A 134768-nucleotide genomic window follows, 5' to 3' on the forward strand; every position below is an offset into this window, starting at 1 on the left:
CTGGGTATTCACTTGAATTGTTGACCTAGAGGAATTTTTGCACGTGATGATTTTGTTTTTCCTCTCAGGAGGCCTTTTTCTGTAGATTTCCTTTTACTGTCGCACTTTTTTGAGTTTTGAAAATTCTTCTAAAATTCAGCGTGGCTAAAAGTACCTTGTCTGAAAAAGTACATTGTCTTGTCTTACATGTCTGAAGAGAAAGGTAGGTAAAGTCTGCTTCGAGCCTAGTGGCCCATACAGGCCGGAGCTTATCCCGGTTTCCGTAGCATTAAGCGACTAGGAGTATTGCTACTCCCCCCTGGATGGGATGCTAGTCTATCGCAGGGTTACCCCCCAGCAGTAAATTCGCCGGTACCCATTTATACACCTGGGTGGAGAGAGGCACTGTGAGAGTAAAGTGTCTTGCCCAAGAACACAACGCAGCGCCCCGGCCAGGCCTTGAACCCGGGCCGTTCGACTAGGAGGCGAGCGCGCTAGCCATTAGGCCACCGCGCCTCCCACTCTGGTCTGGGTATTCACTTGAATTTTGCATATTGGCCTAGAGGAATTTTTGCACGTGATGATTTTGTTTTTCCTTTCAGGAGGCCTTTTTCTGTAGCTTTCCTTTTACTGTCGCACTTTTTTGAGTTTTGAAAATTCTTCTAAAATTCAGCGTGCCTAAAAGTACCTTGTCTGAAAAAGTACCTTGTTTTGTCTTACATGTCTGAAGAGAAAGAAAACGTGCATATTCGCGAATTTGTCATGTCGCCATCTTATTAGTATTCAGCACGTGAATTAGCTTTCTACTTCTACCCATACTACCTTTCGGTCTTGTCGCCATCTTATTAGTATTCAGCACGTGCAGTAGCTTTCTACTTCTACCCATACTACCTTTCAGTCCTGCCGGGTGCACTTTTGTGCACGACAAAACGTCCTCTGGGGCACTCCAAAGAAGTGCTTCGGAAATCACGACTGCGAAGTCCAGGACAACGTGAAGTCGAAAATTTATTTGTATCTTAAACTTTGTACTCAGTAGTGCACTCAATAAATCTAAGAAATAGCGATTACAAATTATTTTTGCACTTGACGTTGTCTTCGGCTTTATGGTCACGATTTCCGAGGTATTTCCATTGGGCTCCCCTATAGGGCGTTTTGTCGTGGAACACGACAAAACTTACTGGGGAGAGCACAGGCAGAAATTTTGACCAATTTTAAGAGCTGGTGGATTTAGCACTGCTGTGCGAATTTTTGGCTCTACTAATGACCAAACAAATGTAGTACAAGTGGAACGAAAACTTCACGCAAGTGGTGGGAGCTAAACCATTTGGCTGTTTACAATACGCCATACTGCCTCTCTTAAGACAAGCTGTTGCTCCTACCTTGTAAACAATGGATTATCATACTCAGTATAAGAAACCTTAACTCTGAGCTTCTATGAGCAAGCGATATAAGATACAGTTCGTGAGTCTATCGCGCACCTAGAAGGCTAGAAGATCTGATCTATCGACCAGGTCGACACATGCATTACTGTCCTAAAATTGACTTGTATACTTCCTGGAGTCAACTTCGAAAACGGAATATGTTACTTTAAATTATGCTCCACTGCAGCTATTATGCTTGAAAATGTGCTGGAAAAATGGCTACCCTGCCCGCTGCACTCCCAACCCCAACGCACAGTTTTCGATCAAAATAGTTACAATGCCTAATAGGCTAAAATCGTGTGAGAAAGAATTGGAATAAAAGCTTTAAGGTCCCAAAGAGGGGAGTAGAGATGGCTGGAGGACAGGAGCTCTAAACTGTTCGCCGTGGAGCAAGGGAGCCTCATCATGTTCCTGCTTGGAACCGTTTTCTGCACAGCGTAGTGCTCTGAGGATGTTTGCTCCAGAGCCCTGAGCCCTGGACCCTGCCTATTTTGGGCCGGGTTACGCTGTCCCAATACTGGTAAAAGCCGAATATACTGATTTTTTCAACAAACAATAAACATATAGAGGAGGAGGTTTGAATAAGGGTACGCTAATCCACCGATCCGTGGAATTTTTGACCAAATCCGTAAATCCGCTTATTTTTTCGTTCAAATCCGAATCCGCATTACCTGATACTTTGTGTGATATACATTCACTGCGACTGTCGGTAGATGCTGTTTTTTATGCCATTTTTTAAGAAGTTTCGTTTTATTGCTTGTTTTTGAGGCAATTTTGTCAACATACCGACAAAGACCGTCCAAAGTTATCCGTTCGGTTTTCCCGCCAAAATTCTCAGCTAATCCTCGATCCTCTGTACTTTCGAAGCCCGCGAATCTGCTCAATGTATCGCAAATTCCGCAATTTGGGAGCGATTTAATTAAGACCATCGATCCGCGAACTTTTCTACCCCCTCCATATACAAACGATGGACATTTGCGCTGTTATCTCTCAAAAAAGGCGACTTGCATTATGCTACCAAATGCTCAGTGACATGTGATATTTAGGAACGCTCGTTGTCCTTTAATTTACAAAAACTTCATTCGATCACTTAGACAGAAAAGGCTTTTCTAAGCATACATCCACGAAAAAGTTCTTTAAAAAATAAACGTGTTGTAAAAATAAACAAATACCTGCTCCCTGTTCAATTGACTCTGCGCTTCGAGATCGACAAACCAACAAAAGCTGGGTAGGCAGCGGGAATTGGACTGTTTTTAAGTCGCGGGATACATTATAGGTGGGGTCTATTGAACGGACTTGGGTTGGGAAGGGGGGGGGGGGAGTGGGGTGTTAATGCTCCGCAAGTTAATCTTACGCTCATCACAAGGAACAGATAAAGAAAAGAATGGAAAGCAGTTCGTAATAAAATGACACCGGAGACACTAGTTTCCACGTTGCTGCCCGAAGATGACTTCTTGCCTGTAGGTGGAAGCTTTTTCCTACCTCGGGATAATGAAATAATTATAACCCTTCACACAAGAAAAGAACCAGAATTAACACAATACAAGTTTTTCCCCTTAATGCTTTTATTTGTGTTTCTGCCAGTACATATCAGAAACTAGACGTTCTGGTAATAAATCATCATCCCCCCTTAACCCATTCCGATAGGTTATGTTTAATCTAACTTCCAGGAGACTAGCGAAGATGCTATATGTTTGAACTACCCTTTTCGGCAGCAACAGAAGCTGTAATACCAGCTGGTTTTCCCCATGACGTCTTCGTCAGCGTCGCGCACCTCACTTCCGCCATTTTCTACACCGTCACATTCGTAGTTGTAGAACGAGCCCACCATCTGGCCATTTTGAGTGGCCTTCCCCTCCCTGCCATAGATGGAGAGTTCAGCATCGCAGTTAGTGAATTCGGTCTGAGAACAAAGCTCTGTGCAGCTTTTCTTCTCAGCGGTATTTCGCGCCAAAACCTGGTTGTCACAGCAACCAGTTCCTCCTGTAGGAGTGCTTCCTCTGCAGGCAGCGGCGGCCGACATGTGAAGAGACTGCCAGGCCAAGTCGTATGCCGAATACTTATCATACCCAGCCGGGAGGGAGTCTTGAGGAAGTTTTCCCTCGTCGTCGAGCACCGCAAAGCCATCGGACTGGCCGGCTTTGGCCAACTGAGCTTTTATTGCGGCAACCTGAAATTTAAAAAAAAAATGAAAATTAAACTATATCTAATTACATTGCTGTTAGCGCACAAGAAAACGAAAGTCATCTAAGAGTGCAAGCTAGAGCACTGTTATATAAGAGACTGTAATTAAACATCACTACCGTTTACGTTAGGTGAAATCTTTCACTAAATTGCATGTAATTCAACTTTTTGCCATTCTACTTGTCTTTTTCAGTTAAATACAAAAGGACCAAAAATTAACTAATTTTTTTGCACATTTTGTACTCCAAAATTGTTATTCACAGCGACAGTAATACTAGTCTGTGGGTTATTCTGCTTATCCTACTTACGCCTAGAGCGGAATTCAAGAAAATAAAAACCTGAAAAAGTCAGCCAATAGCATTTTTTCAACTCAGTGAAGCACCATTGATTGGGCAACTTCTCTAACTTTTGGCTTGTAAGAATCGCTTTTTTCTTTTTCAAAGGTTTAACCTGGCTTATATTGAACTGACTGGGGAAAATCGTTTTGGGTGATTGCATGCAACTTACCTATTTCTTCCACTTTTTACCCGCATCTATTCCTGAAACAAGGATTAGTGCAAGCAGGAACGATGTGCACCAGGCAAGCTTCATTTCTCTTTAATCTCTGTGAAAGGAAAAGAAAACAAGGAGTGTTTACAAAAATTTGTATCTATATATTCGAGTACTTGATTTGCTGGAGCAATAAGTGAGGGTCCTGAAGGGGTAAAATGGGAACTGGGATTTGCCCATTTTGACAGGAATTTGCCTATTATTTCACTGGGAAAATGGGATTTGGGTCACTGAGACTGGGATTCAGAAACAAAAAATGGGAATGGGAAGAGTGTCAGTAAATGACTAAACATACATATTTTACGCTCTGTAATATTCTTTAAGTCCGGCATGGAATAGTTAAAACGCTGAAAACTCTGAAACAAAACCACTGCAAGTTGTTGTCAGTCAGGGTAGTGGTAGGTAAGAGATAAAAACTTGATAGCTTTAGTAAAGCTACTAAAAATTTCTAGTTCTCACAAAACAAGTGAACAAATGAAACTTTAGTGAGTGATGATCTCAACAGTATTTGTGATAATAACTTGCAGAAATAAAAACATGATTTTGGATAGTCGTATAAAGGGGTAAAACCCAGGAGCGAGAGGATAGAGTTTAGGATAACTTGTATGTGCATGCTCAAAACAAACCAATCAAAACGACAGAGAAGTGTAGCATTTCTTACATGTAATGTGCACTCTAGGGTAAAAATAGCTCGCTAAAATGAAAAATTCAACTATGCAACCAAAGTGCGCAATCTGCAAGAAAAATTGTCGTAACCTTTGTCTAAAGTCATAATTAAAAGAACAGGTACTAAATCTACAAATACTAAATTTTTGAATTTATCATCTGTTCTGGACTGGCACTCCTGCGCCTGGGTTAATCCCCTATATAGGGCACCGAAGGGAAAAATCAGGGAGTGGACTACATTTAAGACAATCAAAACAATACTGACATTATGAGCTTGAGACCAGATTTTCCACGCACTGGGAATTTCACTGCTGGGACTGGGATTTAGATTAAAAGTAGGCTGGGAAATGGGATTTGGGCAAAATTTAGGCTGGGAAATGGGATTTGGTACCCCCCTTCAGGACCCTCATAAGTGGCACAAATTCGTTTAAAAAAAGTTGAAACAAAGTAGCAATGTGGCTTGAGCGATAAATACTGTATTAAAGAAGAGTGTTTCATCTGCAGAGCCAAACTGAAACATTGGCAAGCAACATTTCATCGATGGACAAAACAAGCAAAACCTGGCTGATTTTGTAGTGGAACAGGTTACCTTCCAAACGCGTCGTGGCTAGCAGTTTCTGCTGAAGTGAACGATAGAGTGTCTTTTTAAGTATGAAGGCCTGTTCTGTTTCACAAAGGGATTTAATGTATCATTAACGATTATACAATTAGTAAAAACACAGCTGGAGTTCTACCGTTGGCACCAGGGTACCTTGTTTCATTGGCTGACCGTCTTACTATGCTGCTGTGCAAAACGCGCTTCTATATTTGATCTTAAAGCATGTTAAAGATGTTTACAAACCTGGTAAAAAAACACTGAATCTTAATTTCTAATTTAATAATAGTTCTCTATTCTTCGAAGGAATTTGTCAGTCATGGATGTTATTTGGACTTCAGTGAATAGTGCGCTGCGCGATTACTAATTTACTGACTCAGCAAAGCATGTTTTTTCTACTATAATGGCTAGTTTAACCTTGGTACAAGTCTCACAGTTACGACTACTCGCTGTTACGGTCATTTCACTAACTTGATCCCCTGGTCAGTTTTGAGTTTAGCGACAGGTGTTTTGCGTGGTACACTCCCGCTATCGTGACACGCCACTGAGTTGATCCCCTGGTTAGTTTAGAGCTAACCGACTCGTCGTACCTTAATGAGTTTTTAAAAATTTATTCTATCATTAGTTAAAACAACAGGTTAACCTTTTTTGTTTTTGTTTGGCAGCAGGATACCCTGGAACCAAACGTTCTGCATTGCAAGTCCTCTTCAAGTTTAATTAAAAAATGCCTCACTCTTGACAACGGAGATCATTGTTGCTAAAACGTATCATAGCGATGGCCCAAGTTTTAAACACCCACTCATGTTAGTTAGAACTTGGATAGAATAAAACTAAGCGGTGATAACATATTTTTTAAAAAAAAATAGCCGAAACCTCTAGAAAAATATCGTCAAAAAACAGTCAGCGTCAAACCACTAACAAACGGTGATAAGATATGTTCTTATATTTCTTGTGTTTGGAATAATTTAATAATTTATACATCTCCCTGTTAGTCAGCAAATTGTAGTATAATTATTTATTATTTACTACAAAACTTGATGAATTCGACATTGCTGATCCTAGCAGTATGCAGGACGCGTGTCACATATCAACCTAGTAAAATGGCCCAGCTCACAACGAGTCTCTCGTAGCTCAGTTGGTTAGAGCGCCCAACCGGTATTCTGGGAGGCCATGGGTTCGATTCCCGTCGGGGACTCAGAATTTTTCTTTGTCCCATGCTCGTGTCATGTAGAACATCTTATCTTAATTATTTATTACCGAGCTTAAAAATTTACCATCTTTATTATTTACTAATTAAACTGCTGTTTCGGCTTATTGGTCTCTAACACCAAAGTTGGTAGCTTGAAATTATGTAAAATTGTGTAGGTTTTCACCTTAATGTATTAACTTTTGGAGAAATTTTCTATGGCAATATGTAATTACGAATTCCTCATGTTCGTCAGTTAGATAGTTGATCTTGCTTATATTCAACGATTATAAAAAAGCATTTTTGGCATGAATATACAATGATTGTCGTTTTACTCTCTGTGACATAACAAATGAATTCGAACTCTATAATATTGCCATTATCGACCATAATTATGCGTGGTAAGAGATCCAGCTTAAAGTTTGCGACGAAGTTATGCTTTGCGGCAGTCGCAGGTTCCTACATGAAATGTGAAATGTACTCTCTGTAGAACGGGAACGCCTTTGCCACACGAAATGTAGTCTAGGCTTCACCAGGCTTTCTACCAAATATGATCTATATTCTTATATTCTCATTGTTATTCATATATGGCACAGTAAATTTATGCACTGAAGCCGAAGACCCCTTTTTTAATGAGAACGATAAGTCGGAGTTGCTAATAATTGATACTGACGCGCAGTTATGAAAGGTTAACGTATGTGGGCTCAAAATTGCCTACGTAATTAATTTTGCTGGTTGTGATCAGTATGAAATATTTGTGCGTGGTTCACACCAGTCTTGACATGACGGTTGACGTATTTTTTAAATAAAATTTCCCAATCTGTTATATATCGCTCACAAAACATTAGTCGCACCAGAAAATGTCTAAACTACGAATGTCGGAAATCTTTGGTGCGGCAATAATTTTACGAAAAGATTATTGTAATAGTCTTTTATTTAAAGTCTCAGCCACAAACCTTGCGAAGTTACAGAGGCTGCAGCGATATGATATATTCATTGATATCCTTGACAACAGCCCTCCCTCTCTGAAGAACTAAGAAAGTGCTCAAGGCGTAAAATTTTCATATGATTTGAAAAAGGCATAAGAAAACAGAAGCAAATTGATTTGTTTTCACTGAATGAAAGTGTCGATGTAAAATCGTTACAGGTATTTTATGCCTGTGCTATTCAATTGCCTTTAAACTTTCTAAAAAGAATTCAAAACCAACAAATCAGTGCAACCGACTAATTTCTAATTCAAAGCTTTTAATCTCAAAACGCCTTTTAACAATCCTTTGTTAAAGCCGCGAGATGAAAGATGTTTGTCACTCCTTTGTGAAGCCCTTACGATAGTCCTCTTCTATGTTTGAAGGCCATTCAATTGGCAGTCTCTGTAAGAGCGGACCATCCCATTTCGGGTTCGAAAAAAATTTTCACTCAAACTTTGCCCAGTACACTATTAAAGGAAGCGGGCATTTATGATGTAAATTTAAAATTAAATTTATGATGTAATTCATGATGTTAAGAACTCGGAACGGAAACATTTATTTTTTAATCCCCAAACATAAGATAAGAGTATGAAACTACATCGACATCGATAATATGATAACAACAGAAATATTTTGTTCGCGTGTAAAGAATGCGCATTGTTCTTCGCAATCATTTGTGAAGCCTCATCTGATATTTTGTCCAGCTGATAAGGTCGTGAAGCAGGCCAGGATTTGATAACATTATATAAAAAAAAAATGTTTTGTATCATGTTCTGTTATATTGTTTGCTTCATATTGAAAATTTGAAAAAAAAGAAAATTATTACCAATCTGACCATGGCAAGATTTAACTTCCGCAGAACAATTTTTAAAAGTGTAGTCACTCTAAATTCGAAGAATAGGCTCAACTGCGCGGTTATCGTCTAGTACTCGCGCGGGGTATGTTCCTGTTTGTTTGCGCCAGGAAACATGCACCTCCGTATTTAGCTTATAGCATGCTAGTATCGCCAGGAATATAGAGATTGAAAATTAAACCATCATCTGCGCTTTGTGAGTTCAATATTTCTTAATAAAACTGAGATAATACTTACCTTAAATGTTGGTTGATTACACACTGATAGATCTCGTCTCTCGATTCTTACGAAAATAAATGACTTGACGAGTGTTAGCATTGAAATGATCACTTTTGATTGACGACCGATTTATTACCTACTAGCCAATCATAACCTGCCTAATGTTTGTTGACGACGTTTCGTGTTTGGTGATTGGTTGTATTGAAATTGCATGCGACTTCTGCTTTTTTAGCCAGGGGATATGGGAAAACACTTTCAGCTCCTTCACAACGAATGCCAAGATCCGAAAATGGCCGTATATATTACTATTAATATTTATTTCGATGAAATCGAAAAACATATATAAATTAGTTGATTTTACTTCCATTCTACGAAGAAAATGTGTAACTTATTTTATGTTCTTTGCAATTCAAACAAGTTTAAGATTTATCTAATGTCCCCTCATACTTCATTATCAAGTCACTGACCTGATATATTGAAAATTTGAAAAAAAAAGAAAATTATTGCCAATCTGACCATCGCAAGGTTTAACTTCCGCAGAACAATTTTTAAAAGTGTAGTCACTCTAAATTCGAAGAATAGGCCTAACTGCGCGGTTATCGTCTAGTACTCGCGCGGGGTATGTTCCTGTTTGTTTGCGCCAGGAAACATGCACCTCCGTATTTAGCTTATAGCATGCTAGTATCGCCAGGAATATAGAGATTGAAAATTAAACCATCATCTGCGCTTTGTGAGTTCAATATTTCTTAATAAAACTGAGATAATACTTACCTTAAATGTTGGTTGATTACACACTGATAGATCTCGTCTCTCAATTCTTACGAAAATAAATGACTTGACGAGTGTTAGCATTGAAATGATCACTTTTGATTGACGACCGATTTATTACCTACTAGCCAATCATAACCTGCCTAATGTTTGTTGACGACGTTTCGTGTTTGGTGATTGGTTGTATTGAAATTGCATGCGACTTCTGCTTTTAAGCCAGGGGATATGGGAAAACACTTTCAGCTCCTTCACAACGAATGCCAAGGTCCGAAAAGGGCCGTATATATTACTATTAATATTTATTTCGATGAAATCGAAAAACATATATAAATTAGTTGATTTTACTTCCATTCTACGAAGAAAATGTGTAACTTATTTTATGTTCTTTGCAATTCAAACGTGTTTAAGATCTATCTAATGTCCCCTCATACTTCATTATCAAGTCACTGACCTGATATATTGCGTCATCACTCATCGAGAGACTTCGCGAATAAAGGGCAAACTGTACACATTGCTGCTGTTTTTTTTTTCGAGCAGAACGTAACCAAAATACTACAAACTTGAAACAAGAACATAATATTCGAATAAAAGCAGATTGTGTGCGACCTTTACAAAGCATAAGCTTACTTATTGTTGCGTAAAAACCCTGGCTGTGCGAGTTTACCGCATAAAAGTAATGATTCAAATATCGTTACACGTAGTTTATGTCTGTGCTATTCGATTGTGTTTAAGCTTTCTTTATTGTCCTGTTTCCCAACCAGTGGTCCTAAAAACAATTCAAACACAACGGTCTAATTTCCAATTCAAAGTTTTAAACCTCTCAAAACCCCTTTTAATCACCCTTTCTTAGAGCCACGAGATGCTAGATGTTTGTCAATCCTTTGTAAAGCTCCAAAAAAGTCCTCTTCTATGTTTGAAGACGATTTAAGTGGCAGTCTCTGTTAAAATAGTACATAGCATTTCGGGTCGGAAAAAAGGTTTCACTCAAAATTTGCCATACAACGTTTTTGGGAATATGTAAAATATATTTTTTTAGAGCTCGCAAAAATCCATGCTGGAAAAGGCCTAATTTTGAGCGTGACAAGAACGAAAAATTGCATTAGTTCCCAAGCTTGCTACTCAAAAACGACGAAACGTATTATTTCTAAGTTAAGTGATTAAAGGTTGGAAACGCACGTTAATTTTGATATGTTTTGATTTTTAGGTTCGTGAAAATTTAAATATTAGGAACCGTTAGATCGCTTTTAGTATCCGAACAAAAATACTCTGTTTTCGGTGGCCTTAATTTCTCACGTCCAGACTGGGCTATTCTAAATTCCGAATGAATCCTGTTAAACAGATGTTGGAAAGTATAGAAATATAAAAATTACCTTGCGCTTTTATCTGTCATTGCCAGAAGGGAATCGAACTTTTCTTGCTTCTGTGAATATTAAACAGGCATTATGCAAAAGAGTTGTTAAGGAAACTCCGACTGTTTTTGAAAACGTTGGGATACACATTTCAAAGTCGACAGCACAAGACATGCAATACAAATAAGATTTGTAAAACGTTCTAAATCAGGCCTAAATTGGGCGAAGTTTTCAGTATCGATCTTTGCGTGACTCCGACTGTTTTTGGGAGACTTCCCCATTCAAAGTCGACAATACAAAACAGGCGTCAATAAATAAAACTTGCGAAAGGTTTTATATGGCCAAAATTGACGAATTCTTTAGTATCAGCTTTGCGTGATTTGGAGGAAACAAAGCAAATTTCGATGTCTCCTTATTAGCTCGGTTCGGTTTTATAAATCATCCAAATTATTTCGATCTCGATGTTTTCTATTGACGAGTTTACAAAATAATGTTGGCGGAAAATATAGTTGATGGATTGGACACGCCATGGGTATTTTGGCTTAACTTGGTCGTGCTAAACACCAGGCTGCATCATGGTGAACGCGGATGTAACCCTCTCGTTATATTTGTTTGCGCCAAAAAACATGTACCTTGTTATTAGAAAATTGATGTCGCACTTGTTTTGGAATTACTGTTTTTAGCACAGAAACTCAAGCATTTATTTAAAACATAATTAATCTACCAGCTGGAACAAGAAAGATGAATATTATATTCGACTCGTAAGTTTATAACTGAAACTGCTCCCCACAATCAGGTACTGATTTTATACTTAGCGCTTTGTGACGAAAAACATGTATCTTGTATTTATGCCAAATTCAGCAGAAATAAGAAGTATAAAACCTGAACCACGAACGGCGGTATTTTTCGGAGATACTGAAATTATTCCTGGAATAGTTGTATAAAATAGTTGTATTAAATAGAATGTATTAAATAGAATGTATTTAATGGAATAGTTGTATTGTTTCCTACGGATAGGATCCTATCTCAAGTGATCAAAATCCGCCCTCGCTTTCTATAGAACTAAGAAAGCGCTTAAGGCGTAACATTTTCCTACGGATAGGATCCTATCACAAGTGATCAAAATCCGCAGTTATAAAATGGGTTTTTAGTGGCAGTTTCTGTTTTAGTAGAAAGAAAAAAAATTGAAAAACTACTTAGCCTTAAATCTATCTTAGTAACATAGAAATCTCTAAAGAAATTTCGTGCGACTGTGTAGCGCATATAACTAGTGTATTGAAACGATAATTAAAATGTAAATGAAAATGAAAAATGCGCCAGTTGGTAGTAAAATGTTTCCATACGTTTCGGGGCTACTGCCCCTTATGTTCAGATGGCATTTCACATTTTCCACTGAAGGAAGGGCAGTAGCCCCGAAACGTATGGAAACATTTTACCATTTAAGTGGCAGTCTCTGTAAAAATGTTCCATCGCATTTCGGGTCGAAAAAAGTTTTCACTCAAGCTTTGCCAGGTGAACTATCCTAGTTTACAAGTGAATGCAACGACTTTAATTTTTGGGAATATGTTAAAATATATCTTTTAGAGCTCGCAAAGGTCTATACTGCAAAAGGCCTCATTTCGACCCTAGCCAGAACGAAAACTTGCTTGCCACTCAAAAACTACGAAACGTATTGTTTTTAAGAGAAGTGATTCTTCAAATTTTGGAAAAGCATGTTAATTTTGAAATGTTTTGATTTATAGGTTCGTGAAAATTTGAACATTACCGTTAGATCGCTTTTCGTAAACATACAAAAATACCCTGTCTTCAGTGGCCTTTATTTCTCACGTCCAGACCGGGCCATTCTAAATTCCGACTGAATCCTACTAAGCAATAATTTTACGAAAAGATTATTGTAATAGTCTTTTATTTAAAGTCCCAGCCACAAACCTTGCGAAGTTACAGAGGCTGCAGCGATATGATATATTCATTGATATCCTTGACAACAGCCCTCCCTCTCTGAAGAACTAAGAAAGTGCTCAAGGCGTAAAATTTTCATATGATTTGAAAAAGGCATAAGAAAACAGAAGCAAATTGATTTGTTTTCACTGAATGAAAGTGTCGATGTAAAATCGTTACAGGTATTTTATGCCTGTGCTATTCAATTGCCTTTAAACTTTCTAAAAAGAATTCAAAACCAACAAATGCAACGGTCTAATTTCTAATTCAAAGCTTTTAATCTCAAAACGCCTTTTAACAATCCTTTGTTAAAGCCACGAGATGAAAGATGTTTGTCACTCCTTTGTGAAGCCCTTACGATAGTCCTCTTCTATGTTTGAAGGCCATTCAATTGGCAGTCTCTGTAAGAGCGGACCATCCCATTTCGGGTTCGAAAGAAATTTTCACTCAAACTTTGCCCAGTACACTACTAAGGGAAGCGGGCATTTATGATGTAAATTTAAAATTAAATTTATGATGTAATTCATGATGTTAAGAACTCGGAACGGAAACATTTATTTTTTAATCCCCAAACATAAGATAAGAGTATGAAACTACATCGACCTCGATAATATGATAACAACAGAAATATTTTGTTCGCGTGTAAAGAATGCGCATTGTTCTTCGCAATCATTTGTGAAGCCTCATCTGATATTTTGTCCAGCTGATAAGGTCGTGAAGCAGGCCAGGATTTGATAACATTATATTTAAAAAAAAAATGTTTTGTATCATGTTCTGTTATATTGTTTGCTTCATATTGAAAATTTGAAAAAAAAAGAAAATTATTACCAATCTGACCATGGCAAGGTTTAACTTCCGCAGAACAATTTTTAAAAGTGTAGTCACTCTAAATTCGAAGAATAGGCTCAACTGCGCGGTTATCGTCTAGTACTCGCGCGGGGTATGTTCCTGTTTGTTTGCGCCAGGAAACATGCACCTCCGTATTTAGCTTATAGCATGCTAGTATCGCCAGGAATATAGAAATTGGAAATTAAACCATCATCTGCGCTTTGTGAGTTCAATATTTCTTAATAAAACTGAGATAATACTTACCTTAAATGTTGGTTGATTACACACTGATAGATCTCGTCTCTCAATTCTTACGAAAATAAATGACTTGACGAGTGTTAGCATTGAAATGATCACTTTTGATTGACGACCGATTTATTACCTACTAGCCAATCATAACCTGCCTAATGTTTGTTGACGACGTTTCGTGTTTGGTGATTGGTTGTATTGAAATTGCATGCGACTTCTGCTTTTTTAGCCAGGGGATATGGGAAAACACTTTCAGCTCCTTCACAACGAATGCCAAGGTCCGAAAATGGCCGTATATATTACTATTAATATTTATTTCGATGAAATCGAAAAACATATATAAATTAGTTGATTTTACTTCCATTCTACGAAGAAAATGTGTAACTTATTTTATGTTCTTTGCAATTCAAACGTGTTTAAGATCTATCTAATGTCCCCTCATACTTCATTATCAAGTCACTGACCTGATATATTGAAAATTTGAAAAAAAAAAGAAAATTATTGCCAATCTGACCATGGCAAGGTTTAACTTCCGCAGCACAATTTTTAAAAGTGTAGTCACTCTAAATTCGAAGAATAGGCTCAACTGCGCGGTTATCGTCTAGTACTCGCGCGGGGTATGTTCCTGTTTGTTTGCGCCAGGAAACATGCACCTCCGTATTTAGCTTATAGCATGCTAGTATCGCCAGGAATATAGAGATTGGAAATTAAACCATCATCTGCGCTTTGTGAGTTCAATATTTCTTAATAAAACTGAGATAATACTTACCTTAAATGTTGGTTGATTACACACTAAGGATCTCGTCTCTCGATTCTTACGAAAATACATGACTTGACGAGTGTTAGCATTGAAATGATCACTTTTGATTGACGACCGATTTATTACCTACTAGCCAATCATAACCTGCCTAATGTTTGTTGACGACGTTTCGTGTTTGGTGATTGGTTGTATTGAAATTGCATGCGACTTCTGCTTTTTTAGCCAGGGGATATGGGAAAACACTTTCAGCTCCTTCACAACGAAAGCCAGGGTCCGAAAATGGCCGTATATATTACTATTAATATTTATTTCGATGAAATCGAAAAACATATATAAATTAGTTGATTTTACTTCCATTCTACGAAGAAAATGTGTAACTTATTTTATGTTCTTTGCAATTCAAACGTGTTTAAGATCTATCTAATGTCCCCTCATACTTCATTATCAAGTCACTGACCTGATATATTGCGTCATCACTCATCGAGAGACTTCGCGAATAAAGGGCAAACTGTACACATTACTGCTGTTTTTTTTTCGAGCAGAACGTAACCAAAATACTACAAACTTGAAACAAGAACATAATATTCGAATAAAAGCAGATTGTGTGCGACCTTTACAAAGCATAAGCTAGCTTATTGTTGCGTAAAAACCCTGGCTGTGCGAGTTTACCGCATAAAAGTAATGATTCAAATATCGTTACACGTAGTTTATGTCTGTGCTATTCGATTGTGTTTAAGCTTTCTTTATTGTCCTGTTTCCCAACCAGTGGTCCTAAAAACAATTCAGACACAACGGTCTAACTTCCAATTCAAAGTTTTAAACCTCTCAAAACCCCTTTTAATCACCCTTTCTTAGAGCCACGAGATGCTAGATGTTTGTCAATCCTTTGTAAAGCTCCAAAAAAGTCCTCTTCTATGTTTGAAGACGATTTAAGTGGCAGTCTCTGTTAAAATGGTACATAGCATTTCGGGTCGGAAAAAAGGTTTCACTCAAAATTTGCCATACAACGTTTTTGGGAATATGTAAAATATATTTTTTTAGAGCTCGCAAAAATCCATGCTGGAAAAGGCCTAATTTTGAGCGTGACAAGAATGAAAAATTGCATTAGTTCCCAAGCTTGCTACTCAAAAACGACGAAACGTATTATTTCTAAGTTAAGTGATTAAAGGTTGGAAACGCACGTTAATTTTGATATGTTTTGATTTTTAGGTTCGTGAAAATTTAAATATTAGGAACCGTTAGATCGCTTTTAGTATCCGAACAAAAATACTCTGTTTTCGGTGGCCTTAATTTCTCACGTCCAGACTGGGCTATTCTAAATTCCGAATGAATCCTGTTAAACAGATGTTGGAAAGTATAGAAATATAAAAATTACCTTGCGCTTTTATCTGTCATTGCCAGAAGGGAATCGAACTTTTCTTGCTTCTGTGAATATTAAACAGGCATTATGCAAAAGAGTTGTTAAGGAAACTCCGACTGTTTTTGAAAACGTTGGGATACACATTTCAAAGTCGACAGCACAAGACATGCAATACAAATAAGATTTGTAAAACGTTCTAAATCAGGCCTAAATTGGGCGAAGTTTTCAGTATCGATCTTTGCGTGACTCCGACTGTTTTTGGGAGACTTCCCCATTCAAAGTCGACAATACAAAACAGGCGTCAATAAATAAAACTTGCGAAAGGTTTTATATGGCCAAAATTGACGAATTCTTTAGTATCAGCTTTGCGTGATTTGGAGGAAACAAAGCAAATTTCGATGTCTCCTTATTAGCTCGGTTCGGTTTTATAAATCATCCAAATTATTTCGATCTCGATGTTTTCTATTGACGAGTTTACAAAATAATGTTGGCGGAAAATATAGTTGATGGATTGGACACGCCATGGGTATTTTGGCTTAACTTGGTCGTGCTAAACACCAGGCTGCATCATGGTGAACGCGGATGTAACCCTCTCGTTATATTTGTTTGCGCCAAAAAACATGTACCTTGTTATTAGAAAATTGATGTCGCACTTGTTTTGGAATTACTGTTTTTAGCACAGAAACTCAAGCATTTATTTAAAACATAATTTATTAAATCTACCAGCTGGAACAAGAAAGAAGAATATTATTTTCGACTCGTAAGTTTATAACTGAAACTGCTCCCCATAATCAGGTACTGATTTTATACTTAGCGCTTTGTGACGAAAAACATGTATCTTGTATTTATGCCAAATTCAGCAGAAATAAGAAGTATAAAACCTGAACCACGAACGGCGGTATTTTTCGGAGATACTGAAATTATTCCTGGAATAGTTGTATAAAATAGTTGTATTAAATAGAATGTATTAAATAGAATGTATTTAATGGAATAGTTGTATTGTTTCCTACGGATAGGATCCTATCTCAAGTGATCAAAACCCGCAGTGATTAAATCAGTTTTTTAGTGGCAGTTTCTGTTTTAGTAGAAAGAAACAAATTTGAAAAACTACTAAGTCTCAAATCTATCTTACCTGACTTGTGGTTTACACAAAGCTTGAACCGAAAATGGCGTGGGATATACTGAAAATGTGTTCTTTGTATTAAATTAGTTGTTGATAACATTACGGGTCTTTTGAAACCCAACAATAATTATGCTAATATTCGTTGGCATCCTTGAACAACCGCCCTCGCTTCAGTCTATAGAACGTTAACTAAGAAAGCGCTCAAGGCGTAAAATTTTCCTACGGATAGGATCCTATCACAAGTGATCAAAATCCGCAGTTATAAAATGGGTTTTTAGTGGCAGTTTCTGTTTTAGTAGAAAGAAAAAAAATTGAAAAACTACTTAGCCTTAAATCTATCTTAGTAACATAGAAATCTCTAAAGAAATTTCGTGCGACTGTGTAGCGCATATAACTAGTGTATTGAAACGATAATTAAAATGTAAATGAAAATGAATAATGCGCCAGTTGGCAGTAAAATGTTTCCATACGTTTCGGGGCTACTGCCCCTTATGTTCAGATGGCATTTCACATTTTCCACTGAAGGAAGGGCAGTAGCCCCGAAACGTATGGAAACATTTTACCATTTAAGTGGCAGTCTCTGTAAAAATGTTCCATCGCATTTCGGGTCGAAAAAAGTTTTCACTCAAGCTTTGCCAGGTGAACTATCCTAGTTTACAAGTGAATGCAACGACTTTAATTTTTGGGAATATGTTAAAATATATCTTTTAGAGCTCGCAAAGGTCTATACTGCAAAAGGCCTCATTTCGACCCTAGCCAGAACGAAAACTTGCTTGCCACTCAAAAACTACGAAACGTATTGTTTTTAAGAGAAGTGATTCTTCAAATTTTGGAAAAGCATGTTAATTTTGAAATGTTTTGATTTATAGGTTCGTGAAAATTTGAACATTGCCGTTAGATCGCTTTTCGTAAAAATACAAAAATACCCTGTCTTCGGTGGCCTTTATTTCTCACGTCCAGACCGGGCCATTCTAAATTCCGACTGAATCCTACTAAACAAATGTTAAGAAGTTTAGAAATATAAAAATACCTTGCGTTCAGTTCTTATGTTACTTTACTTCGGAAATAAAGGACAAATTCTGTGCATTTTGCTTAAGTTTAGCAAGCAGAACGTAACCAAAGTAATAACAAACTTGAAAAAAGAAAAAAATGCAAATAAAAGGAGATCGGGTGAGACTTTTTCAAAGTAAAAGCGACTTATTTTTGCGCCAAAAACCTGGCTGCTGTAGCTGTACCAAGGCGTTCATGTCTCCTATACGCTCTCGATCGATGTTGCTTAAAAAAATTGTATTTCACTCAGGCGCTCAACAATTCCTAACTGATCAATTCGACGGTACTTTCACCAAATTAAACGAATGAGGGCATTTATCATAGGATTAAAAGAAGCCTAATCGCAGACATTTAATTATCAATCGCCGGACATTTAAGAGGCTGTATTGTTTAAATTCGCCTACTCAAATTCGCGTAGAAAATTAATTTTGCTTGAGACTCTGGCAACTGAAAACTTTACTTAGGCTAGAACTTAAACAGATTTAGTTTAATTCAAAATGATTTTTTGGTCGCGTTAGTAGCCATTAAATATTTTGTTCACTCGGGTCCGCTGTAACGTTCGAAAGATTAGAAAAATGGACATTTTTCGAGCCGCTGTAAAATATTTCATTCGCATCGAACACCGACAATTGTTATATCAATTTGTCTATAACAGTTCCAGTTTTCTAGGAAAGTAGCACGTTTTCCCTCGATTTACCTGGAAATGCGAAATCAAGGTTATAATGACTATTTCTGATCGGCAACGAACGAAGGCTGAAAAATGACCTTGCTTTAGAAGCGAATATTTCAATTCGGGACCTAGCTGATAACTCTACTCTACACAGCCGAAATGTGTAGTCCTTTATCGGCTAAAATATGCAAAATATTATATACAGCGAGTATGACACCGCTCAGAATCGATCTATGCGTGTCTTGAAAAGAAGCTGTAAGTGGCGAGATTTTAAGCGTAGTGTCTTGAAAAGAAGTTGTAAGTGGCGAGATTTTAAGCGTAGTCTAATAAACGAATTGGAGGGGCAGGTTGTTAATACGGAATTCTTCTCAGGCTATACTATTATTTTGTCCAGTTCGTCGAATGAATGAAAAGGTGAAAAGGTGAAAAGGGTGAATTTTTGTCATACTCAAATATAGTCCAGTACATTTTTCGGTCTCAACGATCGCTTTAGTATGCATTTCATTCTATCCAAGTTGATCTTATGCTCATTACAAGAAACTTATAACGAAAACCAGAGAACGGTTCTTAATGAAACGACACTGGACATACAAATTATCTTTTGATTTGCAGATTGAAGCTTTTTCCTGACTCGTGACTCGGGATAATAACAAAGTTACAATTTTCACAAGTGATAACCAAGAAACAAACACAACAAGTTTTGCCCCTTAATATTTTTATTTATGTAGCTCTTAGTACATTGTAGAAGCTAGCCTTTCCCTAATAAGGCGAGGTTAAATTTAGTCAAACTCTACAAGACTGAGGAAAATGCCTTATAACTTTAAACTACTTTCGGCAGCAACAGAAGCTGTAATACCAGCCGGTTTTTCTCATGACTGCTTCGTCAGCGTCGTTCACCTCACTTCCGCCATTGTCTGCATAGTTACATGGGTAGTTGTAGAACGAGCCCACCATCTGGCCATTTTGAGTGGCCTTTCCAACTCTTCCATGGACAGACACCTCTGCATCGCAGTTGGTGTATTGGGTCTGGGAACAAAGGAATGTGCAGGTTTTCTTCTCAGCGGTATTTCTTACTAAAACCACGTTTCCACAGCAACCACTTCCTCCTGTAGGAGTGCTTCCTCTGCAGGCAGCGGCGGCCGACATGTGAAGAGACTGCCAGGCCAAGTCGTATGCCGAGTACTTATCATACCCAGCCGGTAGGGTGTCTTGAGGAAGGTTTCCCTCATCGTCGAGCTCGGCAAAACCGCCAGGCTGACCGGCGTTGGCCAACTGTGCTTTTATTTTGGCAACCTGAAATTTAGAAAAAATTCAAAATAAAACTGCATTTATTTACGATGCTGTTAGCGCACCAACACAGGAGATGTTAGAGTACAAGCTGTAACGGAAACTGCTCCTGAACAACGATATCGTTAAAGTTAGATAAAATACTTATTTTTGTCATCTTTTAATGTTTTACTTGCCTTCTTTCAGTTAAATGCAAACGGGCCACAAATTAACTAATATAATTTCTTGTTATTCAAATTAAATTGTGGTAATGGTGCGTCTTGGATAAATGGTAGATGAAGGTTAATTCATTTGTCTCCCGCTGGAGTCACTTTGAGGTATTCGTCTCGACCTTATCGCCTAATGAACGAGAAGCAAAGCTCAGTCGCAACATCTCGATCAACACCTCAAAGAGGCCCACCTTGGGACAGAAAATAAACGAGGCCATCAATAATTTCTTATTCTTTTGATATTGCAATCAATGGATGATCACGAAACTGATACTCTATCGGTTTTCGCCCCCTAAGTATTTTCGACTTATCAAAGGAGCGATATCGTTACATTTGCAATGCACAATATTTCTTTCAATCTTTAGTGGAAATCTGTAAACTAGCATTCTAAGCAAGCATGTTCCCACTAATAAAGTTTTGTATTGTGTTGTTGTTGTTAGAATACAGTTTACCTTTGAAAAAATCACCACGGGCTAATGCTTGGTCGAAATACGAACGTCAAACTTAAAGAAATAAGCTTATAAGACTACAAGACTACTAGACTACTACGCTGGTGAAGCTCGTTCGACTTTTGACTTTATGAAGTGAAAGGATAGTAGATTGGAAGCCGTGCATTTTCCTAATCACCTTTTTTGTAAGTGTGCCCCTTACCTCTTTCCTCCACTTTCCGCCCCCAGCATCCATTCCTGAAACATGGATTAGTACGAGCAGGAACGTAGTGAACCAAGCGATCTTCATTTCTCAATAATCCCTGTAAAGCTAAAAGGAAAAGAAAAAGTGTTTACACTGGAACTGAGGTATATTTTTGTATAAACGGAACGCTCATTGTGTTGTAGCAATAAGTGAGTCAAGCCCACTTGAAAAATTATGATATTAAGTAGCATTAGAAAAAGCGTTTCATTTGCAGAGCGAAATTGAGAGACCAATTATGGAAAAACTCTGAGAGGGGAAAAAATTACCTTCTTATCACGTCGTGCTTGGCAGTCTCTGCTGAAGTGAACGATAGATCACCAATTTCAGTATGAAGAACTTCCCACTTTTACAAAAGTATTTGTTATACCAGTGACGATTATACAACTTATGGTAATTCTGCTTTTAACGCAAGGGTCTTTTGTTTCATTGGCTAGCTGTGTTACTTTGTTGACATTTTTCTCAAAGAAGGCCCCTTAGTTTAAATAAAATGTTTACAAACTTTGCAAGTGGTAAAAAACATAATACAGTAAAAACTCGTGAGTAAGAACCTGAATTTTCCCAAGTTAGCCTAAACAGGTTCTTACATAAACGGTAATAAACACATATTTAGGCTATTTAGGTTGTTGATAGGTTCTTATTTTCTGAGGAAAAATTTAGAACTTTTGGTGGTATTCGGCCTATTATTTGTATAAAATTGGTATACCTCAAAGTGCTTATGTAAAAATTAAGCACCAATAATTCCGAACATGACATTGTATACAGGTACAGTTAAGCTTTGTCCAAACATATTTTCCTAAAAGTTAACATTTTTTAATCAATTTTAATCAATTTTAAGTCGTGAATATCATTTGGATTTACTAGTAATTTCTAATGTCAGTTACTTAGAAAATTTAGCTTTTAACGGAGTTTTGACATTTAAATTATTCCGCCATGGTGGCCATGTAATATCACATAATTATGTCTTTCCGCCATGCCACACAGTTATTACTTGCTGGTACAGTAATTTCACTTATTCGATCCCCTGGTCAGTTTTGAGTTTAGCGACTTGCTTTACTGTATGTAAAGATTATTAACGTTTACTCACCTTTCACTGGCATGTTGACATTTAAAATATTGCCATTATATACCGGCTTTTTGAGGTGGAAGTCCCTTGCAATTTTCAATTTTTTTTTGTTGAATGATACCCTTGTCAGATAACAGGGAAATAACAGGTTTTAAACGTTTATTCCAAGGGGCAGGCGTACCGTTTTTCTTTCTATTTTTTTTTTGGCAACAGGATACTCTCGAAGCACATTTTCGGCATGGCAAGTCCTCTACAAGTTCAATAAAAAAAATGTCACACCCTTGACAGCGGCAATCACTATTGGTAACACACACAGCGGTGGCCGAAGTGTTAAACAAGCACATTGTACACTATGAGAGAAAAAAGGTACCTTCTTATCACGTCGTGGTTGGCAGCTTCTGCTGAAATGAACAAAAGATCTCCGATTTCTGTATGAAGAACTTCCCTCTTTCGTAAAAGTAATTTGTTATACTACTTACGATTATACAAGTAGTAATTCTGCTGTTTACGCAAGGGTCTTTTGTTTCATTGGCTGGCTGTGTTAACTTGTTGACATTTTTCTCAAAGGAGGCCCTTAGTTTAAATAAAATGTTTACAAACTTTGCAAGTGGTAAAAAAACATAATATCTTTATTTTAATTTAACGATAGTATCTATATTATTCGAAGGAATTTGTAGGACATGAATATCATTTGTATTTACTTGTAATTTCTAATTTCAATAACTTAGAAAAGCTTTTAAGGGAGTTTTGACATTCAAATTATTTAAATCGCCATGGTCGCGTTGTCATTTCACACAATTGTGTCATTATGTTCACACAATCATGTCATTTCGCCATCAGTCACTCAACTACGACTTGCTGTTGCGGTAATTCCACTAACTGGATCCCCTGGTCAGTTTTGAGTTTGCCGACTTGCTTCACCATATGTAATAAGTATAAACGTTTTCTAAGGTATTATTGACACGCCAAGGCTTAAAGATATTTCTATCATATATAGCTTATATATAGGCTTTTTGCACTGAAAATCCCTTGCTATTATGACTTGCTGTTGATCCCCTGATCAGATGAGGGGAAACCACCTTGCCTTACCTTAATGAGGTTTTAAACGTTTATCCCATCACCAGTGCGCCATGGCAAGTTTAATAAAAAAATGTCACACCCTTGACAGCGGCGATCACTGTTGCTAACGCACACAGCGGTGGCCGAAGTGTTAACCAAGCCCGCCTGTTAGTCAGCAAATTGTATACTTATTGAACTGTTGCTCCTTGTTGGTGTCTAATCTAGCACACGGGTTGAAATTATGTTTACTTTTGTCGGTTTTTAACTGATGCGTTAAACTCTAAGAGAAATTTTATTTGAGGTATTTAAATTTTAATTTCACTTTAAGTGAACCTCAGTATTCGTCACTCAGAAACACAGTCCTATTTCAAATGACCACCGAAGTAAAACGCTTTTTTGGCAAGTTATGTGAAATAGTTATTGTTTTCCTAGTAAAACGTAACACAACAAATGACTGTGGCTTATAATTTACCATGGTTGGACGTGGAAAGAGAATTCACATATTCAGTTTACGGCGAAGTTGTATAGTGGAACCGCGCTCTACGGACACCCGCTTAATACGGACATCCGATATGTCGGACAGTTTCGTTTGTCCCAAAGAAAAAAAAACATATATTTTCTCTTAAATTAACCCGCTTATTACGGACACCCATTAATACGGACAACGGACACTTTTCTGTCCCGAGCGACAAACTCTTATACATTGTTAACCCCGCTCTGCAGGCACTGTTTATCTGTACACATTGTCCAGTCAGTATTGCACATTGTCTAAGTTATTTTAGCCCGAGAGTATAATTGAATGAGAGTAATGTTTCCCATGTTCAAACAGTTACAGGTACAGTTACAGTTACAAAAGAAGCTAATACAGTTAACATATGCATTATGCCTGCTTTTTTCTTTACCACCTACTAACCTTCTGACTTATTGTTACTTTAATATATAAATATAAATGGACAGAAAAATTGCACAGGGCCGCCAATGGGAAAGGAAATAATATTACGATTTCTCGAACCCTCGATTCCTTGAAACTGCCAATGGCTCGAACCAAACTTCGTGTCATCTGGATTTGCTCCACTCGAACACTGTAATTTTACCACCGATTGCTTAAAACGTCGATAAATCCAACCTCCTCCCCCTAATCTCGAGCCAGTACTTAGTTTCCATTTAAAGAAAATGACCCCTGATAACATGAACTTAAAAATGTAGTTTGCGCTTGCTCTTCTAAACAAGTGCTATTCTCTATTTTTGATGCTTTATTGTTACGCAGCACGTGCCAATTCTATCATTTGTCCAATATGCTACTGTTAGAGGTCTCGGATTACATTATCAAAATTAATTCGTCCAAACATTCAGCTCTTTTGCAGGAGATACACACTTAGATTAACACCATTTCTAACATTTTAGAAATGATCTTCTTGATGGAGCGAGGCAAGAGCTTTTTTGTCCAGAGTTTCCGCCTGTATGCACTGTAGGATCTGTTATATTAATGTGGCATTTTTTGAGACCACTATCCCATCCCTCGGAGTTCGAGAAATTGGGATTGCACTGCATATTTCAAATGCAGAAAAAAAAAACAATTAAACTAACAATAGATTAGTGTGTCGTTCCTTGTTTTATCGTAGCTATATTCGGCGTGTACTTGGCAAATGATGTACAAAAGACATGAGCTTCCACCTAATCGTTGAAAGATTTGTGATACTACGGACTTAAATTTGTACTGTTTACCACTACACATTTTTATAAAGTTTTTTTTTGTATGCCACCCACCACCCCCCCCACCTCCCCCTCATCCCCAGGTTTTTTGGAAATTGGCAAATGGGATTCACTCTATGATGCTGAAACGTTCAGTAGCTGTTCATTCATCCTTCGTGGGAATTTCGATTTGTCAACCATGTGTCCATAATTTTTGATATTGCCTCGGCGACCGCATCATTACTTGAGGTTTGGCCAAATATCGACATTTTGACAAAAACATATTCAATTTTTTTTTTCACTATCATAAGCAAAATTACAGTATTCGTTTATTGTTACATGCCTTAAGCAATTTGGCATGAATTTGTATGAATTTCTATTATTCTCTTACCTCCCAAGAAAACGTCCAAATCCAAGATGACGAACCCAAGACGCCGGATCTAATGAAGTCACATGACATTATAACCAAGAAATTTTTACGCATCTTGTAGAGCTAGCTCAAAGCCTTCTACTCAAGGTAAATTAAGAACAAAAAACCTTGTAGGTGGGATTTCCTTACCATCTTGTACCAAGGTGGGGGTATGAATAGGGTTAATGCTCAATGTCTTGGAGCCAAGAGATACTGCACTTTTTTTTACCTACCTCCAACTTTTTTTCCAAACTCGAAGACTCACACATTCATGCTGCTAGATTGATTTACAACTTATGTTCACCTATTATAAAGCATGACGTACTCTGTAATAAGGCAAAATAAAACTCTCCACTTTATATGTACAAGTAAAGACTTCCCTACATTGCTTATCAGGCTTACTATAATTTGGCACCTGATAACATTACGAGATTGTTTTCAAAGCACAGAACCAGATACAACTTAGTATGACACCTCCGAAGATCGCGAGATGTGATCCGACGCGACGCACTGCACTCAGGCGATGGTCGATTGACGCGTCGCAATGCACGGGCGCTGTGATGTGCCGATCCTCAATTCCGACCAGAGGCCCCAAGGCCCCATACCACACACCGGAACAATCACCTTAGAAGATACAACTTAAGGGGCAACTTAAGATTTGAACGTCGCGATTCATTCTGAATCTAAAGCACTCCATGACTCATTCTCTCACCGTGCTAGCATTGTCTTGAAATGTCTTCCAACTCAGATTAAAGCCACGCCAAGTTATTCATCATTCAAGGCTAACCTCAGAAAGTTTTCCAAGTCCATAGATCAAATTACTTTTGGTCCCAAGTCAAACAGCAACAACAAAAATACCTATGACTCCCTATATTTTTTATATCTTAATTTATATATATATATATATATATGTGTATTATATTTGTAAATATAATTTTCTATTTAAAATTATTTTTTGTAATTATCCATCGAGTTAATTTAGTAATAATTGTTAGTCTTGCAGTCCACATCAACATTTGCTGCTATTTTATTACCTAAACTGCTTAAACAAAAAATGTTTACCAACTATTCACTATTCCAGACGATTTCTGTTCCTTTAAGAAGCCCTAAAATATTTTTTTTTTATATTTAAAGACCTTTTAATTGCAAACAAATGTCTCTCTCGAAACTCCTCTTTTTAAGCCCAGTTCTTAAGATTAAGAACAAATTCACGTAAAAAAAAAAACACAACAAAATAAGGTGTATTTAAAGCCTTTTTAAAATTACTTCTTCACATAATGACAATTACAATGCACAGCCTAGAAACATTAATGTTCGTGAGCTCAATTTTATAATGAGCAATGTTGTTTATGAATTAATGTATTGTTTTTATCCCACCGTTATTGCTCATCGTAGTTTTTTTCCTTCATTTTATAATACCGACCAGAATATCACAATATTCTTAATTCTTTAATTTGTTTCTTACACTGAACACATAACCAAGATCTTGATGACTTTCAGCCCGGGATAGACACTCGAGGCTTGCAAACAGCGGTATTACAGTCACAAATGCAGCACTCTGCCACTCCAAAGCAAAACGCTTTAGCACATTTATTAACAAAGTCACATACTCGAGGCTCTATGCAGTCACAATTTCCTGCGGAGAAAAAAAAAGTGTTTCATGATTATTTAGCTTTTTTGCCTCCCTCCTATGTTTCTCCTAAAAACATAATAGTATGTAATGCAAAATTAAATTAGAATATCACTAAAAAGATATATTGCTTCAGAAACACCAAATTTATGTGAAACTCTTTTGAAGATAAGTTTAAAGTCAGCGCCCGAATTTTGGGCAAATAAAAAGGGTTAACAGACGGTTTAACTACAAAATAAAGTATCAGGTGGAATTCCGTATCCCGGCTCTTGCTTTCATTTTGAACGAAATTTTGTCCTCACACGACGCCATTAAGAGGCATATTCATTTATATTATATAACTCTTACATACCTGGCGGTGGGTAGTAATCAGTGTCAATGTCAGGAATCTCAAGCACAGGATCCGAAACCTAAAATCGATTAGTAAATAAGGAAAATATAATTAAAACTACTTCCATAATATTTTTCTTTTTCTTCAACAAGGTTCCAATATTTGCCACAATGAATTTTGCAAACATTTCCTCAAATCAAAGCCCGCGTAACAGTAAAAGAAAAGCTACTGAAAAAAAGGTCCAACGAGGGCAACACTTTACTGCACGCCCAAAACTACAAACTTGTGTATAGTTGCGATGATATGCAAAGTTCCAGTGAATACTTAGACCACCATTCGGTATTGTTAGTGCGCAGGCATAAAACGCATTAAACCGACAACATGCACTGAAATAGCTGTATAGTCACAGATTGCATTCTTGGGTCCAGAAACAAACGAAATTTCATTACCTCTTGTGGTTCCTCTTTAGAAAACTACGGATTAAAGAGAAAACTCGTTTACTGAAAAAAGGAAAATTTATTATAAATTTTCATTTGATGTTTAATCGAAGCGTGTGGAATCAAAGGCTTCCCAAGCTCAAAAGTCATCTTTTTGATATGTTTTTGAGAGCCCTTCGAGCGGCCGACTCTACATACGTGGTGTATGCGACAGCTTGAGTATAGAGAGAAATGTATGGGAAAATCACGGAGTCTCTAAAATCGGGTAAATAATTATCTATTTTGAAATAAAGGTTACCTACCTCAAATGTGTCGCTTAATTGTGTCTTGTGCCGAATTCGAAGCCATTCCGACGCCATTTAGCGAAGTTATTCGAAGTCGTTGTCTCCTCTTTCGACCTCTTCTTATAATCCCCTTCTAATATTTTAAATTATATATAATTAGTAGAGGGGACTTTTCCCCTCAATTATTACAGATTTGACACTTTAATAAATTTTTTTTTTTTTTTTTTGATATTTTTATTATAATAACAAGCAAGGCTCTAAATTTAACATGTGACGGTGATTGTGACTTTCTTGTGGATGAAGCGTGATATAACGTATTCAAAACGGCTATTTTTTGGCATTTTTTTCAAGTTGAGATAATATCTAATCCAATATTTGTTAACACCTGTCGTGCTAAGAGCTGTGCTTTTTAGAATATTTCCACAACATTTGAATGAGAAAAAAACGTGAATGTGAATGCGTATAAACGACTTGAATGCCTATAAAAAAAAAACAGGCAGCGGCGAATTGGCGCTAATTGAAGTAGGCCGCTAAATTATGTACCAATTTACTCAACAAATTTTAACACTTGTGAAAAAGAAAACGTGTCTTTGCCGCGAAATAGCAGAACGTTCGCAAAATTCTCTTCTAAGAATTTTTTCACCTTTAGAAAGAAATTAAGGAGCAGTTATTTAACAAGTGACCATTGCTCCTTGTCACAATTTTTTGAATAGAATATCTAAAAAGCTCGAATTAAACAATAAAATGAGATTCGGCAGCACCTGTTTTAAGTTTGAAAATAATTATTCATCATCCTCATCCTTAGCAATCTTTGGTTCATTTAGTTTATTGCTACCTCTTTGGAATTTCGCAATCTTGATAAAATAATTCTGGCCACTGGTTTTTTGGAGGCAAGTGGTCAGTACACTCGTCAGAGGAAATGTACCGATATTGGCAATCTTCGTGTAGCGTACTCACAAGTTCACTACCTTGTTCATGCTGCTCTCAATCGTCGGCCAAGTGTATATCCGAACTTTCTAGTTTAATTATAATGTATGAAATAAATGGCCAGAAAAACAGCAGATGGCCGCCAATGGAAGCGCTAATGGAATTCCGATTTCTCGAACCTCCCTATTACTTGAACCAAACTTCGTTTTATTTGATTTACTCCACTCGAGACTTTTTTACTCCCTGGTTTTTTCCGTTTTTTTTTTTTTTTCCGATTTACTCCACTCGAGCACTGTGATTTTACCACTGATTTACCGCTGATTGCTCCAAACCTCGATAACTAGAACCTCATTTCCCCTAAACTCGAACCAATTCTGGGTATCCGTAAAGCCGGCGACATACTTGGCGATTTTATACGCCGATCGCGGCGATCGGCGAAAATCGCCAAGTGTGCCCGGTGCAGCGATTGCGATTTTCGCCGATCGCCGCGACCGGCGTATAAAATCGCCGATATCTGGCATGTCAGATATCGGCGATTTTATTCGCCGATCGCTGGCAATCAAATTCGCCGCGATGGGCGAAAAAAATCGCCTGGTGTGTTGCCGGCTTAAGACCTGATGCTCGATAACGAGAACTTTTTTAAGTTTTTAAATTTTTTAAAAAATTTAGTAATCATTTTCAATTACGTTTGCTCTTGCTCTTCCAAACAAGTCGTATCCTTCGGCTATTTTTTTTATTGTTTTGATTATTACACGGCAAGGGCCGAATGTTCCATCTATTTAAAATGTCGCTATAAGGGGTCTCGAATTCCTTTTTGAAAGATGAAAGCCACAAAATTGACTTGGTTTCTTATGTGTTGCATCGTAGAGCATCGAACTGGTATCGAAGAGATCACGAGTTCGAACCCCGTTGAAACCCAAGGCTTCTTTTCCCATTTGCCTAAATTAGTGGTCTCACGGTGAGGACGGTCTCATTTCTTGAAAAGGTCCTTTCTTAAAACATTTAGCAGTCTACGTTGATGAACTATGCCAAAGTACCAAAAACATTTCTTGACATTTCCGGTAGGGAAGAAATTCTCAGTGGAAGCGAGGAAAGAGCTTATCGCCCGTTACCTTGGTTAAAGAAACTTTTTTTTTTTGGGGAACTGTTCAAAAACGCAATTGACAGTCCGCGTTGGATGTCAATTTGTGAGTACTGGGATCTGTTCTGCCGATTCGGCTCATTTTTATACCGATTCCCTTCCCCCGGAGGTTCGAGAAATTAGGAATTCACTAAATATTAAAATGCAAGCGCAAAATATTAAAATAAAAATACTCCAGATGATAGCAGTCAATCTCTTGAAAGAGTTTGGTTTTTGTCGTCGCCATATTCGGTGTGTACTTGACAAATGATAAAACGGAAGAAATGAATCTCCTCCTATCCATAACAAGGTCTGCCACTTTTTAATACTCGCTATATATAGGGCTCACAAAGCTTTTAAACTTAGAACCCCATTTAATGATTTATGAAGCCCTAAATAATTCCTCTTTCATGTTTGAAGACCATTTAACTTCAAACAAATGTATCACGCCAAGAAGCTTAAGAAGGAATTCACATAGAATAAAAACAACCAAACAAGGTTAAGAAGCTTTTTAATTACTTTTAAAATCATTTAACAAGCAATTTTGTTAATAACAAATTAATGTACTGTTTATTTTTTATCACTACCGTTGCTGCCCATAATAGCTTTTTTAAATTCTCTTCTCAATTTTATTATACCGATCAAAATTGATTTAGGCTTCTTTATTACTTTCCTCCTGGTGAGATACGCAGAATTTAGTGATACAAATAGTTTAGCCCTGTTTAATTTGTTTTATACTCTCAACACAACACAAATAAAATAAATTCATGCGAGATCTTAATGACTATGGCCACTCTGGAGAGGCGCGGAATGCTTGCAAACAGCCCTATTGCATTCGCAAAGACAGCAGAATGTCATTCCATCGCACCATGCATTATTACATGCGTGTATTCCTTCACATCTACGGAGATCCGTTATGCAGTCGCAGGTTCCTGAGAAGTGAAATCAATAAGGTCCTGATTACAGTTCGTTAGGCATGAGAGGTACTTAAATTATATTTGTTTAACCCTCGGACGTACAAGGGGGGGGGGGGGGGTGGATGCCACCCCCCATAAGGTTTTTTCCAAATTTTGAGAAAACGATTTACTCTACAGTACTAAAACTTTCAGTAGCTGTTCATTCATCCTTTGCCGAAATTTTGATATGTCAACCATGTGTCCATGATATTTGACGTTGCCATGGCAACGTCATAAATACAGGCAGGTCTTGCCAAAAATCGTCATTTTTAACATTTTTCTTTATTTTTTCCAGTTTTTTTTAAACAGAATTGCACGATTTGTTTATTTTACGAATCCATAAGCATTCTGACTTGATTTTGCATCAATTTCTGTTATTTTGTGACTTTCTAAGAAAATGTTGAAATCCAAGATGGCGGATCCAAGATGTCGGATCCAAGATGTCGGCTCTAATGACGTCACGTGACGTCATGTGACTCACAGCCAATTAAAATTACGCCATCTTGTAGAGTAAGCTACGGGCTTTCTTCTGAGAGCAAAATAATTTCGCTACGCCTTAATATAACGAAAACTCCGGGGAGGGGTTCCATCCACCCCCCCCCCCCCCTTGTACGATGGTGGGTGTATGAGTTTGCTTGTACGTCCGAGGGTTAAAATGTTTCAACTCAATAGCGTTCTTCGTTTGGAAACCAGCGCCTTTGAATTTCAGAGTTTTGGTGGTGCGTGACATTTAAGATCATGTTAATTTGTCAAAACATATATATTTATCTCGTGATGTTAGCCATTTGAAAGGTTAAAGTAGCAGAAGAGTTTTCATGTAAATGTTTTGTTTGTCAAGTACAGATAATCAGTGGCCTAGATGACCAAAGTAGTTTCCAGATAAAAAGGTAAAAAGCGTTCTCTGGTAAAGTTGTTTAAAATTATGAGTCCCTTTAACAGCCAGGCTGCTGTTAAAGACGACGGATAAAAATTTTACAATGAATCCTGGTATCGGATCTTCAATATTTTTAGTTTCCAGATGTTTACACTATTTTTCGCCGCCATATTGGTGTACCACGGAGGTGCACCAATGTGGCGGCTCCACACTGGGCTCTATAAATTTGTGCAAAACGTTTGGCGAATTTCTTAAGTTTGGGATAACGCACAGACCTAGAACTTCGAGAAATGACTTCTTTATTTATCTCCGATAATATTCCCAAATTAATAATTATTGCGTGACAATGAAAACGATCTATTAAGGCATTTTTGGTCTATTTTATTCGTGGACGCGAGGGAGACACAAAATGCCTTCCTTATTATGTATTACCGAAACTTTTCACGCTATAGTAATCAAACTCTCAAGGTTTGTAATGAATACAGAAATTTAAAACGTCCGCTATGTTGGATTTTGATGTGTTTTAATCAGAAAATCTCCAAAATTATTTTAAAAAATCTTCAAAAATAAGGATGCAAAATATACAATACAATAAAAGCAGAAACTCACTAAAAAGAGATATAAGCTAAAAAAAACACCAAATTTCAGTAAAACACCCTCTGAAAACATGGTTGCTGTAGTAAATGTAAATCAGTGTAGCCTAGCAACTGTCGCAAAATGTTCCTAATATTTTTTAGGTAAAAGCACGAAGTTTCGCCACTATTGCTATGACTGTTGCTTAGGTAAGATAAATTTAAAGTCAGCACCTGTATCACTTCCCCAAATAAATAGTTCACCAAATCGGTTTTTTTGACGAAATAAAAAAGGCGAATTTTTGGTCTTGTTGGGGGATTGTCGATACTTGCAGGCAGCGGCTCTTGAAAGCAATTTAACTAGGGAAACTCTTACAAAAAAAAAAATGAATCGGTTTTTGATAATGTTTCAAATAAAAGCTGGGTATCCCTGACACCGACTCTAGCTCTCATTTCCAAGCAATGTTCTGGACGTTATGTGTATGAAAGTTTTTTAAAGGATTTAACCTTAGTATTTAACCTTATTATATTATCCAGCTCATACATACCAAACGGTGGCTGGTAAGAAATTCCACCCTTTAGAGAAACAAACATTCGGTTAGTAAAGAAGGACCCGAAAGAAGGAATATTAATCACAACTTAATCTTTGAATCTAAAATCCTTAAATAATGTCTCTCTGAAGTTTGTAGATATATTTACAGATCAAGAGAAAATTTTGCAGATTACATTCTTGGCTTCAGAAATATAGACGAATAGATAAATATATTACCCCGCCTTCTATGTCTCCCCAGCCTCGTTTTTCCTCTTTAGACAACTGTGGATTAAAAAGAAAGCAAATTTTATTACTTATTACATTTATTTATACACAGTTAAAATTCATAAAAAAAGTTTGTACGGCTAAAAATATTGATCTAAACATTCTAATAATAGCTAAACTTGCTTTCCATGAATGCCGTGTCTTTAATCCGTTTAGTAAAGAAGTAATATTTTTTATAGATTCCATTTGATTTTGAAATCAAGCCTGTTGAACTAAAACTGGAAAAATTAACACTCCCCATGGCTAAAATGTGACTTTAATTCGGAACTTAAACCATTTTGGAAAACTTGAAATTAAAATGAAAAAAGGTTTTCTGTACTGAAAACACCAGCATACTGTCCGTCTGAGCAAATTAAATTTGGGCAAACAATGTTTACGGGGCCCTGCTAGAAGGATGTGAGAATTATCCCTTAGCCCTATAATTTCAAGGTAATTATTCCAGAAATTAATAAGTTAAGTAAAATCCCGAAAATTTTCCTCCTCTTAAGTCCGTCGATTTACTTACTTTACAGATTACATTCTTGGGTCAAGAAATAGTGAAAACATAATTACTACTTATATATTAATCCAGGAAAAGTTTGGTTTTTGGGCTATCTGAAGGTTAGCATTCGTAAAATTTTCAAGTGGAAAAAGCCGAAAGAAATTTACTTCGCTAAGCTACAAAACCCTTTCCAATTCAAAACTATCACCACAACTAAAGAAATTTTTATCGGAACAGTGAAATTCAAGCACCTCGGTCTTTGCAGCGATCGACTGAAATACGATATCTATATATTTTTCTTTTAGAAACCTGAGAGCACATGCAAACACAATTGTCACGCTTCGTGGGGGGTCGCGGTTCGGTCGTGGTTCGGAATTTCTGGCTATGCAATGCATCCAAAAACGGGAATCGTCTTAAAACTATCAATTGCTCAAGTACAACTATATATCGCTCACACTTAAAACCCCTAACAGGGCCGCCTTTAGCGCTTGTTTTTGTTCTTTTGTACAAAAACGTCACATGAATAATTGTGAAGAAATGATGTGCTTTGTGCCTCTGGATGCACAAACGTTTTTACGGTATTCTTTAAGCAAGGGATGTAAAGGTTCAGTAGCAGTGATTGTTGAAATATTTGTGCATATCTAGCGTGGGCTAATGAAGAAAACTTTTACCGTGGAGCTGTATACAGACGCGAAGTACAGGATCACAAAGACGATCAAGATCTTCGACATGTTGGTTCTGATCTAACAGGACGCTGAAAATAGTAATAAATGCAACTGTAATCATAAAACAAGAAGGTTAAAAGAAGAAAGTAAGTAACTGATGACTAAAAGAGAAAGGGTGCAAGAAAAACAAGGCAACTGAAGGCAAGCAAGCAAGCAAGCAGGAGAGCAGCAAGAAAGACAGAAAGCGTGCAAGCGAGTAATTGAGGGGTGAAGTAAGAAAACGAGAGAAAAATTGAACCTGGTCGGTATTTGGTAGATAATATACACTTTTTGCTTCACAGGAATTTCAAAGTGTTTAGCATGCGCCATTCAGATTCTATTTAGTGCGGCGCTCTCTTGGTCGTAAACAATAAATTCAATGGAAATTTATGAAAAAAAGTTACTAATGTGATCACGCTTACAAAAAATCTTAAGTGTCATGGTCAGAAAAAATCAAAGAAATCAAAGAAATTTTGGCCACAGTCCAAAAACTCATACTTTGTCAATTTGTAGGCCTAGGTATGTAACTGAAAGATATGAAGTTAGTTTTTCGAAATATTCAATTTTACGGCAGAAAACCACAAATAACGGTAATCGTACCGGAAGCTCAAATTTCACTTCTCGACAATCCGAAATTTCACGCTCTTCAGCTTCTTGCTACTCAGACGTTTCAACCGCTGTAAATCTTTCCTTACCTTAGTTGCATAGATTGACTCTTCCTTTATTGAAATATAGTTAGTATTTTTATCTCTGATTATTTCTGAGCCAGCTGAGCCTCGATTAAGTAGAAACATTTTTCTCATTTTGGGAAAAAGGCTAAAATAATCCAAATTCAGTGAGTAAAAAAGCTGACCGGTAGTGCTTCAAATCTTCTGATATTTTAGCCAAAGAGAGTCCAGTCGTTGAATTTTAGGTTTATGGTTTCAAAAGTGTAGGATCTAGTAGCAGTTTTTAACAAAGGTCGATCAAAGGTCGACAAAATTACAATTCCGCGGCTTTGAAAAGAACAACTGAGACACGTGACACGGAACACGCAATAGAGTAATTTGTATATTTTTTGGGCAAAGACAACACGGTAAAATTAGCTTTGAAGTTTTATACGTTTGAGACTTTAGAAAAATAGTATTTATCCTAAAGATTGCCTACAATAGAAGAAATACCAAAAATAACAGCACTTGAACTCTCCCTGATGTTCGTCACGCACGAGCGACTTGGAGCGGCGAATGACAAAAATATTTTCCATTGATTCAAAGTAAGCCATATTCTGAAAAAAGAAAAATCTATTTTCTTTAAACTTTGCCCACAAATCTGTCTTAACTAAAAAACGAAACAGCTTTCACATTTGCAAGTATCGTAAGATATATGTTTTAATATTTTATTCATTTTGACCACAACCGGCCTATTTTTAGCAATGGCGACAAGTGAAAATCGAGTCACCGCTTCAAAAATTTATGCTCTAACTTTAGAAATTGTCTTAACTCTCCTGGAATAAACTGGACCTTTATCTGTATAAAGCACACAATTTTGATTCGTTTAAAAGAAACTATTAATACGAAATATTTTTGATTTGAAGTCTACTTGGCCATTGACGCGAACGGCTCAAAAAAATGGCACATTTTCAACGGATCACTGCGCAAAAGTCCAACTACTTCCGCATTACATTTGTTTCCATACCAACTAAGAAGAAGTCAAAGAGTATGGAAATGGAAAAATATGTTGTGGTTTAAGCGAGCTTTTAGTGCAACCAGGCGGCAACTTGGCTTATGTTGCGAACATGTTTTGTTTACATTGCAACAGCGGGAAGTTGCTCAAGCGAAAATAATTTAGCATAAACAACACAATATTTCGTAAACATTGTAACTTTACAAAACTTTATATCAGCTCACACAATAAAACATCATTTAAAACTCGAAAACCTTAGCAGCTAGCGAGTCAGCAAAAAATAAAATACTGTCGCCTACCTGCAAGCCGGTGAGACAACAAAATTCATTGTCAGGTCCGCCATGGCCATGTTATTGGATTCCACATTTCTTTCTGGTTTTCGTCAACCATAGTATCAACAGAAAGTTTCAAACGGTAAACATCACACACATAACATAACATTGAACATACCACATGATTGTGATAACTGAAACAAATGAAAGAAAGTTGCGGGCAACACATCCCAAGAAATCAAGCGATCACAACAGATCGGCTTGAACAGTTGATTGAAAGTTGCGTCACGCAATCTAACCTGAATCCAACTGCCTTATGGGCGAACTGAATAATTATTGTCCAAGAATCGGACTGTCCAAAATATGGGCTGTAAATATTTTTGACCGACGTATTTGTTTGATTTCTTGTTTTCGACGACTTCCTGTACATCTACATCTGGATGCTTCCAAATTTGAAATTTTAGGCTCGCTTTTCAAATACAAAAAAACCCGCTTTTTCAAAATAATAAATTGTTCTAGTAAACGATAAAGGTAAGTAAGAAAGAAATAAAAAGTGGAACAAAAATAAGTCTTTACAAACCACGCCGCCACGCACTTGTCATTCATACTTTGTTGTTGTTCTCGCGAAGCATTATCAACTTACAAAACAAATGGAGGAGTTGCGCTTTTTGTTTCACACTTCAAAGTATAGAGGAAGTTGCGGCAATCGAAGGGGATATCCGAGCTCGTTCGTCTTGGAGACTGCAATGATCTTATAGCAAACCATTTAATTTCGTGGCATTTCTGTTAGAGCACGAACTAGTTTTTGCAAGAGCAGGTGTATTTGGATTGTCTTCATCAAAGAAAGGCGAAATTATATAAGTCCCAAGCATCGCCATTCTAGTTTTTCATAGGAAATATTCAAAACAGCACGCGGGCCTTTCTAATATCCCACTCACCGTGGTGATAAAAAAGCCATTAGAAGCAGAGATGTGCTAAATGTGCACATGGCCGACAAGATCAGGTTTGTAAACGTATCTCACATTACGGTAGTATAAGCTTATAGATTTCCTTTAATGGCTGAGTGGAAAATTTTTCTAGGCAAAAATGTCTTGTTCACTTTTTCGTTGGCTATATTTTTAGTGTGGCCAGAAAATGTGCAGGGTTTTTCTATCCTTCTGATAATTTCCACCCTACTTCTTTCTCCGTAAGAAGGAATAGATGATGAGGTCAATTGAGCTCTATTACACCCCCCCCCCCCCACTTAACGAGCCCGCCCAACCGGGGAATGAAAAAACCCGTCCGCGAATAGGACTGTTTGAGTTTTCTTTCAGCTAAATACGTTTTCAGCTTAATACGTAAGCTTCGTTTCTAATAAACATACCAAAATGGTGCACACGAGGACATATACATCTGTTAAAAATATTTAGAGCCGATATTTTGGACAGTCCGATTCTTGGACAATAATTATTCAGTTCGCCCATAAGGCAGTTGGATTCAGGTTAGATTGCGTGACGCAACTTTCAATCAACTGTTCAAGCCGATCTGTTGTGATCGCTTGATTTCTTGGGATGTGTTGCCCGCAACTTTCTTTCATTTGTTTCAGTTATCACAATCATGTGGTATGTTCAATGTTATGTTATGTGTGTTATATTTACCGTTTGAATCTTTCTGCGGATACTATGGTTGACGAAAACCAGAAAGAAATGTGGAATCCAATAACATGGCCATGGCGGACCTGACAATGAATTTTGTTGTCTCACCGGCTTGCAGGTAGGCGACAGTATTTTTTTTTTTCCTGACTCGCTAGCTGCTAAGGTTTTCGAGTTTTAAATGATGTTTTAATGTGTGAGCGGATATAAAGTTTTGTAAGGTTACAATGTTTACGAAATATTGTGTTGTTTATGCTAAATTGGTTTCGCGTGAGCAACTGCCCGCTGTTGCAATGTAAACAAAACATGTTCGCAACATAAGCCAAGTTGCCGCCTGGTTGCACTAAAAGCTCGCTTAAACCACAACATATTTTTCCATTTCCATACTCTTTGACTTCTTTTTAGTTGGCATGGAAACAAATGTAATGCGGAAGTAGTTGGACTTTTGCGCAATGACCCGTTGAAAATGTGCAATTTTTTGGAGCCGTTGGCGTCAGATGGCCAAGTACACTTCAAATCAAAAATATTCCGTATTGTTTGTTTCTTTTTACGTGCTTTATACAGATAAAGGTCCAATTTATTCCAGGAGAGTCAAGACAATTCCTAAAATTGGAGCATAAATTTTCGAAGCGGTGACTCGACGTTTTTTCCTATTTTCAGTTGTCGCCATTGCTAAAAATAGGCCGGTCGTGGTCCAATTGAATGTAATTCTTAAAAAAAATATTTCTTGCGATATTTGCAAATATGAAAGCTGTTTCGTTTTTTAGTTAAGACAGATTGGTGGGCAAAGTTTAAAGAATATAGATTTTTCTTATTTCAGAATATGACTTACTTTGAATCAATGGAAAATATTTTTGTCATTCGCCGCTCCAAGTCGCTCGTGCGTGACGAACATCAGGGAGAGTTCAAGTGCTGTTATTTTTGGTATTTCTTCTATTGTAGGCAATCTTCAGGATAAATATTATTTTTCTAAAGTCTCAAACGTATAAAACTTCAAAGCTAATTTTACCGTGTTATCTTTGCCCCAAAAATATACAAATTACTCTATTGCGTGTTTCGTGTCACGTGTTTCAGTTGTTCTTTTCAAAGCCGCGGAATTGTAATTTTGTCGACCTTTGATTGACCTTTGTTAAAACCTGCTACTAGATCCTACACTTTTGAAACCATAAACCTAAAATTCAACGACTGGACACTCTTTGGCTAAAATATCAGAAGATTTGAAGCACTACCGGTCAGCTTTTTTCCTCACTGAATTTGGATTATTTTAGCCTTTTTCCTAAATGAGAAAAATGTGTCTACTTAATCGAGGCTCAGCTGGCTCAGAAATAATCAGAGATAAAAATACTAACTATATTTCAATAAAGGAAGAGTCAATCTATGCAACTAAGGTAAGGAAAGATTTACAGCGGTTGAAACGTCTGGGTAGCAAGAAGCTGAAGAGCGTGAAATTTCGGATTGTCGAGAAGTGAAATTTGAGCTTCCGGTACGATTACCGTTATTCGTGGTTTTCTGCCGTAAATTTGAATATTTCGGAAAACTAACTTCATATCTTTCAGTTACATACCTAGGCCCTCAAACTGACAAAGTATGAGTTTTTGGCTGTGGCCAAAATTTCTTTGATTTTTTCTGACCATGACACTTAAGTCTTCCAATTTGCATCGAAAAATCATTTTAAAAAAGTCTGATGAATTTTTGATATTTACTAACTTACAACTAAGGGTGTATCTCACACGGCGAGTTGCCCTCATCTTCGAGACAGGCCGATTTCTTTAGTTAGAGTTGCATTTATATTATTTAAACTTGTTAAAAGCATCATATTTTCGTCGTTTATTTCTGTACGCGATTAATCCTTAGAAATAAAAGAAAAATCGATATAAAATGACAGGATAATATTCAACTTACCAGTTTAAGTGTATCGATGTTGTACAACGCTCACCGAAAGATTGTACTGATTGTTGAAAATTGGTACACAATTCTCTTTTCAAAGATCCTCATTTCGATTTCATGGATAATTAAAGTTTGTCACGTCTCTTAAGTTTACTTAATGGGTAAATATGACTTCTTAATAAACTTTGTGTTGGTTATTCAATTTGGTCAAGCATAATGAATTTGTCCATGGTTCTAAAAGTTAGACAATTTTTGGACTCCATTTCTGAATTCTGTACCGAAAGTTTCTGTGTAATAACAAGCGTGTTTTGAGAAATAGCACTTCATGGTTATTTATATTTCTTGTAGGTGAAGTTGAACATATTAAAGAGCCGCTATAATTTTTGGAAATTTGATAATATTTGACCAAATTTTCTTAGCAATGGGGCTCCGTTCGCGCGCATTTGTATAATTTGAGCTTGTGAAAAATATCATATAGTAATGGCTTACTTCTGTGCATTACACATCAATAGATGAAAATGAATAAAATATCAGCGAATAATGATGATATAAAATGGCAGGATAATATTCATCTTACCAGTTTGTGATGCTCAAAGTGTATCAACGTGGTACAACGTTCACCGAAAGATTGCACTGATTGTTGAAATGAAATATTGGTACACAGCCCTTTTTTCATAGATCCTTATTCCGTTTTCATGGATAATTTGTCACGTCTCTTTAGTTTACATAATGGGTAAATAAGACTTGTTAATGAATTTAACTTGGATCTTTGGTTATTCAACTGGGTAAATAGCATGGGATCAAAACTTTGGATTTAGCGTCAAATCTAAAAACTGAATAATAAAGAAGAAAGACACATTTTTTTTTATTTTTTCAAAATCTTAAAAGCCAAAAACACCGCACGAAAGTGCTGCTTTGTAGCTTTCATTTGAATAGTCACACATGATGGATTGGTTCATGGTCCTGAAAGTTCGAACCACTTTTTTGGCCCCACTTATTAATTCTGTATCAATCGTTTCTATGTAATAATAAGCGAGTTTTAAGATATAGAACTTCACAGTTCTTGTAAATGACATTGAGCATATTCAAGAGCCGTTATTACCTTTAAAAATTTGATCAAATTAAATGTTTGTTAACACCTGTTGTTTTAAGAGCTGTAATGTTTAGAATATTCCCATAACATTTGAATGAAATATTTGCCTGAGCGACTTCAAAGCGCTTTAGCTTAAAAGAAAATATTAAAGATTCGATGAATTAGCTGGCTGATGTACAATGAATGACAATAAAAAATGTGAAATTGACGGAAATAATAAATCTTTGCCGCGAAAAAGCAAAACCCTCGCAAAATTCCCTTTCCAAAAAACTTTAAAAATTAAAGATTCTTGTAACAATTAGAATAGAAAAGCCAATTAGCTTAACACAATAAAAATTCGGCAACACCTCAACGTTAATTTGGTCTCGTTTGTAAAATAAAACTTTTGAATGCAATTTTACGTCCTAAGTGTACCCATTGTTACAGAGATTAACAACGTTCAAGAATGTGCAACTTTGGTTATTTACATGTTCATAGCACACTTTCACTTTTTTTCTCTGATGTTATTGTTCGGTTTCAGCATTTTCATGACGTTCTCTTTGAAGATCATTTATATCCCTGCAGCAGCGCCTTAAGCTTATTCCGCTTATAACATTGTTTTTTCAGTAACTTTTAATTTATTACGGTGCTAAATTCGATTAAGCACCACATTTGTTTTAACCAAAAAATGAATTTTGAACGTGTGATGTTCCACCGTTTTAATATAAAAAGCAAATAAGGCATAATACTGAAGTAAAGCCAAAATATTAATTGTGTAAATGTGTAAAATACATTGGATTACCATAAGTTACGCACTGCGTTAATGTGATTTGTAAGCTCTGTAAAGCAAACGACTATATTCTTCAAAACAGAAAACAATGTATTTGATTTTCTTTCCTAAAAAATACTAAATAAAAAAAGTATTCAGGTACAAACAGTGAAATACAGTCAGGTGCAGATTCCTTTTCCAAAGCTCATGACTTTTGTGCTAAGAGCTGTACGTAAATTGTCAGAAAATTTTAATAACATTTGCAATGGTTGTCGTACAAGTGTATTTACTAAAAACAACCATAATGGGTTAGATTTTTGTGGAGCGACGAGGCAGCGACGGTTTACGTTAACTGTTGAGTCCAAACAATTTCATCATACGAGAAATATATCATTTGAAAACTAATATTTTTTGAAAACTAACATGGATAATTACGGCCGAGAACTTGGATTGGAAAAACTTGGCCTATTTTATTCAAAATGCGTTATCCAGGACGCATATGCTTGAATGTTGCGAAAAGAAGAGGCATTAGAAGAGCAATATTTGGCGATACTGAACTTTTTTGAATAAGTGGATTTTTTTTTCTTTGAACTGAAACACCATTAGGATTCTGCGTAAAATTTCCACCTGTATGTATTGGGATCTGCCTTGGCCGTTGTGGCATTATTAATTCTATTTCTTTTCCCTCGGAGATTCGAGAAATTGGCATTCCACTGCGCATTCAAATACAAGCGAATCAGATTGTTAAAAACTAACAATTTACTTTATGAAAGCAATCAATGCCTGGCTGATTTATTTTGTCGGTCGTTAATTTTTGTCGTCGCCATTTTCGGTGTGTACAGAAGACATTTATGAGCCTCTAACTTTTCATGAAAAGGCTGGTGCAAAGGGTTAACAAGGCTCTTAACTCAAAACTCTTCTTAATGCTTCGGTCTTAATTAGATTGACCGAGAAACGCTAGTTGTTGGCTACTCTTTTGTGAAGCAAATAATCAACAAAAGTCTCTTTCGCCACTATTACTTCTTAGCCTAAAAAGGAAAACAACAAAACAACAAAAATAAGGTGTATAAGCCTTTTAATTACTTTAACATAAAGTGACAGCACTTATGCTAGATAGATACAATGATATTTATTACATCTTTCTAAGCTCAATTAAATAAATAGGTAGTTACTGCTGATCCCAGTTTTTTTAATTCTTGCCTCGATTTTATTATTACACCGATCAAATTTAAAATTACATTAGTTCTATATTTCGTCAACACTCACAATTTACTGATATATTTAAATGGTCTATCCCCGTTTAACTTGTTTTATACTCTCAACATAACACATTTTGTGAATTCAATAAATTCATCCGAGATGTTGATGACCATCAGAACCCCCAGCCAGGCAGTTTACAAACAGTCGATTGGCAGTTACAAACGCAACAGAATCTCATTGCATTGCAAATCGCGCCACGACATGGGTCATGTCCTTCACAGTGCTCTCGAGGACTCACAAGGCATTCACAGTCTCCTGCAGATTAAATTAAATACGTTCATGATTTTTTAGTTTTCTGGCTTTAGTGTTCATTAAAGGGACACTGCCATGGGGATGCTTTTTGGTAAATTGTACTAACATTGGCGAATATGTGTTTTCATACATGAAATGCACCTAGTACATCAAGATGTAGATAAAAAGTAAATTGTTGTTGCCATAATAATTGTACGTGTTTTTTCAATCCACAAGGACAAACCTCGAAAAATTCAGCATGATGACATCACAATAATATCACTTGCTTATCGCTTCAATACATTTAAATGGTGATTTTTAACGAAATTGGACCATTATTCGTAGTTTCCATATGTATTAAGGCTCTTGAGGTTTTGAAGTGAAACTGGTAACAGTGTCTCTTTAAAGGGAGACAAAGTGTCTCCCCTCCTCATTTATCTCAAAAAGTATTCACGCTGTCATATTGCAACATGTGACATTATAAATTTTACATACCGTTCGGTGGCTGGTTAAAGAACTGCGGATTAAAGCAAAATCGAAACTCGGTAAGTTCAAAAAAATATTTAATGTATTTATTTCTTTGATTTTAAATTCAAGGCCAGTTGAATTTATACTGAAACCATTCTTCAGAGCTAAATGTAACTTTAATGAGAAAAGGTGTGTGCATCTCTAGTTGTTGAATAGCCGATATATGGCAACATATAAACAAAGAATTTTTTACCAAAACTCTTACCGGGGAACTGTACACAGATGCGAAGTATACGATCACTAAGACAAGCAAAATCTTGGACATGTTGGCTCTAATCTAACAGAACGTGGAAAATAGTAATCAATACTACTGTCGGTTTAAAATGAACTGGAACTTGAGAAGGTGAGCAAGCGAGCAGCAAGCAATAAGCGTGTAATGAAGTAAGCAAGCAAGAAAGAAAGGGAACAAGAGAGCAAAAAAAGAAGCCGACATAGTCGTTAAGTGGATTGAAGGCGTAAGGCAAATCTTTGAAAATTTTTCTGATCGCAAGAATACGCTGACTGGAAAAATCCTTATTCTTTTTCTGGAATTTTAAATTCGAACTTAAGGGTGTATCTCACGCCTTGGGTGTGCCGTATTTTTACAACAAGGGGATTTTTCGTGTAAGAGTTATATTTAGATCCATCATATTTTGATGGATTCGTTTAAGAGCATTACAAATCGCTAAAATTAACCAAACCTCTGCGAATGATGATGAAAAACAGCAGGCTACTATTCAACTTACCAGTGTGCGATGCTCAATGTGTATCAATGTGGAGTTGTGTTATCGAACACTTGTATTGATTTTTGAAATATCTGTGTTACAACATTCATTTCAGAGATTCTCGTTTCGTGTTTTTTGGATAATTAATAATGGCAGGTTGATGCAGCTGAGAGTATAATGTAAAGTAGCTAAGACTGTTGCATATTATTCATTGGCATCTCATTTCGTTCGTCTCTCGTGTTTTATGAGTGATCAATAAGTTTTACTGGGATAATGCCCAGAAGCGCTTTTTTTGTAAAGTTGATACTGTGTTTTAGGGTAATTAGTGAGTCCAAAAGCTTCGACGTTTACTGTTTAAACCGCAAAGGTGCATAATACGTCTCTTAAAACTACAAAATGGGTAAATTTGATTTTTGAATAAACTTAACTTTTCAGTTCTTCAATTGGGTAATTAAAACTTTTTAACTTTGGATTTGGCGTCAAAAATCAAAAATTGAGAAAGGTATCGAATTTTTATTTTTGCAAAATATAGAAAAACGAAAACGCCACATGATTTTTTTATGTAATGCCAAACGAGTTTCTAAAGTTAACATGTCATGATTGTAGGATTTCTTCTAAAATGTTTAGCAACGGCTATTTATTTTCGCAATTTAATCAATTTGGGTTGTTTTATCCAATGTTTGTTATCACCTGTTGTGCTAAGAGCTGCAAATTTCAGAATATTCCCATAATATATGTGATGTTTGCGTGAACGAATTAAAAACCTATCTTCGAAAAACAACAAATTCTTTAGAATTTATGACACAGATAGCGACAAGTCGGCGTTGATTGATGTTGGCCGCTAAATCCTTAACCCTATTCAGACCGGGGGGGGGGGGGGGGGGGGCTTTTGAGGCCCGCGCTGACTTTGAACTTTTATAACTTTTTTAAGATTTAACCAAACGCTGCCAAACTTTCTGAGTTTTCCTAAAATTTATCTGGCAACAATTTGGTAGGGTTGGATGATGTGTCAGGAACTTGACATCACCATGGCTACGGCATTTTGACAGGCATGTTTTCCCAAATTTGTAATTTTGCGTGTTTCTCTTAATAAAAATCAACTTAAATGGAATTATTTTTACATTTTTACTGGTTTAAAGCACCTTTTTATTCATTTTGAATACTTTGCAGTGATTTTGGGTGGTTTTCTGGCATTTTGGAAAAAATTTGAAATCCAAGATGGCGGATCCAAGATGGCGGCTGTTTTGACATCATGATGTAATTGTCACGTGATGTGACGTCACCATCCCACGTGACGTATACCAAACGAAAGAGTTTCGGACGTACAATACATCCTATAAGTTTCATGGTGATTGGTTAAATATTCTGGAAGTTACATAGGGGGGGCTTCCGAAGCCCCCCCCCCCGGTCTGAGAAGGTCCAAAAAAGCCCGGTCTGAATAGGGTTAAACAATGTGCTCAACAAAAAAAATTAAAATAATAAAAAGGGGAAACTCTATGCCGAAAAACGGCAAAACCCTTGGGAAATTCCCCTCTCAGACAATTTTTTACCTGAAATTTTGCCCCTTTTTTATTTTTTTAATATAAAAAGTAATCAGCTTAAAACAATAAAATGAAGATTCGGTAATACTTTCAATGTCAATTTTTCTCCGTTTAAAAATCCAATGTTAAAAGTTTTCAATGCAATTTCCGAAGGTTAAGGGGGACCTTGTGTAGGAGATTTTAAACATCATTGTCACTCATGGATGTGCACTATTTTGATTTATTTACATGTTCTTATCACACACTTTTACTTCTGCGAAAACAGAGCTCAACAGAGATGAGACTCATCCAGATAATGGTTGCTTTGCTGATCTCCAGTTTCCGTAGCATGAAGTGCCTGGCAGTATTGTTAAACCTGGGCGGAGAGAGGCACTCTGAGAGTTTTATTTTTTTGCCCAAAACCACAACGCGGTGACAATGGTCAGAGCTTGAACCCGGATTTCTCGATCCGGAACCAACGCCCAGAGTCTATAAGATCACTGCGGCTCTTTAAAAGTAGTTAACTTTAATAAAAATAAAAAGCACACTGCGGTGACAAACATGACACGACAACGCATGTCGGAAAAAACTTTGATTTAAGAACTTAACGTTTCGTATGTTACAACATACATCTTCAGAAGTGACCGTTAAAAGATAACAATAAGATTTAAACGTGAAATAAAGACTGGTACCTAATCTAAAAATAATGACAATGTTGTTATTTAACAACAAACAGACTTAAAAATCTGCAGAAGAAAAAACAAATATTATGGCTAGTAGAGAAAAAGTTTCTCACTGCCAACGTTTTCTTTTAAAGCCGGTTTTAAATCACGAATCAACAAAGTCTCCTTTATTTTACAATGAATATCTGATCGTCCTGTTGTTAGAATGTCAAAGTGATCCCATTTGATGTTGTGACCCGTTGATGTTATGTGATCTGCAATGGCTGATGCGTGACAATTCTTTGATAGTGCTTTAAAATGTTCAGTTTTTCTTTCGTGTAATCGACGCCTTTTTTCCCAATATAAAATCATTACAGTCCCAGCAACTTGCCTTGTACACAACTTTAGACATTTGACGAGTGTACGAGTGTTTTGGAAAATAATTTTAAGATTAAAACAACCATATGATTTATAGACACAATATTTAATTTGCTTTGTAATTATTTTAATTTTTAAACCTAAATAGGGCAAAACGATGAAGATTTCTTTTTTGGGGACAGTGGTAATTGTGTCTTGAGATTTATTTCTTTGTCTGTTCACTACATCGTTCATGTTATTGCGGGCCCAAGAGAGGCCCGCAACACTAATCTTGACAGTGACCAGCGGATTGCGTATGACGCGTGCGCGCCACGTTTATAAAAGGCTAGCTGCAAAGCGGAAGTTGAAAATTTTGTTCTTCCACCAAGAACGATCAGAATGCGAAAAATGTGTCAATCACAACAGTTTGTCGACACACCGGAAGTTGAAAATCTGTTCATCAAGACGATAAGAATGCGAAAAATGTGTCAATGTTAACAGTTTATCGAGGCTTCTGTCACATGGAAGAAACATTACGTTTTGCAGACGTTGTTCAGGCGTTGGTTTTTAGGAGATTTGCTGTGATTGTATCACAGATAAACCAGAGCAAAACGAATGATTCCAACAACAGTTATTTAATCTCGAAAAATTCCTTACAACACTGACAACATAGCGAGTTCACCGACAGAGGAAAATCACATCTTAATTGAACCGCGTGCTCGATTAAATCATGCGTTCCTCGCGTGACGCGTTACTTTTGTCCAGTGATTTGTCAATTATCAATCCGTAATCTTCCACCATGAACGGTTAATGCAAAAGGATCCGAAAATGTATCGTTCAAACACTGGGAAGTTGAGAATTTGTTTCCTCCACAAAGAACGATTAGAATCCGAAAACAAAAGTTTGTCGAGGCCCGCACTTTCTATCCTGTGGTAACCACTAGTAAGTAATAATACCACGGGGATAACCATTGCGTGTCAAAAGCTTCTTAAGATCATCCAAAGTTGACTGCAATAAAGAAGGTGACGAACAGATGCGGAGGCAGCGATAAGTAAGTGTGTGAATGAGATTGATCTTTTACTTGCGTTCTCTTGTCATGTTTGTCACCGCAGTGTGTTTTTGAGTCTAATGCTTGCGTGCGCTTTGCGCATGCGCATTAGACTCTTTGTTATATGAAAAAAGCTGTTAGCAATCCCAAGGGAATGGTTCGGGATCGATAATCGTTCGCTGTAATGTAGAAAACAATGATCAGCTGCAAGAACGGACTCCGTACGGACACGCACGATTAGTTTCAATTAAAAACAGCCAATCAGCGACACGTGTTCCCACGCATAATTAAAAGTTCTTTCTCAAGTCACGATTATTCAACACTTCAACAGGACGAAATAATTTTCCAGTTAAGACATTTGTAAGCTATTTGTGAAAATAAATCTTCGTTTTCAGTTCAGTTAAGCACTTGTGTTTTCGTCTTGCTTAAAAAGCACGACGTCTTCGAGAAAAAATATTTCAACGGCGACTCGCGTTTATTTACACAATGCGACCAAATATTTATTTTGTTTTAAAAAATAGAAAACTTTACCTCGGTTTTTGTATTTAAGTCATTCGAATTTTGACCAATTTTTTCTTTACAGTGCAAACAAAAACCTTCAAAAATAAAAGATGTACATGGATAAATGTAAATCAAGTTACGCGACTAAATCAAAATGCGTTTGTTTGGCCGCTTTGCAGTATTACACTGTCCCGGCCTTTGCCATACACTGAAATCGAATTTCATGCTTTTACGACTCTCAGAGATCTTAAGTTCTTCTTACAGCTAGAAAAATCATAAATGGTTACATTGATATGGAAGTGATGATTCGCGAAATTTGTACATCATGATAAACAGTCTTCGCTCCTGTGTATGGTAGCTCGATAATAATTGCCTAGTTTTCAGCGTTCAAAAGGTCATCATTATATTGACGTGAGCATTTACACCCGTTTTTAGGAAAATCTGTCACTAAGTACTTACAGTACAATGGAGTAACAGTCACTATTTCAAGTGCTTTTATTGCAAAATCTGTTTCAAGAGTCATCATCAAAATGGTGAAAAATCTGAAAGAAAACGATGTGAAGTTCTTCAACCCTTGAAGAACATGCTTTTTGTAAATCGTCACGCAATCTTGTCCAAATGTTTAATCGTTTCTGCTTTTACGGACAATACGGAAGAAGTAACATCAACTCCTGTTCATACTTTAAATTTTGTGAAGCATATAACATTTATGACTGTTTCGTTTTCATCCATAATCATCCACGATGCCCCTAGCTTGCTATAAGCATTTTAAATTAAACTCCCGAACACAAACCTCTAACCAATTTTAACCGGCTTACGAAAACCGCGCAATCTGTATCACTATGCCATACGGCATTAGACTCATGTCACCCTTGGTGACCTATTTTTTATTTTTATTGAAGTTAAAATGGCCTAAGAATAAGAATGTCTACGATTTAGTTAGCGGGTGGCGCGGATGGAAGCGGATTGCAATTTGAAAACGTTAGGCAAACGTTTTCAAATTGTTTCCGCGCGTCTTCAAAAAATCGATATTTATAGCCGTAGCTTGATTTCTATCCGCAAGGTAAGGTTTTATCTTCCATTAGATGTTCAAAGATATTGTTTTTTATGGGTTAAGTTGCCTTCCACTAATTTCAGAACAGTTGAGACCAAAAATCTGTGAAATCCCCGTGACATAGTCCCTTAAATGCTTCTGTCATAATAAGAACCAATAAACGCTAGTTGCTGGCCACTCTTTTTTCAAATGTTCAAAGATATTGTTTTTTATGGGTTAAGTTGCCTTCCACTAATTTCAGAACAGTTGAGACCAAAAATCTGTGAGATCCCCGTGACATAGTCCCTTTAATGCTTCTGTCATAATAAGAACCAATAAACGCTAGTTGCTGGCCACTCTTTTGTGAAGCAAACTTTTAACAGATGTCTCCCACGCCACCCCAACTTTTTAAGTCCAAAAAGATTAAGAACGAATTCACGAAAACAACAAAAACAAGGTGTATAAGCCTTTTAATTTCTTTTACATACAGCGACAGTACTTAGGCTAGATAGATAAAATAATTATATTTATTACAATTTTCTAAGCTCAATTATATAATGAGCAAATTTGCCAATCAAACTAGTTGTACCTATCGGTAAGTGCCAACGAGCGAAATACTCATGTTTGTTCACAAGAACAGATACTGAATGGTTTTCGATAGAACTATATTTGTTTAAAATGACCAAAATATGGTAAATTGTGAAAAAAAGTGCCATTTCTCTGGTGTTCACAAATGACACATGTTTGATAGCCTGCGTAGCAGGCGCCGTAGTTTCCAGCGCGCGTATTCTTGCGATCGCGCACTCTTTTAAACGCACTATAAAACGTACACAGATGTCTGCTACGCAGGCTACGGGTTTGACAGATTGATAACTCTTGACAAATCTTTTATTTTTTTCAACGTTAAAAATGTCACAAAATGTGGGTAATAAACAAGGTTTAATCACTGTTTTTTAATTACAACACGAGATGGTTAAAATGTTTCCGAACACAAAAGGGATAGTTATATTTCAAGAACTTATCATAAATCAAATCCCAGAATCAAAACTACTAGGACGCTTCACAGTAATCAGAAACAGTCATCTAGCATGGACGGGTCAGTTTTCAGTCTCGCATGTGAAGTGTCATGTTCAGTTACGCAAAACTCGATTCGAAGCAGAAATATGAACAGAAAACAAATTTTAAACGGTCAAGGAATATTTGGGGACAACATTTTTACTCAAGTAAACAATACATTTGCCGTTAGAAGCAAAAACCTTTTGACTTTCTTGCGTGTATGACATGCAGTAATTTTAGTGAGCGTCGCTTTGTATTACGCGGAGCGAAAATGCGTGCCAAACTGAAAATATAAACGGTATTTGATTTGGGATTAAATCATCGGTAAAACAATTACTATAAACACAATCAACACTAAAAGGTAGCATTTACCCGACTTCAGCATTCTCGTAAGTCAAGAAAACTCCATTAGAAGTCAGCAGTCCGCTTTTGATTTTCGTGTCTCTCTTCGTAAATCAAAGGACTCCAAAGTCGAAAGATTATTTCATCGCTTTGAAGACATTGATGTTCATTTTTTCGGCGGTCGAATATTCTGTAGGGTATTCTCTTTCCATTTAGAGTTCCATAAAGGTGTATTTATCGTAAAAGGGGTGAATGACCACATTGAAAATTTTATCAGCGAGCCGCGTGGACGCCATTTTGGTCATTTGCTCTTTAGCAAGGAGTGAGAGACTGGGACCCAGTTGGGAAGAACAATCGGCACCCAAATATGGGGTCTACTTACACCCAAATATCTTGTCCCTTACGCAGAACTTGAGATTTTCTCTGCCTATACACTCACACGCACACGGCTCTATGATTCTGCCGCCTCGACAGCCTCGCCTCTTGGCTCGGCTGCCTCGTTGGCAATAAATGTGTTGTTACTGCTTATCCTTAAAGTGCCCCTGTGATGAAATTTTTGATTTTCATTTTTTTTACATTTTCGTGTGCAATTAGACTTTCTTACTCATCCTGCCAATTTTTAATCCATTACGAACATCAGAAGTCGTTTTTATTTTAACATTTATCTCCGAGAATTTACGGCCGCCATTAATCAGCCTTGTTCCAAGGCTTTGAGAAATTACGTCAAAGGCTCAAAAATACCTCACGGGTTAAAATTATAATAACAATAAGTGTTGAAAATCACGCGAAAAGCAACAAAAACTTTGGACTTGTTTTTCGTGCAATTTTATATGCTGATTGTTATTATAATTTCAAACCGTGAGGTATTTTTGAGCCTTTGACGTCACTTTCTCTAAGCCTTGGAACAAGGTTTATTAATGGCGGCCGTAAATTCTCTGGAATAAATGATATAATAAAACGACTTCTGATGTTCGTAATAGATTGAAATTTGGCAAGGTGAGTAAGAAATTCTAATTGTTCACGAAAATGTAAAAAAATAAAAATCAAAAATTTGATCACAGGGGCACTTAATTTTTTCCACGATTTTAATATTATATCGATCAGAATTACACTAGTTTTTTATTTCGTCAACACTCACAATTTAGTGATACATTTAAATGGTTTATCCCAGTTTAACTTGTTTTATACTCTCAACATAACACATTTTGATAATTAGATTAATTTATCCGAGATGTTGATGACCATCAGAAGCCCCAGCCAACCACTTTACAAACAGCAGATTGGCAGTTACAAACGCAACAAGATCTCATTAAATTGCAAATCGCGCCAGCACATGGGTCATGATCACACTGATGATGGACACCCTCCATGCATTCGCAGTTTCCTGCGGAGTAAAATAAATTGGCTCATGATTATTTCGCTTTTTTGGCCTTTTATGTTCATTAAAGGGACAATTTCATAGGGATTTTAATGCTTTTCGGTAAAAAATTCCAAAATTGGCGAATAGCCCCCCCCCCCCCCCTCCCCATGTATCTCCAGAAGTATTAACGCTATCATACTGCAACATTTGACATTTTAGATTTTACATACCATTGGGTGGCTGGTTAATTACTCCACCTAAAAACTGTGGATTAAAGAGAAACCAAAACTTAGTTAGCTAAAAAGAAATAGTGTTTCTTTGATTTTAAATTCAAAGCCAGTTGAATGTATTATGACTGAAAAGACTCTTCAGAGCTAAAATATAACTTCAATATAGAACTTAAACCTTTCGTAAAACTCCTAGTTACCATAAAAAATAAGAATGGCGTTTAGTTCGAAAGACAACATCATGCAGTCCGTCTGAACAAATTTGGGCAAGTGATATTCACGAGGCCCTGTTGAATGGTGTGTGAGTCATCCCTCATCCCTACAATTTTAAGGCCATTATCCATGAGATAAAAGAGATAAAAATTCCTCAGCTTAAATGACAACTTTCCGAAGTTGTCTATGTTTTTATAGATACATTTATAATGTGTTCAGAAATATAGAGAACTCCATTACCTTCATACTTCTCCAGAAAAAAATGATTTTAAGCTATCTGAAGTGGCTGGAAATGTATGTAAAAACCACCATTGACTTGAACTATCAATTGTCCGACTATAAAAATCCATTATTAGTATCTCTAAAATTAAACTTCACATTTCTTATTTGCGTAGTTATTTTCTAATCTGTCACTTTTTCCTAAACCTTTCATAGGTTCTCCTTTCTGGTGCTTCCATCCATTTAGTGCTTGTATTCATTTTTTTTGTACAAAAAAGGGCAAAGAGCATTGTGGCAATCCATGTGCTTCGTCTCTTTGTATTTACAAACTTTCGGACGTAATTAAGGGTACAGTGGCACTTAATGAGAAAAGGTTTGTGCATCGCTAGTGTATTGAATAGCCGATAAATGGCAACATATTAACAAATAATATATATTGTACCAAAACTCTTACCGGGGAGCTGTACACAGATGCGAAGTATACGATCACTAAGACAAGCAAGATCTTGGACATGTTGGCTCTTATCTAACAGAACGTGGAAAATAGAAATGAATACTATTGTCAGTTCAAAATAAACTAGAACGTGAGTAGGTGAGCAAGCAAGCAGCAAGCAATGAAGTGGGCAAGAAAGAAAGAAAGGGAGCAAGAGAGCAAAAAAATAGTCGACATAGTCGTTAAGTGGATTGAATACGTTAAACAAATCTTTGAAAATTTTTCTGATCACGAGAACACGGTGACTGGAAAATCTTTATCCTTCAAATTCCGAATAAAAGTTCTGATTTTTTTCTGGAATTTTTAAATTTGAACTTTAGGGTGTATCTCACGCCTTGCGTGTGGCTTATTTTCACAACACGCGGATTTTTCGTGTAATAGTTACATTTATATCTATCATATTTTACGGATTCTTTTTAGAGCATTACAAATCGCTAAACTTAACCAAACCTCAGCGAATGATGATGAAAACGGCAGCAGACTACTATTCACCTTAACAGTTTGCGATGCTTAAAGTGTATCAATGTGGAGCAGTGTTACCGAAGACTTGTACTGATTTTTGAAATATCTGTGCTTCAAAACGCTTTTCGGATATCCTCGTTTCGTGTTTTTTGGATAATTAATATTTACAGGTTGATGCAGCTGAGAGTATAATGTAAAAAGTTGCTTAGAATGTTGTATATTATTTATTAGTATTTCATTACTTTCGTCTCTCGTGTTTTATGAGTGATCAATCAGTTTTACTGGGATAATGCAAAGAAGCGCTTTTTTGTAAAGTTGATACTGTGTTTTAGGGTTATTATTAAGTCCATAATCTTCGATGTTTACTGTTTAAACTGCAAAGCTCGTCACGTCTCTTTAAACTACAAAATGGGTAAATATGATTTTTAAATAAACTTAACTTTATAGTTCTTCAATTGGGTAATTAAAATTTTTTGGTTTTGGATTTGGCGTTAAAACTCAAAACTGGAGAATACGTATCAAATTTTAATTTTTGCAAAATATAGAAAAACGAAAACGCCACATAATTTTTTTTATGTAATAACAAGCGAGTTTCTAAAGTTAAAATGTCACGATTGTTGGATTTCTTCTAAAATATTAAGCAAAGGCTATTTGTTTGGCAATTTAATTTTGTCCAATGTTTGTTAACACCTGTTGTCCTTAGATCTGCAAATTTCAGAATATTCCCATCATATTTGTGATGTTTGCGTGAACGAGTTAAAAACCTATATACTAAAAACAACAAATTCGAGAATTTATGACACGGGTAGCGACAAGTCGCCGTTGATTGATGTTGGCCGCTCAATCCTTAAACAATGTGCTCAACAAAAAACATTTAAAATAAGAAAAAGGAAAAACTCTATGGCGCAAAACAGAAAAACCCTTGGAAAACTTCCGTCTCAGACAATTTTTTATCTTCCATCTTACAACAATTTTTTTATTATTTTTTATATATAAAGTAATCAGCTTAAAACAATGAAATGAAGATTCGGTAACACTTTTAATGTCAATTTTGTCCCGTTTAAAAATCCAATGTTAAAAGTTTTCAGTGCAATTTCCGGCGTATCCAATCAAACGTTTGGTAATCGAACCCAATCGATCACCACTTGTTCGATTGGGTTCGGTAATTTTACATAATCGAACTCACAAAAAAATTTTTTCAATCGAACAAAATCGAACGTTCGATTACCGAACAGTCGACAATCGAACAAAATTGAACGTTCGATTAACGAACAGTCGACAATCGCACTCAGTCGAACGTTCGATTACCGAACTTCTGTTTGTTTGTTTTTTTAAAAATAAATAAGTTATCTTTATTTAGACACGGTTGGGTTTAAAGCTAGAACCTTGTGGGGCCGTGTAATCCCGATCGAATTGGAATTTGGAAGTGTTTTTGTTGGGGGGGGGGGGGGGGAACCGGAGAACCCGAAAAAACTCTCGGAGCAAGGACAAGAACCAACAACAAACTCAACCTACATATGACACCGGACCGCAATCGAATCCGGGCCACATCGGTGGGAGGCGAGCGCTCTCACCACTGCGCCATCCCTGCTCCCCCTGTTTATATTGCGGACATTTTGTGCGGTGCACCGTCACCCTGATTAGTCCTGCGTTATTTACTTATAAAGAGACGGATTCCGAACAAAATCGAATCAGATTGAGTTCGATTGTGTTCGATTGGTTCGAAAATCGAACTCACAGCAAAATAGATGTTCGATTTTGTTCGATTACCGGACCCAATCGAACGATTGGTGTTCGATTGGGTTCGATTGATTTTTGGTTCGATTTTGTTCGATTGGATACGCCGGATGTGTAGGAGATTAACATCATTGTCGCTCATGGATGTGAAATACCCTCATTTATTTACATGTTCTTATCACACACTTTTACTTCTGCGAAAACAGAGCTCAACAGAGATGAGGCTCCAAAACTCATTAAGATAATGGTTGTTTTGCAACAGGTCAGTCGCCACAGCAAAAGCCTCCAAAAGACTTAGGAGGCTTGCTGATTTTGTTTGACGGTTTAAACAATTTAACTGTCTAATTCCAATGCCTCGCTCCATTTATACTTGTAGCTTGTTTGAGAACAAAAGAAAACGTCAATCGTTGCTTTGGTAACCTTTGTGACTAAGTGACGGGTAAAAAATTAAAATTTGGTCATATTTGATCATTATGGTGTATTTTGGCAAAAATCGAAGATTGGTGGTTTTCACTGTCACGCCGCCAAAAAAAAAAAAATCCAAAACTAATGAGTAAAAAAAAAATCAAGAATGTAACAGGTTGTAGAAAATTACCTTATATGCTTGTTGTCCAAGTCTCAGGTCTGTACGTTATTCTGTACTCGAGTTATCCGTCAAAATGTTTCACGCAAATTTAGAGAGCACAGTATGGAATCGCCATGTTGGAGCCCAACTTCTTGGGCTCCAACATGGCGGCCGGAAATCAATGAAAACATCTGGCATTAAATTCCGCTACAAAAAGCGGTCGAATCACCCCCACAAACAAGTAAACATTCACATGACTACTTCTCGCAAAACCTTTACTGTCCAGATTGTTAAAAATCGCAGGATGAGGCATTTTTTAAAGAAAACGTGACAGCCTTCCGGCGGCCATCTTTGATCTCGTGTGGCGTAAAACTACGAAATTCAAAATGCTCTATCTTAAAGACGGCAAATGCTATCGAGCTAAAAATCGTCAAAAAGATATATATTAAGGACGTCTAAAAGCCAGTGAAGAATAAAAACTCAGGGGTCTTGCGATTCTTGATTTTAGAATTTTGATGACGTCACGTGAAAACCAAGAATTGGCTTCCTAGATGATTTTAATTTTCAAAACAACCACCCTTCGGCTAAAAAAACTACATCGAGCCTCCTTAAGTAACAAGCTCAGATTGAAAGAAACATCTTCTCAATTAGCTAGAACGTGTACAGGTGTAAAGCTCAAACTTCAGCGCTATTCCATGATTCTACGTTTGAGGATAGATTCGGAAGAATCGTGTTATTACCACATTTTTAACACCGATTTAGCAACACGATAAGCCGGTCCGAGTTCCCTTGAAAGACCTGTAAAGAAACAGACAAAATACGCGTAAAAACATGCACAAGTACAGTAAAAAGGTGTCTTAGCTTTATGACACAATCTTTCCTCATCTAGTTGGAGAGGCGATTGCGTTACCGACATTTTCTTCGTTGGAGCTATGAGACGAACTAAATAGAAAGGACAACAAGAAGTAAAACTGCAGAAAAAGATGATTCTGCAAAATCCTAGTAGGAAGCACCCCAAAGTTATATCCACCCCCCCCCAAACCATCCGAGTTAATAAGCGCTCTTCTCTAACAACTAGCTAATAAAAAAAAAACAGCTTCATATGCAGTCCTGTATTTATTTTCTTCGAAGAAGATAAAGGAGAAGAAGAAGAAGAAGAAGAAGAAGAAGAAGAAGAAGAGCCGTTTTTGGATTATTTTTGATTATACGAAGTGTAGCATATCCAACGCGCGCTCGTGGAATAATTGTTAATTGGCATCTCGTTACATTGGTCTCTGGTAACTTGTAAGTGATCCTGAGTCATCTTTACTGGGGTAATACACAGAAGAGCCTTTCTGTAAAGTTGATACTGTGTTTTCAGGGTTGAAAATCCATAATTTTCAAACTTTAACTGTTGAAACCGCGTTTTTGAAGACAATGGTGCAATGTTAGACTAAAAGTTTTCAATACAATTTCAAGGTTTAAATGCACCTAGTGTTATAGAGATTAACATCATTGTCGTGAGCTCCAAAGCTCATCCAGATAATGGAAGTTTTGAAACAAAACGTGAAATGGTACACACTCCACCATCGTAGCATTCTCTGAAAGACCGAAGACTTGCAGATTTTATTTTACGGTTTAAACATTTCAACTACAGAGTTCTCTTTGAAGATTCTTATTATATTTGACAAAAAGTCATTATAATTAAGCTGAGTTTTTATAATAAATTTTTTCAAGAGCGCCTAATTACCTTGGTCTTAAACTTGTGAGTGGTTATGATGATAAATATAAGTAGTACTTTCGAACGTGTGATGTTATAATGTTAACGACAAATTTAGGCATGAAATTGAACTGCGTCCACTTGGTTTACAAAAAATATAAGTTAATATGTTAAATAAAATGATTATTTATTTACCATTAGCAAAATAAGACAAGCGACTCTTCAAAGGCATACTATTCCACGATCATAAGCATGAAAATAATGTATTTTTTGTAGCTGGAATTAACCGGGGATTGAAAGTCAATCAGAAGCGGAGAAATATTTTGAATAAATAATAATCGAACTTAAAAGTAGTGCAATCGTCAGATATTTCTATTCGTTTTGTCTTTCTGACGAGTATCATTTCGATATTTGAAGAACATATTTTAAGTAGGTTGTTTGCCTTTGCAAAAATGTGTTGAAATTGTGGTTACGAGCGTTCTTTAGGCGGCTTGGGCATGTTACCAGGAAAGGTCGAGATAGCATAACACGAACTGCATTAAGATGGACACCGGATAGTGGAAGAAGGAAGAAAGGACGTCCACGGGAGACTTGGAAGAGGACGATCGGGGCAGAAATGAAAACAGCAGGGAAGACGTGGAAAGAACTTGAGAAGGCAGCCATGGAAAGGGAGCAATGGAAATCTCTGGTCTCAGCCTTATGTGCCTCGTAGGCGCGAAGAGGATTATATATAAATACTGTGTAAATAGTTCACATCGGATCGAAAGCAAAACCGTTTCGTTTCTGAGGAAACAAAACAAAAACGAGGTGAACTGTTTTCTCTTTCTCTCTCTCTCTTAAAAAAAATCCACGATTTCATTAACACCACAACATATTTTTATTAGCTTTACACAGTTACATTTACAAAATCGACAGAGTATTTTTTTTGGTTTGCAAGTGAGATAACTAAAATTTTGGCAAGCTTTTAGTATTAAGACCAGACCCCTCTTACTTTTACAGTTTCATAACATATTTTGAATGTACTGGCGGAATTCATCCAAGACATTGATGTCCATCAGTAGCCTGTCACTCGCGAAACCTGAGGCTTGCAAACAGGCTTGTTGCACGTGCAAAGACAACAGGATGTATTTTGTGGACACAGCGTGACAGCACATTTGTTTTCGCCGCAGATTTCAGGATTCTTCATGCACTTACAGTTTGTTGGTCCTGTAGAGTAAAAAAAAAATAGATCCATAATGCCAGAAATCAGGTTGGAACTACAAGACGATAGTTTATTGCAGAAAAAAGAAAGAGTTATAATGTATACGTCGGGAAAAACCTTAACTCGGAACAGAAAGAAAAGAACTACTCAATGGTCCATCTGGGTTTCGTTTTTAAAACTCTGGGGAGTAAAATAGCGGGGGAACGTATAATTTTTCACGTGAATCTTTTATAAAGTATTTTTAACAGAGTGTGGTATGAAATGTTAGCGGAACTAATTTGTGAATGGGCAGTTTTTTTTAACTATAGTTTTGTTTTAGTACTTGGATTCTTAATGTTCGACTCGGCTACTTGGTGTAAATTGAGGATTTTAGGGCGACAAAACGCTTTGTTACTTTTGAAGTCAGTCACAAATGTAAAGTAGCAACACGAGAACCCATTCACTCAGAGTTTGCACTTGGTATAGAAATAGAGCTCTTTGAATTTTCTCTTTGAATTTGACAATTTTATTGTAGTACGAAATTTCAACGAACATAATATCAAATTATTTTCAAATTGTGAAGGCGATATCAATTCTTTGTATCAAGGGGACAGGGGAGTTTTATTTATGCGAGTTTGAAAGTAACTGATTTAAAAGAACCAAAGAAAAAAGTAAACAATAACATAGTTTTTACCGTTCGGTCCCTTTGGAAACTGTGGAGAGAAAGAGAAAAAACGAAATTTTATTTCCTATGAACGTATTTGTTCACTAATTTTTCGATTGATTTTACAATTAAGACAGTACCACTGAGTTTAACAGTGGAAATTCAATACTCTGCGGGTAAAATACCAAAGTGCGGATATTAAACCATTTTGAACGCTCGTAGTTACATTTAAAAATGGCTGCGTGATAATACTAAAGAAATCAGCGCGTAACGCTGTTGACAAACTTGGCAAACGATGTTTACTGCATGCATTTAACGTGCCTTAGCTAGTTCTTCTATACAAGGACGGGTGAGAATGATTTCATGTTTAGAAACGGAAAAACTATGTGCATAGGGTCGCTAGCGTCTAGCGTCTAGCTATGAAGACGACGTTTCTCGAGTAAGCGAACCAACAGAAACACGATCAAGTGCACAAAATGTTACCAGGTTTGTCACGATTAAAGGCCAGGAAATAACAGCACGAGGTCAAATAGTTTATTATGAAGTAACAGTATGAATTCTTACCGGGAAACTGTGTACAGATGCCAAGTATGCGATTGCAAGAACGACCAGAATCTTCGACATGTCGACTCCGAACTAACAGTACGCTGGAAATAGAAGACCCATAGAAGGCAATGTTACTGTCAGTTTTTTAATTGAAACTAACCAGAAAGCAAGTAAGATACCAAGCGAGCATGAAAGCTCTGAAACGCAAGAGAACAAGCAAGCAGGCAAGCAGGCAAGCAGGCAAGCAGGCAAGCAGGCAAGCAGGCAAGCAGGCAAGCAGGCAAGCAGGCAAGCAGGCAAGCAGGCAAGCAGGCAAGCAGGCAAGCAGGCAAGCAGGCAAGCAGGCAAGCAGGCAAGCAGGCAAGCAGGCAAGCAGGCAAGCAGGCAAGCAGGCAAGCAGGCAAGCAGGCAAGCAGGCAAGCAGGCAAACAGGCAAGCAGGCAAGCAGGCAAGCAGGCAAGCAGAGACTAGGAAATAAAAGGCGAGGAATTATAAGCAAACAAGCAGCTCTTAAATCGTATCCTTTTCCATCAGTGTGACGCTCTCAAAACCTGTGCGATGTCGTAAGTTGTTTAGTAATATATCTTATAGCTTTCTTTCTTAATGATCGCAAACAACTGATTGCCTTGATAAGCAAAATCTTATGATCAGAAGTCAAATTTTACTGGAATTTATTATTTCCTAATTTATCTCGCGCCTTGAGTTATCACTTAAATGGCGCACTGGGTATTCTTTTATTTGTCGACGCTTGTTGTTAAACGCATAATCTTTTGACGGATTATTTTCATTAAACTATAAGCATTTAAAAATTAAAAACCATTCAGTAAATGATACAAAATGGACTCTACTTTTCCACTCACCACTTTATGACTCTTAAAATTGAAAAAACGCAGAACGACGTTCACCAGAGGCAAAAGGTCGTTATTGATTGTTGAGACAATTCAGTCACAGTATATTCTAACTGTGGATGCTTCTGTTTATCTAGTATAATTGAGTTTGGCAGCTTAATACAGCTGAGAAAATTATGATAAAACTACAAATATTGTGGAATAATCAAGAGTGTTTAAATTATATTTGTCTTTCGTAGCTTGGGTTTAATCTCAGTTATCAAGGTGAGAAATCGACACAACCAACAGCTTCCTAACATACAATCGTACAATTATTGGACTTTGTGTTCAGGGGAAGTTCATATATAATGTTCGAACGTTTTAACGTTTACTGCTTTTTTTGTAAAAGAAGTATGAATATACCTGAGGGAAGGTCCATTTAGCACGCAAAATGGGTAAATATGATTATTTACTTATTTAGACTTGTTAATTGGTTCTTGGCAGCTTAATGGAGCTAAGAGCATTGTAATTAAACAGAGACCTAATGTGGAATAATCAACAGCGCCCCGTTATATTGGTCTTTAATAGTGTAGGGGATATCACGGTGGTAATCCACACAACTAACAGCTTTTAAAATTTGTATTCAGTGAAAGTTCGTAATTTTCTCATGTCTACTGCGACCACTGCTTTTTTTTTATAATAAGATAGGTATATGATTCTAGCTTGGTCCACTTAGTTAACAAAATAGGTAACACGACTTTTTAATTAACTAGGTTATTTAGTTTTCTAAATGGGTAAATAAGACTTGTTAATTTTGGTCTTGGCATATGTTGGACTACGGGTTGAAAAAGTGTATTAATTTTTTTTTATGAAAAACAAGCGACGCATTTTATGTCTTGATAAAATAAGGAAATGAAAAATTGTTCAGGCACAGACATTTTTCTTCGAAAGTCTAATAAAGTTGAGATACCTTATATCCAACGTTTATTTCAATAAGACAAGCCATTGTCGAAAAATTTACCATCTTTCTTATTTACAAGGCCGTTGTCTTGTTATTGCTGTTTATCATAATTACTCTGAATCTAAAAAGCCATTTAGTGTTTGGAAGAACAGAAACTGAATACAGTGGAATCCCCATGTCTCGAGCCTCCAAGTGAAGCAAAAATTGATTCAAGAAATTCGGAGTAAAATTGCAGTGTTAGACTGGGAAAGAGACAAGGGAAACGACCTTCGGCTTGCTGTAGAAAAAATAATCGAGGGTTCCGAGAGATTGGTATTCCACTGTTAGTTGAATTTCATGTTATACAACACCGCATAACTGTTTAAATTTTTTTTCTCAGTTTTCTTTCGACTTTTATATGAAAATCCCTCACACTGTTTTTTTTTATCATTTTATATCAAAATTGAATATGAACTCCCTCTTTGGTTCCTGTAAACAACAGAATACTTTCTTAAGAACACAAAACAACAGCAAAAACAAAAACAACGTTTAGCAACCAGGCAAATGAACAAGCTTGTTTATTACCAAACCATTTATTGTTGCAACCATTCTTCGTTGGAGCTATGAGACGAACTAAATAGAAAGGACAACAAGAAGTAAAACTGCAGAAAAAGATGATTCTGCAAAATCCTAGTAGGAAGCACCCCAAAGTTATATCCACTCCCCCCAAACCATCCGAGTTAATAAGCGCTCTTCTCTAACAACTAGCTAATAAAAAAACAGCTTCATATGCAGTCCTGTATTTATTTTCTTCGAAGAAGATAAAGGAGGAGAAGAAGAAGAAGAAGAAGAAGAAGAAGAAGAAGAAGAAGACGAAGAAGAAGAAGAAGAAGAAGAAGAACCGTTTTTGGATTATTTTTGATTATACGAAGTGTAGCATATCCAACGCGCGCTCGTGGAATAATTGTTAATTGGCATCTCGTTACATTGGTCTCTGGTAACTTGTAAGTGATCCTGAGTCATCTTTACTGGGGTAATACACAGAAGAGCCTTTCTGTAAAGTTGATACTGTGTTTTCAGGGTTGAAAATCCATAATTTTCAAACTTTAACTGTTGAAACCGCGTTTTTGAAGACAATGGTGCAATGTTAGACTAAAAGTTTTCAATACAATTTCAAGGTTTAAATGCATCTAGTGTTATAGAGATTAACATCATTGTCGTGAGCTCCAAAGCTCATCCAGATAATGGAAGTTTTGAAACAAAACGTGAAATGGTACACACTCCACCATCGTAGCATTCTCTGAAAGACCGAAGACTTGCAGATTTTATTTTACGGTTTAAACATTTCAACTACAGAGTTCTCTTTGAAGATTCTTATTATATTTGACAAAAAGTCATTATAATTAAGCTGAGTTTTTATAATAAATTTTTTCAAGAGCGCCTAATTACCTTGGTCTTAAACTTGTGAGTGGTTATGATGATAAATATAAGTAGTACTTTCGAACGTGTGATGTTATAATGTTAACGACAAATTTAGGCATGAAATTGAACTGAGTCCACTTGGTTTACAAAAAATATAAGTTAATATGTTAAATAAAATGATTATTTATTTACCATTAGCAAAATAAGACAAGCGACTCTTCAAAGGCATACTATTCCACGATCATAAGCATGAAAATAATGTATTTTTTGTAGCTGGAATTAACCGGGGATTGAAAGTCAATGGCCGTTTTTATGCTAGAGACGTTAAAGCTGTCTTAGACGTTAAAGCTGTCTCGAGACGACATTAACGTCTAGTATAAAAACGGTAAATAAGACAGACGCCTTTAACGTCTGATGGCTTTAACGTCTTTTCGTAAGAGCGTCTGAACGACGCTCTTATCGGACAGCTTTAACGTCTCAGACGTTAAAGCCGTCTAGTATAAAAACGGGACGTCGTTAACTAGTATAAAAACAGTAAATAAGACAGACGCCTTTAACGTCTGATGGCTTTTCGTCTTCGTGTCCAGCGTCCTCCGAGTGTCGAACCCAGTCTTTTTTATTTTTTTTCTGAAAAGCTGTCAACTAAATGCGTCCTGTTTTTATACCAGACGCCTTTAACATCTTAGACGTTAAAGTCGTCTAGACGACATTATCGTCTCTAGCATAAAAACAGCCAATCAGAAGCGGAGAAATATTTTGAATGAATAATAATCGAACTTAAAAGTAGTGCAATCGTCAGATATTTCTATTCGTTTTGTCTTTCTGACGAGTATCATTTCGATATTTGAAGAACATATTTTAAGTAGGTTGTTTGCCTTTGCAAAAATGTGTTGAAATTGTGGTTACGAGCGTTCTTTAGGCGGCTTGGGCATGTTACCAGGAAAGGTCGAGATAGCATAACACGAACTGCATTAAGATGGACACCGGATAGTGGAAGAAGGAAGAAAGGACGTCCACGGGAGACTTGGAGGAGGACGATCGAGGCAGAAATGAAAACAGCAGCGAAGACGTGGAAAGAACTTGAGAAGGCAGCCATGGAAAGGGAGCAATGGAAATCTCTGGTCTCAGCCTTATGTGCCTCCTAGGCGCGAAGAGGATTTTATATAAATACTGTGTAAATAGTTCACATCGGATCGAAAGCAAAACCGTTTCGTTTCTGAGGAAACGAAACAAAAACGAGGTGAACTGTTTTTTCTTTCTCTCTCTCTCTTAAAAAAATCCACGATTTCATTAACACCACAACATATTTTTATTAGCTTTACACAGTTACATTTACAAAATTGACAGAGTATTTTTTTTGGTTTGCAAGTGAGATAACTAAAATTTTTGCAAGCTTTTAGTATTAAGACCAGACCCCTCTTACTTTTACAGTTTCATAACATATTTTGAATGTACTGGCGGAATTCATCCAAGACATTGATGTCCATCAGTAGCCTGTCACTCGCGAAACCTGAGGCTTGCAAACAGGCTTGTTGCACGTGCAAAGACAACAGGATGTATTTTGTGGACACAGCGTGACAGCACATTTGTTTTCGCCGCAGATTTCAGGATTCTTCATGCACTTACAGTTTGTTGGTCCTGTAGAGTAAAAAAAAAATAGATCCATAATGCCAGAAATCAGGTTGGAACTACAAGACGATAGTTTATTGCAGAAAAAAGAAAGAGTTATAATGTATACGTCGGGAAAAACCTTAACTCGGAACAGAAAGAAAAGAACTACTCAATGGTCCATCTGGGTTTCGTTTTTAAATTTCTGGGGAGTAAAATAGCGGGGGAACGTATAATTTTTCACGTGAATCTTTTATAAAAGTTTTTTAACAGAGTGTGGTATGAAATGTTAGCGGAACTAATTTGTGAATAGGCAGTTTATAAACTATAAGTTTTGTTTTAGTACTTGGATTCTTAATGTTCGACTCGGCTACTTGGTGTAAATTGAGGATTTTAGGGCGACAAATCGCACTGTTACTTTTGAAGTCAGTCACAAATGTAAAGTAGCAACACGAGAACCCATTCACTCAGAGTTTGCACTTGGTATAGAAATAGAGCTCTTTGAATTTTCTCTTTGAATTTGACAATTTTATTGTAGTACGAAATTTCAACGAACATAATATCAAATTATTTTCAAATTGTGAAGGCGATATCAATTCTTTGTATCAAGGGGACAGGGGAGTTTTATTTATGCGAGTTTGAAAGTAACTGATTTAAAAGAACCAAAGAAAAAAGTAAACAATAACATAGTTTTTACCGTTCGGTCCCTTTGGAAACTGTGGAGAGAAAGAGAAAAAACGAAATTTTATTTCCTATGAACGTATTTGTTCACTAATTTTTCGATTGATTTTACAATTAAGACAGTACCACTGAGTTTAACAGTGGAAATTCAATACTCTGCGGGTAAAATACCAAAGTGCGGATATTAAACCATTTTGAACGCTCGTAGTTACATTTAAAAATGGCCGCTTGATAATACTAGAGAAATCATCATGTAGCGCTGCTTGACAAACTTGGACAAACGATGTTTACTGCATGCGTTTAGTACGTGCCCTGGTTATTCTGTACAAGGACGGGTGAGAATGATTTCATGTCTAGAAAAACTGTGGAAAAACTATGTGTATAGGGCCGCTTGCGTCTAGCGTCTAGCGTCTAGCTATGAAGACGACGTTTCTCGAGTAAGCGAACCAACAGAAACACGATCAATTGCACAAAATGTTACCAGGTTTGTCACGATTAAAGGCCGGAAAATAACAGCACGAGGTCAAACAGTTTATATTATGAAGTTACAGTATGAACTCTTACCGGGAAACTGTGTACAGATGCCAAGTATGCGATTACAAGAACGACCAGAATCTTCGACATCTCGACTCTGAACTAACCGCAGTATGCTGAAAATAAAAAGCAATGTTACTGTCAGTTTAATAATTAAAAATTACCAGAGAGGAAGGCAGAGAGCAAGCGAGCATGAAAGTACTGAAACGCAAGAAAACAAGCAGACAAGCCGAGACCAGGGGATAAAAGGCGAGGAAGCAAACAAGCAGCTCTTAAATCGTTTTCTTTTCCATCAGTGCGACGCTCTCACAAAATGCGCGATGTCGTAAAGTTTTTAAGTAATTATCGTATAGCTTTCTTTCTTAATGATTCCAAACAACTGATTGCCTTTCCGTAAATAATAAGGAATGGACTCTACTTTTCCACTCACCACTTTATGACTCTTAAAAATTGAAAAAAAAGTGCGGAACGACGTTCACCAAAGGCAAAAGATCGTTATTGATTGTTGAGACAATTCAGTCACAGTATATTCTCGCTGTGGATTCTTCTGTTTATCTTGTATAATTGAGTTTGGCAGCTTAATACAGCTGAAAAATCATGAAAAACTACAAATATTTTGAAGTAACCAACAGTGTTTATATTATATTGGCCTTTCGGTTTAATCTCAGTTATATAATAATGGTAAAAATCGACACAACCAACAGCTTCTTAGCAGGAAATAGTACAATCATTGGACTTTGTGTTCAGGGGAAGTTCATATTGTTCGAACGTTTGAAAGTTTACTGCTTTTTTGTAAAAGAAGCATGCATATCCTTTAAGTAAGGTCCATTTAGCACTCAAAATGGATAAATATGATTATTTACTTATTGAGACTTTCTAACTGGTTCTTGGCAGCTTAATGCAGCTAAGAGCATTGTAATTAAACTAAGACCTAATATGGTATAATCAACAGCGCCCCATTATATTGGTCCTGCATAGTGTAGGCGATAACACAGTGGTAATCCACACAACTAGCAGCTTTTCAACGTTGTATTAAAGTTCGTAATTTCGCATGTCAGATGTGACCACTGCTTTTATTTTAAAAAGGCATTTGATTCTATCTTGGTCCATTTTGTTAACAAAATGGGTAAATATGATTTGTTAATTTGCTAGGTTATTTAGTCTTCCAAATGGGTAAATAAGACTTGTTAATTTTGGAATTGGAATATATTGGACTGAAGGTCGAAACTGAGTTTTAAAAAGCTTTAGGTAAAACAAACGACCCGTCGAGAAAAATGAGCAAAAACTCTAGATATGCAACAAAGGTCGGGCCGGTGCTGATCTCCAGTTCCCGTAGCATGAAGTGCCTGGCAGTATTTTTAAACCTGGGCGGAGAGAGGCACTGTGAGAGTTTAATTTTTTTGCCCAAACCTCAACGCGGTGATACTGGTCAGAGCTTGAACCCGGATTTCTCGGTCCGGAACCAACGCCCAGAGTCTATAAGGTCACTGCGGCTCTTAAGTAGTTAACTTTACTTTAATTGTTTTACAGTTACAATCTTCACCATAAATTTCGGTTAAAATACAACCTGTCCGAAAGCTATGCCTAAAAAGCCTTAACTGCTTAGAGTCTCCGTTTTCTTCTGGGGTTCGACGACTGTTTATACCAGAACGTGAAGGGACTGGGGCGAGAAAAGGCATGCTCAACTGTTCCAACTCCTCGGTCCACACATACTCCTTTCGTAACTTTGAATGGAAAGCAGACTGCAAGCAGGGTATAAACCCTCTGTTCTTCCAACTGACATCAGAACTCAAATGGAAAATCAAGAACAGTTTTTGTTACAAAAAGTTAATTCACAGAAGCGTATTATGAGCTAATGACGTCTTCTCTCTTACATGAAAATCTTCAAAAAAATTCTAATTAGACAATCTAAGTTTTCGAAGTGTATTTATACAAACCCTTTCATATTTTTCTATTGTTTGAAGATCATTACTGCAAAAGCAGCTATTTCAAAAAGAAATTGTGTTCGTTACCGGATAACAGAACGATAAGCATCGTAATGAAAGTGATAAGTAGGGCGGAAAACTTAAGGAGAGCTGGGTTTTTGAAATTTTTTGGAGATCCTTGGGCGAGTTGAGTATTTATGGAAGAATTGCGAAGCAGTGAAGTTTTTGTATCATGTAATTTCCTTTGCCCTTCATTTGCCCTTGAGCAAATCGTCACGAAGCTGTCTTTGTTTGGCTTGTAAGTGCTTTTATTGGTGGAAAAGTCAACAAGAGGGTAGAAAATATAGCTTGGAATGTTTACCTGATAACAATTAAACACTGAAAGGGCTCTCTTTACAATTTTTACCAACACATTGCTTTAATCGAACTTAAAAGCATTGTAGTTGTCAGATATTTCTATTTGTAACAAATCTCAATATCTTTTTGTTTTCCTGGCGAGTTTCTTTTCGATATTTGAAGAACATGTTTTTACCAGGTTGTTTGCTTTTGCTAAAACGTGTTGACACTGTGGTCACTAACGTTCTTCTGATTGGATAGTAGCCCCCCTGCGTAAATAGTTCACATCTGAACGAAAACAATACCGTTAACTGTTTTTTCTTTCTCTCTCTCTCTCCCTCTCTCTCTCTAGAAGAAAAGTAAGGCACTTTTGTAACGCCATTCTCTATTTATGATAGCTCGAACTATTCTGCACGCAGCGAAGCCATTCAAAGGCTGAAATAACCTTTAACATGTAATTCCAATGCATACAAGTGGTCAGCATATACCACTTCAACATCACTGAATAAGATACTAATATGTAGCTTAGAGGTTACAAATGTGCCCTTTTTCGTGGTAAGCATCCTGTTAAAAGCTTTTAATCTAATTTCTTGGCCGAAATGTAGCTATTGGCTTACCATTTATGTCCCACACCATTCTCTCGATTACCACATTAATTTAAATGTGAGTTATGACGCCCAGAAAAATTCTGCCGTGTAACCGTTTGACTCTTCATGCCAATGAACAGAATCACGGTTCGGAAAAAGCTCATTTCGTGTTTAGTGACTTTGAAAACTTTATTTCATAAAAGCTATTCAACCAAATTTACTCAAACTTTAGCACAATATAAAGTTATGCTTAGGCAATATACCAGAGAAAAATCAAAGGAAACGGCGCAGTCCTTTATTTTTTATAAAGATTTGAAGTTACCTATGTCTTAAAAGCGGCAACGTTACGAAAGCTCCCTATTTGCTAGATGTTCCGAATGTCATTATCGGCATATTTTTTTGAGAGATAGGACACAATATTATAATCACATTAAACACCATCACGAGAGCAACAAGTGACCCAAATTTCATATTTTTCCCTTTCAAGGAAAGGGAGTTAGGGCCACGAAAAGGGTTTTTGAACACCCGCGTAATTGAGCGGTAATGTGGTTAAGTCTCTATGGACGCAAAAAATGACAGTTTGAGTTACTTCATGGGCAAATATTAGTGATGCAAATACATCTTGACATAATTTATAACATAAGCAACTTGCTCCTTGCAACACGCATGACACAGCGTAGATATATTTTAAAAACTACGCACCTAACAATTGCGCATACCGAGGCCCTGAAAAGCACTCTGTAGAATATAAGAGGACTAACAAACCAACTACACAATAATTATTCCAGAAGAGCTTGTGTTGGGAAATAGAAACACAGAACTGTAAAGAAGAAAGGTTATTTCAAACACTGAAAGTCATACCGCTGATAAAGTTGAAAAACCCGGCGCAAAACAAGGAAAAAGAAAACAATTAAGTTGGCTGATCTACCGCACAAAGCCTTGGGATGTCCTAGCTACCAAGATCTAATATTCGGTGCTACATGAATTGTATCCATATACATAATGACGATTTATTATAAGTTTCCTTCATTTAGCATGACATTTCCTGCTGAGTGAGGCAGAGATCTGCACTTGGTAAAAAAATATACATACATAGCTATAGCTGTTTTAAAGAGGGCGTTAACGTTGTCTCTGATACCCACACCCTACATAGACCCTAAAGTTTTAGGTGCGTGGCTAACGTAAGGCATTGCAGGTACTCATCATTGAAAAGATACAAAAATTATGGAATGAATACGTTATCTTTTTAGTAGAATAGTATGTATATATTAAGTATAAAGCCTAAAAAAGGAAAACTGATTTTTAAACCCTTGGTAGTATTTTGCAAATCTTGACCCGTTACAGTGGTACATGGCAGTGTCTTTGTTTGATGCTTCATTGAGTATTTTGTAGCATTCTGAGTTTATCTTGAACAGGCATAGATAGTATGCCTATAATATATCGTAAAAAAATCTTGTGGTTATTCATCGTGGTAGAGTACAATAATTAAGTATTTTTCGTTTGTCTCACGACGTAGTCACGTGTGCATGGAGAACGACTGGTTGTGCGTTAACTTATACACGCTGCCGCGCTGTGATTGGTTGGTTTTCTACAGCTGTGATTGGTGCATTTCAATCCTCGCTGTTTCTGTGTGCTGTTGTTCCCTCAGCGGTCCGCTGTCGTACAGTTCTCCTGTTGTTGTGTTTCTTGATCGTGGGCATCCATGCCTCAGGAATTTCAATTCCATTATCCCTGTTGATATTATTAGGGTGAAGTCTTATGTGAATTGCCTCTTTGACCCTGCGTTTGTACCAGTGTGGGTCACGATCAATAAACTTTACCTCATTCCAAAGCGGGTAGTGTCCGGTGTTGTTGGTGTGTTCTGCAACGGCGGAGGTCTGGGTACGGGCAAGTCGGATGTCCCGGTCGTGCTCTTTGATCCTGTCTTGCATAGGTCTTCCCGTCTCGCCGATGTAAACAACGCCATCTTGTTTAGTGGAATCAACAGCGTCTTTCGGCCGTACTAGGTGTGATCGTAGTGTGGTTTCCGACTTGAAAACAGCACGCACGCCTTGTTGTTGTAGGCAGCGGCGAAGTTGTTCGGAAAGACCTTTGAAGTAGGGCAAAACTGCAGTGGATTTTAACTTGGTCGCGGGTTCACTAGTCCCATTGTAGGGCTCAAAACATTGCAAAACTTTGTTGCAAACTATGTGAAAAAGATCATGCGAAAAGGCTATAAGTTCTGTTCGCTGATAAACCCTTATTGTAGTTTTCACGTCTTTTTTTAACTCGGTGAAAAACGTAATCAAATTCGGAGCAGTGACCTTTGCTGAGATTTTTTGCCCTTATGAGCAAGCATTCTAAACTTGCTGTGAAGTTTTAGGAATTAATGACGGGAAGAAATTAAGGTGAGGGGCTGCATTTAGTTGCCTTTTTGTCATAAGGTCAAGTTAACCTTTTCGTTACTTAACGCGTTTATATTTTTCTGTCGTTCAGATGTTTTCAGTTTACCAGCTAAATATTGTTCAGCTGGAGCCGTTTTTAGTAACGGGGAAAGGCTCTAAAGAGTTCAAATAGGCAGAAGGCTATGGTAATTACGCGGGTCCACCCCGGGGGGGGGGAATACTCCATATAACGGCCTATACGGGGAGGCTCCGCCCGAAAGGGGTACCTTTTTCAGGCTTCAGGTATATAAAAGGGTAGGGATTTCACAAGTTTAGGTATATGAAAGGGTATGAAAATCCGTCATTTAGGCTTTTTAAAAGGCTTGTAATTAAAATATTTCGAACAGACCCACTTTATGGCTGTATTATTTTAATTTATTAAGCGCTTCATAAAAATGACAAGAAAACGTCCTGTTCTAGGGCTATGTCACGTCTTTTGGGTATATGAAAGGGGTACCTTTTTCAGTAAAAGGTATACGAAAGGGGTGCAATTTCTGTCAAAATGGTATAAAAAAAGGGTAAGGGGTAAGAGCTTGGGGCGGAGCCTCCCCGTATAAAACTTTTTTGGGTTCCCCCCGGGGGGTCCACCGTCGTTACCAGATTCTTGGTTTCAACTCTTACCATCAAAATTTAATCAGTTAAAATTTCAGATGAAAGATAGTATAAAAGGGATGTGTGCCAAATTTTGGCAGCGGTTTTATAAGTGGGTGAAACAACTGTTTGTAGTTGTTAGCGTTATTACAAGAGCTTAGTTCAAAATTGCGTTAGTACGTTTAAATTTTGTTAACGTTTCAGTTTAATTTGTTACCATTCCATGGACAACAGGCACTTGAACTTTTTTTTCGAAATAGCAGGTAACTGAAAGTACTTGGTATTATTCAATGAAAAACTCAATTATCAAAGTGCAAACCACTGTTATTGTTTACTACGTTTATACTATATCTCTTTTTTGATCAAGTAAATTATTAATAAAGTTTTGTACGTTTCGGTTGTGTTAACGAAATAAAATTGCGTCTTTTTCTTCGTGGGAATCATCCCTCCCAAATGATGGAATCTGAAAAAGTATACAACGAATAGTTAGCGAAAAACAGAAGTCAAACGTGTTTGTTTCTGCTATAATACTACCTATAAACCCCTGTTAGTAGTTACAATTGTGAAGTCAGTTATCTTTCATCGTAGATAAGGTTTTTTGTAGTCGTTACCAAAGTGCCCTAATTCACGTTACAAAAGTTCCCCATCGTTACAAAAGTTCCCGATGATCGTTACAAAAGTTCCCTACACACGTTACAAAAGTTCCCTAAGCACGTTACAAAAGTTCCCTACGTTACAAAAGTTCCCTTTTTTCGTTACAAAAGTTCCCTTTTTACGTTACAAAAGTTCCCTTTCTTCTGGCTCTCTCTCTCTCCCTCTCTCCCTCTCTCTCTCTCTTTAAAAAAAAAACCACAAATTCATTAACAACCACAATATATTTTTATCAGCTTTACACAGTTACAGTTACAAAATCGACAGGCTAGAATTTTTTCAAGTTTGCCAGTGAGATAACTTAAATTTTATGCAAGCTTTTAGCATTAAGACCAGACCCCTCTTACTTTTACAGTTTCATAACATATTTTGAATGTACTGGCGGAATTCATCCAAGACATTGATGTCCATCAGTAGCCTGTCACTCGGGGGGAATCCACTTAAAGGAAACCTGAGGCTTGCAAACAGGCTTGTTGCACGTGCAAAGACAACAGGATGTATTTTGTGGACACAGCGTGACAGCACATTTGTTTTCGCCGCAGATTTCAGGATTCTTCATGCACTTACAGTTTGTTGGTCCTGTAGAGTAAAACAAATAGATCCATAATGCCAGCAATCAGGTTGGAACTACAAGACGATAGTTTATTGCAGAAAAAAGAAAGAGTAATAATGTATACGTCAGGAAAAACCTTAACTCGGAACAGAAAGAAAAGAACTACTCAATGGTCCATCTGGGTTTCGTTTTTAAATTTCTGGGGAGTAAAATAGCGGGGGAACGTATAATTTTTCACGTGAATCTTTTATAAAAGTTTTTTAACAGAGTGTGGTATGAAATGTTAGCGGAACTAATTTGTGAATAGGCAGTTTATAAACTATAAGTTTTGTTTTAGTACTTGGATTCTTAATGTTCGACTCGGCTACTTGGTGTAAATTGAGGATTTTAGGGCGACAAATCGCACTGTTACTTTTGAAGTCAGTCACAAATGTAAAGTAGCAACACGAGAACCCATTCACTCAGAGTTTGCACTTGGTATAGAAATAGAGCTCTTTGAATTTTCTCTTTGAATTTGACAATTTTATTGTAGTACGAAATTTCAACGAACATAATATCAAATTATTTTCAAACTGTGAAGGCGATATCAATTCTTTGTATCAAGGGGACAGGGGAGTTTTATTTATGCGAGTTTGAAAGTAACTGATTTAAAAGAACCAAAGAAAAAAGTAAACAATAACATAGTTTTTACCGTTCGGTCCCTTTGGAAACTGTGGAGACAAAGAGAAAAAACGAAATTTTATTTCCTATGAACGTATTTGTTCACTAATTTTTCGATTGATTTTACAATTAAGACAGTACCACTGAGTTTAACAGTGGAAATTCAATACTCTGCGGGTAAAATACCAAAGTGCGGATATTAAACCATTTTGAACGCTCGTAGTTACATTTAAAAATGGCTGCGTGATAATACTAAAGAAATCAGCGCGTAACGCTGTTGACAAACTTGGCAAACGATGTTTACTGCATGCATTTAACGTGCCTTAGCTAGTTATTCTGTACAAGGACGGGTGAGAATAATTTCATGTTTAGAAACGGAAAAAACTATGTGCATAGGGTCGCTAGCGTCTAGCGTCTAGCTATGAAGACGACGTTTCTCGAGTAAGCTAACCAACAGAAACACGATCAAGTGCACAAAATGTTACCAGGTTTGTCACGATTAAAGGCCAGGAAAATAACAGCACGAGGTCAAACAGTTTATATTATGAAGTTACAGTATGAACTCTTACCGGGAAACTGTGTACAGATGCCAAGTATGCGATTATAAGGACGATCAGGATCTTCGACATCTCGACTCTGAACTAACCGCAGTATGCTGAAAATAAAAAGCAATGTTACTGTCAGTTTAATAATTAAAAATTACCAGAGAGGAAGGCAGAGAGCAAGCGAGCATGAAAGTACTGAAACGCAAAAGAAAAACAGGCAGGCAAGCCGAGACAAGGGGATAAAAGGCGAGGAAGCCGAACAAGCAGCTCTTAAATCGTTTTCTTTTCCATCAGTGCGACGCTCTCACAAAATGCGCGATGTCGTAAAGTTTTTAAGTAATTATCATATAGCTTTCTTTCTTAATGATTCCAAACAACTGATTGCCTTTATAGGGTAAATTTTTTGATCAGAAATCTCACGCCTTGAGTTACCACTTAAATGGCACATTCCGTATTCTTTTTTGTTGAAGCTTGATTTTTTGACGCATGATCCTTCGACGGATTATTTCATTGAATTATAAACCTTTAAAAATTAAAAACCTTTCCGTAAATAATAAGGAATGGACTCTACTTTTCCACTCACCACTTTATGACTCTTAAAAATTGAAAACAAAAGTGCGGAACGACGTTCACCAAAGGCAAAAGATCGTTATTGATTGTTGAGACAATTCAGTCACAGTATATTCTCGCTGTGGATTCTTCTGTTGATCTTGTATAATTGAGTTTGGCAGCTTAAGAGGAAATTTCGACTCAGACCGAGCGGGCAGTGGCACAAAAGTTGCACTTCAGAATTTTTGATATGCCGCCCAAAGAAAGCCTATGGTAGGCCTAGAAACGTGGTGGGATTTTTTTCTTCAAATATTTTTTCAACCGGTCAAAAACTTACAAAACCGTTATGAACCCGTGTCTTCTTAAACACACAAAATAAACATGACCAATACCGTGTCGTAAACTTCGCACTGGCTCATTCGCATTAGATGAAATCCCGTTTTTGAGCCTAGAAATGGACTATTGAAGTGTTTATAAGTCATTTGAGTCCAATCTTTCTTCTGTAAGTTAATTGCGAAGGTCACGGCGAGCCGCTGAAAACCACTAAAATTCGGTTGCTCGTAATTCTTAATTTGGCGCTCTTTTTCGAGAAAGAATTTCTCTACCTGGTAAAACTCTAAATAACTTGAATTTCAGATATTTTGAAAGGGGAAATGCCATTCTAAAAGATAGTGTAAAAAATTATTTCGGGCTCTTTATACGCGCTGAGTGCGAACGCTCTCAAAATACTTATAATTACAAAATTATCTGTCACTGAAACGTAAACAATACCCACATTCTTCCTGCCTGAGAGTCCAAAACGTCTTCTTCTGAGTCTTTCCTCCGTTTTCTACTAGTATTTAGATGTAATCTACAGCAGAAGTTCCCTGTTAAGATCATCCTGAACACCATATCTTCCAAATATCGAGAATAAAGCGAATTTCGAATCCTATCGCCATCTTTAATAGCGATCAGTCTTCAAGCGTGCTGTCGACAACTTCAGTACATCTCCGTGTTGACATTCAACATTCGACCACTCTCAGGTCTGCCATGATATATTCCCATCTCTTGTTAAACAGCTGTCGAATAAATATACCCTTCTTGTATCAACATTTTGATTTCTCGACCGAAATACCGGTCCGTTCATTTCTTCATGGTCAAGAACAACGCACTGGAACCAGGCAAACTGTTGTTCTCCGATTACATGTTGACTAAACTTGCGTGTCACGCAATCCCTTTCCTTAGTCACTCGGTTGTTTTTTTGTTACTCGATTTCCATAAATGAATTAAAAACAGCCGATAATTCGAAAGATCAGGACGTCTAAATTAAATATTCTGGTTAACGCTGTGCCAACATCCCTTTGTGACCCTTCACGAAAAAATCGTAAACTAGTCCTGATCGTAAACAGACTTACCTTATTATAGGACTATAACGAAGCATTTTAACAACGCGAACAAAATATACGCGTAATAAAATTAACGCGAATTTAAGAAATGTTCTGGTTAAATGCTTATAGTAAACGTGTTTATATTAATTAACATCAATAAAATTAACGCGAATTTTTGAAATTCGCGTTAATAACATGTATCGTTTATTTCCTATAATAAGGTATGTAAAGGTTTAATATAGCGCTCATTGTTTCACTATACTCAATCAACTAAAGGTTGAAACAATATATGGTAAACCATTATTTGCAAGAAACAGAATCTTGGCCAAAATGATATTTTCAACAGATGGCTTGGCCCACACCATCGCCACTAACCCACTAACCCCTGCCTACACGACGACGAGCGGTACTCCGCCTGAGGTCCAGATCATATGTCCTTTTGTGAAAACAGGTATACAGCAATACAGCAAACAGAGACCTTGCCCTGTTAACTATTGTATTGAGGTATCCAGAACGACATCTTCACTTTGGGGCGGAGCCTCCCGTGGTTGGGTAAGTGGTGATTGGTCAAAGACATTGCGAAAAAAAAATAGATCGATCATTTCGGTCAATACGATTTGAAAGGCACTGCCTTTTTTCTTCAGGCACAACCATGGGCCCCTACCTGGCACAACTGTCTCACGGCATATAGTCCTACATATCTTCCGATCCAGTTAAAATAACTGCCGTATTCCATCGAATAAGCGCCGTCCCCGAATAAGCGAAGCATTTGAATAACGCCGCATTTGGGACAAAATGTAAATAAGCGCCTCCTCCGAATAGAAGAGTCCCGATGCGGTGCTTATTCGAGGAATTCCCTTTGACCGACAATGGAACTCTAAAACACTTAAAGTGAATATATTACACCATTATTCGATCATCAAGTGCTCTGTCCAGAATTATTACAGTACGTAGTTTTGTTGTGAAGGCCGTTCATGAACTTTACCGTTACACCAAGCCCAATTTCTCTCTTTCTTTTTCCGGGTACCTTAGCCTGCGAGCAGGCTCCCGATGATGTTTTCGGCGAGCGGAGCGAGCCGAGTAATGTGTCGGGTCGGGACAGGAAATCGGGGGAGCCTGCGGACAAAGCTTTTTTGCCGCCGTTCCGTGCACGAGATTCTAGTGCAACATCTGATTGGTCGAATCACTGATTGTTGACAGGTCTTATCAACATATCTCAATTTGCCGACACCGTAAATATACACGGACGCGATGGAATGCGGCTTATTATGAAGTGAAAACATGGCGTCTTTGCGAATTACGAACGATCTCTTTGAACGTGCGTTGGACGATTCTTTAAAAGATTTCGTCCACATACGACAGATTACTGAACCATATACTGGCATATACAAAACGCAAAATAGTCAACAGACTTGCGCGTGAAAAAAATTTCAAATCTATATTTGAATCATGTGGTGCCAACGTAACGCAACGAACAAGGGAGGTAAAAAATCCTAAACATCGAGCTAAAAAGACAGAGCGCTCGATCAAAATAATGCAAGAAGCATAGACTTTACAATACAGAAGGTCTCTCTGAAACCAACATTCAGCTTTTTCATAGTAAAGCTGACACAGTCTCTGGCGAAGCCGGACCAAGATTTAATCCGTGATAAGACAATACATCTTGCAACAGTATTGATTAAAATGCCGGGCCCGGCGTCAATAAAATGCAAGTAGTTTACATTTTCACGGAACATATAGGTCTTGTCCTTCCAGGGCGAACATTTTCAGAGCGTAAAGCATATCTTGCAAATAGAATTGAGCCAAAACAAACTGAACTAGCACAACATGTGGCAGAGTACAAATTTAGAGGTGTCATTCAACTCTACAAACGGAAACCACGCAGCGCGGACTAATGACCTCTATACATTTCCTTGGCCACAATCAGACGGCTCTATTCAATACATAATGCCTCCAAATAAAAACAGTACCCTCAGAAAGAAGTCGGAAGCAAATAAGGTCGAAAGACCGAACTTACCATAGAACGGCTAAAGTACAAATGTCACGAACGTAGGAGTCTGTGTAGGCCCGTCACCTTTATTTACAATTGACTTTTTTTTTTTTTTGAGGATCGCTCCGATCCATATTGGAGAAAAGCGCGGTTTTTTCCCGCGAGCTGTCATTTTCAAGTACGCTCTAATTACATTCCAATGCATCTAGGCGGAGAAGGCGGAGTTGATGACACGTTGTCGACAGATTAGTGACAGATGATGACAGGTTTATAAAAAGGGGCGGAATGGCTGCCTCCATGCTTTGTCAACAGGCTCTCTCTCCCAGCCCCCTCTCCGCTCTTCCTTTTTCTTTTCGCCCCCTACCGGAGAGCCTGTTCACAGGCTACGGGTACCTGTGCAAGTAGTCTGTTGTCAGTGTTTGCTTTGTTTCAAAAGTGGTGTCCTCAAATTACTCCCCCCCCCCCCAACCCCCCGCGAATTAGCGCCGCATTTGAGACCTGAATAGGGTATACATTCGCTGAAACTAGACTTATCACTCATCACATGGAAACGTCATCCACAGTCCAGTTGACCAACCAACATTTCCAAGTACACAAATCGTTAGTGAGCTAGACTCTTGGTCGACCGGTCCGTATTCGAGCCCTGGCCGGAATCATTGCATTATGTTTTGGGGCAAGACAATTTTTTTTCCCACAGTGCTGTCTCCACCAAGGTGTGTATGTTGAGGAGGAAGGAGAGGATAATCCTGCGATGGACTAGCATCTTATTTTGTAGGAGTAAAATACTCCTACTATATATTGAAACTGGAAGAAGCTCCGGCCTGACGGGCCACTAGCCCGGGGGGGGGGGGGCCTCCCCTATATGGCTTATACGGGGACGTGCCGCTGGATAGGGTATGGTTTTTGACTCCTTCGGTCCTGAACAGGGTATATAATTTCAAGCTCCTGTCCTAAACAGGGCCTGAATCTGTCCTAGACAGGGTATGGCTGCAAGACTGTCGTCCATGTATTTACATTGTTTTCGCTTTCACTGCAATAAAAAAGCATTATTTTATTCGGTGGGATAGGTGTTTCTGCATTTCAATGCTTCAAACGTCGCGTATGGGACGCAATCACAATAAAGCGCAAATGATTGTTGATGTTGTCCTTTGTCCTAAATAGGGTCTTAGAATAGGGGGTGTTGTCCTACACAGGGTAGGTATTTTAAGTTTTTATTGTCCTAAACAAGGTCAGGGTTTCAAACTTCCAGTTGCACCCCTATACCTAAACTTAGGTCAAGAACCCCCCCCCCCCCCCCTCCCCAGGGACTAGGCTTCAACAGTTTTTTGAAAAGCCATGAAGAAGGAAGGTAACTTTTAGATCTTTTACGACCAGCGCGTACCATGCATACGGGGAAAAGTAATTATACCCGAGGCCTCGAGCCCGAGACGCCGTCCATATCTCTACTCTTATATAACATTTTGACGTAATATATCAATCACGAGAGGCAGTGTTTCATCGGAATATCCAAACTCCGAGAAGAGAGTTGAAAATACGACGCGCAGCGGAGTATTTTTGACGAAATTCGAGGTGTTTGGATAGCCGATGAAACACTGTCTCGAGTGTTTGATATATCTTCTCGATCGAAACAAAAACTTCGGAGTAAACGGAGAAATAAAATCGTAAAAAATCTATGCTAATTAAGATCGGGTTTCCAAACCACCGTCACGGTTATAATATTCTTTGTTTTAACTTGATGAATTATTAATGAGTTTGAGAAAGAAAAAGTAACAAGGGGCAAAAACGAAATAGTCTGTTTTACTCTACCAATTGCCCTTTATGAAATGTCGAAAGGGGTAAGGAATTATCCCTTATATTACTTTTCTTTTAATCCACCAAACACCGGGCAGTCGATCTATCTAAATATTCTAAATTGTTTTCTTTTATTTAAAGTCGAATGGACCCCTGTCGAAAGTGAAAATTTAATTAAAGTAAAAATACGTGTCACTTCTGGAGCTACGTAAAAAAGGCAACATCCTCAATTTTATTGATGGTTTATACACGTTTTTATTTCGTCAGGTAGCGAAAAGGAAGTTTTATTTTGTCTTCAAAAGGATATAAAAGAGCAAGGATAGTAAGGATCTGGACCTTGGGTTGAGCTCATGGGGGGTACTCGGGATTTCAAATGACGGGTATGATCGAATGGGAGCGAAAATCATGACCCAAAAAATCCCTGAGGCTTCCAACAAAACCCAAAAAAAACCCTGGACCAAAAACCAACCCCCAAAAAATCCCATTTCAAATTTCTAAGCCACGAAATAAATCAGAAAGGGAGAATATAAGATATAACACACAAAAAAACACACATTAGAAACACGTTGAGTGTTTGTACTTTATTCGCAGAACTATGTGGTCAAAGCATTGCCACGAATTTTGAGATTGTTTGTAATACCCCCAAAAATCCCTAGTTAAATCAAGCCACCCAATAAAATACTTGCCAAATTTTGCTACCCAAAAAATCCCGGAATCGAAAATTTCAAACCCAAAAAAATCCTTCGATCATTCCCGTAACTTTAAATCCCGAATAACCCCCCCCCCCCAACTGGGGGGTTGAGTGCCTTCGGTGAGGTGTAGCGGAGAGGGGGAGGGGTGATGGAGTGGGTTCAGCACTTGCGATAACAATATTATTTTGGACAAGACGTTGCCGCTCAGAAATGATTTGCCGTTAATTTAACCTTTGGTTGTTTGCATATTGTAAAACAACTGCTGTAGAGGCTTCTATTTTGATTGTTTTTCGTCGAAACTGTGCCATAATCCCCCTACTTGTTTTAGGTAGATGGAAAGGGTCGAAAAGAATTTCAACTTGAGAAACTCTGCAGAAATTTTTCACGTTCTCACTAAAGTTCTCACATTTTTTTCCGAAAAGGATCATAATTGTTCTTTTTTCAACAACTCGGCTGGGTTATTTTTAAAAGAACAATCATGATCGGTTTTGGAAACAAAAATGCGAGAACTTTAATGAGAACTTGAAAAATTCCGGCAAAGTTTTTCAAGTTGAAATTCATTTCGACCCTTTCCATCCACTTCCCCTTAAACACAAAACAATTAATTTAGACGTCCTGATCTTTCAAATCATCGTGTTTTTTATTTCATTTATGGAAATCGTGAGCAAAAACATACCGAGTGACTAGTACGAAAGCGATTGCGTGACACGCAAGTTTCAAATTAGTCAACATGTCATCGGAGAACAACAGTTTGTCTGGTTTGTTTCCGACCATGAAGAACTGAACGGACCGGCGTTTCGGTCGAGAAATCAAAGGATTGATACAAGAAGGGTACATTTATTCGACGGTTGTTTAACAAGAGATGAAATATATCATGGCAGACCTGAAAGTGGTCGAATGTTGAATGTCAACACGGAGATGTACTGAAGTTGTCGACAGCACGCTTGAAGACTGATCGATATTAAAGATGGCGATAGGATTCGAAATTCGCTTTACCCTCGATATTTAGAAGATATGGTGTTCAGGATGATCTTAACAGGGAGCTTCTGCTGTAGATTACATCTAAATACTAGTAGAAAACGAAGGAAAGACTCAGAAGAAGACGTTTTGGACTCTCAGGCCGGGAGAATGTGGGTATTGTTTACGTTTCAGTGACAGATAATTTTGTAATTATAAGTATTTTGAGAGCGTTCGCACTCAGCGCGTATAGAGAGCCCGAAATAAATTTTTACACTAGGTTTTAGAATGGCATTTCCCCTTTCAAAATATCTGAAATTCAAGTTATTTAGAGTTTTACCGGGTAGAGAAATTCTCACTCGAAAAAGAGCGCCAAATTAAGAATTTCGAGCAACCGAATTTTAGTGATTTTCAGCGGCTCGCCGTGACCTTCGCAATTAACTTACAGAAGAAAGATTGGACTCAAATGACTTATAAACACTTCAATAGTCCATTTCTAGGCTCAAAAACGGGGTTTCATCTAATGCGAATGAGCCAGTGCGAAGTTTACGACACGGTGTTAGTCATGTTTATTTTGTGTGTTTTAGAAGACACTGGGGTTCATAACGGTTTTGTAATTTTTTGACCGGGTGAAGAAATATTTGAAGAAAAAAATCCCACCACGTTTCTAGGCCTACCATAGGCTTTCTTTGGGCGGCATATCAATGATTCTGATGTGCAACTTTTGTGCCACTTATTTTTGTTTTCGCGCGGTATTAGTGGATCTTTGCTCTTAATACAGCTGAAAAATCATGAAAAACTACAAATATTTTAAAGTAACCAACAGTGTTTATATTATATTGGCCTTTCGTAGCCTGGGTTTAATTTCAGTTATATAATAATGGTAAAAATCGACACAACCAACAGCTTCTTAGCAGGAAATAGTACAATCATTGGACTTTGTGTTCAGGGGAAGTTCATATTGTTCGAACGTTTGAAAGTTTACTGCTTTTTTGTAAAAGAAGCATGCATATCCTTTATATTAAGTAAGGTCCATTTAGCACTCAAAATGGATAAATATGATTATTTACTTATTGAGACTTGCTAATTGGTTCTTGGCAGCTTAATGCAGCTAAGAGCATTGTAATTAAACTAAGACCTAATATGGTATAATCAACAGCGCCCCGTTATATTGGTCCTGCATAGTGTAGGCGATAACACAGTGGTAATCCACACAACTAGCAGCTTTTCAACGCTGTATTAAAGTTCGTAATTTCGCATGTCAGATGTGACCACTGCTTTTATTTTAAAAAGGCATTTGATTCTATCTTGGTCCATTTTGTTAACAAAATGGGTAAATATGATTTGTTAATTTGCTAGGTTATTTAGTCTTCCAAATGGGTAAATAAGACTTGTTAATTTTGGAATTGGAATATATTAGACTGAAGGTCGAAACTGAGTTTTAAAAAGCTTTAGGTAAAACAAGCGACCCGTCGAGAAAAATGAGCAAAAACTCTAGATATGACAGGAAATAAAAAAAAAATGTTCAGACACAAAAATTTTTCTTTGAATGTCTAATGAAGTTGAGATGCCTTATTCAACTTGTATTTCAAGCCATTGCACTTGTTATTGTTGTCTATCGCACTTACTCCGAATCTAAAAAATCATTTAGCGTTTGCATCTAACATTATTTTAGACAAAATTGAGGTTTCTTTCCTTTCTTTTTTTCAAAAAGAGTCAAGAAAATACAGTGCAATCCCACTTTTCACGAGTCCAAGGGAAAGCTGAAATTGATTAAAAAAATTGAGAATTTAAGAAAACGAGGGTAAAATTGCAGTGTTCGATTTTGTAAAGCAAATCCAAGGGAAACGGCCTTTGGCTTGTTTTAAGCGGTGGTAAGAGCTAGACAAGATCGCACGTATAACTGTTTAAATTCCTTTTCTCAGTTTTCCTTCGACTTTTTGATGAACTTTCCTCGCACTGTTATGTGTCTATGATTTAATATCAAAACTGATAATAAACTACATATTTCGTCTTTGTATAACACTGGAATATTCTCTAAAGAAAACAAAACAACAACAACAACGTTTAGCAAGCAGGTAAATGGACAAACTTGTTTATTACATTACCATGTATTGTTACAACCATTGCAAATAAAGTAAAAATAGGTCACCAAGGGTGACATGAGTCTAATGCCGTATGGCATAGTGATACAGATTGCGCGGTTTTCGTAAGCCGGTTAAAATTGGTTAGAGGTTTGTGTTCGGGAGTTTAATTTAAAATGCTTATAGCAAGCTAGGGGCATCGTGGATGATTATGGATGAAAACGAAACAGTCATAAATGTTATATGCTTCACAAAATTTAAAGTATGAACAGGAGTTGATGTTACTTCTTCCGTATTGTCCGTAAAAGCAGAAACGATTAAACATTTGGACAAGATTGCGTGACGATTTACAAAAAGCATGTTCATTACAACAAGGGTTGAAGAACTTCACATCGTTTTCTTTCAGATTTTTCACCATTTTGATGATGACTCTTGAAACAGATTTTGCAATAAAAGCACTTGAAATAGTGACTATTACTCCATTGTACTGTAAGCACTTAGTGACAGATTTTCCTAAAAACGGGTGTAAATGCTCACGTCAATATAATGATGACCTTTTGAACGCTGGAAACTAGGCAATTATTATCGAGCTACCATACACAGGAGCGAAGACTGTTTATCATGATGTACAAATTTCGCGAATCATCACTTCCATATCAATGTAACCATTTTATGATTTTTCTAGCTGTAAGAAGAACTTAAGATCTCTGAGAGTCGTAAAAGCATGAAATTCGATTTCAGTGTATGGCAAAGGCCGGGACAGTGTAATACTGCAAAGCGGCCAAACAAACGCATTTTGATTTAGTCGCGTAACTTGATTTACATTTATCCATGTACATCTTTTTATTTTTGAAGGTTTTTGTTTGCACTGTAAAGAAAAAATTGGTCAAAATTCGAATGACTTAAATACAAAAACCGAGGTAAAGTTTTCTATTTTTTAAAACAAAATAAATATTTGGTCGCATTGTGTAAATAAACGCGAGTCGCCGTCGAAATATTTTTTCTCAAAGACGTCTTGCTTTTTAAGTAAGACGAAAACACAAGTTCTTAACTGAACTGAAAACGAAGATTTATTTTCACAAAAAGCTTACAAATGTCTTAACTGGAAAATTATTTCGTCCTGTTCAAGTGTTGAATAATCGTGACTTGAGAAAGAAATTATGCGTGGGAACACGTGTCGCTGATTGGCTGTTTTTAATTGAAACTAATCGTGCGTGTCCGTACGGAGTCCGTTCTTGCAGCTGATCATTGTTTTCTACATTACAGCGAACGATTATCGATCCCGAACCATTCCCTTGGGATTGCTAACAGCTTTTTTCATATAACAAAGCGTCTAATGCGCATGCGCAAAGCGCACGCAAGCATTAGACTCAAAAAAGCTTTCTAAGGCCAATTATGAAACTACAACCTCTTTTTCATGTCTTATCTACCAGACCACAAAAGTATAGTTTTTTGAAACATCTTATAAATTTCATGTTTTGTCACGCTTCTTTAATCCACCGAAGATATTGATCCCGTCAGACATCACTAATTAATAAAACGATTCTCATCAGGTATACACACAAACGTATTACAGTTGCAAGGACAACAGGTAGGGTCCTGTGGACAGGATGAGAAAGTACATGGACTCTGACAGTTTTGAAGCCGTTTCATGCAGTTGCAGTTTTGTCGTCCTGTGAAGAAAATTGAATTTGGTCATAATCCGAATATAAATATAAAACTATCTAGGTCTCATCCAACTTTATTAAACCGGTAGCAACTGTTTAGTCGAGTTTCGCGCACTAAGCGACAATGCGTGAAACTCGAGTAACAGAACATGAGCCCTTCGCATCAGATGTGCGGATAAAATAAAAAAATAAAAAATAAATTTTTTTTTTTAGTGGTCATGCACTTAGTTTATGAATAAAGGATATATCCTACCAGCTATTGTCGCGTGTTTCGTTTTGAAATGGCCAAACAAATCGGATATTAGTTCTAGGGACGACATCCAATCGCTTTATCAGTTCACTTTTGTAACACTTGCCATATGTTAAGAGTCATTCTCGTTCCCATCGCCCTTTCGTTTCTCGTAGCCGGCTGGGCCTAGACACGAGAAAGCGAAGGGCTCTGGGGACATAGGATTTTCAGTCCTAGATTTTAGGACTTCCGGTCTCCATGTATGCAGTCATGATGTTTCAAAAGAATCATGAGAGTCGTTACGTTTTTTGACTTCCCTTTAAGAATTCTTTGTTCCAAACAGCCAATTAAAAAATTCGAACCAATTTTAAAATCCTGAGTTCCAAGAGCCTTTCGTTTTCTCGTGCCAAGGCCCAGCCGGCTAAGAGAAACGAAGGGCTATGGGGACGAGAATGACTGAGAGTTCCAAGGGGTTTCGGAAGCTTTCTTGGTTCCAGACCTCGTACTAGCTCGCCGCGTATAATTTGTTCGGTTCCAGACCATTCACCATTTCATTCAAAGACCATTCAAATATTGCAATTCTTTGGGCGTTTTTAATAAAACAATTATTCCACTCGCGCTTGTTGGATATGAGATCGCTAAACATCTGATATCAAACGCGCGCTCATGGAGTAATTGTTAATTAGCATCTCGTTACATTGGTCTCTGGTAACTTGTAAGTGATCCTGAGTCATCTTTACTGTGGTAATACACAGAAGAGCCTTTCTGTAAAGTTGATACTGTGTTTTCAGGGTTGAAATACATAATTTTTTAAACGTTAACAGTTGAAACCGCTTTTTTGAAGAAAATGGTGCTATGTTAGACTAGGTCTTAGCCGCTCAAGACTTACTAAGAGAAGAGTCCCTAAATCCGCCCACTTCAAGACACCAGTCAGCCCACTATTACTCTAGCTTCCTATTCCAACGATGAGAAGCGCTTATAAGCGCTTTAATTGGTGGAAAAATTTCAAGGTCAACAAAAAGGTAAAAAATAAAGCTAGAATGTTTACATAACAATTAAACACAGAAAGGGCTTTCTTTACAATTTTTACCAACACATCGCTTTAATCAAGCTTAAAAGCATTGCAATCGTCAGATATTTCTATTTGTAACTTATCTCAATATCTTTTTGGCTTCCCGGCCGGTATCTTTTCGATATTTGAAGAACATGTTTTTACCAGGTTGTTTGCCTTTGCTAAAACGTGTTGACATTGTGATTACTAACGTTCTTTTGATTGGATAGTTGCCCTCACTGCGTAAATAGTTCACATCGGATCGAAAACAATACCGTTTCGTTTCTGAGGAAACGAAACAAAAGCACCGTGAACTGCTTTTCTTTCTCCCTCTCTCTTAAAAAAATCCACGAACTCATTAACAACCACAATATATTTTTATTAGCTTTACACAGTTACGGTTACAAAATTGACAGCCTAGATTTTTTTCTAGTTTGCCAGTGAGATTACCACAATTTTATGCAAGTATTTAGACCAGACCCCTCTTATTTTTTACAGTTTCACAACATATTTTGAATGAACTGGCGCAATTCATCCAAGACCTTGATGTTCATCAGTAGCTCGTCACTCGGGGAATTGCCACTTTAGCGAAATCTGAGGCTTGCAAACAGGCTTGTTGCAATTGCAAAGACAACAGAATGTGTCTTGTGGGCAGAGCGTGACAGCACATTTATTTTCGCTGCAGATTTCAGGATTCTTTATGCACTTACAGTTTGTTGGTCCTAAAGAGTAAAAAAAGATTGGATCATTAATGCCAACAATCAGGTTGGAACTACGAGACGAAGGTTTATTGCAGAAAATAGAAAGAGTTATAATGTATAGGCCGGGGAAAACCTTACTCGGAACAGAAAGGAAAAAACTACTCAATGGTCCATCTGGGTTTCGTTGTTAAAACTCTGCGGAGTAAAATTGCGGGTGAACGTATAATTTTTCACGTGTGTCTTGAATCTTTTAAAAAAGTTTTTTTTTAAAGAACGTGGTATGGAATGTTAGCGGAACTAATTTGTGAATGGGCAGTTTTTTTAACTATAAGTTTTGTTTTAGTACTTGAATTCTTAATGTTCGACTCGGCTACTTGGTGTAAATTGAGGATTTTAGGGAGACAAATCGCACCGTTACTCTTGAAGTCAGTCGCAAATGTAAAGTAGCAACACGAGAACCCATTCTCTCAGAGTTTGCACTTGGTATAGAAATGGAGCTCTCTGAATTTTCTCTTTGAATTTAACTGTTTTATAGTAATACGAAATTTCAACGAGCATAATATCAAATTATTTCAAACTGTGAAGGCGATATCAATTCTTTGTATCAAAGGGACAAGGGAGTTTTTTATGCGAGTTTGAAAGTAACTGATTTAAAAGAACCAAAAAAAGTAAACAATAACGTAGTTTTTACCGTTCGGTCCCTTTGGAAACTGTGGAGAGAAAGAGAAAAAACGAAATTTTATTTCCTATGAACGTATTTGTTCACTAATTTTTCGATTGATTTTACAATTAAGACAGTATCACTGAGTTTAACAGTGGAGATTCAATACTCCGTGGGTAAAATACCAAAGTGCGGAAATTAAATCATTCCGAACGCTCGTAGTTACACTTTAAAATGGATGCTTGATAATACTTAAGAAATCAGCGCGTAACGCTGCTTGACAAACTTGGGCAACTGTTGTTTACTGCATGCGTTTAGTACGAGCCCTAGTTATTCTGTACAAGGAAGCTAGGGTGAGAATAATTTCATGTCTAGAAAAATTATGGAAAATTTATGTGTATAGGGCCGCTAGCGTCTAGCGTCTACGGCTATAAAAAGACAACGTTTCTCGAGTAAGCGAACCAACAGAAACACGATCAATTGCACAAAATGTTACCAAGGTTGTCACGATTAAAGGCCAGGAAATAACAGCACGATGTCAAACAGTTTATATTATGAAGTTTATATTACAGATGAATTCTTACCGGGAAACTGTCTACAGATGCCAAGTATACGATTGCAAGAACGACCAGGATCTTCGACATGTCGACTCCGAACTAACAGTACGCTGGAAATAGAAGACCCGTAGAAGGCAATGTTACTGTCAGTTTTTTAATTGAATCTAACTAGAAAGCAAGTAAGATACCAAGCGAGCATGATAGCTCTGAAACGCAAGAGAACAGGCAAGCAGGCAAGCAGGCAAGCAGGCAAGCAGGCAAGCAGGCAAGCAGGCAAGCAGGCAAGCAGGCAAGCAGGCAAGCAGGCAAGCAGGCAAGCAGGCAAGCAGGCAAGCAGGCAAGCAGGCAAGCAGGCAAGCAGGCAAGCAGGCAAGCAGGCAAGCAGGCAAGCAGGCAAGCAGGCAAGCAGGCAAGCAGGCAAGCAGGCAAGCAGGCAAGCAGGCAAGCAGGCAAGCAGAGACAAGGGAATAAAAAGGCGACGGAATCATACAAACAGCTATAAAATCGTTTTCTTTTCCATCAGTGCGACGTTCTCAAAACGTTCGCAATGTTGTAACGCTTTTAAATAATTATCATATAACTTTGTTTCTTTATGATTCCAAACAATTGATTGCCTCAATACGCAAAATCTTATGATCATAAATCAAATTTTACTGGAATTACTCCTTAATGTATCTCGCGCCTTGGGTTGCCACTTAAATGACGTACTCGGTATTCTGTTTTGCTGACGCTTGTTGTTAAACGCATAATAATGTTTTTACGGATTATTTTCATTGAATTTTAAACCTTTGAAATTTAAAAACCTTTCAGTACATAATAAGGAATGGACTCTACTTTACCACTCACCACTTTATGACTCTTAAAAATTGAAGAAAACGCGGAGCGACGTTCACCAAAGGCAAAAGATCGTTATTGATTGTTGAGACAATTCAGTCACAGTAGATTTTAACTGTGGATGCTTCTGTTTATCTAGTATAATTGAGTTTGGCAGCTTAATACAGCTGAGAAAATTATGATAAAACTCAGTACAAATATTGTGAAAAAATCCACATTGTTTATATTATATTGGCGTTTCGTAGCCTGGGTTAAATCTCAGTTATCACGGTGAAAAATCGATGCAACCAACAGCTTCTTAACAGAAAATAGTACCATCATTGGACTTTGGATTCAGGGGAAGTTCATAATGTTCGAACGTTTGAAAGTTTACCGCTTTCTTGTAAAGGAAGCATGCATATCATTTAAGTAAGGTCCATTTAGCGCTAAAAATGGGTAAATATGACTATTTACTTAGTTAGACTTGTTAATTGGTTCTTGGCAGCTTAATGCAACTAAGAGCATTGTAATTAAACTAAGACCTAATGTGGAATAATCAAGAGCGCCTCGTTATATTGGTCTTTCATAGTTTAGGAGTTTTTACGGTGGTAATCCACACAACTAACAGCTTTTCAACTTTGTGTTCAGGAAAAGTTCGTCATTATCGCATTTCTTACGTGACCACTGCTTTTTTATATATATAATATATATAAGAGGCACATGATTCTAGCTTGGTCCATTTAGTCATCAAAATGAGTAAATATGGCTTGTTAATTAACTAGGTTATTTGGTTACCCAAATGGGTAAATAAGACTTGTTAATTTTGGTCTTGGCATATATTGGTCTACGGGCTGAAAAAGTGTGTCAATTTTTATAAAAAACAAGCGACGCATTGAGTTAAAACAGGCAATGAACCAAAAAATTGTTTAGACACAAGCACATTTCTTTGAAAGCTTAATGACGTTGTAATGCCTTTTCCAACGTGTATTTCAATTTGACAAGCCATTATCTTGATATTGCTGTTTATCACTGTAGTGTATGTTAAGTTCTACCCTCCTCACTCTCCATGTTTATAATTACCCAGCATGCACACTGGAGGTTGTTGATTAAAAGTGCACGAATGTGTAATGGCGTTGTTCAATGTCTGCTTGGGTAAAATGCGAATCATCTATGGTTCAATCCGCGAATCCACTGTATTCACAATTACTCTGAATCTAAAAAGCCATTTAGCGTTTGCGAAGAACAGAAAATACAGAGGAATCCCGGTGTCTCGAGCTTCCAAGGGAAGCAAAAATGATTCAAGAAATTGGGAGTGATATTGCAGTGCTCGACTTCAGTTGTAAAGCAAATCCAAGGGAAGCAACCTTCGCCTCGTTTTAAAGGAAGGTTCGACAAATCGAGGGTTGCTAGAGTTCGGGAGTTCACTATTAGTTAAATAAAAAAATCGTATAACTTTTTAAAATTATTTTCTCAGTTTTTGTTTGACTTTTTGTTGAGCATCCCTCGCACTGTTATATTTCTATGATTAATAAACTCCCTATTTCGTCTCTTTAAACACCAGAATATTCCCTAAAGAAAGCAAAACAACAACAACAGCAACGTTTAGCAACCAGGCAAATGAACTAACTTGTTTATTATCTTATCATTTATTGTTGCAACCATTACAAATAAAGTAAAAAAGCTTTCCGAGGCCAATTATGAAACTACATCCGCTTTTAATGTCTTATCTACCAGACCATAATAAAAGTAGTTTTAAACACCTAATACGCTTTATTAATTAATAAAGCGATTCTCATCAGGTATACACACAAACGTACCACAGTTACAAGGACAACAGGTAGAGTCCAGTGGACAGGATGAGAAAGTACATGGACTCTGACAGTTTGGAAGGCGTTTCATGCAGTTGCAGTTCTGCCGTCCTGTGGAGAAAATTGAATTTGGTCATAATCCAAATATAAATGTAAAACTATTTGGGTCTCATGCAACATCATTAAACCGGTAGCAACTTATATTTTCTCGAGCCGTCACGCACTAAGCAACATTGCGTGAAACTCGAGTAACTGCACATGAGCTCCTTACATCAGATGTGCGGATGAATAAAGGATATATCTTACCTGCTATTGTCTCGTGTTTTGTTTTGAAATGGCCAAAATATACTAAGGGTTCCAAGGAGTTTAATATTTACCAGCAGACTCCGTACGTATAAATGGCCACCTTAAAAAAACAGCAGTTTTAACTTTATCTTTTATTCATCCTCTTATTTGATGTGAACGTCCCTTGTGTAACTGTCTTAATGTTCCTATCCCAACATTTGTATTTCGCTCTGCATGTATTTGCATGCATTGAGCCGCTCCTGCAACTACGCGAAGCAACATATATCCTATTTCTTTGTTCAGTCTGACTCTCAATATTTTTTTTTCTACATCACATTTTCAATCATTTTGTATCTTCTTTTTTCTAGTACAACTCGCTATCGGAGTTTTGTTTGGATTCCTCGTTTGGATAAAAATTTTCTATTAAGCTTTTTCGTGGCCTTGAGGTATAATCAAGCTTTAAACATATACTTCTAATTATCTGTTTTTTTGAATCCGGATCGTATATGATGTAAAGTCGACCATAACAAATGGCTATATCTTTTTTACAGCATTCTCAAACCTTGGCTGGAAAGTAAGTGTTGTGTACTCATCTGGGAAGGAGCCGGGAATAAGTAAAAAAAAAATTCACAGAGAGGAGAAGTAATTTGTTTTATGAAGCTTAATAAAAAAAATGAGCAAAAAACTAGCTCTTACCACCGCTGGACCCTTGGGGGAACTGCAGATAGAAAATAAAAAAACTGTTTCAATTAAATTCAAAAATTAGATTTTGATTAAATAAACTTATACATGACTTTATCTTGAGCAGCTGACGCATAGTCTCGCTGTAGACAAGGCTTGGCTAAAAGTGTTTAGCGTGTCTGTATAAGGAAGGTGATATGTGTTATGTGTCCAGCAGGACTATTTTCACACAAGAAACCTTTTTAATCCATTAAGTTTAGGCATTTGTAGCAAACTTTTTAAGGAAGGATGTGAAACCAAACATAAAGAAGAATCGCAGTTCATGTATGAACCCTTACCGGTGACCCTCGTACAGTTGCGAGGTATACTATCAACAAGACTACCAAGATCTTCGACATGTCGGCTGGCCCGGCTCTGATCTAACAATGAGTGGAAATAGAAGGCGAAGTCACTGCCAGATGAAACTGAAAAATTAAGTAAGTTAACTTTCAATTTTGGTTTCACTTGCTAGCATAACAAGACAGTGTATACACAATAGCTCCATTTGGCTCGAAAAAAATGCACGGATATTTGTTGGTTCACGGACATTATTTGTTCCAAAGATAACTGTGAGCCTCGAGGAACACATAATGTCCAAGGACAAATATTCGTGCATATTTTTAAAGCCAAATGGAGGCTATTGTTTATATTATCCTTCGAATATTTTTACACAAGGCCGATTAGATTGGGTAACCTTCTCTTAAAGCTTTTATACGTTAGAATAATTTTGTTAGCGTTCAAAATACTGTTGGTCGGTTCAAAATGTTTAGTTCTATTTAACATGATGTTTAATTCAACAATTTACTCGGGCTGAACACTCCGAACTTGCAAACATAAATCACAAAGTTCGTAGACTGGGGAATATCACTTTTGGAATATCACTCGGATATTCCCCACTTTTAATTGGAGCATATTGTGTCACGTGACGCTTTTAAAGCAATCGCACCGGAGCGAAAATATTCGATGGATTATAATAGCTGGTAGGCCCGGTTACTTGTAATACTACTTGTACTTGTAAATAAGTTGTAAGATGCCGGTAATAGCGAAAGGCTAGTTTATTGTATAAAACACAAATGCTAAAACGAAAAAAGTTGCACTCGAAAATCTCTCTCATTACTTATCCTTTCTGTGTGACCATCGTCTGTTCTTCGTAACCACGTTCCTGTGTTTTAAACATAATTATTCTCGCGTCTAAACAGTTTAATTTTACGTTTCTTGTTAGAAGAATAAAGTATTTAACAATTTTATAGAAACTTAAATTTGACATCGATTTCATCAATTTGCCTGTCAACAGCCCTGTCAACACAGTCTTCAAGCGGGAAATTAATGACGAAGCAGCAAAATAAGCAAACAAAAACTTCAGTTGCGAACTTAATATCAATCATAGCGAAAAAATACAAACGATTTATAATATGGCCTTACACATTGTAACTGTAAATGAATGAATGCATTGCTTTCCACCCAAATGTTCCATTTCCACGCTACAGAGGTTTTGCGTTTTTATACATTTAAATATGTTACAAAAGCGGAAATTGAAGTCAGGGGGTTTAAAATAAGGTATGTAGTAGCATTTGAGTTACAACTGGTAATATAAATAATATATTATTATTATTATGCGTCAGTTTAAGTGCTGGGTTATTTTAATTTAACTTGCTCGATGAATTAATATGTACAAAACAAGATGAATATTGTGCAATTATATAATTTGCAATACTATTGCAAATTATTATTTAACAAACCTGCAAACACATTTAGTAAATGTCATGTAAATAATACTAAAAAGCTATTAGCTAAATATCTTAAATTGATAAATGAGCTTTGTTACAATAAGTTACCTAAAATAAATCGAAATTTGCTTTTTTTTTATTCACGCTATTCACATGTGTATATATTCGAAAGATAACCCATTCCAAACTTGTGGTATGCGATTTGCGGAAAACTGATCATATCTAGGGTTCATTTTCTAAGGCCGGAGACCTAATATAAAGCTCATATTCACCATTCTACATAACGCTATAACTATAATTTATATTAAGAGGCCTGGAAACATAACCCAGCACTAACTTACGTTTTCGTAGGCCAATACCTGTTCTGTATCACCCTTGTTGACTAATATTTAAAATTTGGTAACTTTCCATTATTAAACATTTGGAGAGGGTCGATATTTCGATCACGTCACCGATGATTCAGCACTACAGCAAGTAAGTTGTGATTTGACAAAAAACTGCAACCTCATGATGACACAAATGACAACACATTTTATGGATGATTAGCGTTAGAAGCCGGAAAGCAGAGAATTAACTGTGAGGTAATTCTATAAGTACCACAGATAAACTTTCTGCTTCATCTAGGTGATGCATGATATATAAATTATTCCATGTTATACAATTTATTTGTCTGTTTACGTATCTTTTTTGGGGTGGGAGGGTGGGTAAGTGGAGGTTATCTTTTTACCGTAGCGAGTTTTTGGAATAAGCATGCATTTTAGCAGTTTGCTGAATAAATCATTACAATAAATTTTCCTTGTATTTCAACTTGAACTGGTGAATAATAAAAAAAATGGTCAAGCATATCTTACAGTTCGCGAACTTTCTATCTAGAGTAGCAGTATGAGCTAAGCCAGATGCGCTGTTGATATTTATTTAGAAAATGAGCTGGAGGGTATAAAAAGTTTCGAGTTTATATTGTGAGGTTTTGGTTATTGGCATTTGACTGTTATGTCGCAAGCCATCAAACAATAGATCACATTCGTATTCTCGGTATTCGCCTGGAACTAGCTTGCAATTGAGGATAATGCGGGTAATCTTTTTAAATGCAAATGCGAGCCTCTATTGCGAGCAAGTTCCAGTCCAATACCGAGAATACGAATAATTATGATCTATTGTTTGATGGCGTGCGACATTACAGTTAAAATGCCGAAAACCAAAACCTCACAATATAAACTCTAAAACTTTTTTATTACCCTCCAGCTCATTTTCTAAATAATTTTATCTTTGAAACCTTACCCCATCACCCCCCCCCCCCCCCCCCCCCGATAAATCAAACCTCGCTCGACTCACGGGTTTAGCTACTTATTTACACTGACAATTGACATAAACAAAGAATCGGATAAATCACTTATGTTGCAAAATTCACAACTAGACAACGTTTTTTAATTCCCTGTCAGCTAGCGAAGCATAATTACTGGAAGGTATTTGTATTTTTGTTTCTAGTGCCCGAGTCTGCCTAACGTCTTTATTTCAGTTAGCCAGGTAGCAGAACGTTTGAATGAAGACAGTTACATGGATAATATTTAATCCTTTTGAAACTTATTTTATATTTATCCTTAAGATTGTTGTAACAGGTTTTATAAGGGTAAAAAGTGGCAAAAAATGTTGCTCAAAAACCATACGTATCGGGCTTAGCCATTGATCACCACTAATGAAGGGCTAAGCCGGAAACGTATGGTTTTTGAACAACATTTTTTTTTGGCACTTTTTACCTTTATAAAATCTTTTACTTTAATTCATCCAAGTGCCACGCAGTACCGTGAACTTTTGTTCATCAAGATTGTTGTGCCAAGTAAAGGCGAATTATTTAGAGGGTGCAGTACGCTATCCACCGGAACAGTCAGTTGACAAATCAAACCAGGTATTCCCATGTACGTACCAATGAAATTTTTAAATTTGGCGCACTATCTTTCATATTAAGTAAAACGCCGACTAATGACTTCCAGTGGGAGTTTTTGAATCAATAAGAGAGTTAGAAATGCAATAGTCGGAGTTGAGAAATTACTAAAGTGATTAATCTGATCCGGTGGGTAGTATTAACGCTATAAATTAATACGAAGACAACAACCACAAAGTTAAGCAAGTAAACCAGCTTGTTTAATGCATTTCCACACACAGTAGCAATTCCAAAAGCCTACCTGCCCTACTTGAGACAGTCAATATTCTATCCAACGCTTCCTTAAATGCTTACTTCGTTCCTTCCTAACATCTGCTAGTAAGTTGCTCACAGCTTACCTTATTAAAGCTTTTTGCAAACAAATATTAAAACGTGTCTTAGTATGGAATATATTTTACGTGTTTGCCACGTTTATCCACTTTTCAGTCTTGATTCCATCGGGTGAAGGGTTAATAAGGCTTGCAAACAGGCTTATTGCAGCTACAAAGGCTACGCGTTGGGCCTGATGGAAACGTCGCTGTTTCCTTTTCATGCACGGTTACCATAACAATCTGCAGAAAGCCTGACTGAGAGTAGCACCAGTGTCTAAAATGAGGACTGAAGTAGCAGCTTACATATAACTGGTAATCAAGATAAATGTTGTGCAGTTATAAAACTAGCTATATTAACAAACCTGAATATAGTAAATGAATGCCATGTAAATAATACTATAACGACATTACCTAAATCTCTCAAATTGAAAAACGAACTTCCTTATTTTGGTTAGATTAAAGATAATAAACGGCTTTAAGTCGCCCCTACATTTATCTAGATTTTGCCTTTAACTTTGACTTGTCATTTTCGTCTGAAACTGACATGTTTGTAACTTTGTCTGCTCCTTCGTTAAACAATTTTTGAAAACAACTTCGTTTCTAAGATTTATTTTTTAAGGCAGTTATAGACCAAAGACAATATTTGCAGTCACCATCCGAAATAATGCTATTACCATACTTGTAACAGGCTTGAAAAAAGACTGGTAAACATGACCCATTATAAATTACGTTTCGTCAGCCAAGCCTTACCCTCTATGAACCGTCCTTGCACGTCTTCTATTTAAAATTCAATATCTTTCCAACGTGGGCCAATATCGATCACGTCATTGATGATTCAGCAATACAGGAACGTGTGATTTGAAAGAAATTTGCAAACTCACGATGAAATAAATAGCAACAAAGGGCATAGATGCTTAGAAGCCGGAAAGTTGAAAGTTAACTGTAAGGGAATTTTGGGATGTGAGAGGGGTTACCTCGTTACTGTTGGTAGCGAGTATTTTGTATAAGCATGTACTTTCAGAGTTAACTGAAAGGAATATTACCATTTATTTGCCTTGGATTGTAATTAGCAGTGGTAAAAAAATATAAAATGGCGAAGCGTAGCTGTACAAGCTTCAAAAACTTTCCGTCTGGGGTTTTAATAGAAAATAAGACAAAATTTCCATCCTTATTTATTGTTTTATGGATTTCGAGATTATAATATTGTCACTGAAAATTGTAGTAAATAAAGAATTAAGTTAAATGTTGCAATATTTTTAACTGCTCGCGTCCTCGAATTGACGTCAGTCTACGAAGCATAACTCCAAAAAGTGTTTTGCGTTATTAGAGCAAGTAATGTTCAGTTGAGCTCATATTACATTTATAAAAAGACAGGTAGGATGTTATATCCTGCTGTATAGCTTCTTAGACGTCCATGCTCTAGATTTTTTATGCACAGTACAGGACTACAAAGTCAGTAAAAGGCAAAAGCTACATTTAGCAGCTGAATCAATATGTTTATTAAATTCCACACCAGTAACAACTTCAATCCACAAGTCTGATAGATAATAAAAACATTTTAAGGCCGAATACATGAACATACATATATACATATATATGAGCAGTTACTTTTCACAAATCATTTCACCAACTTAAGAACAAATGCCGGTTAGCACTATTTGGAAGTTTTCCAATTTTCTGACGCTTACTTATCAAGCCAAATATTACCACATTGCTTTATTTCCTATCAACTAGTGATTTGCCCATAGCTTAATTAATGCTTTAATTCTATATGATTACTTGTTTAAAAACCGTTTCTTAACATGCAAAATGTTTGATGTCTTCATTTCAATCAGGGAATGGGCTTGCAAATAGCCCTATTGCAGTTACAACGGCAACATAATGTGCCTTGTAAGCAGGTTGTAAAAATACACGGGTCAACAGTGGAACATCTTTCAGGATTCTTCATGCACGTCTTGCAGTTTTGCAATCCTGAGGGTGCAAATTGAGAGCAATCGTGAATAAAATTAATTAACTTTCATGCATGGGGTTTGTTTAAGCCATGGGGATCACTTCCGATGTGTTTCAGAAAATATGAAATTTTGCTTGTAAATTTTGTAACAGAGCGATTAATGACTACCCATCCACATTTAACTTGTTATAAAAGCTCTTATTAAGGGTCGAGAGTAATTCGCATTTGTTTTGTTTTTGCGTTACTACGCCGAAAAATTGGATTAAATAAATCTCACACCACTTTTTTCAACCATTCGGAACCTGAGCTTCGCGCTGGCTAGATGTATTTGCTTGGATTTTTGATTGGCAGTTTTGAGTAATTAGTTTGGTTTAGGCTAACTGAACAATGCTATTCTATGCTATAAAACAGCCCATCCATACAGGTTAGTGATATTCCTGGTTACTTTATTTTATCGAAACCGACTTAAGTGTAGGTATTTATAATTTAATAGAACACTTGAATAAACGCTGATACAAAAGAAAGCGCCAATATGGTGAAGTTTCGATTTTTCGAACGATTTAATTTTTCAGAATTACAGTATAGTGATTTATCCTACGGGCGTTTCACTGTGATGTTGTTGTGGTTCCATTTAAGGTATAAATTATATTGTGCATATAAAAATTTATAAATTGTTTCTCAGTCCATGACGAAGATATCTTTTTGTTGAGAATATTTTCAAAATATTTTAATTTTTTCTTTATAGCACCGTAGCTCATCCTAAAATTTGTTTTACCTGCAGTGCCTCTTTATGACAATTTTTGGATACTTAATTAACTGAATCTAGTTTATTTCTTACCGTTTGACCTCATGTAGAACTACGGATAGAAAAGGAAAAGAAAGTATGTTATTACGTATAAAGGAACATTAAATTGAATACATTTAATGACTTTTACAAGTCAGAGTTTTCGAAATCGTTACTTAAAAATATTTTTAAGGAGAGGATATGTTCAGAATAGTTTCAGTCAAAATGTCTTCAAAATGTATAATTGTCTCTTTTTTTTGCTTTATAACCGAGAAGGAATAACTATTTTAGTGCGTACAGAATGAACTCACAAGCGAACTAAAGAATCGTAAGTTAACCAAACCCACTAAACGTTAACAAGTTTTTAACGGATTCGACATCCCATATATGAAGTAGCCAAAAGCAAAGACGCAAAGAAGTCAGGCCGTAATGTTATTGTCGGATAGTTATCCAGCCTACGCTTTTTTTTACCATAGAGCTTTTGATACTGGTAAGCTTATTTTTTGGTTGGTTTATTTGAGGGAGCCTTATTACTGTGAATGCTTTTTGCGTTCCGAAATTTAAACTGAATTTGAAACATTTTAGACGCACATAATGAAAAAATGAAAAACACAAAGAAGTTCTAAAATAGTAAATAATAAAGATGACAAATTTTAAGTTTGGTGTTAAATAGTAAAGATGAATCGAATTTTTCAACAATGACACAAGCATGGGAAAAAGAAAAGATTCTCAGTCCCTTGTTTGGAATTAAACTCATGGCCTTCCAGATACCGGTTGGGCGTTCTAACCAACTGGGCTACGAGAGACTCGTGGTGCGTTCTACAATTCATCTTCAAGTTCTAAAAAAATCATTAGATAAACATCAATATCTGCTGAAAATATTGTTATCGCATAAAATATAAAACAACCCTAACAGTGAAAGGCTTCTCAATCCAAAAAGATGTTATTTTAGAGCTAAAACTATATGCAAGCCCATGGTTTTCTTTCCGGCAAGGCTTATTTTGTGGTGGGCTTATTTTCGGGTAGTGGAGGGGTTGGGTCAGCATCGGAATTTGATGGTATTGTATAGTTCGAATTCGCTTACCGGTGATCCATGTACAGATGCCAGGTATACGACCACGAGAACGATCAAGATCCTAGACATGTCGGCACTGAAAATCTTAATAGAAAGCAGTGTTAGAGTGCCTCAGCATAGCAGAGAATTGTTTGGTACAACTTTAATTTTGGTTTAATATGAGAAGCTGTTAGGCTCCTCTGGAAGTTAATATTATAATATATTTATCGGTTACTTGCATTGGTTACATAACTGAAACTTGTAATGAAGATAACATAATTTGGATTACAAACTTGATTTCCTCAAGTTATATAAGTAATTTTTTAACTGGCTATGCGCTAGCAGTACCCTGAACACGATTTCCGACTCAGCTCATGCGATACAATACCTCAACTCTGACTATTTATAGGTAACAATTGATCACCATTTTACCGCATGTGTAACAGACCGCATAACGGATTGGTTTACCAATTCATTTCTGAAAAACTGTTTAAGACCAACAGTACAGACTTAGGAAACCAGCCGAACTTTTCTTCTTCGACGCTTAAACAATCTCCGATTTTTTAACACCTAAAGGAGTCCGATATTGATCAACTTACTGATGGATGATAAAAACCGAATTGGCATGAATTGGTATGGAAAAATCATCATAAAGTCTGACAGGTTTTGACTTGTACTGGGCGATGTATGACCTTAACACTTCCACGTATTCCAGTGACCAAGGAGCAACGTCCTAAGGTAACATATTGTATAATAAAGTGTTTTATTATAATACAATAACTACAGAGTGTGTTTGGTATAGTATAAATTCATTTCCCTTTCGCTTGTATTTCAAATTCTAATAATCGAATTTTTACCATCAATTTTAGCTTGATTATTGTTAACTTTGATAAGACCTCTGATAGCTAGCTCTTAGTTATAACTTATTGAAGCAGAGAAATGTCTACAAAAACAACACTTACCGTTTACCTTGTTTCCGTGAAAGAAAAGTAACTGTGCCTCCGACAGATGGATGTTTATGTTTAATGCATTACGATGAATTTAATTGTCGAAAGGCAATATCTTTATGACGTTCGTCGTATCAACGACCCCTGACAACTTCCAAAAGTGTTTTCTTTTAATATACATGAAAGCGTAAAAAAATGTTTTTAAAAACTGTGTTGACGTCAGTCCTTAAATTATATCGAGCGTTTCTACGTTCATTATAGCACGTCCTATATAGCTCCCAACAAAAACACTGTATCAGGACTATGGAACTATATATCAAAAATTTCTCGGGGGAACGTTTATTTTAATCAAGGCATATGTATAATTATGCCGAATATCTGATATATGTTATTTAGCTATTTATATTAATTGAAGTTAATCAAAAGGGGCACTACTTTGAAAAAGCCCGCAATGATTTATTTAGTCTTCCTCGAACTATATTATAATATTAAAAGTCTGACTTAATGAGTGAGAATGGTATACTAGTCGCGTGTATATGAATGAATAAATTTAATTTTATGTGGATAAAAGGAAAATTCTCTAGAGAGCATCACGTGGTCTGTAATGGGAAAACAAACCGCCCAAGCGAAAAAGGTCCATTGCGACATGTGGCCACGGCGAGCTGGGATCTAAATATGCATCCAGGCAACGCCTCGCAGTCCTCGCGCAAGCTTAACGCGCAAGCCTCGCGCATAAATAATAACAAAGATTTGACGCGATTCGTACAGAGCCAGTTCTTGTCTAGTATGTCAGCGGAAAAGAAAGGGCTTTGCTTGTACGGGTGCTTTTAAACATTGTTATTTGTTTTAGTACAAAAGCATTTTGTACTAACAAGCTTAAATTACAAACTGTAAAGGTCGGGACACACTAGCTGACAAGTCGCTGCAACATGTTGCCTCGTGTGACATGGTACATTTCGGCGACAATCTCCAAGTTGTCGATGCGACAGAATTTCATCGCTACAATCAGTCGCACGAATTCAAACCAGTTTGAATTCGTGCACCGCGCCTCCAATAAACAAGGAAGATTAAGACCGCTTAATACCAACTACAAACTTGAAAAAAGGCTTTTTTCAAATGTACTGTCGGTGGCGCAGGTCCTAAAGCTCAAAAGCAAGGTCTGGCATCACTCAAAATTCACCTTCCATTGGTTAAAAAGGGCAAAAGAATGAATACTCGTGAAGCTGGCAAACAATTTCACTTTTAATTTTTCAACATTGTTTTAGTTTTAATCGAGTATTGACAAAACGTACGCGCATTTCTTCCAACATGTTAATAATGATTTGATATTGAGATTATTATACTAATTATTAGGGATAATTCTTAAAACATTTCTGACAGCGTTTGTCTTCATTTTCGCAAACGTTAATCCATTTGGCTTGTTTTGTAGGCTCTGGGTGAAGTCGCTTGGTTGTGTGATCAAATGCTATACGCAGAGGAATATACTTAGCTTCCAAGACACCATTCCTTCACAAACAAACAAAAAAGTAAAAGTTTTGAGTTAATTAACTTCGTCAGTTAAGCATTTTTATTATATCTGTAATTTATTTCACACAGGGTCCCACTGAAAACCAAGTTTGTGACGTCAGCCCCTCTGTTACATACATACATATCTTTATTTATCCTCGAAATTTCCAGAGTAGCTATATATATAGAGCTAATATATATCTTCGAGAAAAAAGTTATAGAAAGAAAAAGTAAAATAAAATATGCTGTATTACAATACCATTATTATTATTATTATTATTATTATTATTATTATTTCTTATCTAAACTAAACTAAACTAAATACAATATTATAAATGCAGAGGGAAATATCACTAGATCTTCCGTGGAAAGGCTTCATATTTAATGATCTCCTGCTTGAATTGTAAAAAATCTGATCGGTTTTATAAGTGTCTGGGAAAGAGTTCCATATTTTACTAGCTATGTATGAAAAAGAGTGCACACCATAGATTGTTGTGTTTGGGTTGGGAAGGACCAGAATAAAAACCTGTTAAATATGTATTTAATATCGTTAACGGAATCAAGAGACTCCTTAAACTTGAAGCAGAATACACATTAATATTCGTTATACCTTGTAACTGTAACTTGGAGCATCGTGCTTAGTTTAAAATTTTCGCAGTTCCCAAGAGTGTAGCTCTCGTAAGCTTTTATCAGATGTTTATTGGGTTTCATGCCAAATCTTCCATATAACTTCTGAAAAAGAAAGAACATTATACCCATTTGTCATATATATGCCAAACTCATTAAACCACGAGATAGATGATGGGATAGGTGTACGGCGTTTTCACATTTCCGGGCAACAGAAAGTTTTGGCTTCTCTATATTCGGATTATTAACGTTATAATTCCGTGTCTAAAATATCAAGTGCAGGATGAAGCGGTCGAAAAGATATAGTATTATTTAGTTTAGCAATTCACTCTAACTAATATAATTCATCCTTTCTGACATAAGAAAATGAAGTTGTAGAGAGGCCGTAGAACGAACGAACTCCAAGGTTCCGCAGCGCCGTACAGAGTGAACAAGAAGATACGGATAAGGCAAATTTAGTCTGCCTTGGTGAGATCAGTGTAAAATTAAATGTTAAATATACGGTGTTTTCCCGATCATATGCCAAAAGTAGAACATATAACAGTAGGGATTATTGTAGAATTTCCATTTTGTCGTCGCGTCAATAAAATTACTCCGCTTGTGGAATAATCCGAGTATGACATTCTTTGGTGTTTTATGAGACAAAGGTCTAACAAGGACACCCTGCTGAGTGGCCATGGAATGACCTGCTTGCCTAAGCGGAGGGATTTACGTTACCAGAGACGTCGGATGCTCTTTGCAGAAAGGACACTCTCCTGCCTTTTCCGCTTTCACTGTACCGGTTGGTGTCATTGAATTTGCGAAAGACATGTGTAAGGGCCTTTCATATTTCCATTATGTAATTTTCGTTTGAAACCATTCTTTTGATTGCTGTATGGAAAGGATCTTCTCTTTCTGACTTCAAGAGTATTTTTTGCAGGTTTATTTAGTTTTTTATTTATTCATGATTAGGTCAGTCGAATGTACCCCTTCATAGCATTTTTACATTACCGGATTATTTCCACCTAGCGTTCGGCTAGGGGGAAACAAAAAATTGCCCAAACTGTATGCTATCAACTTGTTGCCATAGATACAATGTGGCTGTAGCATATGAGGATGTGATCCAATGATAACTTGTACACCAAGGGACACTAAGTGCTTAGCTATATGAAGCTGATGAGATAGTGGCTCTATGAAACGTTCTTTACCCCAGTGCATGTACACAACTATAATGTCGACGCTGGCCTGTAAAGTAAAAAATAAGAAACCTTATGAGGGGAAGCAAAGGTCAATGCTTTTAACTGGTAAACACGGTAATGTGACTTTAAATTCTGCAGCCTTAAAAAGTTTTCTTTGTGGTAAGACTAGGATTTTTTTTTAAAGTCATAAGTCTGGGGAAAGAGTAAAGGCCGTGATACTCTTTACATTTTTTTATGGCAGTGAGATGGTGGATATGCAGTAGCTCTCAAACTGATCAAATTGTCCCTACGGGTTTCAAGTTTCAAATTCAAACAAACTCACGTTGAAATGAATGTATCATTTCCAGATAGATAAAAGAACAATTCACTGGAGAACATCATATGATCTGAAATGGGCAATTTACATACGTAGCTAAAGTGGTCTATTAAGAGCACCAACAAGTCCTATTATGGTAATTAATTCATGCTGAACTGACAGCTTCCAGTTTATAACCTTTTACAAGCTTTCGGAGCCATCACTACATTCTAAAACCCTGGGTGTAACATTCTCCGTGACTGGGGAGCACATCAAGGCGACATAATACAAATTTAGCACAGAAAACGGAGTGATCCTCGTAAGAGAAGACAACAATTTCAGAAGATGCATGCGGGCTGCTAACTAATTAATTTGAATGTAGAATGTAAAATTCCGTGTACTTTTTAGTATTTTTGGTCGGTTTTCTGACGGTTTGGTAAAATTTTGAAATCCAAGATGGCAAATCCAAGATGGTGGCTGTTTTGACATCATGATGTAACTGTCATGTGATGTGACGTCATCATACCATGTGACGTATATCAAAAGATTGATTATTTTCGGACATGCTTGATATCATCATAAGTTTCATTGTAATTGTTGGAATTTCTGGGAGTTACGGAGGGGGGGGGGGGGGGGGGGGGTGAGAAGAATCCGCTCCCCTGGTCTAAAAAGAACCAAAATAGCCTGGTCAGAATAGGTCTAACTGAAAACTGTTTATTGTGTTCAAAATTTTCTTTTCTTTTTGGTTGTTTCATCCTGATCATTTGCTTCTATCTCGGACGACAAGAACATAGCGTGGCCGGTGCTATCGGGAAGGAATTTTTCTCGGATTCCAATGGGTTAACCGGAACCGATACAGTACAATAGCCGATACCCGAGGACCTCAAATATCTCAGTTATTTTCTAACTTTTGATAAACAATATATTTTTTTTTTGAGAAGGATATCCGTAAGAATGTTATTCTTGGGAATTTTATTATTGAATATTTCAAATAGAAATACCTTCTTCAGTATTTCGACGTCTCTAGTGGCAATGGCATCTTGATAAACAGCCGGTCCAGTGTTGAACATCGATCGTATTTCGCTGCAGTTTTTAGAGTGGTTATCGGTTTGGTGTTCACAGTAACCTAGGAATCCAATTCTGATTCCGTTTTTGTTTATGATAAGAGGTTCCTGGCACAGAAAAAAAAAAGAATATGCTGTATTACGGCAAAACCTGGGTGACAAAACCTGGGTGACATGCGGCAAAACCAATAAAAGAGAAGACATTCGTCAGGGAAATAGAAGACATTCATCAGGGAAAGGGTCAGTTTTATCACAAGCCGCTATAAGAGCACGTACGTACATACATTACCAATATTCTATGCTTGCCTGAGAGGAATTGAATATACCATAACTGATGCCAAAATATTTTATTCCCACTTCCTGGAGAACTTGCACAGTAAAGTTTACTCCTTTAGATCCAAAGTCATTCATGTGATTGTTGGCCAGTGTAACGGCATCAAATCCTGCAAAACTGACCAACAAACAGCCGTATGCTGTCATCAAAAATGGTACAAAATAAAGTTTTTGTAAATTTTGGGTGGATTATGATTCTTTTCCCGCAACATAAGCTACAATTGTCCGCTTTTTGTTCCGTCTTTTTGAAAGCACAGGAACATGCCCCTGCAGCATGTGTACTAGAAGGTCAGCTGGAAGGTGCTTGCAGGAGTGTTTTTGTTACAGGGACAAGTCTCAGGGACACGACAACATGTAGCAGGACCAAAATCACGACACAGTAGTAAAATGGCACAGGGGCATGTAGCAGAAAGCTTTTCGAAAGCTTTTTCTTCGTGCTACATGAACTTTTAAGACTTTTGTTTACGCTAGACGTCCCATGAAGTTCAACCAGTTAAAATTTGACAATTTGTAGTTGACATTCTCTCGGGGCACAAGCATTTCGTATACAATCCCACAGACAAAGGTTATTTACATTGTAACCTAATAATGATGAAAAAGGCGATGATGACGATGACGATGATGATGATGATGATGATGATGTTGATGATGATTATAATGATGATGTTGATAATGGTGACGAAGATTGTGATGGTGATGGTCTAGTTTTAAAAAATAACTACTTATAGAAGAAAAATGATTTCAGTAATTTATTACAAAAAAAAACAATGGTGCTCGAGAATTCTTCGAGAGTTTAACTAGATACCAACGAACTTTTAGAGCTACCTGACAAAACAACCTGCGATGGACTACCTGTATGCAATTTTGGCTCTAAAACAATTTTACCTTCATGTTTTATTTCAGTTTGCTCAGCTAACAAAGTGCCATCTGAAGGCTGTTTTCCACAAGAAATAAGCACAAGCATGAACATAAGTGCGTAAAAACAACGCAAAAGCATACCCACATTAAAGCAAAATGTGTTTGTTCTTCTCGTGCTTACGCTAATGTTTATGACGCGGTGATTCCTAGCAAGGATGGTACAATAGGAATTAGTTTTTTCGTACATCTTATGCGATTTATCTAAGCATACTTGTCCTTGTGCTTGTGATTTAAATAAATTCCCCTTTCAGTTATTATCGATCGATCGAGTTGGACAAGTAAGAAATAAAAAGCCAGATTAGTTAGTTATTATACCTAATCGTACCTTTTTGGTACGCTTCGGCGGCATATCAGGCGAGTTTGGTCGAGCCATGGTTCGTATTTTGGCGAGACGCAGTCGAGCCAAAATACCCATGGCGAGACCAAACGAGCCTGATATGCCGCCGAAGCGTACCAAAAAGGTACTATTAGGTATTTACCGTACCCAAATTCAGCCAAAAATCCGGTGATATTATTCGCTTTGTTGAAGCCATGCTTGCCAGACACGTAGTGCAAATGTGTTGACCTGCTTGTATTGCTACTTTTTTGGTGTTTAACACTTTTATCAAGTCCTCTTCTCACATTTTTTACTCGTTTGTTTGGAGTTTCATTCCCTAAATTTTCAAAATCCAAATTTAGCGAAAAATTTAGAAACTCCGACTCTATTGTTTCAGTGTGAATGTTTCAGTACTCGTCGGCAAACATCGCGCAATTGGCGAGCGCGCTCAAGTTTAGTTTTGGCGGGAAAGTTTTTCTCATTTTACGACCGGTAAGCACCAGTTAATTAAAAATACTCGTTTCTGTTTTATTGGTAAAACCTCTTTTCAATTCAACGTACGGAAACACTACTTTAATTCAAAGTGACCGTGATATGGTGCCATATCAGGTCAGTGACTTGATATCGTAGGATATCAGGACAGTAGATCGCGCTTCTGATTGGCTACTTGCGAATTTGGGTACGGTAAGATTAGTTATGGCTATTTTACCTCAATGCGGAGACAGCTCTAGGACTTGAATCCAAAGTAACGGCCTTTCTTACAGCTTTGTAAATGTAACGATATACATCTTTGCTGGCAAATGGAGATTCCAGATTTGCAACTGCAATGTCCGCCTCTCTGATGAGAGTAGCTACATCACTAAAGGAGTCATTGTATGAGTGGTAATTATGTTCCACGTAATATTTGACCGGACCAGAGAAGGATATGTCGCCAACAAACAGCAATTTCACTTTCTCTAAAAGTAAATAAAAGGATTTGTTTTCTTTTTTGTTTAGTTTGTTGAATGTTTTAACTGGCTAAACTCTTGCAACAACGTTGAAATTACAAATATTTCAATTTAACTGCGCAAAGCATAACAGAATTTTGAAACTAACATCAAAATAAATTTAGCAAATATACATCACCTGTCTGAGCAAGTACCATTAAAAATGGTAGAGCGAGAATGTATGAAGCCAGAATCATTACACAAGTGTCAAATACATATAACTACGAAGCTCCTTGACGAAAAGGTTAGAGCTACATTCGTGTGCTGCAGGTAAATACAGGTGTCAGTCCATTGTTTGGCATCAATACAATAAGAAAAATGACAAACAATACCGGACAGCTTTTTGTGAACATTTGTTTTATAGTTTTGCTTTTCCAAGATAACTTGAAATGTCGTAAGGTGATTTCCAGGATCAAATTATTTTGTTTAATTAAAATGTAATGGTATAATGTAGTAACAAAAGGGTTGCAGAATCTAGACTGTCACCCGCGGCGACTCCAGATTATCGCTTTTGTTAAGAAGCAAGTATGAAAAACAAAGGGTAGATTTAATTTAGTTCCAGCACCTGTGCGCTAGATGCGCCTAACCAAGGTAAAGTTCACGGTCTAGCGAGATTCAAACAACAATTTTTTAAGCTAATTCTAATTACCCCGGCCTTACCAATCGATGAAACCGATAATCGATGATAAGAGGGTCTCAATGGGGTGGTGGCTTTTACGGTTAACGGTTAAAATTTTGGCTTTTCTACGGCTAACGGTTAATATAATTCCATAACGGTTAACAGAAGTTTAAAGTTAATTTTCATTGTTTTAAAAAGTTAAAAATTAATTTCCATTATTGAAAAACATATTTTAGGTCTCAGGGCCATTTTGGGACGATGAAGTGAACTACTTTGGTTTATTTATAATTACTGACCGATTTTTTACGGTTAACATATTTTACGGCTAACGGTTAAAATTTTCAAATTTTTACGCCTAACGGCTAAATTTTTGGCCGTTTTACGGCCAACGGTTAACCCTATTGAGACCCTCATGATAATCGATACCAATCGATTATAATCGATGCCAATTCATCGAATGATATTGGAAATCGATGACCAATCGATGACGGAAAATTTTGTGACTTTTAATTTCATCGATTTTCATCGACTGTCATCGATTATTATCGATTACCATCGATTTTCATCAATCGTTTTTCATTTGGTTTGATTAAATATGGGTGCTATTACATCAACTCAGTGGCTCTTAATTTTTAAGGTGGCCCGCGGGTATTTATGAGGCTAACAGTTCCCTTTTTTAAGCGCATTTTAAAACGGAAAAACGTGAAGCGATTGCTTACATTTTTTTTAAAACTGAAAGAATAATGCTTAAATTACATAAAATGATAAGTTTTATAGCGATCAAACGCGATTTGTTTAAGATATGAGAGATTTTCAGAAGCCTACGTTTTTAATAAAATGCGATTATTTTTAAAATGCCACGGTGAATTTTTTTGTAATTACCCCAATACGCTGCCCAACAGTTGAAGTTAACTCACAACAACTTACAGGAAAATCCACTCCGTAGATTTCCTGAACGAGCGACATCTTTATTTTTCCTTTAAAAACTGTTGTGTTATGCGTCTGTCACTTGGAAATAATACAGCCTAAAATAGTTACTACTAAAATGACAACTACCGTTCCTACACATGTATTCCCTGGTGGTAGAAGATCGAGCGGAATTTGGAAGTAAAGGCTAGGTAAATCGAGGAAACATGTTTCCAGAAACAAACAAAAAAACATGTTTCCAGAAACACTAATAGCGCGTGCGTGTTTTCCCAATGTTTCCTAGTTTTTCCACACGGGAAGCATTGATTCCAGCGTCAATTTCTTTTCTTCCAAGAAGCAAAATTTGCTTCTGCTACACGGCAGAATCATTCCGTGTTTCCACCCGGCATTCGAATATTCCAAAACGAGGAAACAATATATAATTATGGAAACATGTTTTCTCGTTTTGCCAGGCCTTAATTCCAAAAATGGCAATAGGACCAGGCAGCGGGCCGTTAACCCTTGTATAGTAAAGGCCTGGCAAAACGAGAAAACATGTTTCCAGAAACATTCGATGAGCGCGGAAGTTTCCCCAATGTTTCCCAGTTTTACCATAAAGGAAGCATTGTTTTCAGTGTCAATTTCTGTCTCCAAGAAGCAAACTTTGATTTTGCTACACCGCAGAAACACTCCGCGTTTTCGCGTGGCATGGCAGCTTGGCAAAACGGAGAAGAAATTATGGAGACATGTTTCCGGAAATAATGATATTTGGAAACATGTTTCCTCGTTTTTCCGGGTTTTAAGTTCCACTCGACATTCTTTGACAACGATTTATTCCAAAAAGGTTCCATTAAAATCTCAATCTTCTTAGACTGCCAAACATTCGTATTTTTTGCGAACGAGAGGTATGGAGACAATGTAAAAACTGTGAGTGGGACTGGGGAGAAACGCTAAAAGATAAGAGCGCTTTTTTCAACGACTTTAGAGAAAAAGTGGCTCGTTTTTCAGTCTACAAGCTACTTTTAAGTAAACAAAAGTGACCGACAACGGTTTCCAGCACGTCACATTTCAGCTCATATACTTTGATGGGACAGTACTACGGGGGTCTACTACGAGTCTGATGTCGGGGGAGCAGGTATGGCGCAGTGGTGTCTGAGAGTACTCACCTCCCACCAACGTGGCCCGGGTTCGATTTCCGGACTCGGCTTCATATGTTGGCGCACAGTGGGGAGCTGGGTCTAGACCAGCCATGACGTCAAAAGCAGAATAGACCCAGTTCCCCACTGTGCGTGGTTTTGGACCCAACCGGAAGTAAAAATATTGCGTGCTTTAGGTCGAAAAGGCGGTGAAAAAAAAACGAGATTTCGAATTTCTTTTTTCGACGTTCGCATCAGCTTACCACGTAGATTTGATCAGGCAAATAAAAAAACCTCTGTCATATACACTTTAACGAGCGCGAACACACTTGGTGCAGATCAGTAAAGGCAAATAGAGAAAACTAATATTTCCTCCCCCTGAATGGTCGCTGAGTGATCAGTCTCGCGCTGTGAACAGAATATGCTACCAGTGATGGAAATGGGTTTTTCTTTACTGAGGGCGTGTGACCGTAGGTTTCAGTCGCCGATTCAAAAAAAGTGATCACGTGACGTTGAATTTGATGATGAAACCTCAAGAATTTAGTTTTATTTCGCAGTTATTAACATCATATAGTTTTTTACGGCAAGGGAATCGAACCGTACAAGATCGTCATCGCGTTATCACATGCTCTGGATCCGTGATCGAAAAACCAACGGGGCGTGAACACGGCTTAAAATTTCCTCGACAGAAATTAGCATTAAGGGTAAGCCAAATATTGAAAACTATTCACCAGGGATTAATTTAAGTTTATACAATACTCGTTTATACGGTATTTACGAACGCATCGTCAAGGGAACCCTTTTATTAGTTAACATGTGGCAGAAAAATGTGTGAAAATAAACTTTGAAAAGAAAACTTGCTACTCGTTTACATGACCAAATCATTTTTTCCAAGTCTAATCAGCTGAAAATTTACCTCGTTGTTTGAACCTCGCCATAATACAGGCTGCGAACTTTACCTTGGTAAACACATCTAGCGTACAGGTGCTGGAACTCAATAAAATCTACTCTTTGCACTCCCACTTGCTTCTTAACAAAAGGCGCCGCGGGTAGCAAGTGTGGAGACTGCAACCCTTTCAATGTTACTACACTATACTATTTCTTGTAGCTTAAAACCAAATTATTTGATCCTGCTTGTATTTACAAAATCACCTTGAGATAATCCAAATTATCTTTTAAAAGCAAACATGTTTTCGAATGTTTTGTGTGTTTTCAATTACTATTGTATTGCATTGGTGCCAAATAACGGACGGACACCTGTATTTACCTGCGGCACACGAATGAAGCTCGAAATTAAATTTACGTGAAGTAGCTTCACAGCTATATGTGTAATGATTTTGGCATCGTACATCCTCGCTCTGTCATTTTTAGCGGTTCTCGTTCAAACAGGTAAAGTGTATTTGCTTATTAGTTTATTTCGATGTTAGTGTCAATGTTTTGTGACGCCCTAGTGTATCTTTCTCAGTATGTCGTCTGTCTGATCTTCGCGCGGTTAAATTGCATTTAACATAATTTTAACATTGTTCCGTGGCAAGAGTTTAGCCAGTTAAAACACTCACCAAAAAAACCTAACTTTTTCTTTATTTTCAGAGAAAGTCACCTTGCTTTTTGCTGGCGACATATCCTTCTCTGGTCCGGTGAAATATTACGTGGAACATAATTATCACTCATACAATGACTCCTTTAGTGATGTAGCTACTCTCATCAGAGAGGCGGACATTGCAGTTGCAAATTTGGAATCTCCGTTTGTTAGCGAAGATGTGTATCCTTACCAGGATAAAGAAAAGGTGGTTATTTTGGATTCCAGTCCTAAAGCTGTGTCAGCATTAAGGTATTGAACTTCTTCTCGACATTCTGATTTTCCTTAAACCTGCAAAATATTAATTTGCTGTTTTTAGTGTGTATTGTGGGATACTCCAATGTTGTGTTGTGTTTATTTACAAGGGAACATTATGCAACGTGACAAAGCTATTCAGTTGCAAATTATGACAAAATATAATTTAGTCAAAAGCAAAATCAGCAAAATACATTTAGCTACAGGTTTTTTACTTTAACGGCAAACCGCAAACGGCAGTTTAAGGTGAGTTGTTTGGCGTTTGAGGTATCGTGAACTCTACCGGTTTAGCTAGACGTCTTCAACCTCGAGCAAATTTGCGTAGAAAGCAAGATAACGGTTAAAGGAAAGATTACTTGTCGAATTCTAAAATTCAAAATTACCAGTGATCTGGTCTATCAGCGCTTTCTTTATCGACGGTTGTGGAAGGCGCACGAAGAAAAGCACACAAACTATTCGTCAAGATTCACTGCAAAATCAAAATTTATTTTTTTCTTTCACGATAAATACAATTCTCTCAAAAACTGCTCTGTTTTGTTACGGATTCTTTGAAAGAAGTAGCTTACCTTAACGTTCACATCCTTCTTGAAATTTGACTAGTTCGCCTTCAAAACATTCGTCCGTTCCACTGGATGTTTTGTGAGAAATATACGGTGAGATTTCGAGAATTTACTTGCGAGCTTTCCCCCGCCATATTGGATTTGCGACATATACAAGTGCATGTTTTGTTTAACAGAAGACAAAATGCTCAATCTGCACTCTTTCAACTTAAATTTTTTCTCTGTGTCTTGACAAATAACTACTTCAGATATCTATAGCGTCAAAACATGAGATAACTAAAACTAAAAAAGAAGAAACCTTGAGGGAAATCACCAACGTGAAAAGCTACCTTTTGCCGTCGAAAACGTGCGTTGAAAACTTCAAACGTGACCTCGGGGCCTGATCACGTGATTCCTAGACGTTTGCGGTTTGACGTTTACAGCCGAAAACCTGAAGCTAAATGTCTCTAATACTTCGATTAAACGTCGGGTGCGTCTTATTTGAACTCGACCATTTAGACCCAGCGCTTATCAATAAAGAACGTTTTTTGTCATTTTTGACAGCCTCGTGATTTAGCAATAAAACAACATCAAAATATCATTTTCTTCGCCTTTTTGAAGTGAATAAACCTTGCAAACAAGTCGTAAAAATTTGGTGCTCAAATGTGGAATGTAGACTACGACTAGACTACGTTAATTTTCTTGAGCGATATTATGCGCTGCTCCAAAGTGGAGAGAGCAATATGCCGTGAACGTATTCATAACATCACAACTGTTGGCTGTTGAAAATCAATTACATAAAGTCTGGTTCAAATAAACAACGGACCTCATATAAAGGCAGATAACTAAGGGACGTAACATTTATTTTAACCCGACTTTGTAGATTTGTGTTTATTCGGAGAACAGTAGCCGTTGTAAGGTTTGGGTAAACGCCCTTACTTAATTAACTTCTTTAATACCACCCGCCTAGAACAGCTTTTGCTATATGCGGGTGGTCCTTCAGTTTTTTTTAAGGAATTGTGAAAATTTATTTGAATTAAATAATGAAGTTGAAGTTGAAGTTACTTAAAGGAACTTTGACACGGATTTTAGCCAAATGTGGGCATAAGAAAACGGCCACCAAATTGAGTGAAATATAAAAATACGTCCCGACCCCCACACCGCCCACCACCAACAAAAACAAACAAACAAGCAAAAAACAGTGAAGGTACATTTCAGTAACACAGCAAATACAAGAGAAGGTGCATATCGATGGACAAAAATTGAAGATTAAAATGGATTCCAATGTGGATTTTTGAAAAACTGTTTGGCTGAACAGTTTTCAAAGTTAATGTTGTTTGTTTGTAACTTTTTATTACAACGCAGCGCTCACTCGTGCGATATTGTTTTCGCCACGAGAACATAAAATTCATATCTTTGAGCCACCGTTAATGTTCTTTTTATTATATAGACAAAAACTAAAGAAGTGAATCAAAAGATCAAACCTTTAATATGTAACCTCTTGCAGCTTGCCGACTGGAAGTTACAAACTCTCTTCTTTGGCCTACTTTGCAAGAACCTTTTCGAATTCTTTTGAGTCGTGTTAAGTTACCTTTTTGATTTTTGTATTTTCCTACTCCTTAGTGAACGATTTTAAGTCGGCTTCAGTGAACTATAAAACTCCATCACCTGCCATCTTTCAACCGGCGTTTGGCAAAGTTTGGCACCGAGTAATGGCGGGCAATGACGTCATCGATATCCTCACTAGTGAAGAGATAGAAAATACGCCACTACGGTCCCGGATGTAATTTCCTATTTTCCAATAAAACACTTGCGTCGCTATAATAATTGTTTGTAACGAAGACATAGTTTTATCATTTAGATCCATTAAGGTTCATATCGAGTATTTTTAATAAAATAGACCAAGAGAAAATGATTGAATGGACTAAACTCAGACTCACACTCACATATCCCAGCCAGCGCCCCTTGTTTCGACCTCTGTCCTTTATTTTGTCTTGAATAGACTAAACAAATTCGTGACACCGTCCCTTTAATGGCTTGTTCTACAAAGTGCCATTTTTGGTAAGAAAATGTTCCCTTGAATTTTGTATTTTCGTTAGTTTTGCAGGATTTGACGCCATTACGCTGGCTAACAATCATATGAATGACTTTGGATCTAAAGGAGCAAACTTTACTGTACAAGTGCTTAAAGAAGCAGGCATAAAATATTTTGGCGTTACTTACGGAAAATTTAACTCCTCACAAGTGAGTACAAATTTTTTGTGTTAAGTCCTCTAATATGGTGTTTACGAATGGGATATGCTATACCTTTTTATTCCCCAACTTGAAAAAGAATTTTCTAGACTTTTTTCCCTCCTTCGTTCCTTCCTTCCTGCCTGCCTGAAAGCCCGCCCGCCCGCCCGCCCGCTGGAAAGAAAAACTACTTTACTGCCTGAAAAGATGCATAACTTTAATTTCTTTTAATTTATATTTTTAAATACAGGAGCCACTTATTATGGAAAGAAATGGGTTAAAAATTGGGTTTTTAGGTTACTGTGACGATATTCTACATCACGGAAAAAACAATTGTACTGGCATAAGATCAATGTTCACCTCTGGTCCAGCTATTTATCAAGACACCATTGCCACAAACGACGTAATGAAGCTGAAAGCGGTATGACTGAAATTATCTAAATAGAATAGAATTCCATTCCTAAGGTGCAGACACTATAAACGTAAACTATGGTGCCATGGTTAACGTCATAGTGGAGTTAAGATTGAATATTCCTGAGCCTCTGTAAGAAATTTATCGTTAACGAAACTGTTTCTCAGGATCTTAAGTGGAACAATTTCTGCTTTTCTAGCATTAAACCTGGTGTTTTACTTCGTCCTAAGTCTACACTTAGGACTAGTGGGTAGGGACTAGATGGGTAGGGACTAGATGAAATTAAACTGAAAACTGAGAAGTTGTCAAAACTTAGCTGACAGTTAAAACTGTCAGCTAAGACATAACACGTTTTTACTGACTCATTGTTGAGATATGAGATCTGCAAAATTTACTTAGGGCTGAGAAATCGCTGAAAATTTAACAGATAACTTGAATTCATCATCATCATCATCATCTTCATCACCATCATTTTTTTTTTAATCATTTAAACATTGAAATCTAGCAGTAGTACTTATTATGGCAAGGCGAGGAGATCTAGAAACCACCATGCTTATAGGGGAGGCCACGTCAGTTATCAATTTGATAGAAATTTACTTGTGGAAGTACGGCTATGTCAATTCAGACTTAATTCATTAAAAATTCAATCAATCAATCAGTTAAATTCTAGCTCTCCTATCCAGACGGTCTTTGCCTTGTTGTTGTTAAAAAATCTAATAGACACCAGTTTTTGATGCGCCTGTACTCGTATTGATCACGACTTCCGTCATGAAATTCAAAGTAGTTCGAGCATGCGGATCTTGCACTGTTACTCTGACACAATTCATGATCACCAAGAGCACAGCAGTCCTAGTTTTAAAGTTGTATCAGTCTCGACATTTGCTCGATTTTCTCTAGATGTTCCGCTGCAGAGTTCTTAGCCTGCGTAGCAGGCGCTGTAGATTCGAGCGCGCGTGTGGGAAACGCGAAAGGCGCGAGAGGGCCACGCGAGGAAAAAATCGATTTTTCTTCGCGTGGCCCACTCGCGATCGCGCTCATTTTAAACGCACTAAAAAAACTACACAGGCGCCTGCTATGTAGGCTACAGAGTTCTTTTTGTTTAAGGTAAACAGCTTAAATAAATTTATACTAATTATAAATTCATTTCATATTCTTCAAGGCTAACGTCGACATTATAGTTGTTTTCATGCACTGGGGTAAAGAACTTCTTCTTGAACCGCTCCCTTATCAACTTCATATAACCAAACATCTGGTGTCTCTTGGTGTGCAAGTTATTATTGGATCACATCTTCATGTGCTACAGCGACATTGTATCCATGGCAACAAATTTGTGACATACAGTTTAGGCAACTTTTTGTTTCCTCCTACAAGACTTCTGGGAGGAAATGATCCGGTAAGTAAGGTAAAGGTTAAGTCCGTACGTACGTACGTTCGTACGTCCGCACGCCACTTGCACCTCGCGTGCTCCTGCTGAGCCCTATACGTCAAAAAATAAAGAAACAGGGAAGAGAAGAGTTAAATAAGTCAATAAAAAATTGAAGTCAAAGAAGAAAGGACCATTTACTACCAGTATTTTCTAGTCTTCAATGCGCGATTATTCAAGCTCTAAAAGTTATTGTCGTTGCTAACAAGGCTGCACCCGCTTAAGGAGGGTCGATGTAGTTTTTTTAGCCGAAGGGTGGTTGTTTTGAAAATTAAAATTATCTAGGAAGCCATTGTTTGATTTTTGCCAAAATACACCATAATGATCAAATATGACCAAATTTTAATTTTTTACCCGTCACTTTGTCACAAAGGTTACCATAGCAACGATTGACGTTTTCTTTTGTTCTCAAACAAGCTTGATTTTCTCGAAATCTAGATTGACTCTTGGTATTCCTTTTTTTATATGTTCAAGTATAGTAGATTGAATACCTGTACACAAAATTTTAGGAAAATCTGTAAGAGCGTTTTAGAGTAAATCAAGAATGAAGTTTTTGGTATTTTCTTATAGTTTCCTATAATCGGCAGTCGATATATTTTAACAAATTAAAGCGAAATGTCTTTCACTTTTAGTTAATGGTCTTTGATGGTGTAAGTATTTATATTTCAGTGAGAGTAACTGTGTTCAAATAATACGAAACAATTTTAAAGCGCCTATTTTATAGTAAAACGGTGTTTTACTGAAAATTTCATTCTTGATTTACTTGAAAACGCTCTTACAGATTTTTCTAAAACTTCGTCAACAGTTAGTCAATCTACTAAACGTTAACATATCAAAAAATAAACACCAAGAGTCAATCTAGATTTCGAGAAAATCAAGCTTGTTTGAGAACAAAAGAAAACGTCAATCGTTGCTATGGTAACCTTTGTGACTAAGTGACGGGTAAAAAATTAAAATTTGGTCATATTTGATTATTATGGTGTATTTTGGCAAAAATCGAACATTGGCTTCCTAGATAATTTTAATTTTCAAAACAACCACCCTTCGGCTAAAAAAACTACATCGTCGTGATCGAGCCTCCTTAATGAATAACTGTGGAGCTTTGCTTTGAGGCTTGGCTAGGTCTATATATTATTTCGTCTCCTCCCTGAATGGGATGCTAGTTCATCGTAGGGCTACCCCGAGTATATGTTATACATGTACACTGCTTGTACCATTTATACACCTGGGTCGACGAGGGCCATTTTGAGTGTTAAGTATTCTGCCCAAGAACAGAACGCAGTAACCCCGGCAAGGGGAAGAGCCCGAACAGAGTCCTGCCAGCTGACCATTAGGGTACCGGGCTTCCTCGGAATATTGTTAAATTTTAGGTGTGCTTGGAATTGTAAACATCATGACTGAGTTCAACATCGCAAATGCCGACTTCGACAAGGGCGGGAGCCCTGACAGGAGCCATTTATCCTATGATTAAAGAAAAAAAGTTAAAGATCTGAAATAAAGAGGTCAATTGCTTTCTGATTTAGATATCTTTACTTGTCGTGGGGTGGGGGGGGGGGGGGGAGTCAGGGAGCATTGGGAACTATTACTGACAATTATTCTCACTGGTTTGTGTGTTTTTACTTTCAGAACTTGTACGGGAGACTTGGTAGAAAACCTGATAAAGTCATGATACAAGTTTACGAACAATATAGTCTTGGGAATAAAGTATTTAAATATTTGAATTTAAGCCAGATGTTTAAAGTAACTGTGACAAGGTATGTACAAGGCTGTTTTTCGTGTCGCAGAGTATCTGGTTTAAATTCTAAATGGGATTATTGCTTTTTTGGAAATCCGTATTTTTCAACGCCTACATCTAAATATTCTGAGGTTTTATTGGGCGAAAATTATTACATCGGTGCAAAGTGCTTCCTTCATAGTTCTCTTAAAACATACAGCTTGGTGACGTTCTAGCGTTGCACTGTTTTATAAGAGTAGTTATTCTGCTAATTTTATTGACTTCTAATTTTTTGTTGACGGTAGACCCCCGGGGGGATTCGCATATGAAAGTGACGAGGATGCTCGTTGTTTCGCTTAGGGGTGTAAATTTCGGATTTTTGGTCTCGCTTAGGGTGTTCCGGGAAAAACGCCAATATTTTTAGCCATAATGGTTTCGTCTAGGGTTACAAACAAAGAAATATACCAATATAAATTCTATTCTTAGTTTTCTGGTATCTTTTAGGGCTCAAGAAAAGCTTGAGCCACACCCAGATTGGTCTCTTTTAGGGGTCCTTTTCAAAATTTCCGACGAGCATCCTCGTCCGTTTCATATAGGAGTCCCCCCTCGGGGGTGGACCTCGGTGAATATGTCTATTCAAGGGCTTTCGTGCGCCTTAATAAAGTGTGTTTTTTTTTTAAGAGAGTGGGAGGGACGTTATTAAGAATAATTAACCAAATAATGGTAATGAAAATAAATATAGAAGACGGTATCTCTAAAAGCGAAACACCATTACATAGTGGTCCTTTTTTTCTCCTTCAATTCTCACGACAAAACATTAAGGACGCTATAGTCTATAATAAGACAAAACGAAAATGGTCAGATTGAAAGCGGCTTTTTGCACCCAACCCTTACCGGGACACCGATCAGTGTTTGAGGAAAATTTCAAATCTCTGCCTCTATTTAGTTTCGAAATTAACGACACACTGCACTTTTTTCAGGAATGGTGTCTTAGAAGCCAAGTACTTCCCCTTGGAAATGGCATTTGATCCAAAAACCAAGCGACTTCACCCTAAGCCTACAAAAAACGCAAAATGGATAACTGTTTGCGGAGAAAAGGATAAAGACTGTCATGAATGTTTTATTAAACAAAACATAAGGAAAAATCATAAATAAAATGTGTTTGAAAGCATTTCCAGTGTTTTATAGCGATATATTTTCACACCCAGCTAAAATACCCTTCAGGTACCAATTTTATGTTGCAGCTTAGAATTAACAAAAGACCCTGTTATTAATGTCGAAATGGTCATGGTGGTTGGCATGGAAATCAATGTATAACTCCAGAATACTGTTGGGTGTTTTGTATTTCGCATTCTCAAATAAAACAGACAAAAAAAGGTAAAGTAGCCACAAAACCGCTTATGAAAAAAAAATAATACAGAGCAATTTACCGATATCACCAAAAGGCAAAATTGAAAAGAAAGCTTTATATATATATTCTGAGCAAGAGAGGATAAACGGTAAAAGAGTGAGTTCCTCTTATAGGCCTTATTTCAAAGGTAATCTCTGTTAAGTTATTTTTAGACATGGTACCCAGTACTCCTGCGGATATAAACGCGCGTTTTGTGAATTTTCTCGCGCGTTTTCGTGGAGTTGGATAATTCTGGTTGTCCCCCCTGAAAACGCAACGCGTGTTAACATCCGCGGAAGCACTGGGTACCATGTCTAAAAATAACTTTAGAGGATTACCTTTGGAAATCCTTTGGAATAAGGCCTGTATGGGGAATTCACTCTCTTACCCTTTACCCTCTTTACCCTCTTACCCTTTTCTAAAATAACCATCGCCATGATTTTGCGTGAACGTGGAAACATTTTTAGAATTATTCGTGGCGCGTGAAAAGCCAAATACTTTGACGTGGTTCCATTTCGCAGAGAGGTATAGGGGACCTTGAACTATGATGATAAAGCTAATTAATTCATATTTGCCTTCTTTCATTTCTCTTTTTAATATGACAACGTTATTGCGGTTAGGTGTACACAAATAAAACAAAAAGTAAAAAAGCATCTTGAAAAGGAAGTTGAGAGGTTAACCTTATGCAAAAACTCCCTAAAAAATGAAATAAATATCAAAACTTAATATCCTTAAATAAGCATTAAGGTACATAAAGGTCGGTACGTGACGAAAATCTGAGCTTTGAGTCTTTCTAGTAACAATATTGACGTATGGAATTTACACAGCTGTTCGACCAAAGTGAATTCATTAGCATTATTGCAAACTAAGGTAAAAATATTCCCTGTAGCACAATATTTCATTGCAAGTTATCTTTTCCTAGAGTGCACACGTGCACTGAGCCAACGGGTATGTATTTTACTTACTTTTTATTTTACAAACGTAAAATAACGTGACGTAGGTCACTTAGGAAGCAAGCACCCTTTTTTTAAATCGTGTTGTAACAAGAGCGAAATTAAGGTGTTCTTGATTGCACGATATTCTTGCATATAATCCTAGAATATTTCTTTATCATTTTGAATCGTTTCTTTTGCATTTTTTTGCAGAAATATAGCATACACTCTTTTTTGTTATACTGCTTTGTGTTTTGTTTGCTTACGACTGCTCAACCGACTTAATTACCTTTTTTCACCTATTTATATGAAAGGTTCGGAATGCTGAAAACAATGCTTTACTTTTTGAAGAACAAAAATGAATATAAACTTCGGTAATTGACAACGAATTGATAATTTGTATCGCATAAATTCAAATTAATTTATAATAGCAAAGTGTAAAATTATAATTTACATTAGCAGAATTTTAAACTAAGTAGAAGCAGCAAAATGTCAGTACTTTAATGACGCCAGAACAACATTTTAGCGATTTTGATAACATATTGTATCAGTAACTGTCATGACTCTGCAAAAAATAATTTAACTGATACAAAATATTAGAACGCGACGTCTTAATAAAAACATATTGTTTGTCTTTGGGTGTTTACTAAAGGAAGGATATGCTTGTTTTAGGATTCACGTTGCATAGAGGTTTCAGCATTTTTTAGCTATAAAATGTTACAAAACTTCGTTGTCTCTCAAAAGTAAAATTCTCTGCACTTTCGACTCAGCGCGGCTACTGAATATCTTCACAGCTCTGAGACGTAGTCTACTATTTTATGCTTGTTTCTCCTCTAACATTAATTAGAAGTGTGTTATTTTTCACCATAAGGAAGTCCTATATAGCGGAAATGACTTCATACGAATACATATGCAACTTTTGGACTCGATTTAATATTAATTGTTTTTTGTTTTTAGTTTACAGTCTCGGTTATCTTTCGGATTTATTGTAAAGACTTTTGGAAAATGAAGGATGTTTCCCGAGGTATCTTCTGAACGTTTGCAATGTTCAGAAATTTGAAGATAACTTAAAAAATCTTCAAACTTGCTTGAAACTCTTCCAATCTACACGGGCGCAGGTTATCGATAACTTGATCCAAAAGTCGTTTACGAGGGTCTGAATGGGTGTACCTCGATAACACTAAAAACTTAATTTTTTGGCTCTGTAATATGAAACAGTAACATTTTATGCATTTTAACACTAACAGTAAAAAAATCACTGTGGCAGCAAACTTTCTCCAAAAAGAAACAAAAACGGCTCCAAATAGGCCAATATTATTTTGTCTAGTATATGAAGAAGCTTTCGGCCATTTTCCGACGATTTTCGATCAGTTCGGAATATTTCCGAAGACTACCGAATATTCCCGAAGACTGCCGAAGATTTCCAAAGACTACCGAAGATGTGCGAAGATTACCGAAGATTTCCGAGGAGAAATCCGAAAATTTTCTCTAAGTTCATAATTGATTTTATTCGATTTTTGAAGAGCAGATAAGAATTTACAATGCTTAATTTTTTCACGAAAAAAACCTCCAAACGCTCAACATTATTTTCTCCGATAACAGTAAACATTAATAAATTGGACAATGTAATAGGCATGAATAGATTGTGCTAGTAAATTCAGGAAAAGTTGCTGCACAATATACCCAAAAGTTGCTCTAAAGTTGCTCAAATATCAAAAGGTTGCTACCAAAATTTAGAAAGGTTGCTTGCTCTAGAGTCGTTGTGTTTTAGACAAATACTAAAACGTGTTTGTTTGTTTGTTTGCCATTTAAACATTTTCATTAAATATTCTTGCAATCATTAAAAGAGGCCAAAAAGCCATTGTTATATGAGAAATATAAATACTTTGTTGTAATCAATATACTCTTTAAACTCAACATAACTTCAATGATAGATAAAAAAAAATAAAAATAATAAATAATAAAAGCTAAAAAAGCTAAAAATCTTTCAAAATGAAACGACCTTTTATGGCTTGGATCGGTTTTATATCAATTTGTTGCTCAAAAGTTGCCAAGGAAGGCAAAAGTTGCCCTATGTTGCTGGTACTACAAAAAGTTGCTCAAAACGCTAAAAGTTGCTCAAAAGTTGCCGAGCACAATCTATTTATGCCTACAATGTAACAGCAAACACTAGAAAATATGGGCAAATAACACTAAACCAGGGGGGGGGGGGGGGGGGCAACTTCCCGTACATTCTCTTATATGAAATCTGAGCGTTGCTCTCACAACTTGCAAAGCAATCATCGGGGTGGTAGTCAGCGGATGCCTTTAAGGCGTATGAGCAGTTCCTTTCTTTGTGAACTTGCCGAAACAATAACGCCATGGGACCAGTGAGAGAGTTCGATATTTTTTTTTAATCCGGAGTAATGAAAAAGAAGGCTTTCTAAGTTTTGTTTTTAGAGCAGCAAAAACGTCTCCAAAAAGGTTGATGGTGTCAATATGTATGAGGGGTTATCCCCGCCATAATTGTTTTTTCATTTTAAGGTAGTGTTCTTCTTTTTATTGTAGCAACTGTCATTTCGCTTTAGTCGTTTTTCTTCCGCGAAAGGCACATTTTGTGAAATTATGTATCAAGTTCCATCAAATATGGTTATGCCGAATTAAGAATGCACCCATGGATGCTCAATTTGAGCAGAATTCAGGAAGCCAAATTCGACAGAATTTGGTCACTCGAATTTTGCTTAAAAAAGAAAAAGGAGCGGTCACTCAGCAAAACGCGAAAGCGCGCGAATGTGTGGTGTCGTTCTCTTGTTGTTCGTGTTTTGGAAGTTCTGGCCGTATGATGTCTGTGAACGATAATACAGATAAGGCTGTGAGTCTTCTCAGAGAAGCGGCGAATTTGCTTGCAGGAGGAAAGAGGCGAAAACCCAAAACATCGAGCTCAGACTAAACGCTCGTTAAAATTGATGCAAGATACATATCCTAAGCGACAGTAAATAACGTATCTCTAAAACAAAGCAATAGCTTTGCAAAATAAAGCTACGCAGTCTCTGGCTAAAGTGGACAGAAATAAATATGTCATCCGTGATAAAAAGCAACACACATTGCAACACTATAAACAGCCGGGCCCGGCCTTGCAAATATAGAATGCAAGTACATAATCAACATATTCACGGAAATATTAAGATCTGTGTCCTTCCAGAGCGAGCATTTTGAGAGCTTAAAACACATCTTGCGAATATGAATGAGCCAAGACTAACTGCAATAGCAAAATTTAATACAGAGGTGTCAAAATGTACTAACGGGAAACCGTGCAGATCTATCATCTCTACACATCTGCTGAGCGGCAGTCTTTCGACTCTACTTTATAACCTAAAATCGCCTTCTTATAATACAAGTGACAGAGCATAGTGCCCTTTCTAAACAACTTTGAAGCGTCAAAATAAATTGGACGACCAAATCCAATTTTACCGAACGGCTTATTTTGTACAAAAGTCACGAAGTAGGAGTCTGTGTAGGCCTGTCATCTGTTTTTTGCGAAGCTATTTGTGGAATGTTAAATCGACGTTCTACGAGAAATTGTAGCTGTTCTTGAGGAACGTCTAACTTTGGCCGTCCACGCTGCCCAGTAAAAATACTACCTGCCTGAAATGCATCTGTACTATCGTTAGCGTTGGCATACTAACTATGGCGTTGGTAACCGCTTCTCTCGCTTCACGAACGAGGTGGATTATACGTGCGTTTGCTCTGGTACCTTCAGTGTCCAAGTATCTCGCGAGCACATTTAACACCCAATCTAACCTGAACACTGTATAATCAAACGTATCGGAATCGTGGTTGCCACCCTCTAAAAATCTCACTACATCAATAAGATGAGTACGAAGGCATTCGCGCACTTCACCACAATCTACCGTCGTGGCGGCCATGTTTTTGCTGAGTGACCGCTCCTTTTTCTTTTTTAAGCAAAACCGCTGACAAGTATGTTTGAGGGCTCAGTGAGTTGAATTTCGCAAAATTCGAGTGACCAAATTCTGTCGAATTTGGCTTCCTGAATTCTGCTCAAATTGAGCATCCATGGGTGCATTATTAATTCGGCATAACCATATTTGATGGAACTTGATGCATAATTTCACAAAATGTGCCTTTCGCGGAAGAGAAACGACTAAAGCGAAATGACAGTTGCTACAATAAAAAGAAGAACACTACCTTAAAATGAAAAAACAATTATGGCGGGGATAACCCCTCATAAATATGTGGTGTTTGTTAGGAAATGAAGCCAACACGGAAATGTATGGTAATGAAAACGTGAATATTCGCGCGCCGGTCGGAGCTATTGTTCTTGCTCTATTGTTCCGAGGTTGTTTGTTGACTTGGTCGTTCTTTGTTTTACCTCATTTAAGGAATTCCATTGGGAATCCACTTCCACTAGAGCAAGGGAGTGAGAGCCTAGTGTTCTGTTTTTGTTTTTGTTGTTGTTATTTTTTTTTTCGACAGTCGTTAATGACCTTTAGTATTATTGGCTAACCAAACAGATTAGTGTCAGTTGATTGATGCTTGTGAAGATGGCAAAGACAATCTTTGAAGCACTCTTCATTGCAGCCTTCGTCAGCTGTCTGTCTGTTGCCCTTGCCGCATGCGCAGATGGCCCCTCGTGCGATTTAAAGACCTACTGCCTTGTAAGTGATTGATTGACTAAATGATTGATTGATTGATTGATTGATTGATTGATTGATTGATTGACGGATTGAGTGATTGGTTGGTTAGTTGATTGATTGGTTGGTTGATTGGTTGGTTGGTTGGTTGATTGACATGTTTCATTAAGGTTATACTTTCTTTGTTGCAAAAAAAAACACCGGTCACGTCTTGTTAGGTTTGGAAAGAGACAAGCGAAGAACTTAGAGCGGTTTACACAATTACAACTCATCAACCGTGACTTTTTTTCAACTTTCCCCACACAGAACAAAGCGATTTCTTGTCTTACTGGCAAAAGTCTTGTTAACCAAAGTCAAGGTATTTATGCGTAACCTATATTCATAAATTCTTCTTTCAGATATTAGAAAAAAAATGACATTATATATATTATTCAATAGCAATGCAAAGTCATAATGTGTCGTGTCGACTTTTCCGTATACGTTATTCACCACAACCGTAATAAGACTCCAATATAACTAAGCTCATTATAGATGTTCGGTTTGGCATTGTCGTGATTAGTCGACATATTTGCGTTGCGACATCTTACTACCTAAACTAAACTAGCTGGGCAATCAGAGACAACAAAGATAAGCAATGGTTATGTTTTTGTGACCACCGGTTTCATTAGCATTACTTGCTAGAGGCCTATTCGTACTGCATAAATTATCGATATAGCATATAAGTGGCACAGATTATGAATAAATTGACATTGCTCAAGTGCATCGGCGAAGGAAATATACCAAGTGCGATAAGTAACCAGCTAGTTGTTTGTAGAATGTCGTTGGGAGTCTGTTAGGGGTGATCATTTCGCTTGAGGGCGTTATGACTGGTACAACATTACCCACCCACCCACCCATAGTGTACTTAGCTTGCGCTGCGACTCTTGTCGCGTCGCCGAATTTTATCCCCAATCTTAATCCAATCTAAATGCGATGCGATAATTGTTGCAGTACAGAATAGTATACTATTTGGTCAGGTGCCGAGGTGCCCACATAAAGGATCCTAGCCAGCCACGCCTCTGTTATTGTTTACATCCGGGCAACTGCGGAGAGCCTCGCTTCGGTTTATATGTGACGCAGACGTCAACAGACAGCGACAAAATTTGACAACGCGTGAAAGTTTTCATTCGAATCAATTCTAAAAGATCTGCCATCCAGAATGGAAGTAATGGACGTCGAAGACGGCGACAGCCTTATAGATATCGAAGAATCTAGCTATCCAGGGCAATTTAGAAGCACAAATATATTTATGGTTCGCCCGTTGTCAGACGCGCAAGGCAAAACGAAGCACAGATAATTACTTAAGATTTTGATGGTAGTTTAAGATGCGAATACAATGCGTACGCGAGATTGCGCTTGGATTGTCGGTCACAATTAAAATTACCCGATACAGTGGAACCTCGATTTAACGAACCTTTACTAAGAGAAGTCCTCGATATAGCGAACGATATAATTCGCCGTCCCTATATATAACGAAACCTCGTTATAGCGAACTTATTTTGCCAGTCTGTTGGCCCTTCGTTATATCGAGGTTCCACTGTAGTAGATGGTTTTCAAAATGGTGGATTATGCTCTTGATGCACGCAATGCGTCATGGTTTACTAGGATCCTTTAAAAGGTCAACAAAAACAAAATGGTTACAAGCACATCAAAATGTTTGCAGAAAATTAAACCAGTTACCTTGTAGGCTGCGATCACGTATTCACTTTCCGAGTAATAAAAGAGCGCCTGGTCGCAGGTACTTAGTCGGTAACATTTTAAAGTTAACGCTCATCAAATGCAAAATTTAACAGCCAGCACCTGTATACCGTTTGAACATGAAGCAGAGTATTGCAAAAATCAGAAACACAGAGGAAAGTGTAAAATTTGTAAATTTATAATTAATCGCGAAAAGTATCTGCATACGTACCACCAATAATTAAGTCATGTACTGCCAAGCTTCGGCATTGGAGTGACAGAAGGGGTTTAGCAAGAATAACAACTGTTTATGGTATTAAAGTTACTTAATATGTTTGTGTTACATCTTAGTCAATGGAGACAAATTACAAGAATTGGAAAACGAGGTAAATATATATTATCTCGTGTCATATCATTTTTTAGTGGTTTTATTCGTTTTGTTTTGTATTGTTGAGTTTTTGTTTGTTTTGTTTCCTAGCTTAATTTCATTTGATTTAATCCTATTCTTTCACTTAATAAGAGCTAGGATGGGTGACAGTTGGATCTCCAAACATGAGTGCCTTTAAAAATTTAAAAGTAGTGTTTTTAAGAATCGGATGCAAAAAGGGGAGGGTGGGAAGGGGGGGTGGTGTCCTTTGCGTTTAAAGGATCGTGGGCTTAAGTCAATTTGAATAATTTTCAATCTGCCTGCTCAACCAACTATCACAGAGGATAGAGGGATTTGGCGTAAAAGAGAACAGCGAGTTAGTGTGAGATGGGAACGGGTGAAACGGCACATTAGTAGCGGAGGGTGGGGAAGGTGTTGATGAAAAGAGGAGAAGTAGGAAGGGAAAAGCTTGCTAAATCCTGTGCCTTTCCATGCGTCCCCGTGTTCATATTTTTTTGTGGGTTAAGTTTTATTTTTTCAATTGCGCGGCGAAAGTGGACAAGGCAGATATTTAGTTTTATATTTACATTTTTGGATTGCCCAAATTAAAGCTCAGCTAGCCAGTGCAGGTCAACCCGGTGGTTTTGCAAAGCTCGACCAAAACGGTCGTTTGTCTCAGAGCCTGCTCCCAGCAGGATATGATCAGTATTCGGCATTCGATCTGGCCTGGCAGTCTCTTCACGTGGCTGCCGCTGCCGCCTGCAGAGGAAGCACCGCCTCAGGTGGAAAAGGTTGCTGTGAAAACAAAGTGATGGTGAGGAACACCGCCGACTTGAAAACTTGCGCACTGATTTGTTCCCAGAGCTCTTATCCCAACTGTGACGGTGAGGTTTCTCTGTACGGAAGAGAAGGCAAGGCCAATAAAAATGGAGAGATGGTGGGGTCGTTCTACAACTATGAATGCAACAGTTCACAAAACGGGGGCAGTGAGGCTTCTAGCGCCGACGAAGGTGTAAAGAGTGCCTTCATTTATTTCAGCTTCTGCTGCTGCCGAGCCTAAGAGGTTTTTTAGGGAGCTGACACACGAAGCAGCATGGAGCAAGGACGTAATCACAAAATATAGCGGGAATGTATCACAATAGAATGTACCTAGGACATGTGGCGAAAATATTTCCCCCCGTGGGTTCTGAATACTTTTTTTCGCTGCAACATGTACCCGTTTCATTTTCTTGTACCTGTGTACATGTTGTGAATATGTCCTTACTATATGTCGATGCAACATGTCCATTTGTGTGTCAACACCTTTAAAACCACTATAGAAAAGCATTTTCAAGCTCAGCAAGAAAACATGTAGAAACGTGTAGTTTCTAGGCATAATATACTTTGAAATTAGCAAGAAAATGTAAAATAAAAAGAGCAAAAAAATGCATTAATCTGTTGTTTTCTTTTTTGTTGCTTTGCTTTTCTAAGATGGTTGTTTAGCTGTACGTATTATATAAATCCGGGTCAGCACCAAACAATCCAGGTCTTCACGTCTTTGAAATCAAAACAGCAGCTCCATTATCAGTTTTTAATACCAACTGGGCTTGTTATAGAAATTAAATTCTGATATTCGTCCTTTCGCTACACTTGTCCGCATACAAGGGGTCATGTTGCAGCTAAAGGACATGTCAAAACATCAAACATCACATTCTGCACACACTAGGGAATATAGAGTAGGGAGGATGGAAAGGACACTTCCACTCTCACCATAACTTCTTCGGCTATCTTTTACTGAATTTTCTGGGTCCGCCCCTGAGGTCCTTCTTAACATTATCACGCCTGCTATTGCAATGTAAACAATTGGAATTGCGAAAGGCACTGGGCTTACATTAAGTTTACATTTATTCAACTACTAAGATATTTTAGCCAGTGTGATCGCAATCTCGTCCCCATGCAGAGGCCACAATCCTCTTGATCAGCCCCACGAATGGAGACCTCTGGGCTAGACTGAAAGCACACCAGAAAGACGGTCCTTTGTGATCCTTTCTAGAGCAGTTTCGTTTTGTGACCGCTGGTCAAGGGGAAAGCGGGCTTTGGGAACGAGAGTGGTGTGAATGATGCTTTTCGTGATGCGCAGAACATGTGCGCAGTTAGAAAAGGAGACACCACCCTTAAAGGGACAGTGTCACAATGATTTAGTGTTACTTGAAAATGCAATGAAGGTCTTTGTATTAATAATAAGCCACTAATAATGGCCTGATGTCACGTGACTTTCTACACAGAGTGCAAAATAATTTCACTGTGCCTTGATAGAACGAGAACCCCCCCCCCCGGGGGAGGGGGGTGGGGGTTGTGTACAAAAACTTTGATCGGAATATCAATCAGTTTTGATATATAAAGACCTGCAGGAAACAACTGAAAGAGGGGGCGAAGGAGAGAAAACCTAAACAGTGAAGCTAATTACAACAAGAGTAACGTCTTTATTATGTTCAATGTTGAGAGGTAAACATTCAACAGTTATACAAAGTATTACATTGTGAATCTACACTAAGAAAGACGTTCTGTATGCTTTTGTATTTTACTTCCGGCAACAGCAGAAGCTGTAATAGGTAGATGGGCCTGAAACTCGGTGATGCCAGTGACAAATACTTTCCTTGGGAAATGGCATTTGATCCAAAAACCAAGCGACTTCACCCTAAGCCTAAGTTATCCAAATGGATAACTGTTTGCGGAGAAAAAGAGAAAGACTGTCATAAATGCAAATTAAATAAAACATAAGGCAAAATCATAAATAAAATGTGTTTGAAAGCATTTCCAGTGTTTTATAGCGATATATTTTACCACCCAGCTAAAATATCCTTCAGGTACCAATTTTGTGTTGCAGCTTAGAAATAATAATAATAGAAAAAAACCTGTTGCTAATGACATAATGGTCATGGTGGTTGGCATGGAAATCAATGTATAACTCCAGAATACTGTTGTATTCTCAAATACAACAGACAAAAGAAGGTATAGTAGCCACAAAACCGCTGATGATAAAAAATAATACAGAGCAATTTATTGATATCACCGAAAGGCAAGCTTGAAAAAAAAAAGCTTTATACAGATATATTCTGAGCAAGAGTGGATAAAGGGTAAAAGAGTGAATTCCCCATTTAGGTCTTATTTCAAAGCTTATCCCTCTAAAGTTATTTTTAGATAGGTACCCAGTACTCCCGCGGATATAAACACGCCTTTCGTAGATGTTCTCGCGTGTTTCCGTGGAGTGGGACAATTCTGGTCGCTCCCCCCCCCCCCCCCTAAAAACGCGCGAGAACATCCACGCAACGCGTGTTAACATCCGCAGAAGTACTTGGTACCATGTCTAAAAATAACTTTAGAGGGATTACCTTTGGAAATCCTTTGGTATATGGCCTGTATAGCTTGTACAATATGCCGAATCATGGTTTAGTTTACAATCTGTAAAGAAAAGTACATATGAACCTCTCTTATTCGGACACCGAAGGGGCAGAGCAATGTGGCTGTATAAGAGAGGTGTCCGTTTTATACAGGTCACCACTATGACGTCACTTTTGACTTCATTGACAGCTTAAAGTATTTAGTAACTTGAAATGTTCTGCAACTCAATGCTGCAGGTAAAAAAGTTAACACTAAGCAAAAATCCGAAAACGTCTTAGATGAACAAAGCGTTACGTTTATGTAACAACAAACAGGAAATTGCATAACGAACACAAAATATCATGGCCTGATCACCGTAGAGTTCGTACTAAAGAGGTTAAATTTATATGAATTTGTTCCCTGCGGTCGGGATATAGTCTTGACAATGTACCAATATAGTAAGGGAAAGTTTGATGTTGATCTTGGAAATTTTTTTGCAATGACGTCAACAGTTGAAATTTATTTAACTGTTTGCCAAATTAAATTCGTCAGTTAGGATTGCTATCTGACGAAACTGAGATAACGTTATTTTCTTATAAGAACGTCAGTAACGCATCGAATTTAAATAGCTGTTCGACAAGAGTAAATACATTTATAATATAGATGGCAAAATTACTGAATGCTGATTGGCTGAGACAGAGGGCATTGTTCCTTAATTTTGGTAATTGCCCCGGGCAAAATTACTTGATCCTGATTGGATAAACAGGAAAATTGCTCGTTTCTGATTGGCTGAGCGCGCTGCACTTCGTTGGCTTCAAGACGGCGGGATTTCGAATTAGGTTACAGTAACACAAATGATACAACTAGCTAACTATGCTAAAGTTCATTCTATAAACTTTTATAGCCAGACAGTTGTCTGGATGTAGGCCAATGGCAAATAGTGTACCATAGAAAGTAAGGATCTCATGTGTTGAGATCTCAGTGTTGCAACATTTATATCTAAACGGCCATTGCAATCATTGTCCTTTCGAGACAAGAAAAGCGTACAGTTTCATTGCGTTACATTACACAATCCGACACCGCGGGGGCCACGAGTGAATCGCTTCATTAACTGCGCTTTAATGTTTGGCCTTAAAGCTTAATTTAAAACGAATTACATAATAATAATAATAATAATAATAATAATAATAATAATAATAATAATAATAATAATAATAATAATATTCAATACTTATATTGCGCTTTTTCTATAAAAATATTCAAAAGCGCATTACAATAATTATTATTAAACGAAATTAAAAAAGTTACTCAAATTACAATATTTACATATTAAAATTTCCAGAGTAATAGTGAAAGGTAGTAAATAGTGAAATTTAAGAATCACAATATTAAATCAAATGAATAACAAATCTAGCTAAAAGCCTTTCTAAATAAATATGTTTTAACAGAACGTTTAAAAGACTCGATGGATGTTTCCTGTCTTATTGGCAGAGGAAGACTGTTCCATAAGAATGGGGCAGCTATCAAAAACGCGCGATCTCCCAAAGACCTTTTCGTTTTCAGCCGAGGTCTTTCTAACAATATACCACTATTGTTACGGCGTAGTTGATAATGTGAGGCCGGTAAGACAGAGACTAGGTCCTTAAGATAGCTAGGCGCTACACCGTGAAGTATCTTGAATGTAATAAGAAGAATCTTAAAATCTATGCGAAAGCGCACTGGTAACCAGTGGAGTTCACGTAGTAAAGGAGTAATGTGATAATACTTAGGTGCGCGGTAAACTAATCGTGCACTGGCATTCATGACTTACATCAACAGGAAAAGTATTGGAAATGCACCTAACTTTGTGGCTCAAAAGTCCAAATTTCTTATTTTTCTGCGTTCGTTTCCTCTCGCAAATTGCTATAATCATGCTTGATTTTTCCCGCAAATTCTGCTTGGCCCCTCAGTTTTAGACAGTTGCAATCAGCTTTTTTATAGCTTGAGCGTTTGTGCACGGTGGATTTAGTGCAAGACCTTGAAGCAGTTATAAATGTGATGAAGTTTATGCTCTCTACTTAAATGTTTAGTTCTCAGGGCTAACTTGAAACTTTCAACGAAATGTCAATTTCAAAACCCAATGATCCCTGCATGTTTTACTCGCTTTTTTATTACTTTCAAATGGGGGACAAACAATGTAAATTGGTTGCCCAAAAGAAAATTAATATAATTTTTTCTGAAGTAGAGTGAATAAATAAAAGATATCCGAAAAAGAATTCAGTGCATTGATACCTTCGGATAACGGCGCAAAATTAATTTAAGAACTTAAGCAAGCGGGCGAAAATTGTACACAACTATTTCAATGTGTTTTATTTTTCATTTGACATGCCTCTTTATTCCGCTTTCAACCCATGCCATTTTTTAAGATCAAGTTTCAGATCAGTTTCAGATCAGTTTCATTCAGAAACAGCTAAGATTAGTACGTGACGAAATTGAGCAAAGTAAATTCATTAGCATTGTTGCAAACTAAAGTAAAAATATTCCCTGTAGCACATTATTTCATTGCAAGTTATCTTTTCCTAGAGTGCACACTGAGCCAACGGGTATGTATTTTAATTAATTTTTGTTTTACGAAATAATTTACCTTGACAAAATTGGGTCAATTAGGAGTCAAGTGCTCTTTTTTAAAATCGCGTTACAGGGAGTAAAAATCTTGTCACAAGAGCCGAATTAACGTGTTCTTGATTGCACGATATTCTTGCATTATACTACTAGAATATTTTTTTATCATTTTGAATCTCTTCCTTTACATTATTTTTCGTTGAAATACAGTTATCTCTCTGGTTTGTTTTATCAGCGAAAAGTTGGATTTTTATGAGGTTTAGTGCTTACTGTTTTTAATCACGAAAGTGTTGATCTATCACCGTGTTTATGGCTGCTCAACCTACAAGTTAACTGTAACAGTATTTTTCAACGACTGAAAGAAGGTGCAAAAAAATAATAAAAAAACCGCTTACTTCGAGAAAAAAAATAATAAAAACTTCGGCTATTGACAATGATTTGATAACAAAGTGTATTTCAGTGATTACTTTAACTACACCAAAACAATATTTTAGCGATTTATGACATCGCTCTCCGCAATATGTTATTTAACGGATATAAAAATATAATATAATAATATATTATGCTATTATTTTTTATCTTTTTTTGTCTAAATCTCTTCTCCTTGCTGTAGCAATCAGCTTACCGTTTTTTCTTCGTATTTGCGCGTTTACTA

The 134768-nt window shown here is 37.1% G+C and overlaps 5 protein-coding genes and 9 long non-coding RNA genes across 21 annotated transcripts in view; 2 read left to right on the top strand and 12 right to left on the bottom strand.

Moving 5' to 3' along the window:
- Window positions 1-2947: 2947 nt before the first annotated feature.
- On the bottom strand, window positions 2948-4117 carry LOC144655016 (uncharacterized). The gene is made up of 2 exons (XM_078515238.1): window positions 4112-4117; window positions 2948-3570 (listed from the first exon to the last, which is right to left on the bottom strand). Exons 1-2 carry the CDS (start codon window positions 4115-4117, stop codon window positions 3100-3102), a joined length of 477 nt encoding a protein of 158 aa, XP_078371364.1. The 3' UTR covers window positions 2948-3099.
- Window positions 4118-19413: 15296 nt separating this feature from the next.
- Window positions 19414-21281, bottom strand: LOC144654255 (uncharacterized). Its single transcript, XM_078514337.1, has 3 exons — window positions 21171-21281; window positions 20863-20970; window positions 19414-20008 (listed from the first exon to the last, which is right to left on the bottom strand). Exons 2-3 carry the CDS (start codon window positions 20947-20949, stop codon window positions 19541-19543), a joined length of 555 nt encoding a protein of 184 aa, XP_078370463.1. The 5' UTR covers window positions 20950-20970; window positions 21171-21281; the 3' UTR covers window positions 19414-19540.
- Window positions 21282-30350: 9069 nt separating this feature from the next.
- LOC144655616 (uncharacterized) lies at window positions 30351-40407 on the bottom strand. Of its 2 annotated transcripts, XR_013571157.1 has the most exons (5): window positions 40290-40407; window positions 34228-34310; window positions 33028-33072; window positions 32807-32834; window positions 30351-30788 (listed from the first exon to the last, which is right to left on the bottom strand). It is a non-coding gene; the product is annotated as an uncharacterized LOC144655616 (long non-coding RNA). The 2 variants fall into 2 exon arrangements; XR_013571158.1 differs by lacking the exon at window positions 33028-33072.
- Window positions 40408-42612: 2205 nt separating this feature from the next.
- Window positions 42613-44420, bottom strand: LOC144655721 (uncharacterized). The gene is made up of 4 exons (XR_013571185.1): window positions 44298-44420; window positions 43778-43849; window positions 43540-43561; window positions 42613-43068 (listed from the first exon to the last, which is right to left on the bottom strand). It is a non-coding gene; the product is annotated as an uncharacterized LOC144655721 (long non-coding RNA).
- Window positions 42613-53907, bottom strand: LOC144655717 (uncharacterized). 2 transcript variants are annotated; one of them, XR_013571177.1, is made up of 5 exons: window positions 53800-53907; window positions 53269-53340; window positions 52386-52419; window positions 51877-52179; window positions 42613-42695 (listed from the first exon to the last, which is right to left on the bottom strand). It is a non-coding gene; the product is annotated as an uncharacterized LOC144655717 (long non-coding RNA). The 2 variants fall into 2 exon arrangements; XR_013571178.1 differs by lacking the exon at window positions 42613-42695 and having other exon boundaries at window positions 51871-52179; window positions 53269-53335; window positions 53800-53871.
- Window positions 53908-58623: 4716 nt separating this feature from the next.
- Window positions 58624-61094, bottom strand: LOC144654939 (uncharacterized). Its single transcript, XR_013571023.1, has 4 exons — window positions 61021-61094; window positions 60179-60261; window positions 59645-59663; window positions 58624-58976 (listed from the first exon to the last, which is right to left on the bottom strand). It is a non-coding gene; the product is annotated as an uncharacterized LOC144654939 (long non-coding RNA).
- A 3555-nt stretch (window positions 61095-64649) lies between these two features.
- On the bottom strand, window positions 64650-66663 carry LOC144654263 (uncharacterized). Of its 2 annotated transcripts, none has more exons than XR_013570887.1 (4): window positions 66603-66663; window positions 66203-66288; window positions 65655-65673; window positions 64650-64987 (listed from the first exon to the last, which is right to left on the bottom strand). It is a non-coding gene; the product is annotated as an uncharacterized LOC144654263 (long non-coding RNA). The 2 variants fall into 2 exon arrangements; XR_013570888.1 differs by having other exon boundaries at window positions 66606-66632.
- A 6227-nt stretch (window positions 66664-72890) lies between these two features.
- LOC144655618 (uncharacterized) lies at window positions 72891-89660 on the bottom strand. Of its 2 annotated transcripts, none has more exons than XR_013571160.1 (4): window positions 89589-89660; window positions 74468-74553; window positions 73930-73948; window positions 72891-73264 (listed from the first exon to the last, which is right to left on the bottom strand). It is a non-coding gene; the product is annotated as an uncharacterized LOC144655618 (long non-coding RNA). The 2 variants fall into 2 exon arrangements; XR_013571159.1 differs by lacking the exon at window positions 89589-89660 and adding an exon at window positions 75027-75092.
- Window positions 87179-89672, bottom strand: LOC144655619 (uncharacterized). The gene is made up of 4 exons (XR_013571161.1): window positions 89586-89672; window positions 88767-88849; window positions 88213-88231; window positions 87179-87542 (listed from the first exon to the last, which is right to left on the bottom strand). It is a non-coding gene; the product is annotated as an uncharacterized LOC144655619 (long non-coding RNA).
- A 1515-nt stretch (window positions 89673-91187) lies between these two features.
- LOC144655620 (uncharacterized) lies at window positions 91188-94470 on the bottom strand. Its single transcript, XR_013571162.1, has 4 exons — window positions 94434-94470; window positions 92665-92790; window positions 92342-92363; window positions 91188-91471 (listed from the first exon to the last, which is right to left on the bottom strand). It is a non-coding gene; the product is annotated as an uncharacterized LOC144655620 (long non-coding RNA).
- A 3347-nt stretch (window positions 94471-97817) lies between these two features.
- On the bottom strand, window positions 97818-101587 carry LOC144655621 (uncharacterized). Of its 2 annotated transcripts, none has more exons than XR_013571164.1 (4): window positions 101094-101587; window positions 100162-100228; window positions 99132-99150; window positions 97818-98313 (listed from the first exon to the last, which is right to left on the bottom strand). It is a non-coding gene; the product is annotated as an uncharacterized LOC144655621 (long non-coding RNA). The 2 variants fall into 2 exon arrangements; XR_013571163.1 differs by having other exon boundaries at window positions 100162-100236; window positions 101094-101586.
- Window positions 101588-102129: 542 nt separating this feature from the next.
- LOC144655622 (capsule biosynthesis protein CapA-like) lies at window positions 102130-108536 on the bottom strand. The gene is made up of 7 exons (XM_078515904.1): window positions 108441-108536; window positions 108025-108271; window positions 106055-106199; window positions 105686-105856; window positions 104202-104435; window positions 103195-103316; window positions 102130-102584 (listed from the first exon to the last, which is right to left on the bottom strand). Exons 1-7 carry the CDS (start codon window positions 108496-108498, stop codon window positions 102428-102430), a joined length of 1134 nt encoding a protein of 377 aa, XP_078372030.1. The 5' UTR covers window positions 108499-108536; the 3' UTR covers window positions 102130-102427.
- A 3701-nt stretch (window positions 108537-112237) lies between these two features.
- Window positions 112238-120281, top strand: LOC144655667 (capsule biosynthesis protein CapA-like). The gene is made up of 7 exons (XM_078515963.1): window positions 112238-112351; window positions 112553-112793; window positions 115435-115579; window positions 115818-115988; window positions 117139-117372; window positions 119029-119156; window positions 120097-120281. The coding sequence occupies exons 1-7, from the start codon at window positions 112294-112296 to the stop codon at window positions 120269-120271; spliced, it is 1152 nt and encodes a 383-aa protein (XP_078372089.1). The 5' UTR covers window positions 112238-112293; the 3' UTR covers window positions 120272-120281.
- A 1115-nt stretch (window positions 120282-121396) lies between these two features.
- The window catches only part of LOC144655704 (uncharacterized), a 19454-nt gene continuing 6082 nt past the window's right edge, over window positions 121397-134768 (top strand). Inside the window, exons 1-4 of one of the 3 annotated variants that reach the window (XM_078516004.1) lie at window positions 121397-121454; window positions 125950-126093; window positions 126376-126427; window positions 128137-128171. In XM_078516004.1, the coding sequence (XP_078372130.1) occupies window positions 125968-126093; window positions 126376-126427; window positions 128137-128171 (213 nt within the window). In that variant the 5' untranslated portion in view covers window positions 121397-121454; window positions 125950-125967. Of the gene's footprint in view, window positions 121455-125873; window positions 126094-126375; window positions 126428-128136; window positions 128172-128746; window positions 129571-134768 lie in introns of those variants that run through there. The other 2 variants (XM_078516003.1, XM_078516002.1) reach the window with 2 other exon arrangements.

The sequence above is a fragment of the Oculina patagonica genome, chromosome 5, assembly GCF_052425735.1.
Source record: "Oculina patagonica isolate OP01 chromosome 5, crgOcupat, whole genome shotgun sequence".
Lineage (NCBI taxonomy): Eukaryota > Metazoa > Cnidaria > Anthozoa > Scleractinia > Oculinidae > Oculina > Oculina patagonica.

Coding starts and splice junctions, on each gene's coding strand:
- LOC144654255 (XM_078514337.1), bottom strand. CDS start 20,949: ATGAAGATCGCTTGGTTCACTACGTTCCTGCTCGTACTAATCCATGTT. Junction 20,009..20,862: donor GCGGAAAGTGGAGGAAAGAG/GTAAGGGGCACA, acceptor TCTAAATTTCAG/GTTGCCAAAATAAAAGCACA.
- LOC144655622 (XM_078515904.1), bottom strand. CDS start 108,498: ATGATTCTGGCTTCATACATTCTCGCTCTACCATTTTTAATGGTACTT. Junction 108,272..108,440: donor AATGGTACTTGCTCAGACAG/GTGATGTATATT, acceptor ATTTACTTTTAG/AGAAAGTGAAATTGCTGTTT. Junction 104,436..105,685: donor ACGTCGAAATACTGAAGAAG/GTATTTCTATTT, acceptor TTTACTTTACAG/GCCAGCGTCGACATTATAGT.
- LOC144655667 (XM_078515963.1), top strand. CDS start 112,294: ATGATTTTGGCATCGTACATCCTCGCTCTGTCATTTTTAGCGGTTCTC. Junction 112,794..115,434: donor AAAGCTGTGTCAGCATTAAG/GTATTGAACTTC, acceptor TATTTTCGTTAG/TTTTGCAGGATTTGACGCCA. Junction 117,373..119,028: donor TTCTGGGAGGAAATGATCCG/GTAAGTAAGGTA, acceptor TTTTACTTTCAG/AACTTGTACGGGAGACTTGG.